The 144,179-nt window shown below is 42.5% G+C and overlaps 3 long non-coding RNA genes across 8 annotated transcripts; all 3 read right to left on the bottom strand.

Annotated features, from left to right (window-relative positions):
• Positions 1-70,608: 70,608 nt before the first annotated feature.
• Positions 70,609-75,789, bottom strand: LOC132208227 (uncharacterized). The gene is made up of 2 exons (XR_009444311.1): positions 72,837-75,789; positions 70,609-71,017 (listed from the first exon to the last, which is right to left on the bottom strand). It is a non-coding gene; the product is annotated as an uncharacterized LOC132208227 (long non-coding RNA).
• Positions 75,790-80,805: 5,016 nt separating this feature from the next.
• On the bottom strand, positions 80,806-106,133 carry LOC132208229 (uncharacterized). The gene is made up of 4 exons (XR_009444318.1): positions 106,072-106,133; positions 100,328-100,485; positions 82,704-82,810; positions 80,806-82,282 (listed from the first exon to the last, which is right to left on the bottom strand). It is a non-coding gene; the product is annotated as an uncharacterized LOC132208229 (long non-coding RNA).
• Positions 106,134-106,140: 7 nt separating this feature from the next.
• Positions 106,141-136,286, bottom strand: LOC132208228 (uncharacterized). 6 transcript variants are annotated; one of them, XR_009444312.1, is made up of 6 exons: positions 136,170-136,286; positions 131,331-131,648; positions 129,345-130,787; positions 128,305-128,457; positions 112,344-112,402; positions 106,141-106,157 (listed from the first exon to the last, which is right to left on the bottom strand). It is a non-coding gene; the product is annotated as an uncharacterized LOC132208228 (long non-coding RNA). The 6 variants fall into 6 exon arrangements; XR_009444313.1 differs by lacking the exons at positions 106,141-106,157; positions 112,344-112,402; positions 128,305-128,457 and having other exon boundaries at positions 129,348-130,219; positions 130,694-130,787; XR_009444316.1 differs by lacking the exons at positions 106,141-106,157; positions 112,344-112,402; positions 128,305-128,457 and having other exon boundaries at positions 129,348-130,219; positions 130,694-130,787; positions 131,529-131,648.
• Between the last annotated feature and the right edge of the window lie 7,893 nt (positions 136,287-144,179).

Here is a 144,179-nt window from a genome sequence, read left to right as displayed (position 1 = left end):
AGTGGTTTCGTGAAGTTTAGATTTTGGTCTTCTGAAGTGCATATCGCACTGAAATAAGCATTTGGGAAAGTCCAGGATCGAAAGTTGGGTGGTTTGGTGAGGTTGAGATTTTTGCCTTCTGATGTGCATATCTGACTCAAAGAAGCATTTCAGTGAAACCAGCATCAAAAGTTGAGTCGTTTGTTGAGGTTGAGATTTTGGCCTTCTGAAGTGCATATCTCACTCAAATAAGCATTTGGGTAAATCCAGGATCGAAAGTTGGGTGGTTTACTGAAGTTGAGATTTGGGCCAATTGAAGAGCTTATCTGACTGAAAGAAGCATTTCAGTGAAACCAGCATCAAAAGTTGAGTCGTTTGTGAGGTTGGGATTTTGACATTCTGAAGTGCTTATCTCGCTGAAATGAGCACTTCAGTGAGCACAGCATCGAAAGTTGAGTGGTTTGGTGAAGTTTAGATTTTGGTCTTCTGAAGTGCTTATCTCACTGAAATAAGCATTTGGGAAAGTCCAGGATCGAAAGTTGGGTGGTTTGGTGAAGTTGAGATTTTTGCCTTCTGATGTGCATATCTGACTGAAAGAAGCATTTCAGTGAAACCAGCATCAAAACTTGAGTCGTTTGGTGATGTTGGGATTTTGGCCTTCTGAAGTGCTTATCTCACTAAAAGAAGCAATTCAGTGAAACCCAGCATCAAATGTTGAGTGGTTGGGTGAAGTTGAGATTTTGGTCTTCTGAAGTGCTTAACTCACTGAAATAAGTATTTGGGTAAATCCAGGATCGAAAGTTGGTTGGTTTTGTGAAGTTGAGATTTTGGTTTTTTGAAGTGCTTATCTGACTGAAAGAAGCATTTCAGTGAAACCAGGATCAAAAGTTGAGTCGTTTGCGGGGAATTGGATTTTGGCATTCTGAAGTGCTTATCTCTCTGAAATAAGCACTTCAGTGAACCCAACATCGAAAGTTGAGTGGTTTGGTGAAGTTTAGATTTTGTCTTCGGAAGTGCTTATCTGACTGATATACGCTCTTCAGTGAACCCAGCATCATACGGTTTGTGGTTTGGTGAAGTTGGGATTTTTGACTTCTGAAGTGCTTATCTCACTGAAATAAGCACTTCAGTGAACTCAGCATCAAAAGTTGAGTGGTTTCGTGAAGTTTAGATTTTGGTCTTCTGAAGTGCATATCGCACTGAAATAAGCATTTGGGAAAGTCCAGGATCGAAAGTTGGGTGGTTTGGTGAGGTTGAGATTTTTGCCTTCTGATGTGCATATCTGACTCAAAGAAGCATTTCAGTGAAACCAGCATCAAAAGTTGAGTCGTTTGTTGAGGTTGAGATTTTGGCCTTCTGAAGTGCATATCTCACTCAAATAAGCATTTGGGTAAATCCAGGATCGAAAGTTGGGTGGTTTACTGAAGTTGAGATTTGGGCCAATTGAAGAGCTTATCTGACTGAAAGAAGCATTTCAGTGAAACCAGCATCAAAAGTTGAGTCGTTTGTGAGGTTGGGATTTTGACATTCTGAAGTGCTTATCTCGCTGAAATGAGCACTTCAGTGAGCACAGCATCGAAAGTTGAGTGGTTTGGTGAAGTTTAGATTTTGGTCTTCTGAAGTGCTTATCTCACTGAAATAAGCATTTGGGAAAGTCCAGGATCGAAAGTTGGGTGGTTTGGTGAAGTTGAGATTTTTGCCTTCTGATGTGCATATCTGACTGAAAGAAGCATTTCAGTGAAACCAGCATCAAAACTTGAGTCGTTTGGTGATGTTGGGATTTTGGTTTTCTGAAGTGCTTATCTCTCTGAAATAAGCACTTTAGTGAACACAGCATCGAAAGATGTAATGTTTTGTGAAGTTGTGATTTTGGCCTTCTGAAGTGCTTATCTGACTCAAATAAGCTCTTCAGTGAACAAGGCATCATAAGTTTTGTGGTTTGGTGATGTTGGGATTTTGGACTTCTGAAGTGCTAATCTCACTGAAATAAGCACTTCAGTGAATCCAGCATCGAAAGTTGAGTGGTTTGGTGAAGTTTAGATTTTGGTCTTCTGAACTGTTTATCTCACTGAAATAAGCATTTGTGTAAATCCAGGATCGAAAGTTGGGTGGTTTGGTGCAGTTTAGATTTTGGCCTTCTGATGTGCACATCTGACTGAAAGAAGCATTTCAGTGAAATTAGCATAACAAGTTGAGTCGTTTGGTGAGGTTGGGATTTTGGCATTCTGAAGTGCTGATCTCGCTGAAATAAGCAGTGCAGTGAGCCCAGCATCGAAAGTTGAGTGGTTCTGTGAAGTTGAGATTTTGGCCTTCTGAAGTGCTTATCTGACTGAAATAAACAATTCAGTGAAACCAGCATCAAATGATGAGTCGTTTGGTGAGGTTGGGATTTTGGCATTCTGAAGTGCTTATTCTCTCTGAAATAAGCACTTCAGTGAACCCAGCATCGAAAGTTGAGTGGTTTGATGAAGTTTAGATTTTGGCCTTCTGATGTGCTTATCTCACTGAAGTAAGCATTTGGTTAAATCCAGGATGGAAAGTTGGGTGGTTTGGTGAAGTTGCGATTTTGGCCTTCTGATGTGCATATCTTACTCATAGAAGCATTTCAGTGAAACCAGCATCAAAAGTGGAGTCGCTTGGTGAGGTTGCGATTTTGGCATAGTGAAGTGCTTATATCGCTGAAATAAGCACTTCATTGAACTCAGCATCGAAAGATATGTGGTTTTGTGAAGTTGTGATTTTGGCCAACTGAAGTGCTTATCTGACTGAAATAAGCTCTTCAGTGAACCCAGCATCTTAAGTTTTGTGGTTTGGTGAAGTTGGGATTTTGGACTTCTAAAGTGCTTATCTCACTGAAATAAGCATTTGGGTAAATCCAGGATCGAAAGTTGGGTGGTTTTGTGAAGTTGAGATTTTGGCCAATTGAAGTGCTTATCTGACTGAAAGAAGCATTTCAGTGAAACCAGCATCAAAAGTTGAGTCATTTGGTGAGGTTGAGATTTTGGCATTCTGAAGTGCTGATCTCGCTGAAATAAGCAGTGCAGTGAGCCCAGCATCGAAAGTTGAGTGGTTTTGTGAAGTTGAGATTTTGGCCTTCTGAAGTGCTTATCTCACTAAAAGAAGCAATTCAGTGAAACCCAGCATCAAATGTTGAGTGGTTGGGTGAAGTTGAGATTTTGGTCTTCTGAAGTGCTTAACTCACTGAAATAAGTATTTGGGTAAATCCAGGATCGAAAGTTGGTTGGTTTTGTGAAGTTGAGATTTTGGTTTTTTGAAGTGCTTATCTGACTGAAAGAAGCATTTCAGTGAAACCAGGATCAAAAGTTGAGTCGTTTGCGGGGAATTGGATTTTGGCATTCTGAAGTGCTTATCTCTCTGAAATAAGCACTTCAGTGAACCCAACATCGAAAGTTGAGTGGTTTGGTGAAGTTTAGATTTTGTCTTCGGAAGTGCTTATCTGACTGATATACGCTCTTCAGTGAACCCAGCATCATACGGTTTGTGGTTTGGTGAAGTTGGGATTTTTGACTTCTGAAGTGCTTATCTCACTGAAATAAGCACTTCAGTGAACTCAGCATCAAAAGTTGAGTGGTTTCGTGAAGTTTAGATTTTGGTCTTCTGAAGTGCATATCGCACTGAAATAAGCATTTGGGAAAGTCCAGGATCGAAAGTTGGGTGGTTTGGTGAGGTTGAGATTTTTGCCTTCTGATGTGCATATCTGACTCAAAGAAGCATTTCAGTGAAACCAGCATCAAAAGTTGAGTCGTTTGTTGAGGTTGAGATTTTGGCCTTCTGAAGTGCATATCTCACTCAAATAAGCATTTGGGTAAATCCAGGATCGAAAGTTGGGTGGTTTACTGAAGTTGAGATTTGGGCCAATTGAAGAGCTTATCTGACTGAAAGAAGCATTTCAGTGAAACCAGCATCAAAAGTTGAGTCGTTTGTGAGGTTGGGATTTTGACATTCTGAAGTGCTTATCTCGCTGAAATGAGCACTTCAGTGAGCACAGCATCGAAAGTTGAGTGGTTTGGTGAAGTTTAGATTTTGGTCTTCTGAAGTGCTTATCTCACTGAAATAAGCATTTGGGAAAGTCCAGGATCGAAAGTTGGGTGGTTTGGTGAAGTTGAGATTTTTGCCTTCTGATGTGCATATCTGACTGAAAGAAGCATTTCAGTGAAACCAGCATCAAAACTTGAGTCGTTTGGTGATGTTGGGATTTTGGTTTTCTGAAGTGCTTATCTCTCTGAAATAAGCACTTTAGTGAACACAGCATCGAAAGATGTAATGTTTTGTGAAGTTGTGATTTTGGCCTTCTGAAGTGCTTATCTGACTCAAATAAGCTCTTCAGTGAACAAGGCATCATAAGTTTTGTGGTTTGGTGATGTTGGGATTTTGGACTTCTGAAGTGCTAATCTCACTGAAATAAGCACTTCAGTGAATCCAGCATCGAAAGTTGAGTGGTTTGGTGAAGTTTAGATTTTGGTCTTCTGAACTGTTTATCTCACTGAAATAAGCATTTGTGTAAATCCAGGATCGAAAGTTGGGTGGTTTGGTGCAGTTTAGATTTTGGCCTTCTGATGTGCACATCTGACTGAAAGAAGCATTTCAGTGAAATTAGCATAACAAGTTGAGTCGTTTGGTGAGGTTGGGATTTTGGCATTCTGAAGTGCTGATCTCGCTGAAATAAGCAGTGCAGTGAGCCCAGCATCGAAAGTTGAGTGGTTCTGTGAAGTTGAGATTTTGGCCTTCTGAAGTGCTTATCTGACTGAAATAAACAATTCAGTGAAACCAGCATCAAATGATGAGTCGTTTGGTGAGGTTGGGATTTTGGCATTCTGAAGTGCTTATTCTCTCTGAAATAAGCACTTCAGTGAACCCAGCATCGAAAGTTGAGTGGTTTGATGAAGTTTAGATTTTGGCCTTCTGATGTGCTTATCTCACTGAAGTAAGCATTTGGTTAAATCCAGGATGGAAAGTTGGGTGGTTTGGTGAAGTTGCGATTTTGGCCTTCTGATGTGCATATCTTACTCATAGAAGCATTTCAGTGAAACCAGCATCAAAAGTGGAGTCGCTTGGTGAGGTTGCGATTTTGGCATAGTGAAGTGCTTATATCGCTGAAATAAGCACTTCATTGAACTCAGCATCGAAAGATATGTGGTTTTGTGAAGTTGTGATTTTGGCCAACTGAAGTGCTTATCTGACTGAAATAAGCTCTTCAGTGAACCCAGCATCATAAGTTTTGTGGTTTGGTGAAGTTGGGATTTTGGACTTCTAAAGTGCTTATCTCACTGAAATAAGCATTTGGGTAAATCCAGGATCGAAAGTTGGGTGGTTTTGTGAAGTTGAGATTTTGGCCAATTGAAGTGCTTATCTGACTGAAAGAAGCATTTCAGTGAAACCAGCATCAAAAGTTGAGTCATTTGGTGAGGTTGAGATTTTGGCATTCTGAAGTGCTGATCTCGCTGAAATAAGCAGTGCAGTGAGCCCAGCATCGAAAGTTGAGTGGTTTTGTGAAGTTGAGATTTTGGCCTTCTGAAGTGCTTATCTCACTAAAAGAAGCAATTCAGTGAAACCCAGCATCAAATGTTGAGTGGTTGGGTGAAGTTGAGATTTTGGTCTTCTGAAGTGCTTAACTCACTGAAATAAGTATTTGGGTAAATCCAGGATCGAAAGTTGGTTGGTTTTGTGAAGTTGAGATTTTGGTTTTTTGAAGTGCTTATCTGACTGAAAGAAGCATTTCAGTGAAACCAGGATCAAAAGTTGAGTCGTTTGCGGGGAATTGGATTTTGGCATTCTGAAGTGCTTATCTCTCTGAAATAAGCACTTCAGTGAACCCAACATCGAAAGTTGAGTGGTTTGGTGAAGTTTAGATTTTGTCTTCGGAAGTGCTTATCTGACTGATATACGCTCTTCAGTGAACCCAGCATCATACGGTTTGTGGTTTGGTGAAGTTGGGATTTTTGACTTCTGAAGTGCTTATCTCACTGAAATAAGCACTTCAGTGAACTCAGCATCAAAAGTTGAGTGGTTTCGTGAAGTTTAGATTTTGGTCTTCTGAAGTGCATATCGCACTGAAATAAGCATTTGGGAAAGTCCAGGATCGAAAGTTGGGTGGTTTGGTGAGGTTGAGATTTTTGCCTTCTGATGTGCATATCTGACTCAAAGAAGCATTTCAGTGAAACCAGCATCAAAAGTTGAGTCGTTTGTTGAGGTTGAGATTTTGGCCTTCTGAAGTGCATATCTCACTCAAATAAGCATTTGGGTAAATCCAGGATCGAAAGTTGGGTGGTTTACTGAAGTTGAGATTTGGGCCAATTGAAGAGCTTATCTGACTGAAAGAAGCATTTCAGTGAAACCAGCATCAAAAGTTGAGTCGTTTGTGAGGTTGGGATTTTGACATTCTGAAGTGCTTATCTCGCTGAAATGAGCACTTCAGTGAGCACAGCATCGAAAGTTGAGTGGTTTGGTGAAGTTTAGATTTTGGTCTTCTGAAGTGCTTATCTCACTGAAATAAGCATTTGGGAAAGTCCAGGATCGAAAGTTGGGTGGTTTGGTGAAGTTGAGATTTTTGCCTTCTGATGTGCATATCTGACTGAAAGAAGCATTTCAGTGAAACCAGCATCAAAACTTGAGTCGTTTGGTGATGTTGGGATTTTGGCCTTCTGAAGTGCTTATCTCACTAAAAGAAGCAATTCAGTGAAACCCAGCATCAAATGTTGAGTGGTTGGGTGAAGTTGAGATTTTGGTCTTCTGAAGTGCTTAACTCACTGAAATAAGTATTTGGGTAAATCCAGGATCGAAAGTTGGTTGGTTTTGTGAAGTTGAGATTTTGGTTTTTTGAAGTGCTTATCTGACTGAAAGAAGCATTTCAGTGAAACCAGGATCAAAAGTTGAGTCGTTTGCGGGGAATTGGATTTTGGCATTCTGAAGTGCTTATCTCTCTGAAATAAGCACTTCAGTGAACCCAACATCGAAAGTTGAGTGGTTTGGTGAAGTTTAGATTTTGTCTTCGGAAGTGCTTATCTGACTGATATACGCTCTTCAGTGAACCCAGCATCATACGGTTTGTGGTTTGGTGAAGTTGGGATTTTTGACTTCTGAAGTGCTTATCTCACTGAAATAAGCACTTCAGTGAACTCAGCATCAAAAGTTGAGTGGTTTCGTGAAGTTTAGATTTTGGTCTTCTGAAGTGCATATCGCACTGAAATAAGCATTTGGGAAAGTCCAGGATCGAAAGTTGGGTGGTTTGGTGAGGTTGAGATTTTTGCCTTCTGATGTGCATATCTGACTCAAAGAAGCATTTCAGTGAAACCAGCATCAAAAGTTGAGTCGTTTGTTGAGGTTGAGATTTTGGCCTTCTGAAGTGCATATCTCACTCAAATAAGCATTTGGGTAAATCCAGGATCGAAAGTTGGGTGGTTTACTGAAGTTGAGATTTGGGCCAATTGAAGAGCTTATCTGACTGAAAGAAGCATTTCAGTGAAACCAGCATCAAAAGTTGAGTCGTTTGTGAGGTTGGGATTTTGACATTCTGAAGTGCTTATCTCGCTGAAATGAGCACTTCAGTGAGCACAGCATCGAAAGTTGAGTGGTTTGGTGAAGTTTAGATTTTGGTCTTCTGAAGTGCTTATCTCACTGAAATAAGCATTTGGGAAAGTCCAGGATCGAAAGTTGGGTGGTTTGGTGAAGTTGAGATTTTTGCCTTCTGATGTGCATATCTGACTGAAAGAAGCATTTCAGTGAAACCAGCATCAAAACTTGAGTCGTTTGGTGATGTTGGGATTTTGGCCTTCTGAAGTGCTTATCTCACTAAAAGAAGCAATTCAGTGAAACCCAGCATCAAATGTTGAGTGGTTGGGTGAAGTTGAGATTTTGGTCTTCTGAAGTGCTTAACTCACTGAAATAAGTATTTGGGTAAATCCAGGATCGAAAGTTGGTTGGTTTTGTGAAGTTGAGATTTTGGTTTTTTGAAGTGCTTATCTGACTGAAAGAAGCATTTCAGTGAAACCAGGATCAAAAGTTGAGTCGTTTGCGGGGAATTGGATTTTGGCATTCTGAAGTGCTTATCTCTCTGAAATAAGCACTTCAGTGAACCCAACATCGAAAGTTGAGTGGTTTGGTGAAGTTTAGATTTTGTCTTCGGAAGTGCTTATCTGACTGATATACGCTCTTCAGTGAACCCAGCATCATACGGTTTGTGGTTTGGTGAAGTTGGGATTTTTGACTTCTGAAGTGCTTATCTCACTGAAATAAGCACTTCAGTGAACTCAGCATCAAAAGTTGAGTGGTTTCGTGAAGTTTAGATTTTGGTCTTCTGAAGTGCATATCGCACTGAAATAAGCATTTGGGAAAGTCCAGGATCGAAAGTTGGGTGGTTTGGTGAGGTTGAGATTTTTGCCTTCTGATGTGCATATCTGACTCAAAGAAGCATTTCAGTGAAACCAGCATCAAAAGTTGAGTCGTTTGTTGAGGTTGAGATTTTGGCCTTCTGAAGTGCATATCTCACTCAAATAAGCATTTGGGTAAATCCAGGATCGAAAGTTGGGTGGTTTACTGAAGTTGAGATTTGGGCCAATTGAAGAGCTTATCTGACTGAAAGAAGCATTTCAGTGAAACCAGCATCAAAAGTTGAGTCGTTTGTGAGGTTGGGATTTTGACATTCTGAAGTGCTTATCTCGCTGAAATGAGCACTTCAGTGAGCACAGCATCGAAAGTTGAGTGGTTTGGTGAAGTTTAGATTTTGGTCTTCTGAAGTGCTTATCTCACTGAAATAAGCATTTGGGAAAGTCCAGGATCGAAAGTTGGGTGGTTTGGTGAAGTTGAGATTTTTGCCTTCTGATGTGCATATCTGACTGAAAGAAGCATTTCAGTGAAACCAGCATCAAAACTTGAGTCGTTTGGTGATGTTGGGATTTTGGCCTTCTGAAGTGCTTATCTCACTAAAAGAAGCAATTCAGTGAAACCCAGCATCAAATGTTGAGTGGTTGGGTGAAGTTGAGATTTTGGTCTTCTGAAGTGCTTAACTCACTGAAATAAGTATTTGGGTAAATCCAGGATCGAAAGTTGGTTGGTTTTGTGAAGTTGAGATTTTGGTTTTTTGAAGTGCTTATCTGACTGAAAGAAGCATTTCAGTGAAACCAGGATCAAAAGTTGAGTCGTTTGCGGGGAATTGGATTTTGGCATTCTGAAGTGCTTATCTCTCTGAAATAAGCACTTCAGTGAACCCAACATCGAAAGTTGAGTGGTTTGGTGAAGTTTAGATTTTGTCTTCGGAAGTGCTTATCTGACTGATATACGCTCTTCAGTGAACCCAGCATCATACGGTTTGTGGTTTGGTGAAGTTGGGATTTTTGACTTCTGAAGTGCTTATCTCACTGAAATAAGCACTTCAGTGAACTCAGCATCAAAAGTTGAGTGGTTTCGTGAAGTTTAGATTTTGGTCTTCTGAAGTGCATATCGCACTGAAATAAGCATTTGGGAAAGTCCAGGATCGAAAGTTGGGTGGTTTGGTGAGGTTGAGATTTTTGCCTTCTGATGTGCATATCTGACTCAAAGAAGCATTTCAGTGAAACCAGCATCAAAAGTTGAGTCGTTTGTTGAGGTTGAGATTTTGGCCTTCTGAAGTGCATATCTCACTCAAATAAGCATTTGGGTAAATCCAGGATCGAAAGTTGGGTGGTTTACTGAAGTTGAGATTTGGGCCAATTGAAGAGCTTATCTGACTGAAAGAAGCATTTCAGTGAAACCAGCATCAAAAGTTGAGTCGTTTGTGAGGTTGGGATTTTGACATTCTGAAGTGCTTATCTCGCTGAAATGAGCACTTCAGTGAGCACAGCATCGAAAGTTGAGTGGTTTGGTGAAGTTTAGATTTTGGTCTTCTGAAGTGCTTATCTCACTGAAATAAGCATTTGGGAAAGTCCAGGATCGAAAGTTGGGTGGTTTGGTGAAGTTGAGATTTTTGCCTTCTGATGTGCATATCTGACTGAAAGAAGCATTTCAGTGAAACCAGCATCAAAACTTGAGTCGTTTGGTGATGTTGGGATTTTGGCCTTCTGAAGTGCTTATCTCACTAAAAGAAGCAATTCAGTGAAACCCAGCATCAAATGTTGAGTGGTTGGGTGAAGTTGAGATTTTGGTCTTCTGAAGTGCTTAACTCACTGAAATAAGTATTTGGGTAAATCCAGGATCGAAAGTTGGTTGGTTTTGTGAAGTTGAGATTTTGGTTTTTTGAAGTGCTTATCTGACTGAAAGAAGCATTTCAGTGAAACCAGGATCAAAAGTTGAGTCGTTTGCGGGGAATTGGATTTTGGCATTCTGAAGTGCTTATCTCTCTGAAATAAGCACTTCAGTGAACCCAACATCGAAAGTTGAGTGGTTTGGTGAAGTTTAGATTTTGTCTTCGGAAGTGCTTATCTGACTGATATACGCTCTTCAGTGAACCCAGCATCATACGGTTTGTGGTTTGGTGAAGTTGGGATTTTTGACTTCTGAAGTGCTTATCTCACTGAAATAAGCACTTCAGTGAACTCAGCATCAAAAGTTGAGTGGTTTCGTGAAGTTTAGATTTTGGTCTTCTGAAGTGCATATCGCACTGAAATAAGCATTTGGGAAAGTCCAGGATCGAAAGTTGGGTGGTTTGGTGAGGTTGAGATTTTTGCCTTCTGATGTGCATATCTGACTCAAAGAAGCATTTCAGTGAAACCAGCATCAAAAGTTGAGTCGTTTGTTGAGGTTGAGATTTTGGCCTTCTGAAGTGCATATCTCACTCAAATAAGCATTTGGGTAAATCCAGGATCGAAAGTTGGGTGGTTTACTGAAGTTGAGATTTGGGCCAATTGAAGAGCTTATCTGACTGAAAGAAGCATTTCAGTGAAACCAGCATCAAAAGTTGAGTCGTTTGTGAGGTTGGGATTTTGACATTCTGAAGTGCTTATCTCGCTGAAATGAGCACTTCAGTGAGCACAGCATCGAAAGTTGAGTGGTTTGGTGAAGTTTAGATTTTGGTCTTCTGAAGTGCTTATCTCACTGAAATAAGCATTTGGGAAAGTCCAGGATCGAAAGTTGGGTGGTTTGGTGAAGTTGAGATTTTTGCCTTCTGATGTGCATATCTGACTGAAAGAAGCATTTCAGTGAAACCAGCATCAAAACTTGAGTCGTTTGGTGATGTTGGGATTTTGGTTTTCTGAAGTGCTTATCTCTCTGAAATAAGCACTTTAGTGAACACAGCATCGAAAGATGTAATGTTTTGTGAAGTTGTGATTTTGGCCTTCTGAAGTGCTTATCTGACTCAAATAAGCTCTTCAGTGAACAAGGCATCATAAGTTTTGTGGTTTGGTGATGTTGGGATTTTGGACTTCTGAAGTGCTAATCTCACTGAAATAAGCACTTCAGTGAATCCAGCATCGAAAGTTGAGTGGTTTGGTGAAGTTTAGATTTTGGTCTTCTGAACTGTTTATCTCACTGAAATAAGCATTTGTGTAAATCCAGGATCGAAAGTTGGGTGGTTTGGTGCAGTTTAGATTTTGGCCTTCTGATGTGCACATCTGACTGAAAGAAGCATTTCAGTGAAATTAGCATAACAAGTTGAGTCGTTTGGTGAGGTTGGGATTTTGGCATTCTGAAGTGCTGATCTCGCTGAAATAAGCAGTGCAGTGAGCCCAGCATCGAAAGTTGAGTGGTTCTGTGAAGTTGAGATTTTGGCCTTCTGAAGTGCTTATCTGACTGAAATAAACAATTCAGTGAAACCAGCATCAAATGATGAGTCGTTTGGTGAGGTTGGGATTTTGGCATTCTGAAGTGCTTATTCTCTCTGAAATAAGCACTTCAGTGAACCCAGCATCGAAAGTTGAGTGGTTTGATGAAGTTTAGATTTTGGCCTTCTGATGTGCTTATCTCACTGAAGTAAGCATTTGGTTAAATCCAGGATGGAAAGTTGGGTGGTTTGGTGAAGTTGCGATTTTGGCCTTCTGATGTGCATATCTTACTCATAGAAGCATTTCAGTGAAACCAGCATCAAAAGTGGAGTCGCTTGGTGAGGTTGCGATTTTGGCATAGTGAAGTGCTTATATCGCTGAAATAAGCACTTCATTGAACTCAGCATCGAAAGATATGTGGTTTTGTGAAGTTGTGATTTTGGCCAACTGAAGTGCTTATCTGACTGAAATAAGCTCTTCAGTGAACCCAGCATCTTAAGTTTTGTGGTTTGGTGAAGTTGGGATTTTGGACTTCTAAAGTGCTTATCTCACTGAAATAAGCATTTGGGTAAATCCAGGATCGAAAGTTGGGTGGTTTTGTGAAGTTGAGATTTTGGCCAATTGAAGTGCTTATCTGACTGAAAGAAGCATTTCAGTGAAACCAGCATCAAAAGTTGAGTCATTTGGTGAGGTTGAGATTTTGGCATTCTGAAGTGCTGATCTCGCTGAAATAAGCAGTGCAGTGAGCCCAGCATCGAAAGTTGAGTGGTTTTGTGAAGTTGAGATTTTGGCCTTCTGAAGTGCTTATCTCACTAAAAGAAGCAATTCAGTGAAACCCAGCATCAAATGTTGAGTGGTTGGGTGAAGTTGAGATTTTGGTCTTCTGAAGTGCTTAACTCACTGAAATAAGTATTTGGGTAAATCCAGGATCGAAAGTTGGTTGGTTTTGTGAAGTTGAGATTTTGGTTTTTTGAAGTGCTTATCTGACTGAAAGAAGCATTTCAGTGAAACCAGGATCAAAAGTTGAGTCGTTTGCGGGGAATTGGATTTTGGCATTCTGAAGTGCTTATCTCTCTGAAATAAGCACTTCAGTGAACCCAACATCGAAAGTTGAGTGGTTTGGTGAAGTTTAGATTTTGTCTTCGGAAGTGCTTATCTGACTGATATACGCTCTTCAGTGAACCCAGCATCATACGGTTTGTGGTTTGGTGAAGTTGGGATTTTTGACTTCTGAAGTGCTTATCTCACTGAAATAAGCACTTCAGTGAACTCAGCATCAAAAGTTGAGTGGTTTCGTGAAGTTTAGATTTTGGTCTTCTGAAGTGCATATCGCACTGAAATAAGCATTTGGGAAAGTCCAGGATCGAAAGTTGGGTGGTTTGGTGAGGTTGAGATTTTTGCCTTCTGATGTGCATATCTGACTCAAAGAAGCATTTCAGTGAAACCAGCATCAAAAGTTGAGTCGTTTGTTGAGGTTGAGATTTTGGCCTTCTGAAGTGCATATCTCACTCAAATAAGCATTTGGGTAAATCCAGGATCGAAAGTTGGGTGGTTTACTGAAGTTGAGATTTGGGCCAATTGAAGAGCTTATCTGACTGAAAGAAGCATTTCAGTGAAACCAGCATCAAAAGTTGAGTCGTTTGTGAGGTTGGGATTTTGACATTCTGAAGTGCTTATCTCGCTGAAATGAGCACTTCAGTGAGCACAGCATCGAAAGTTGAGTGGTTTGGTGAAGTTTAGATTTTGGTCTTCTGAAGTGCTTATCTCACTGAAATAAGCATTTGGGAAAGTCCAGGATCGAAAGTTGGGTGGTTTGGTGAAGTTGAGATTTTTGCCTTCTGATGTGCATATCTGACTGAAAGAAGCATTTCAGTGAAACCAGCATCAAAACTTGAGTCGTTTGGTGATGTTGGGATTTTGGTTTTCTGAAGTGCTTATCTCTCTGAAATAAGCACTTTAGTGAACACAGCATCGAAAGATGTAATGTTTTGTGAAGTTGTGATTTTGGCCTTCTGAAGTGCTTATCTGACTCAAATAAGCTCTTCAGTGAACAAGGCATCATAAGTTTTGTGGTTTGGTGATGTTGGGATTTTGGACTTCTGAAGTGCTAATCTCACTGAAATAAGCACTTCAGTGAATCCAGCATCGAAAGTTGAGTGGTTTGGTGAAGTTTAGATTTTGGTCTTCTGAACTGTTTATCTCACTGAAATAAGCATTTGTGTAAATCCAGGATCGAAAGTTGGGTGGTTTGGTGCAGTTTAGATTTTGGCCTTCTGATGTGCACATCTGACTGAAAGAAGCATTTCAGTGAAATTAGCATAACAAGTTGAGTCGTTTGGTGAGGTTGGGATTTTGGCATTCTGAAGTGCTGATCTCGCTGAAATAAGCAGTGCAGTGAGCCCAGCATCGAAAGTTGAGTGGTTCTGTGAAGTTGAGATTTTGGCCTTCTGAAGTGCTTATCTGACTGAAATAAACAATTCAGTGAAACCAGCATCAAATGATGAGTCGTTTGGTGAGGTTGGGATTTTGGCATTCTGAAGTGCTTATTCTCTCTGAAATAAGCACTTCAGTGAACCCAGCATCGAAAGTTGAGTGGTTTGATGAAGTTTAGATTTTGGCCTTCTGATGTGCTTATCTCACTGAAGTAAGCATTTGGTTAAATCCAGGATGGAAAGTTGGGTGGTTTGGTGAAGTTGCGATTTTGGCCTTCTGATGTGCATATCTTACTCATAGAAGCATTTCAGTGAAACCAGCATCAAAAGTGGAGTCGCTTGGTGAGGTTGCGATTTTGGCATAGTGAAGTGCTTATATCGCTGAAATAAGCACTTCATTGAACTCAGCATCGAAAGATATGTGGTTTTGTGAAGTTGTGATTTTGGCCAACTGAAGTGCTTATCTGACTGAAATAAGCTCTTCAGTGAACCCAGCATCATAAGTTTTGTGGTTTGGTGAAGTTGGGATTTTGGACTTCTAAAGTGCTTATCTCACTGAAATAAGCATTTGGGTAAATCCAGGATCGAAAGTTGGGTGGTTTTGTGAAGTTGAGATTTTGGCCAATTGAAGTGCTTATCTGACTGAAAGAAGCATTTCAGTGAAACCAGCATCAAAAGTTGAGTCATTTGGTGAGGTTGAGATTTTGGCATTCTGAAGTGCTGATCTCGCTGAAATAAGCAGTGCAGTGAGCCCAGCATCGAAAGTTGAGTGGTTTTGTGAAGTTGAGATTTTGGCCTTCTGAAGTGCTTATCTCACTAAAAGAAGCAATTCAGTGAAACCCAGCATCAAATGTTGAGTGGTTGGGTGAAGTTGAGATTTTGGTCTTCTGAAGTGCTTAACTCACTGAAATAAGTATTTGGGTAAATCCAGGATCGAAAGTTGGTTGGTTTTGTGAAGTTGAGATTTTGGTTTTTTGAAGTGCTTATCTGACTGAAAGAAGCATTTCAGTGAAACCAGGATCAAAAGTTGAGTCGTTTGCGGGGAATTGGATTTTGGCATTCTGAAGTGCTTATCTCTCTGAAATAAGCACTTCAGTGAACCCAACATCGAAAGTTGAGTGGTTTGGTGAAGTTTAGATTTTGTCTTCGGAAGTGCTTATCTGACTGATATACGCTCTTCAGTGAACCCAGCATCATACGGTTTGTGGTTTGGTGAAGTTGGGATTTTTGACTTCTGAAGTGCTTATCTCACTGAAATAAGCACTTCAGTGAACTCAGCATCAAAAGTTGAGTGGTTTCGTGAAGTTTAGATTTTGGTCTTCTGAAGTGCATATCGCACTGAAATAAGCATTTGGGAAAGTCCAGGATCGAAAGTTGGGTGGTTTGGTGAGGTTGAGATTTTTGCCTTCTGATGTGCATATCTGACTCAAAGAAGCATTTCAGTGAAACCAGCATCAAAAGTTGAGTCGTTTGTTGAGGTTGAGATTTTGGCCTTCTGAAGTGCATATCTCACTCAAATAAGCATTTGGGTAAATCCAGGATCGAAAGTTGGGTGGTTTACTGAAGTTGAGATTTGGGCCAATTGAAGAGCTTATCTGACTGAAAGAAGCATTTCAGTGAAACCAGCATCAAAAGTTGAGTCGTTTGTGAGGTTGGGATTTTGACATTCTGAAGTGCTTATCTCGCTGAAATGAGCACTTCAGTGAGCACAGCATCGAAAGTTGAGTGGTTTGGTGAAGTTTAGATTTTGGTCTTCTGAAGTGCTTATCTCACTGAAATAAGCATTTGGGAAAGTCCAGGATCGAAAGTTGGGTGGTTTGGTGAAGTTGAGATTTTTGCCTTCTGATGTGCATATCTGACTGAAAGAAGCATTTCAGTGAAACCAGCATCAAAACTTGAGTCGTTTGGTGATGTTGGGATTTTGGCCTTCTGAAGTGCTTATCTCACTAAAAGAAGCAATTCAGTGAAACCCAGCATCAAATGTTGAGTGGTTGGGTGAAGTTGAGATTTTGGTCTTCTGAAGTGCTTAACTCACTGAAATAAGTATTTGGGTAAATCCAGGATCGAAAGTTGGTTGGTTTTGTGAAGTTGAGATTTTGGTTTTTTGAAGTGCTTATCTGACTGAAAGAAGCATTTCAGTGAAACCAGGATCAAAAGTTGAGTCGTTTGCGGGGAATTGGATTTTGGCATTCTGAAGTGCTTATCTCTCTGAAATAAGCACTTCAGTGAACCCAACATCGAAAGTTGAGTGGTTTGGTGAAGTTTAGATTTTGTCTTCGGAAGTGCTTATCTGACTGATATACGCTCTTCAGTGAACCCAGCATCATACGGTTTGTGGTTTGGTGAAGTTGGGATTTTTGACTTCTGAAGTGCTTATCTCACTGAAATAAGCACTTCAGTGAACTCAGCATCAAAAGTTGAGTGGTTTCGTGAAGTTTAGATTTTGGTCTTCTGAAGTGCATATCGCACTGAAATAAGCATTTGGGAAAGTCCAGGATCGAAAGTTGGGTGGTTTGGTGAGGTTGAGATTTTTGCCTTCTGATGTGCATATCTGACTCAAAGAAGCATTTCAGTGAAACCAGCATCAAAAGTTGAGTCGTTTGTTGAGGTTGAGATTTTGGCCTTCTGAAGTGCATATCTCACTCAAATAAGCATTTGGGTAAATCCAGGATCGAAAGTTGGGTGGTTTACTGAAGTTGAGATTTGGGCCAATTGAAGAGCTTATCTGACTGAAAGAAGCATTTCAGTGAAACCAGCATCAAAAGTTGAGTCGTTTGTGAGGTTGGGATTTTGACATTCTGAAGTGCTTATCTCGCTGAAATGAGCACTTCAGTGAGCACAGCATCGAAAGTTGAGTGGTTTGGTGAAGTTTAGATTTTGGTCTTCTGAAGTGCTTATCTCACTGAAATAAGCATTTGGGAAAGTCCAGGATCGAAAGTTGGGTGGTTTGGTGAAGTTGAGATTTTTGCCTTCTGATGTGCATATCTGACTGAAAGAAGCATTTCAGTGAAACCAGCATCAAAACTTGAGTCGTTTGGTGATGTTGGGATTTTGGTTTTCTGAAGTGCTTATCTCTCTGAAATAAGCACTTTAGTGAACACAGCATCGAAAGATGTAATGTTTTGTGAAGTTGTGATTTTGGCCTTCTGAAGTGCTTATCTGACTCAAATAAGCTCTTCAGTGAACAAGGCATCATAAGTTTTGTGGTTTGGTGATGTTGGGATTTTGGACTTCGGAAGTGCTAATCTCACTGAAATAAGCACTTCAGTGAATCCAGCATCGAAAGTTGAGTGGTTTGGTGAAGTTTAGATTTTGGTCTTCTGAACTGTTTATCTCACTGAAATAAGCATTTGTGTAAATCCAGGATCGAAAGTTGGGTGGTTTGGTGCAGTTTAGATTTTGGCCTTCTGATGTGCACATCTGACTGAAAGAAGCATTTCAGTGAAATTAGCATAACAAGTTGAGTCGTTTGGTGAGGTTGGGATTTTGGCATTCTGAAGTGCTGATCTCGCTGAAATAAGCAGTGCAGTGAGCCCAGCATCGAAAGTTGAGTGGTTCTGTGAAGTTGAGATTTTGGCCTTCTGAAGTGCTTATCTGACTGAAATAAACAATTCAGTGAAACCAGCATCAAATGATGAGTCGTTTGGTGAGGTTGGGATTTTGGCATTCTGAAGTGCTTATTCTCTCTGAAATAAGCACTTCAGTGAACCCAGCATCGAAAGTTGAGTGGTTTGATGAAGTTTAGATTTTGGCCTTCTGATGTGCTTATCTCACTGAAGTAAGCATTTGGTTAAATCCAGGATGGAAAGTTGGGTGGTTTGGTGAAGTTGCGATTTTGGCCTTCTGATGTGCATATCTTACTCATAGAAGCATTTCAGTGAAACCAGCATCAAAAGTGGAGTCGCTTGGTGAGGTTGCGATTTTGGCATAGTGAAGTGCTTATATCGCTGAAATAAGCACTTCATTGAACTCAGCATCGAAAGATATGTGGTTTTGTGAAGTTGTGATTTTGGCCAACTGAAGTGCTTATCTGACTGAAATAAGCTCTTCAGTGAACCCAGCATCATAAGTTTTGTGGTTTGGTGAAGTTGGGATTTTGGACTTCTAAAGTGCTTATCTCACTGAAATAAGCATTTGGGTAAATCCAGGATCGAAAGTTGGGTGGTTTTGTGAAGTTGAGATTTTGGCCAATTGAAGTGCTTATCTGACTGAAAGAAGCATTTCAGTGAAACCAGCATCAAAAGTTGAGTCATTTGGTGAGGTTGAGATTTTGGCATTCTGAAGTGCTGATCTCGCTGAAATAAGCAGTGCAGTGAGCCCAGCATCGAAAGTTGAGTGGTTTTGTGAAGTTGAGATTTTGGCCTTCTGAAGTGCTTATCTCACTAAAAGAAGCAATTCAGTGAAACCCAGCATCAAATGTTGAGTGGTTGGGTGAAGTTGAGATTTTGGTCTTCTGAAGTGCTTAACTCACTGAAATAAGTATTTGGGTAAATCCAGGATCGAAAGTTGGTTGGTTTTGTGAAGTTGAGATTTTGGTTTTTTGAAGTGCTTATCTGACTGAAAGAAGCATTTCAGTGAAACCAGGATCAAAAGTTGAGTCGTTTGCGGGGAATTGGATTTTGGCATTCTGAAGTGCTTATCTCTCTGAAATAAGCACTTCAGTGAACCCAACATCGAAAGTTGAGTGGTTTGGTGAAGTTTAGATTTTGTCTTCGGAAGTGCTTATCTGACTGATATACGCTCTTCAGTGAACCCAGCATCATACGGTTTGTGGTTTGGTGAAGTTGGGATTTTTGACTTCTGAAGTGCTTATCTCACTGAAATAAGCACTTCAGTGAACTCAGCATCAAAAGTTGAGTGGTTTCGTGAAGTTTAGATTTTGGTCTTCTGAAGTGCATATCGCACTGAAATAAGCATTTGGGAAAGTCCAGGATCGAAAGTTGGGTGGTTTGGTGAGGTTGAGATTTTTGCCTTCTGATGTGCATATCTGACTCAAAGAAGCATTTCAGTGAAACCAGCATCAAAAGTTGAGTCGTTTGTTGAGGTTGAGATTTTGGCCTTCTGAAGTGCATATCTCACTCAAATAAGCATTTGGGTAAATCCAGGATCGAAAGTTGGGTGGTTTACTGAAGTTGAGATTTGGGCCAATTGAAGAGCTTATCTGACTGAAAGAAGCATTTCAGTGAAACCAGCATCAAAAGTTGAGTCGTTTGTGAGGTTGGGATTTTGACATTCTGAAGTGCTTATCTCGCTGAAATGAGCACTTCAGTGAGCACAGCATCGAAAGTTGAGTGGTTTGGTGAAGTTTAGATTTTGGTCTTCTGAAGTGCTTATCTCACTGAAATAAGCATTTGGGAAAGTCCAGGATCGAAAGTTGGGTGGTTTGGTGAAGTTGAGATTTTTGCCTTCTGATGTGCATATCTGACTGAAAGAAGCATTTCAGTGAAACCAGCATCAAAACTTGAGTCGTTTGGTGATGTTGGGATTTTGGCCTTCTGAAGTGCTTATCTCACTAAAAGAAGCAATTCAGTGAAACCCAGCATCAAATGTTGAGTGGTTGGGTGAAGTTGAGATTTTGGTCTTCTGAAGTGCTTAACTCACTGAAATAAGTATTTGGGTAAATCCAGGATCGAAAGTTGGTTGGTTTTGTGAAGTTGAGATTTTGGTTTTTTGAAGTGCTTATCTGACTGAAAGAAGCATTTCAGTGAAACCAGGATCAAAAGTTGAGTCGTTTGCGGGGAATTGGATTTTGGCATTCTGAAGTGCTTATCTCTCTGAAATAAGCACTTCAGTGAACCCAACATCGAAAGTTGAGTGGTTTGGTGAAGTTTAGATTTTGTCTTCGGAAGTGCTTATCTGACTGATATACGCTCTTCAGTGAACCCAGCATCATACGGTTTGTGGTTTGGTGAAGTTGGGATTTTTGACTTCTGAAGTGCTTATCTCACTGAAATAAGCACTTCAGTGAACTCAGCATCAAAAGTTGAGTGGTTTCGTGAAGTTTAGATTTTGGTCTTCTGAAGTGCATATCGCACTGAAATAAGCATTTGGGAAAGTCCAGGATCGAAAGTTGGGTGGTTTGGTGAGGTTGAGATTTTTGCCTTCTGATGTGCATATCTGACTCAAAGAAGCATTTCAGTGAAACCAGCATCAAAAGTTGAGTCGTTTGTTGAGGTTGAGATTTTGGCCTTCTGAAGTGCATATCTCACTCAAATAAGCATTTGGGTAAATCCAGGATCGAAAGTTGGGTGGTTTACTGAAGTTGAGATTTGGGCCAATTGAAGAGCTTATCTGACTGAAAGAAGCATTTCAGTGAAACCAGCATCAAAAGTTGAGTCGTTTGTGAGGTTGGGATTTTGACATTCTGAAGTGCTTATCTCGCTGAAATGAGCACTTCAGTGAGCACAGCATCGAAAGTTGAGTGGTTTGGTGAAGTTTAGATTTTGGTCTTCTGAAGTGCTTATCTCACTGAAATAAGCATTTGGGAAAGTCCAGGATCGAAAGTTGGGTGGTTTGGTGAAGTTGAGATTTTTGCCTTCTGATGTGCATATCTGACTGAAAGAAGCATTTCAGTGAAACCAGCATCAAAACTTGAGTCGTTTGGTGATGTTGGGATTTTGGTTTTCTGAAGTGCTTATCTCTCTGAAATAAGCACTTTAGTGAACACAGCATCGAAAGATGTAATGTTTTGTGAAGTTGTGATTTTGGCCTTCTGAAGTGCTTATCTGACTCAAATAAGCTCTTCAGTGAACAAGGCATCATAAGTTTTGTGGTTTGGTGATGTTGGGATTTTGGACTTCTGAAGTGCTAATCTCACTGAAATAAGCACTTCAGTGAATCCAGCATCGAAAGTTGAGTGGTTTGGTGAAGTTTAGATTTTGGTCTTCTGAACTGTTTATCTCACTGAAATAAGCATTTGTGTAAATCCAGGATCGAAAGTTGGGTGGTTTGGTGCAGTTTAGATTTTGGCCTTCTGATGTGCACATCTGACTGAAAGAAGCATTTCAGTGAAATTAGCATAACAAGTTGAGTCGTTTGGTGAGGTTGGGATTTTGGCATTCTGAAGTGCTGATCTCGCTGAAATAAGCAGTGCAGTGAGCCCAGCATCGAAAGTTGAGTGGTTCTGTGAAGTTGAGATTTTGGCCTTCTGAAGTGCTTATCTGACTGAAATAAACAATTCAGTGAAACCAGCATCAAATGATGAGTCGTTTGGTGAGGTTGGGATTTTGGCATTCTGAAGTGCTTATTCTCTCTGAAATAAGCACTTCAGTGAACCCAGCATCGAAAGTTGAGTGGTTTGATGAAGTTTAGATTTTGGCCTTCTGATGTGCTTATCTCACTGAAGTAAGCATTTGGTTAAATCCAGGATGGAAAGTTGGGTGGTTTGGTGAAGTTGCGATTTTGGCCTTCTGATGTGCATATCTTACTCATAGAAGCATTTCAGTGAAACCAGCATCAAAAGTGGAGTCGCTTGGTGAGGTTGCGATTTTGGCATAGTGAAGTGCTTATATCGCTGAAATAAGCACTTCATTGAACTCAGCATCGAAAGATATGTGGTTTTGTGAAGTTGTGATTTTGGCCAACTGAAGTGCTTATCTGACTGAAATAAGCTCTTCAGTGAACCCAGCATCATAAGTTTTGTGGTTTGGTGAAGTTGGGATTTTGGACTTCTAAAGTGCTTATCTCACTGAAATAAGCATTTGGGTAAATCCAGGATCGAAAGTTGGGTGGTTTTGTGAAGTTGAGATTTTGGCCAATTGAAGTGCTTATCTGACTGAAAGAAGCATTTCAGTGAAACCAGCATCAAAAGTTGAGTCATTTGGTGAGGTTGAGATTTTGGCATTCTGAAGTGCTGATCTCGCTGAAATAAGCAGTGCAGTGAGCCCAGCATCGAAAGTTGAGTGGTTTTGTGAAGTTGAGATTTTGGCCTTCTGAAGTGCTTATCTCACTAAAAGAAGCAATTCAGTGAAACCCAGCATCAAATGTTGAGTGGTTGGGTGAAGTTGAGATTTTGGTCTTCTGAAGTGCTTAACTCACTGAAATAAGTATTTGGGTAAATCCAGGATCGAAAGTTGGTTGGTTTTGTGAAGTTGAGATTTTGGTTTTTTGAAGTGCTTATCTGACTGAAAGAAGCATTTCAGTGAAATCAGGATCAAAAGTTGAGTCGTTTGCGGGGAATTGGATTTTGGCATTCTGAAGTGCTTATCTCTCTGAAATAAGCACTTCAGTGAACCCAACATCGAAAGTTGAGTGGTTTGGTGAAGTTTAGATTTTGTCTTCGGAAGTGCTTATCTGACTGATATACGCTCTTCAGTGAACCCAGCATCATACGGTTTGTGGTTTGGTGAAGTTGGGATTTTTGACTTCTGAAGTGCTTATCTCACTGAAATAAGCACTTCAGTGAACTCAGCATCAAAAGTTGAGTGGTTTCGTGAAGTTTAGATTTTGGTCTTCTGAAGTGCATATCGCACTGAAATAAGCATTTGGGAAAGTCCAGGATCGAAAGTTGGGTGGTTTGGTGAGGTTGAGATTTTTGCCTTCTGATGTGCATATCTGACTCAAAGAAGCATTTCAGTGAAACCAGCATCAAAAGTTGAGTCGTTTGTTGAGGTTGAGATTTTGGCCTTCTGAAGTGCATATCTCACTCAAATAAGCATTTGGGTAAATCCAGGATCGAAAGTTGGGTGGTTTACTGAAGTTGAGATTTGGGCCAATTGAAGAGCTTATCTGACTGAAAGAAGCATTTCAGTGAAACCAGCATCAAAAGTTGAGTCGTTTGTGAGGTTGGGATTTTGACATTCTGAAGTGCTTATCTCGCTGAAATGAGCACTTCAGTGAGCACAGCATCGAAAGTTGAGTGGTTTGGTGAAGTTTAGATTTTGGTCTTCTGAAGTGCTTATCTCACTGAAATAAGCATTTGGGAAAGTCCAGGATCGAAAGTTGGGTGGTTTGGTGAAGTTGAGATTTTTGCCTTCTGATGTGCATATCTGACTGAAAGAAGCATTTCAGTGAAACCAGCATCAAAACTTGAGTCGTTTGGTGATGTTGGGATTTTGGCCTTCTGAAGTGCTTATCTCACTAAAAGAAGCAATTCAGTGAAACCCAGCATCAAATGTTGAGTGGTTGGGTGAAGTTGAGATTTTGGTCTTCTGAAGTGCTTAACTCACTGAAATAAGTATTTGGGTAAATCCAGGATCGAAAGTTGGTTGGTTTTGTGAAGTTGAGATTTTGGTTTTTTGAAGTGCTTATCTGACTGAAAGAAGCATTTCAGTGAAACCAGGATCAAAAGTTGAGTCGTTTGCGGGGAATTGGATTTTGGCATTCTGAAGTGCTTATCTCTCTGAAATAAGCACTTCAGTGAACCCAACATCGAAAGTTGAGTGGTTTGGTGAAGTTTAGATTTTGTCTTCGGAAGTGCTTATCTGACTGATATACGCTCTTCAGTGAACCCAGCATCATACGGTTTGTGGTTTGGTGAAGTTGGGATTTTTGACTTCTGAAGTGCTTATCTCACTGAAATAAGCACTTCAGTGAACTCAGCATCAAAAGTTGAGTGGTTTCGTGAAGTTTAGATTTTGGTCTTCTGAAGTGCATATCGCACTGAAATAAGCATTTGGGAAAGTCCAGGATCGAAAGTTGGGTGGTTTGGTGAGGTTGAGATTTTTGCCTTCTGATGTGCATATCTGACTCAAAGAAGCATTTCAGTGAAACCAGCATCAAAAGTTGAGTCGTTTGTTGAGGTTGAGATTTTGGCCTTCTGAAGTGCATATCTCACTCAAATAAGCATTTGGGTAAATCCAGGATCGAAAGTTGGGTGGTTTACTGAAGTTGAGATTTGGGCCAATTGAAGAGCTTATCTGACTGAAAGAAGCATTTCAGTGAAACCAGCATCAAAAGTTGAGTCGTTTGTGAGGTTGGGATTTTGACATTCTGAAGTGCTTATCTCGCTGAAATGAGCACTTCAGTGAGCACAGCATCGAAAGTTGAGTGGTTTGGTGAAGTTTAGATTTTGGTCTTCTGAAGTGCTTATCTCACTGAAATAAGCATTTGGGAAAGTCCAGGATCGAAAGTTGGGTGGTTTGGTGAAGTTGAGATTTTTGCCTTCTGATGTGCATATCTGACTGAAAGAAGCATTTCAGTGAAACCAGCATCAAAACTTGAGTCGTTTGGTGATGTTGGGATTTTGGCCTTCTGAAGTGCTTATCTCACTAAAAGAAGCAATTCAGTGAAACCCAGCATCAAATGTTGAGTGGTTGGGTGAAGTTGAGATTTTGGTCTTCTGAAGTGCTTAACTCACTGAAATAAGTATTTGGGTAAATCCAGGATCGAAAGTTGGTTGGTTTTGTGAAGTTGAGATTTTGGTTTTTTGAAGTGCTTATCTGACTGAAAGAAGCATTTCAGTGAAACCAGGATCAAAAGTTGAGTCGTTTGCGGGGAATTGGATTTTGGCATTCTGAAGTGCTTATCTCTCTGAAATAAGCACTTCAGTGAACCCAACATCGAAAGTTGAGTGGTTTGGTGAAGTTTAGATTTTGTCTTCGGAAGTGCTTATCTGACTGATATACGCTCTTCAGTGAACCCAGCATCATACGGTTTGTGGTTTGGTGAAGTTGGGATTTTTGACTTCTGAAGTGCTTATCTCACTGAAATAAGCACTTCAGTGAACTCAGCATCAAAAGTTGAGTGGTTTCGTGAAGTTTAGATTTTGGTCTTCTGAAGTGCATATCGCACTGAAATAAGCATTTGGGAAAGTCCAGGGTCGAAAGTTGGGTGGTTTGGTGAGGTTGAGATTTTTGCCTTCTGATGTGCATATCTGACTCAAAGAAGCATTTCAGTGAAACCAGCATCAAAAGTTGAGTCGTTTGTTGAGGTTGAGATTTTGGCCTTCTGAAGTGCATATCTCACTCAAATAAGCATTTGGGTAAATCCAGGATCGAAAGTTGGGTGGTTTACTGAAGTTGAGATTTGGGCCAATTGAAGAGCTTATCTGACTGAAAGAAGCATTTCAGTGAAACCAGCATCAAAAGTTGAGTCGTTTGTGAGGTTGGGATTTTGACATTCTGAAGTGCTTATCTCGCTGAAATGAGCACTTCAGTGAGCACAGCATCGAAAGTTGAGTGGTTTGGTGAAGTTTAGATTTTGGTCTTCTGAAGTGCTTATCTCACTGAAATAAGCATTTGGGAAAGTCCAGGATCGAAAGTTGGGTGGTTTGGTGAAGTTGAGATTTTTGCCTTCTGATGTGCATATCTGACTGAAAGAAGCATTTCAGTGAAACCAGCATCAAAACTTGAGTCGTTTGGTGATGTTGGGATTTTGGCCTTCTGAAGTGCTTATCTCACTAAAAGAAGCAATTCAGTGAAACCCAGCATCAAATGTTGAGTGGTTGGGTGAAGTTGAGATTTTGGTCTTCTGAAGTGCTTAACTCACTGAAATAAGTATTTGGGTAAATCCAGGATCGAAAGTTGGTTGGTTTTGTGAAGTTGAGATTTTGGTTTTTTGAAGTGCTTATCTGACTGAAAGAAGCATTTCAGTGAAACCAGGATCAAAAGTTGAGTCGTTTGCGGGGAATTGGATTTTGGCATTCTGAAGTGCTTATCTCTCTGAAATAAGCACTTCAGTGAACCCAACATCGAAAGTTGAGTGGTTTGGTGAAGTTTAGATTTTGTCTTCGGAAGTGCTTATCTGACTGATATACGCTCTTCAGTGAACCCAGCATCATACGGTTTGTGGTTTGGTGAAGTTGGGATTTTTGACTTCTGAAGTGCTTATCTCACTGAAATAAGCACTTCAGTGAACTCAGCATCAAAAGTTGAGTGGTTTCGTGAAGTTTAGATTTTGGTCTTCTGAAGTGCATATCGCACTGAAATAAGCATTTGGGAAAGTCCAGGATCGAAAGTTGGGTGGTTTGGTGAGGTTGAGATTTTTGCCTTCTGATGTGCATATCTGACTCAAAGAAGCATTTCAGTGAAACCAGCATCAAAAGTTGAGTCGTTTGTTGAGGTTGAGATTTTGGCCTTCTGAAGTGCATATCTCACTCAAATAAGCATTTGGGTAAATCCAGGATCGAAAGTTGGGTGGTTTACTGAAGTTGAGATTTGGGCCAATTGAAGAGCTTATCTGACTGAAAGAAGCATTTCAGTGAAACCAGCATCAAAAGTTGAGTCGTTTGTGAGGTTGGGATTTTGACATTCTGAAGTGCTTATCTCGCTGAAATGAGCACTTCAGTGAGCACAGCATCGAAAGTTGAGTGGTTTGGTGAAGTTTAGATTTTGGTCTTCTGAAGTGCTTATCTCACTGAAATAAGCATTTGGGAAAGTCCAGGATCGAAAGTTGGGTGGTTTGGTGAAGTTGAGATTTTTGCCTTCTGATGTGCATATCTGACTGAAAGAAGCATTTCAGTGAAACCAGCATCAAAACTTGAGTCGTTTGGTGATGTTGGGATTTTGGTTTTCTGAAGTGCTTATCTCTCTGAAATAAGCACTTTAGTGAACACAGCATCGAAAGATGTAATGTTTTGTGAAGTTGTGATTTTGGCCTTCTGAAGTGCTTATCTGACTCAAATAAGCTCTTCAGTGAACAAGGCATCATAAGTTTTGTGGTTTGGTGATGTTGGGATTTTGGACTTCTGAAGTGCTAATCTCACTGAAATAAGCACTTCAGTGAATCCAGCATCGAAAGTTGAGTGGTTTGGTGAAGTTTAGATTTTGGTCTTCTGAACTGTTTATCTCACTGAAATAAGCATTTGTGTAAATCCAGGATCGAAAGTTGGGTGGTTTGGTGCAGTTTAGATTTTGGCCTTCTGATGTGCACATCTGACTGAAAGAAGCATTTCAGTGAAATTAGCATAACAAGTTGAGTCGTTTGGTGAGGTTGGGATTTTGGCATTCTGAAGTGCTGATCTCGCTGAAATAAGCAGTGCAGTGAGCCCAGCATCGAAAGTTGAGTGGTTCTGTGAAGTTGAGATTTTGGCCTTCTGAAGTGCTTATCTGACTGAAATAAACAATTCAGTGAAACCAGCATCAAATGATGAGTCGTTTGGTGAGGTTGGGATTTTGGCATTCTGAAGTGCTTATTCTCTCTGAAATAAGCACTTCAGTGAACCCAGCATCGAAAGTTGAGTGGTTTGATGAAGTTTAGATTTTGGCCTTCTGATGTGCTTATCTCACTGAAGTAAGCATTTGGTTAAATCCAGGATGGAAAGTTGGGTGGTTTGGTGAAGTTGCGATTTTGGCCTTCTGATGTGCATATCTTACTCATAGAAGCATTTCAGTGAAACCAGCATCAAAAGTGGAGTCGCTTGGTGAGGTTGCGATTTTGGCATAGTGAAGTGCTTATATCGCTGAAATAAGCACTTCATTGAACTCAGCATCGAAAGATATGTGGTTTTGTGAAGTTGTGATTTTGGCCAACTGAAGTGCTTATCTGACTGAAATAAGCTCTTCAGTGAACCCAGCATCATAAGTTTTGTGGTTTGGTGAAGTTGGGATTTTGGACTTCTAAAGTGCTTATCTCACTGAAATAAGCATTTGGGTAAATCCAGGATCGAAAGTTGGGTGGTTTTGTGAAGTTGAGATTTTGGCCAATTGAAGTGCTTATCTGACTGAAAGAAGCATTTCAGTGAAACCAGCATCAAAAGTTGAGTCATTTGGTGAGGTTGAGATTTTGGCATTCTGAAGTGCTGATCTCGCTGAAATAAGCAGTGCAGTGAGCCCAGCATCGAAAGTTGAGTGGTTTTGTGAAGTTGAGATTTTGGCCTTCTGAAGTGCTTATCTCACTAAAAGAAGCAATTCAGTGAAACCCAGCATCAAATGTTGAGTGGTTGGGTGAAGTTGAGATTTTGGTCTTCTGAAGTGCTTAACTCACTGAAATAAGTATTTGGGTAAATCCAGGATCGAAAGTTGGTTGGTTTTGTGAAGTTGAGATTTTGGTTTTTTGAAGTGCTTATCTGACTGAAAGAAGCATTTCAGTGAAACCAGGATCAAAAGTTGAGTCGTTTGCGGGGAATTGGATTTTGGCATTCTGAAGTGCTTATCTCTCTGAAATAAGCACTTCAGTGAACCCAACATCGAAAGTTGAGTGGTTTGGTGAAGTTTAGATTTTGTCTTCGGAAGTGCTTATCTGACTGATATACGCTCTTCAGTGAACCCAGCATCATACGGTTTGTGGTTTGGTGAAGTTGGGATTTTTGACTTCTGAAGTGCTTATCTCACTGAAATAAGCACTTCAGTGAACTCAGCATCAAAAGTTGAGTGGTTTCGTGAAGTTTAGATTTTGGTCTTCTGAAGTGCATATCGCACTGAAATAAGCATTTGGGAAAGTCCAGGATCGAAAGTTGGGTGGTTTGGTGAGGTTGAGATTTTTGCCTTCTGATGTGCATATCTGACTCAAAGAAGCATTTCAGTGAAACCAGCATCAAAAGTTGAGTCGTTTGTTGAGGTTGAGATTTTGGCCTTCTGAAGTGCATATCTCACTCAAATAAGCATTTGGGTAAATCCAGGATCGAAAGTTGGGTGGTTTACTGAAGTTGAGATTTGGGCCAATTGAAGAGCTTATCTGACTGAAAGAAGCATTTCAGTGAAACCAGCATCAAAAGTTGAGTCGTTTGTGAGGTTGGGATTTTGACATTCTGAAGTGCTTATCTCGCTGAAATGAGCACTTCAGTGAGCACAGCATCGAAAGTTGAGTGGTTTGGTGAAGTTTAGATTTTGGTCTTCTGAAGTGCTTATCTCACTGAAATAAGCATTTGGGAAAGTCCAGGATCGAAAGTTGGGTGGTTTGGTGAAGTTGAGATTTTTGCCTTCTGATGTGCATATCTGACTGAAAGAAGCATTTCAGTGAAACCAGCATCAAAACTTGAGTCGTTTGGTGATGTTGGGATTTTGGCCTTCTGAAGTGCTTATCTCACTAAAAGAAGCAATTCAGTGAAACCCAGCATCAAATGTTGAGTGGTTGGGTGAAGTTGAGATTTTGGTCTTCTGAAGTGCTTAACTCACTGAAATAAGTATTTGGGTAAATCCAGGATCGAAAGTTGGTTGGTTTTGTGAAGTTGAGATTTTGGTTTTTTGAAGTGCTTATCTGACTGAAAGAAGCATTTCAGTGAAACCAGGATCAAAAGTTGAGTCGTTTGCGGGGAATTGGATTTTGGCATTCTGAAGTGCTTATCTCTCTGAAATAAGCACTTCAGTGAACCCAACATCGAAAGTTGAGTGGTTTGGTGAAGTTTAGATTTTGTCTTCGGAAGTGCTTATCTGACTGATATACGCTCTTCAGTGAACCCAGCATCATACGGTTTGTGGTTTGGTGAAGTTGGGATTTTTGACTTCTGAAGTGCTTATCTCACTGAAATAAGCACTTCAGTGAACTCAGCATCAAAAGTTGAGTGGTTTCGTGAAGTTTAGATTTTGGTCTTCTGAAGTGCATATCGCACTGAAATAAGCATTTGGGAAAGTCCAGGATCGAAAGTTGGGTGGTTTGGTGAGGTTGAGATTTTTGCCTTCTGATGTGCATATCTGACTCAAAGAAGCATTTCAGTGAAACCAGCATCAAAAGTTGAGTCGTTTGTTGAGGTTGAGATTTTGGCCTTCTGAAGTGCATATCTCACTCAAATAAGCATTTGGGTAAATCCAGGATCGAAAGTTGGGTGGTTTACTGAAGTTGAGATTTGGGCCAATTGAAGAGCTTATCTGACTGAAAGAAGCATTTCAGTGAAACCAGCATCAAAAGTTGAGTCGTTTGTGAGGTTGGGATTTTGACATTCTGAAGTGCTTATCTCGCTGAAATGAGCACTTCAGTGAGCACAGCATCGAAAGTTGAGTGGTTTGGTGAAGTTTAGATTTTGGTCTTCTGAAGTGCTTATCTCACTGAAATAAGCATTTGGGAAAGTCCAGGATCGAAAGTTGGGTGGTTTGGTGAAGTTGAGATTTTTGCCTTCTGATGTGCATATCTGACTGAAAGAAGCATTTCAGTGAAACCAGCATCAAAACTTGAGTCGTTTGGTGATGTTGGGATTTTGGCCTTCTGAAGTGCTTATCTCACTAAAAGAAGCAATTCAGTGAAACCCAGCATCAAATGTTGAGTGGTTGGGTGAAGTTGAGATTTTGGTCTTCTGAAGTGCTTAACTCACTGAAATAAGTATTTGGGTAAATCCAGGATCGAAAGTTGGTTGGTTTTGTGAAGTTGAGATTTTGGTTTTTTGAAGTGCTTATCTGACTGAAAGAAGCATTTCAGTGAAACCAGGATCAAAAGTTGAGTCGTTTGCGGGGAATTGGATTTTGGCATTCTGAAGTGCTTATCTCTCTGAAATAAGCACTTCAGTGAACCCAACATCGAAAGTTGAGTGGTTTGGTGAAGTTTAGATTTTGTCTTCGGAAGTGCTTATCTGACTGATATACGCTCTTCAGTGAACCCAGCATCATACGGTTTGTGGTTTGGTGAAGTTGGGATTTTTGACTTCTGAAGTGCTTATCTCACTGAAATAAGCACTTCAGTGAACTCAGCATCAAAAGTTGAGTGGTTTCGTGAAGTTTAGATTTTGGTCTTCTGAAGTGCATATCGCACTGAAATAAGCATTTGGGAAAGTCCAGGATCGAAAGTTGGGTGGTTTGGTGAGGTTGAGATTTTTGCCTTCTGATGTGCATATCTGACTCAAAGAAGCATTTCAGTGAAACCAGCATCAAAAGTTGAGTCGTTTGTTGAGGTTGAGATTTTGGCCTTCTGAAGTGCATATCTCACTCAAATAAGCATTTGGGTAAATCCAGGATCGAAAGTTGGGTGGTTTACTGAAGTTGAGATTTGGGCCAATTGAAGAGCTTATCTGACTGAAAGAAGCATTTCAGTGAAACCAGCATCAAAAGTTGAGTCGTTTGTGAGGTTGGGATTTTGACATTCTGAAGTGCTTATCTCGCTGAAATGAGCACTTCAGTGAGCACAGCATCGAAAGTTGAGTGGTTTGGTGAAGTTTAGATTTTGGTCTTCTGAAGTGCTTATCTCACTGAAATAAGCATTTGGGAAAGTCCAGGATCGAAAGTTGGGTGGTTTGGTGAAGTTGAGATTTTTGCCTTCTGATGTGCATATCTGACTGAAAGAAGCATTTCAGTGAAACCAGCATCAAAACTTGAGTCGTTTGGTGATGTTGGGATTTTGGCCTTCTGAAGTGCTTATCTCACTAAAAGAAGCAATTCAGTGAAACCCAGCATCAAATGTTGAGTGGTTGGGTGAAGTTGAGATTTTGGTCTTCTGAAGTGCTTAACTCACTGAAATAAGTATTTGGGTAAATCCAGGATCGAAAGTTGGTTGGTTTTGTGAAGTTGAGATTTTGGTTTTTTGAAGTGCTTATCTGACTGAAAGAAGCATTTCAGTGAAACCAGGATCAAAAGTTGAGTCGTTTGCGGGGAATTGGATTTTGGCATTCTGAAGTGCTTATCTCTCTGAAATAAGCACTTCAGTGAACCCAACATCGAAAGTTGAGTGGTTTGGTGAAGTTTAGATTTTGTCTTCGGAAGTGCTTATCTGACTGATATACGCTCTTCAGTGAACCCAGCATCATACGGTTTGTGGTTTGGTGAAGTTGGGATTTTTGACTTCTGAAGTGCTTATCTCACTGAAATAAGCACTTCAGTGAACTCAGCATCAAAAGTTGAGTGGTTTCGTGAAGTTTAGATTTTGGTCTTCTGAAGTGCATATCGCACTGAAATAAGCATTTGGGAAAGTCCAGGATCGAAAGTTGGGTGGTTTGGTGAGGTTGAGATTTTTGCCTTCTGATGTGCATATCTGACTCAAAGAAGCATTTCAGTGAAACCAGCATCAAAAGTTGAGTCGTTTGTTGAGGTTGAGATTTTGGCCTTCTGAAGTGCATATCTCACTCAAATAAGCATTTGGGTAAATCCAGGATCGAAAGTTGGGTGGTTTACTGAAGTTGAGATTTGGGCCAATTGAAGAGCTTATCTGACTGAAAGAAGCATTTCAGTGAAACCAGCATCAAAAGTTGAGTCGTTTGTGAGGTTGGGATTTTGACATTCTGAAGTGCTTATCTCGCTGAAATGAGCACTTCAGTGAGCACAGCATCGAAAGTTGAGTGGTTTGGTGAAGTTTAGATTTTGGTCTTCTGAAGTGCTTATCTCACTGAAATAAGCATTTGGGAAAGTCCAGGATCGAAAGTTGGGTGGTTTGGTGAAGTTGAGATTTTTGCCTTCTGATGTGCATATCTGACTGAAAGAAGCATTTCAGTGAAACCAGCATCAAAACTTGAGTCGTTTGGTGATGTTGGGATTTTGGTTTTCTGAAGTGCTTATCTCTCTGAAATAAGCACTTTAGTGAACACAGCATCGAAAGATGTAATGTTTTGTGAAGTTGTGATTTTGGCCTTCTGAAGTGCTTATCTGACTCAAATAAGCTCTTCAGTGAACAAGGCATCATAAGTTTTGTGGTTTGGTGATGTTGGGATTTTGGACTTCTGAAGTGCTAATCTCACTGAAATAAGCACTTCAGTGAATCCAGCATCGAAAGTTGAGTGGTTTGGTGAAGTTTAGATTTTGGTCTTCTGAACTGTTTATCTCACTGAAATAAGCATTTGTGTAAATCCAGGATCGAAAGTTGGGTGGTTTGGTGCAGTTTAGATTTTGGCCTTCTGATGTGCACATCTGACTGAAAGAAGCATTTCAGTGAAATTAGCATAACAAGTTGAGTCGTTTGGTGAGGTTGGGATTTTGGCATTCTGAAGTGCTGATCTCGCTGAAATAAGCAGTGCAGTGAGCCCAGCATCGAAAGTTGAGTGGTTCTGTGAAGTTGAGATTTTGGCCTTCTGAAGTGCTTATCTGACTGAAATAAACAATTCAGTGAAACCAGCATCAAATGATGAGTCGTTTGGTGAGGTTGGGATTTTGGCATTCTGAAGTGCTTATTCTCTCTGAAATAAGCACTTCAGTGAACCCAGCATCGAAAGTTGAGTGGTTTGATGAAGTTTAGATTTTGGCCTTCTGATGTGCTTATCTCACTGAAGTAAGCATTTGGTTAAATCCAGGATGGAAAGTTGGGTGGTTTGGTGAAGTTGCGATTTTGGCCTTCTGATGTGCATATCTTACTCATAGAAGCATTTCAGTGAAACCAGCATCAAAAGTGGAGTCGCTTGGTGAGGTTGCGATTTTGGCATAGTGAAGTGCTTATATCGCTGAAATAAGCACTTCATTGAACTCAGCATCGAAAGATATGTGGTTTTGTGAAGTTGTGATTTTGGCCAACTGAAGTGCTTATCTGACTGAAATAAGCTCTTCAGTGAACCCAGCATCATAAGTTTTGTGGTTTGGTGAAGTTGGGATTTTGGACTTCTAAAGTGCTTATCTCACTGAAATAAGCATTTGGGTAAATCCAGGATCGAAAGTTGGGTGGTTTTGTGAAGTTGAGATTTTGGCCAATTGAAGTGCTTATCTGACTGAAAGAAGCATTTCAGTGAAACCAGCATCAAAAGTTGAGTCATTTGGTGAGGTTGAGATTTTGGCATTCTGAAGTGCTGATCTCGCTGAAATAAGCAGTGCAGTGAGCCCAGCATCGAAAGTTGAGTGGTTTTGTGAAGTTGAGATTTTGGCCTTCTGAAGTGCTTATCTCACTAAAAGAAGCAATTCAGTGAAACCCAGCATCAAATGTTGAGTGGTTGGGTGAAGTTGAGATTTTGGTCTTCTGAAGTGCTTAACTCACTGAAATAAGTATTTGGGTAAATCCAGGATCGAAAGTTGGTTGGTTTTGTGAAGTTGAGATTTTGGTTTTTTGAAGTGCTTATCTGACTGAAAGAAGCATTTCAGTGAAACCAGGATCAAAAGTTGAGTCGTTTGCGGGGAATTGGATTTTGGCATTCTGAAGTGCTTATCTCTCTGAAATAAGCACTTCAGTGAACCCAACATCGAAAGTTGAGTGGTTTGGTGAAGTTTAGATTTTGTCTTCGGAAGTGCTTATCTGACTGATATACGCTCTTCAGTGAACCCAGCATCATACGGTTTGTGGTTTGGTGAAGTTGGGATTTTTGACTTCTGAAGTGCTTATCTCACTGAAATAAGCACTTCAGTGAACTCAGCATCAAAAGTTGAGTGGTTTCGTGAAGTTTAGATTTTGGTCTTCTGAAGTGCATATCGCACTGAAATAAGCATTTGGGAAAGTCCAGGATCGAAAGTTGGGTGGTTTGGTGAGGTTGAGATTTTTGCCTTCTGATGTGCATATCTGACTCAAAGAAGCATTTCAGTGAAACCAGCATCAAAAGTTGAGTCGTTTGTTGAGGTTGAGATTTTGGCCTTCTGAAGTGCATATCTCACTCAAATAAGCATTTGGGTAAATCCAGGATCGAAAGTTGGGTGGTTTACTGAAGTTGAGATTTGGGCCAATTGAAGAGCTTATCTGACTGAAAGAAGCATTTCAGTGAAACCAGCATCAAAAGTTGAGTCGTTTGTGAGGTTGGGATTTTGACATTCTGAAGTGCTTATCTCGCTGAAATGAGCACTTCAGTGAGCACAGCATCGAAAGTTGAGTGGTTTGGTGAAGTTTAGATTTTGGTCTTCTGAAGTGCTTATCTCACTGAAATAAGCATTTGGGAAAGTCCAGGATCGAAAGTTGGGTGGTTTGGTGAAGTTGAGATTTTTGCCTTCTGATGTGCATATCTGACTGAAAGAAGCATTTCAGTGAAACCAGCATCAAAACTTGAGTCGTTTGGTGATGTTGGGATTTTGGTTTTCTGAAGTGCTTATCTCTCTGAAATAAGCACTTTAGTGAACACAGCATCGAAAGATGTAATGTTTTGTGAAGTTGTGATTTTGGCCTTCTGAAGTGCTTATCTGACTCAAATAAGCTCTTCAGTGAACAAGGCATCATAAGTTTTGTGGTTTGGTGATGTTGGGATTTTGGACTTCTGAAGTGCTAATCTCACTGAAATAAGCACTTCAGTGAATCCAGCATCGAAAGTTGAGTGGTTTGGTGAAGTTTAGATTTTGGTCTTCTGAACTGTTTATCTCACTGAAATAAGCATTTGTGTAAATCCAGGATCGAAAGTTGGGTGGTTTGGTGCAGTTTAGATTTTGGCCTTCTGATGTGCACATCTGACTGAAAGAAGCATTTCAGTGAAATTAGCATAACAAGTTGAGTCGTTTGGTGAGGTTGGGATTTTGGCATTCTGAAGTGCTGATCTCGCTGAAATAAGCAGTGCAGTGAGCCCAGCATCGAAAGTTGAGTGGTTCTGTGAAGTTGAGATTTTGGCCTTCTGAAGTGCTTATCTGACTGAAATAAACAATTCAGTGAAACCAGCATCAAATGATGAGTCGTTTGGTGAGGTTGGGATTTTGGCATTCTGAAGTGCTTATTCTCTCTGAAATAAGCACTTCAGTGAACCCAGCATCGAAAGTTGAGTGGTTTGATGAAGTTTAGATTTTGGCCTTCTGATGTGCTTATCTCACTGAAGTAAGCATTTGGTTAAATCCAGGATGGAAAGTTGGGTGGTTTGGTGAAGTTGCGATTTTGGCCTTCTGATGTGCATATCTTACTCATAGAAGCATTTCAGTGAAACCAGCATCAAAAGTGGAGTCGCTTGGTGAGGTTGCGATTTTGGCATAGTGAAGTGCTTATATCGCTGAAATAAGCACTTCATTGAACTCAGCATCGAAAGATATGTGGTTTTGTGAAGTTGTGATTTTGGCCAACTGAAGTGCTTATCTGACTGAAATAAGCTCTTCAGTGAACCCAGCATCATAAGTTTTGTGGTTTGGTGAAGTTGGGATTTTGGACTTCTAAAGTGCTTATCTCACTGAAATAAGCATTTGGGTAAATCCAGGATCGAAAGTTGGGTGGTTTTGTGAAGTTGAGATTTTGGCCAATTGAAGTGCTTATCTGACTGAAAGAAGCATTTCAGTGAAACCAGCATCAAAAGTTGAGTCATTTGGTGAGGTTGAGATTTTGGCATTCTGAAGTGCTGATCTCGCTGAAATAAGCAGTGCAGTGAGCCCAGCATCGAAAGTTGAGTGGTTTTGTGAAGTTGAGATTTTGGCCTTCTGAAGTGCTTATCTCACTAAAAGAAGCAATTCAGTGAAACCCAGCATCAAATGTTGAGTGGTTGGGTGAAGTTGAGATTTTGGTCTTCTGAAGTGCTTAACTCACTGAAATAAGTATTTGGGTAAATCCAGGATCGAAAGTTGGTTGGTTTTGTGAAGTTGAGATTTTGGTTTTTTGAAGTGCTTATCTGACTGAAAGAAGCATTTCAGTGAAACCAGGATCAAAAGTTGAGTCGTTTGCGGGGAATTGGATTTTGGCATTCTGAAGTGCTTATCTCTCTGAAATAAGCACTTCAGTGAACCCAACATCGAAAGTTGAGTGGTTTGGTGAAGTTTAGATTTTGTCTTCGGAAGTGCTTATCTGACTGATATACGCTCTTCAGTGAACCCAGCATCATACGGTTTGTGGTTTGGTGAAGTTGGGATTTTTGACTTCTGAAGTGCTTATCTCACTGAAATAAGCACTTCAGTGAACTCAGCATCAAAAGTTGAGTGGTTTCGTGAAGTTTAGATTTTGGTCTTCTGAAGTGCATATCGCACTGAAATAAGCATTTGGGAAAGTCCAGGATCGAAAGTTGGGTGGTTTGGTGAGGTTGAGATTTTTGCCTTCTGATGTGCATATCTGACTCAAAGAAGCATTTCAGTGAAACCAGCATCAAAAGTTGAGTCGTTTGTTGAGGTTGAGATTTTGGCCTTCTGAAGTGCATATCTCACTCAAATAAGCATTTGGGTAAATCCAGGATCGAAAGTTGGGTGGTTTACTGAAGTTGAGATTTGGGCCAATTGAAGAGCTTATCTGACTGAAAGAAGCATTTCAGTGAAACCAGCATCAAAAGTTGAGTCGTTTGTGAGGTTGGGATTTTGACATTCTGAAGTGCTTATCTCGCTGAAATGAGCACTTCAGTGAGCACAGCATCGAAAGTTGAGTGGTTTGGTGAAGTTTAGATTTTGGTCTTCTGAAGTGCTTATCTCACTGAAATAAGCATTTGGGAAAGTCCAGGATCGAAAGTTGGGTGGTTTGGTGAAGTTGAGATTTTTGCCTTCTGATGTGCATATCTGACTGAAAGAAGCATTTCAGTGAAACCAGCATCAAAACTTGAGTCGTTTGGTGATGTTGGGATTTTGGCCTTCTGAAGTGCTTATCTCACTAAAAGAAGCAATTCAGTGAAACCCAGCATCAAATGTTGAGTGGTTGGGTGAAGTTGAGATTTTGGTCTTCTGAAGTGCTTAACTCACTGAAATAAGTATTTGGGTAAATCCAGGATCGAAAGTTGGTTGGTTTTGTGAAGTTGAGATTTTGGTTTTTTGAAGTGCTTATCTGACTGAAAGAAGCATTTCAGTGAAACCAGGATCAAAAGTTGAGTCGTTTGCGGGGAATTGGATTTTGGCATTCTGAAGTGCTTATCTCTCTGAAATAAGCACTTCAGTGAACCCAACATCGAAAGTTGAGTGGTTTGGTGAAGTTTAGATTTTGTCTTCGGAAGTGCTTATCTGACTGATATACGCTCTTCAGTGAACCCAGCATCATACGGTTTGTGGTTTGGTGAAGTTGGGATTTTTGACTTCTGAAGTGCTTATCTCACTGAAATAAGCACTTCAGTGAACTCAGCATCAAAAGTTGAGTGGTTTCGTGAAGTTTAGATTTTGGTCTTCTGAAGTGCATATCGCACTGAAATAAGCATTTGGGAAAGTCCAGGATCGAAAGTTGGGTGGTTTGGTGAGGTTGAGATTTTTGCCTTCTGATGTGCATATCTGACTCAAAGAAGCATTTCAGTGAAACCAGCATCAAAAGTTGAGTCGTTTGTTGAGGTTGAGATTTTGGCCTTCTGAAGTGCATATCTCACTCAAATAAGCATTTGGGTAAATCCAGGATCGAAAGTTGGGTGGTTTACTGAAGTTGAGATTTGGGCCAATTGAAGAGCTTATCTGACTGAAAGAAGCATTTCAGTGAAACCAGCATCAAAAGTTGAGTCGTTTGTGAGGTTGGGATTTTGACATTCTGAAGTGCTTATCTCGCTGAAATGAGCACTTCAGTGAGCACAGCATCGAAAGTTGAGTGGTTTGGTGAAGTTTAGATTTTGGTCTTCTGAAGTGCTTATCTCACTGAAATAAGCATTTGGGAAAGTCCAGGATCGAAAGTTGGGTGGTTTGGTGAAGTTGAGATTTTTGCCTTCTGATGTGCATATCTGACTGAAAGAAGCATTTCAGTGAAACCAGCATCAAAACTTGAGTCGTTTGGTGATGTTGGGATTTTGGTTTTCTGAAGTGCTTATCTCTCTGAAATAAGCACTTTAGTGAACACAGCATCGAAAGATGTAATGTTTTGTGAAGTTGTGATTTTGGCCTTCTGAAGTGCTTATCTGACTCAAATAAGCTCTTCAGTGAACAAGGCATCATAAGTTTTGTGGTTTGGTGATGTTGGGATTTTGGACTTCTGAAGTGCTAATCTCACTGAAATAAGCACTTCAGTGAATCCAGCATCGAAAGTTGAGTGGTTTGGTGAAGTTTAGATTTTGGTCTTCTGAACTGTTTATCTCACTGAAATAAGCATTTGTGTAAATCCAGGATCGAAAGTTGGGTGGTTTGGTGCAGTTTAGATTTTGGCCTTCTGATGTGCACATCTGACTGAAAGAAGCATTTCAGTGAAATTAGCATAACAAGTTGAGTCGTTTGGTGAGGTTGGGATTTTGGCATTCTGAAGTGCTGATCTCGCTGAAATAAGCAGTGCAGTGAGCCCAGCATCGAAAGTTGAGTGGTTCTGTGAAGTTGAGATTTTGGCCTTCTGAAGTGCTTATCTGACTGAAATAAACAATTCAGTGAAACCAGCATCAAATGATGAGTCGTTTGGTGAGGTTGGGATTTTGGCATTCTGAAGTGCTTATTCTCTCTGAAATAAGCACTTCAGTGAACCCAGCATCGAAAGTTGAGTGGTTTGATGAAGTTTAGATTTTGGCCTTCTGATGTGCTTATCTCACTGAAGTAAGCATTTGGTTAAATCCAGGATGGAAAGTTGGGTGGTTTGGTGAAGTTGCGATTTTGGCCTTCTGATGTGCATATCTTACTCATAGAAGCATTTCAGTGAAACCAGCATCAAAAGTGGAGTCGCTTGGTGAGGTTGCGATTTTGGCATAGTGAAGTGCTTATATCGCTGAAATAAGCACTTCATTGAACTCAGCATCGAAAGATATGTGGTTTTGTGAAGTTGTGATTTTGGCCAACTGAAGTGCTTATCTGACTGAAATAAGCTCTTCAGTGAACCCAGCATCATAAGTTTTGTGGTTTGGTGAAGTTGGGATTTTGGACTTCTAAAGTGCTTATCTCACTGAAATAAGCATTTGGGTAAATCCAGGATCGAAAGTTGGGTGGTTTTGTGAAGTTGAGATTTTGGCCAATTGAAGTGCTTATCTGACTGAAAGAAGCATTTCAGTGAAACCAGCATCAAAAGTTGAGTCATTTGGTGAGGTTGAGATTTTGGCATTCTGAAGTGCTGATCTCGCTGAAATAAGCAGTGCAGTGAGCCCAGCATCGAAAGTTGAGTGGTTTTGTGAAGTTGAGATTTTGGCCTTCTGAAGTGCTTATCTCACTAAAAGAAGCAATTCAGTGAAACCCAGCATCAAATGTTGAGTGGTTGGGTGAAGTTGAGATTTTGGTCTTCTGAAGTGCTTAACTCACTGAAATAAGTATTTGGGTAAATCCAGGATCGAAAGTTGGTTGGTTTTGTGAAGTTGAGATTTTGGTTTTTTGAAGTGCTTATCTGACTGAAAGAAGCATTTCAGTGAAACCAGGATCAAAAGTTGAGTCGTTTGCGGGGAATTGGATTTTGGCATTCTGAAGTGCTTATCTCTCTGAAATAAGCACTTCAGTGAACCCAACATCGAAAGTTGAGTGGTTTGGTGAAGTTTAGATTTTGTCTTCGGAAGTGCTTATCTGACTGATATACGCTCTTCAGTGAACCCAGCATCATACGGTTTGTGGTTTGGTGAAGTTGGGATTTTTGACTTCTGAAGTGCTTATCTCACTGAAATAAGCACTTCAGTGAACTCAGCATCAAAAGTTGAGTGGTTTCGTGAAGTTTAGATTTTGGTCTTCTGAAGTGCATATCGCACTGAAATAAGCATTTGGGAAAGTCCAGGATCGAAAGTTGGGTGGTTTGGTGAGGTTGAGATTTTTGCCTTCTGATGTGCATATCTGACTCAAAGAAGCATTTCAGTGAAACCAGCATCAAAAGTTGAGTCGTTTGTTGAGGTTGAGATTTTGGCCTTCTGAAGTGCATATCTCACTCAAATAAGCATTTGGGTAAATCCAGGATCGAAAGTTGGGTGGTTTACTGAAGTTGAGATTTGGGCCAATTGAAGAGCTTATCTGACTGAAAGAAGCATTTCAGTGAAACCAGCATCAAAAGTTGAGTCGTTTGTGAGGTTGGGATTTTGACATTCTGAAGTGCTTATCTCGCTGAAATGAGCACTTCAGTGAGCACAGCATCGAAAGTTGAGTGGTTTGGTGAAGTTTAGATTTTGGTCTTCTGAAGTGCTTATCTCACTGAAATAAGCATTTGGGAAAGTCCAGGATCGAAAGTTGGGTGGTTTGGTGAAGTTGAGATTTTTGCCTTCTGATGTGCATATCTGACTGAAAGAAGCATTTCAGTGAAACCAGCATCAAAACTTGAGTCGTTTGGTGATGTTGGGATTTTGGCCTTCTGAAGTGCTTATCTCACTAAAAGAAGCAATTCAGTGAAACCCAGCATCAAATGTTGAGTGGTTGGGTGAAGTTGAGATTTTGGTCTTCTGAAGTGCTTAACTCACTGAAATAAGTATTTGGGTAAATCCAGGATCGAAAGTTGGTTGGTTTTGTGAAGTTGAGATTTTGGTTTTTTGAAGTGCTTATCTGACTGAAAGAAGCATTTCAGTGAAACCAGGATCAAAAGTTGAGTCGTTTGCGGGGAATTGGATTTTGGCATTCTGAAGTGCTTATCTCTCTGAAATAAGCACTTCAGTGAACCCAACATCGAAAGTTGAGTGGTTTGGTGAAGTTTAGATTTTGTCTTCGGAAGTGCTTATCTGACTGATATACGCTCTTCAGTGAACCCAGCATCATACGGTTTGTGGTTTGGTGAAGTTGGGATTTTTGACTTCTGAAGTGCTTATCTCACTGAAATAAGCATTTGGGAAAGTCCAGGATCGAAAGTTGGGTGGTTTGGTGAAGTTGAGATTTTTGCCTTCTGATGTGCATATCTGACTGAAAGAAGCATTTCAGTGAAACCAGCATCAAAACTTGAGTCGTTTGGTGATGTTGGGATTTTGGTTTTCTGAAGTGCTTATCTCTCTGAAATAAGCACTTTAGTGAACACAGCATCGAAAGATGTAATGTTTTGTGAAGTTGTGATTTTGGCCTTCTGAAGTGCTTATCTGACTCAAATAAGCTCTTCAGTGAACAAGGCATCATAAGTTTTGTGGTTTGGTGATGTTGGGATTTTGGACTTCTGAAGTGCTAATCTCACTGAAATAAGCACTTCAGTGAATCCAGCATCGAAAGTTGAGTGGTTTGGTGAAGTTTAGATTTTGGTCTTCTGAACTGTTTATCTCACTGAAATAAGCATTTGTGTAAATCCAGGATCGAAAGTTGGGTGGTTTGGTGCAGTTTAGATTTTGGCCTTCTGATGTGCACATCTGACTGAAAGAAGCATTTCAGTGAAATTAGCATAACAAGTTGAGTCGTTTGGTGAGGTTGGGATTTTGGCATTCTGAAGTGCTGATCTCGCTGAAATAAGCAGTGCAGTGAGCCCAGCATCGAAAGTTGAGTGGTTCTGTGAAGTTGAGATTTTGGCCTTCTGAAGTGCTTATCTGACTGAAATAAACAATTCAGTGAAACCAGCATCAAATGATGAGTCGTTTGGTGAGGTTGGGATTTTGGCATTCTGAAGTGCTTATTCTCTCTGAAATAAGCACTTCAGTGAACCCAGCATCGAAAGTTGAGTGGTTTGATGAAGTTTAGATTTTGGCCTTCTGATGTGCTTATCTCACTGAAGTAAGCATTTGGTTAAATCCAGGATGGAAAGTTGGGTGGTTTGGTGAAGTTGCGATTTTGGCCTTCTGATGTGCATATCTTACTCATAGAAGCATTTCAGTGAAACCAGCATCAAAAGTGGAGTCGCTTGGTGAGGTTGCGATTTTGGCATAGTGAAGTGCTTATATCGCTGAAATAAGCACTTCATTGAACTCAGCATCGAAAGATATGTGGTTTTGTGAAGTTGTGATTTTGGCCAACTGAAGTGCTTATCTGACTGAAATAAGCTCTTCAGTGAACCCAGCATCATAAGTTTTGTGGTTTGGTGAAGTTGGGATTTTGGACTTCTAAAGTGCTTATCTCACTGAAATAAGCATTTGGGTAAATCCAGGATCGAAAGTTGGGTGGTTTTGTGAAGTTGAGATTTTGGCCAATTGAAGTGCTTATCTGACTGAAAGAAGCATTTCAGTGAAACCAGCATCAAAAGTTGAGTCATTTGGTGAGGTTGAGATTTTGGCATTCTGAAGTGCTGATCTCGCTGAAATAAGCAGTGCAGTGAGCCCAGCATCGAAAGTTGAGTGGTTTTGTGAAGTTGAGATTTTGGCCTTCTGAAGTGCTTATCTCACTAAAAGAAGCAATTCAGTGAAACCCAGCATCAAATGTTGAGTGGTTGGGTGAAGTTGAGATTTTGGTCTTCTGAAGTGCTTAACTCACTGAAATAAGTATTTGGGTAAATCCAGGATCGAAAGTTGGTTGGTTTTGTGAAGTTGAGATTTTGGTTTTTTGAAGTGCTTATCTGACTGAAAGAAGCATTTCAGTGAAACCAGGATCAAAAGTTGAGTCGTTTGCGGGGAATTGGATTTTGGCATTCTGAAGTGCTTATCTCTCTGAAATAAGCACTTCAGTGAACCCAACATCGAAAGTTGAGTGGTTTGGTGAAGTTTAGATTTTGTCTTCGGAAGTGCTTATCTGACTGATATACGCTCTTCAGTGAACCCAGCATCATACGGTTTGTGGTTTGGTGAAGTTGGGATTTTTGACTTCTGAAGTGCTTATCTCACTGAAATAAGCACTTCAGTGAACTCAGCATCAAAAGTTGAGTGGTTTCGTGAAGTTTAGATTTTGGTCTTCTGAAGTGCATATCGCACTGAAATAAGCATTTGGGAAAGTCCAGGATCGAAAGTTGGGTGGTTTGGTGAGGTTGAGATTTTTGCCTTCTGATGTGCATATCTGACTCAAAGAAGCATTTCAGTGAAACCAGCATCAAAAGTTGAGTCGTTTGTTGAGGTTGAGATTTTGGCCTTCTGAAGTGCATATCTCACTCAAATAAGCATTTGGGTAAATCCAGGATCGAAAGTTGGGTGGTTTACTGAAGTTGAGATTTGGGCCAATTGAAGAGCTTATCTGACTGAAAGAAGCATTTCAGTGAAACCAGCATCAAAAGTTGAGTCGTTTGTGAGGTTGGGATTTTGACATTCTGAAGTGCTTATCTCGCTGAAATGAGCACTTCAGTGAGCACAGCATCGAAAGTTGAGTGGTTTGGTGAAGTTTAGATTTTGGTCTTCTGAAGTGCTTATCTCACTGAAATAAGCATTTGGGAAAGTCCAGGATCGAAAGTTGGGTGGTTTGGTGAAGTTGAGATTTTTGCCTTCTGATGTGCATATCTGACTGAAAGAAGCATTTCAGTGAAACCAGCATCAAAACTTGAGTCGTTTGGTGATGTTGGGATTTTGGCCTTCTGAAGTGCTTATCTCACTAAAAGAAGCAATTCAGTGAAACCCAGCATCAAATGTTGAGTGGTTGGGTGAAGTTGAGATTTTGGTCTTCTGAAGTGCTTAACTCACTGAAATAAGTATTTGGGTAAATCCAGGATCGAAAGTTGGTTGGTTTTGTGAAGTTGAGATTTTGGTTTTTTGAAGTGCTTATCTGACTGAAAGAAGCATTTCAGTGAAACCAGGATCAAAAGTTGAGTCGTTTGCGGGGAATTGGATTTTGGCATTCTGAAGTGCTTATCTCTCTGAAATAAGCACTTCAGTGAACCCAACATCGAAAGTTGAGTGGTTTGGTGAAGTTTAGATTTTGTCTTCGGAAGTGCTTATCTGACTGATATACGCTCTTCAGTGAACCCAGCATCATACGGTTTGTGGTTTGGTGAAGTTGGGATTTTTGACTTCTGAAGTGCTTATCTCACTGAAATAAGCACTTCAGTGAACTCAGCATCAAAAGTTGAGTGGTTTCGTGAAGTTTAGATTTTGGTCTTCTGAAGTGCATATCGCACTGAAATAAGCATTTGGGAAAGTCCAGGATCGAAAGTTGGGTGGTTTGGTGAGGTTGAGATTTTTGCCTTCTGATGTGCATATCTGACTCAAAGAAGCATTTCAGTGAAACCAGCATCAAAAGTTGAGTCGTTTGTTGAGGTTGAGATTTTGGCCTTCTGAAGTGCATATCTCACTCAAATAAGCATTTGGGTAAATCCAGGATCGAAAGTTGGGTGGTTTACTGAAGTTGAGATTTCGGCCAATTGAAGAGCTTATCTGACTGAAAGAAGCATTTCAGTGAAACCAGCATCAAAAGTTGAGTCGTTTGTGAGGTTGGGATTTTGACATTCTGAAGTGCTTATCTCGCTGAAATGAGCACTTCAGTGAGCACAGCATCGAAAGTTGAGTGGTTTGGTGAAGTTTAGATTTTGGTCTTCTGAAGTGCTTATCTCACTGAAATAAGCATTTGGGAAAGTCCAGGATCGAAAGTTGGGTGGTTTGGTGAAGTTGAGATTTTTGCCTTCTGATGTGCATATCTGACTGAAAGAAGCATTTCAGTGAAACCAGCATCAAAACTTGAGTCGTTTGGTGATGTTGGGATTTTGGTTTTCTGAAGTGCTTATCTCTCTGAAATAAGCACTTTAGTGAACACAGCATCGAAAGATGTAATGTTTTGTGAAGTTGTGATTTTGGCCTTCTGAAGTGCTTATCTGACTCAAATAAGCTCTTCAGTGAACAAGGCATCATAAGTTTTGTGGTTTGGTGATGTTGGGATTTTGGACTTCTGAAGTGCTAATCTCACTGAAATAAGCACTTCAGTGAATCCAGCATCGAAAGTTGAGTGGTTTGGTGAAGTTTAGATTTTGGTCTTCTGAACTGTTTATCTCACTGAAATAAGCATTTGTGTAAATCCAGGATCGAAAGTTGGGTGGTTTGGTGCAGTTTAGATTTTGGCCTTCTGATGTGCACATCTGACTGAAAGAAGCATTTCAGTGAAATTAGCATAACAAGTTGAGTCGTTTGGTGAGGTTGGGATTTTGGCATTCTGAAGTGCTGATCTCGCTGAAATAAGCAGTGCAGTGAGCCCAGCATCGAAAGTTGAGTGGTTCTGTGAAGTTGAGATTTTGGCCTTCTGAAGTGCTTATCTGACTGAAATAAACAATTCAGTGAAACCAGCATCAAATGATGAGTCGTTTGGTGAGGTTGGGATTTTGGCATTCTGAAGTGCTTATTCTCTCTGAAATAAGCACTTCAGTGAACCCAGCATCGAAAGTTGAGTGGTTTGATGAAGTTTAGATTTTGGCCTTCTGATGTGCTTATCTCACTGAAGTAAGCATTTGGTTAAATCCAGGATGGAAAGTTGGGTGGTTTGGTGAAGTTGCGATTTTGGCCTTCTGATGTGCATATCTTACTCATAGAAGCATTTCAGTGAAACCAGCATCAAAAGTGGAGTCGCTTGGTGAGGTTGCGATTTTGGCATAGTGAAGTGCTTATATCGCTGAAATAAGCACTTCATTGAACTCAGCATCGAAAGATATGTGGTTTTGTGAAGTTGTGATTTTGGCCAACTGAAGTGCTTATCTGACTGAAATAAGCTCTTCAGTGAACCCAGCATCATAAGTTTTGTGGTTTGGTGAAGTTGGGATTTTGGACTTCTAAAGTGCTTATCTCACTGAAATAAGCATTTGGGTAAATCCAGGATCGAAAGTTGGGTGGTTTTGTGAAGTTGAGATTTTGGCCAATTGAAGTGCTTATCTGACTGAAAGAAGCATTTCAGTGAAACCAGCATCAAAAGTTGAGTCATTTGGTGAGGTTGAGATTTTGGCATTCTGAAGTGCTGATCTCGCTGAAATAAGCAGTGCAGTGAGCCCAGCATCGAAAGTTGAGTGGTTTTGTGAAGTTGAGATTTTGGCCTTCTGAAGTGCTTATCTCACTAAAAGAAGCAATTCAGTGAAACCCAGCATCAAATGTTGAGTGGTTGGGTGAAGTTGAGATTTTGGTCTTCTGAAGTGCTTAACTCACTGAAATAAGTATTTGGGTAAATCCAGGATCGAAAGTTGGTTGGTTTTGTGAAGTTGAGATTTTGGTTTTTTGAAGTGCTTATCTGACTGAAAGAAGCATTTCAGTGAAACCAGGATCAAAAGTTGAGTCGTTTGCGGGGAATTGGATTTTGGCATTCTGAAGTGCTTATCTCTCTGAAATAAGCACTTCAGTGAACCCAACATCGAAAGTTGAGTGGTTTGGTGAAGTTTAGATTTTGTCTTCGGAAGTGCTTATCTGACTGATATACGCTCTTCAGTGAACCCAGCATCATACGGTTTGTGGTTTGGTGAAGTTGGGATTTTTGACTTCTGAAGTGCTTATCTCACTGAAATAAGCACTTCAGTGAACTCAGCATCAAAAGTTGAGTGGTTTCGTGAAGTTTAGATTTTGGTCTTCTGAAGTGCATATCGCACTGAAATAAGCATTTGGGAAAGTCCAGGATCGAAAGTTGGGTGGTTTGGTGAGGTTGAGATTTTTGCCTTCTGATGTGCATATCTGACTCAAAGAAGCATTTCAGTGAAACCAGCATCAAAAGTTGAGTCGTTTGTTGAGGTTGAGATTTTGGCCTTCTGAAGTGCATATCTCACTCAAATAAGCATTTGGGTAAATCCAGGATCGAAAGTTGGGTGGTTTACTGAAGTTGAGATTTGGGCCAATTGAAGAGCTTATCTGACTGAAAGAAGCATTTCAGTGAAACCAGCATCAAAAGTTGAGTCGTTTGTGAGGTTGGGATTTTGACATTCTGAAGTGCTTATCTCGCTGAAATGAGCACTTCAGTGAGCACAGCATCGAAAGTTGAGTGGTTTGGTGAAGTTTAGATTTTGGTCTTCTGAAGTGCTTATCTCACTGAAATAAGCATTTGGGAAAGTCCAGGATCGAAAGTTGGGTGGTTTGGTGAAGTTGAGATTTTTGCCTTCTGATGTGCATATCTGACTGAAAGAAGCATTTCAGTGAAACCAGCATCAAAACTTGAGTCGTTTGGTGATGTTGGGATTTTGGCCTTCTGAAGTGCTTATCTCACTAAAAGAAGCAATTCAGTGAAACCCAGCATCAAATGTTGAGTGGTTGGGTGAAGTTGAGATTTTGGTCTTCTGAAGTGCTTAACTCACTGAAATAAGTATTTGGGTAAATCCAGGATCGAAAGTTGGTTGGTTTTGTGAAGTTGAGATTTTGGTTTTTTGAAGTGCTTATCTGACTGAAAGAAGCATTTCAGTGAAACCAGGATCAAAAGTTGAGTCGTTTGCGGGGAATTGGATTTTGGCATTCTGAAGTGCTTATCTCTCTGAAATAAGCACTTCAGTGAACCCAACATCGAAAGTTGAGTGGTTTGGTGAAGTTTAGATTTTGTCTTCGGAAGTGCTTATCTGACTGATATACGCTCTTCAGTGAACCCAGCATCATACGGTTTGTGGTTTGGTGAAGTTGGGATTTTTGACTTCTGAAGTGCTTATCTCACTGAAATAAGCACTTCAGTGAACTCAGCATCAAAAGTTGAGTGGTTTCGTGAAGTTTAGATTTTGGTCTTCTGAAGTGCATATCGCACTGAAATAAGCATTTGGGAAAGTCCAGGATCGAAAGTTGGGTGGTTTGGTGAGGTTGAGATTTTTGCCTTCTGATGTGCATATCTGACTCAAAGAAGCATTTCAGTGAAACCAGCATCAAAAGTTGAGTCGTTTGTTGAGGTTGAGATTTTGGCCTTCTGAAGTGCATATCTCACTCAAATAAGCATTTGGGTAAATCCAGGATCGAAAGTTGGGTGGTTTACTGAAGTTGAGATTTGGGCCAATTGAAGAGCTTATCTGACTGAAAGAAGCATTTCAGTGAAACCAGCATCAAAAGTTGAGTCGTTTGTGAGGTTGGGATTTTGACATTCTGAAGTGCTTATCTCGCTGAAATGAGCACTTCAGTGAGCACAGCATCGAAAGTTGAGTGGTTTGGTGAAGTTTAGATTTTGGTCTTCTGAAGTGCTTATCTCACTGAAATAAGCATTTGGGAAAGTCCAGGATCGAAAGTTGGGTGGTTTGGTGAAGTTGAGATTTTTGCCTTCTGATGTGCATATCTGACTGAAAGAAGCATTTCAGTGAAACCAGCATCAAAACTTGAGTCGTTTGGTGATGTTGGGATTTTGGTTTTCTGAAGTGCTTATCTCTCTGAAATAAGCACTTTAGTGAACACAGCATCGAAAGATGTAATGTTTTGTGAAGTTGTGATTTTGGCCTTCTGAAGTGCTTATCTGACTCAAATAAGCTCTTCAGTGAACAAGGCATCATAAGTTTTGTGGTTTGGTGATGTTGGGATTTTGGACTTCTGAAGTGCTAATCTCACTGAAATAAGCACTTCAGTGAATCCAGCATCGAAAGTTGAGTGGTTTGGTGAAGTTTAGATTTTGGTCTTCTGAACTGTTTATCTCACTGAAATAAGCATTTGTGTAAATCCAGGATCGAAAGTTGGGTGGTTTGGTGCAGTTTAGATTTTGGCCTTCTGATGTGCACATCTGACTGAAAGAAGCATTTCAGTGAAATTAGCATAACAAGTTGAGTCGTTTGGTGAGGTTGGGATTTTGGCATTCTGAAGTGCTGATCTCGCTGAAATAAGCAGTGCAGTGAGCCCAGCATCGAAAGTTGAGTGGTTCTGTGAAGTTGAGATTTTGGCCTTCTGAAGTGCTTATCTGACTGAAATAAACAATTCAGTGAAACCAGCATCAAATGATGAGTCGTTTGGTGAGGTTGGGATTTTGGCATTCTGAAGTGCTTATTCTCTCTGAAATAAGCACTTCAGTGAACCCAGCATCGAAAGTTGAGTGGTTTGATGAAGTTTAGATTTTGGCCTTCTGATGTGCTTATCTCACTGAAGTAAGCATTTGGTTAAATCCAGGATGGAAAGTTGGGTGGTTTGGTGAAGTTGCGATTTTGGCCTTCTGATGTGCATATCTTACTCATAGAAGCATTTCAGTGAAACCAGCATCAAAAGTGGAGTCGCTTGGTGAGGTTGCGATTTTGGCATAGTGAAGTGCTTATATCGCTGAAATAAGCACTTCATTGAACTCAGCATCGAAAGATATGTGGTTTTGTGAAGTTGTGATTTTGGCCAACTGAAGTGCTTATCTGACTGAAATAAGCTCTTCAGTGAACCCAGCATCATAAGTTTTGTGGTTTGGTGAAGTTGGGATTTTGGACTTCTAAAGTGCTTATCTCACTGAAATAAGCATTTGGGTAAATCCAGGATCGAAAGTTGGGTGGTTTACTGAAGTTGAGATTTTGGCCAATTGAAGTGCTTATCTGACTGAAAGAAGCATTTCAGTGAAACCAGCATCAAAAGTTGAGTCATTTGGTGAGGTTGAGATTTTGGCATTCTGAAGTGCTTATCTCACTGAAATAAGCAGTGCAGTGAGCCCAGCATCGAAAGTTGAGTGGTTTTGTGAAGTTGAGATTTTGGCCTTCTGAAGTGCTTATCTCACTAAAAGAAGCAATTCAGTGAAACCCAGCATCAAATGTTGAGTGGTTGGGTGAAGTTGAGATTTTGGTCTTCTGAAGTGCTTAACTCACTGAAATAAGTATTTGGGTAAATCCAGGATCGAAAGTTGGTTGGTTTTGTGAAGTTGAGATTTTGGTTTTTTGAAGTGCTTATCTGACTGAAAGAAGCATTTCAGTGAAACCAGGATCAAAAGTTGAGTCGTTTGTTGAGGTTGAGATTTTGGCCTTCTGAAGTGCATATCTCACTCAAATAAGCATTTGGGTAAATCCAGGATCGAAAGTTGGGTGGTTTACTGAAGTTGAGATTTGGGCCAATTGAAGTGCTTATCTGACTGAAAGAAGCATTTCAGTGAAACCAGCATCAAAAGTTGAGTCGTTTGTGAGGTTGGGATTTTGACATTCTGAAGTGCTTATCTCGCTGAAATGAGCACTTCAGTGAGCACAGCATCGAAAGTTGAGTGGTTTGGTGAAGTTTAGAATTTTGTCTTCTGAAGTGCTTATCTCACTGAAATAAGCATTTGTGTAAATCCAGGCTGGAAAGTTGGGTGGTTTGGTGAAGTTGAGATTTTGGCCTTCTGATGTGCATATCTGACTGAAAGAAGCATTTCAGTGAAACCAGCATCAAAAGTTGAGTCGTTTTTTGAGGTTGGGATTTTGGCTTTCTGAAGTGCTTATCTCGCTGAAATAAGCACTGCAGTGAGCTCAGAATCGAAAGTTGAGTGGTTTTGTGAAGGTGAGGTTTTAGCCATCTGAAATGCTTATCTCAATGAAATAAGCAATTCAGTGAAACCAGCATCAAAACTTGAGTCGTTTGGTGAGGTTGGGATTTTGGCATTCTGAAGTGCTTATCTCTCTGAAATAAGCTCTTCAGTGAACAAGGCATCATAAGTTTTGTGGTTGGTGAAGTTGGGATTTTGGACTTCTGAAGTGCTTATCTCACTGAAATAAGCACTTCAGTGAATCCAACATCGAAAGTTGAGTGGTTTGGTGATGTTTAGATTTTGGTCTTCTGATGTGCTTATCTCACTGAAATAAGTATTTCGGTAAATCCAGGATCGAAAGTTGGGTGGTTTTGTGAAGTTGAGAATTTGGCCTTCTGATTTGCTTATCTGACTGAAAGAAGCTTTTCAGTGAAACCAGCATCAAAAGTTGAGTCGTTTGGTGAAGTTGAGATTTTGGCATTCTGAAGTGCTTATCTCGCTGAAATAAACACTGCAGTGAGCCCAGCATCGAAAGTTGAGTGGTTTTGTGAAGTTGAGATTTTGGCCTTCTGAAGTGCTTATCTCACTGAAATAAGCCATTCAGTGAAACCAGCATCAAATGTTGAGTGGTTGGGTGAAGTTGAGATTTTGGTGTTCTGAAGTGCTTATCTCACTGAAATAAGTATTTGGGTAAATCCAGGATCGAAAGTTGGTTGGTTTTGTGAAGTTGAGATTTTGGCATGCTGAAGTGCTTATCTCTCTGAAATAAGCACTTCAGTGAAACCAGTGTCAAAAGTTGAGTCGTTTGGTGAGGTTGGGATTTTTGCCTTCTGAAGTGCTTATCTCACTGAAATAAGCTCTTCAGTGAAAGCAGTATCGAAAGTTGTGTTGTTTTGTGAAGTTGGGATTTTGGCCTTCTGAAGAGCTTATCTCACAGAGGTAAGCACTTCATTGAAACCACATCGAAATTTGAGTGGTTTGCTGAAGTTTAGATTTTGGTCTTCTGAAGTGCTTATCTCACTGAAATAAGCATTTGGGTAAATCCAGGATCAAAAGTAGGGTGGTTTAGTGAAGATGAGATATTGGACTTCTGATGTGCTTATCACACTGGAATGAGCAATTCAGTGAAACCAGCATCAAAAGTTGCGTCGTTTGGTGAAGTTGGGATTTTGGCATTCTGAAGTGGTTATCTCTCTGAAATAAGCACTTCAGTCAACCCAGCATCGAAAGTTGGGTGTTTTGGTGAAGTTGAGATTTTGGCCTTCTGAAGTGCTTATCTGACTGAAAGAAGCATTTCAGTGAAACCAGCATCAATAGTTGAGTCATTTGGTGAGGTTGGGATTTTGGCATTCTGAAGTGGTTATCTCTCTGAAATAAGCACTTCAGTCAACCCAGCATCGAAAGTTGGGTGTTTTGGTGAAGTTGAGATTTTGGCCTTCTGAAGTGCTTATCTGACTGAAAGAAGCATTTCAGTGAAACCAGCATCAAAATTTGAGTCGTTTGGTGTGGTTGGGATTTTGGCATTCTGAAGTGCTTATCTTGCTGAAATACGGACTTCAATGAGCCCAGCATCGAAACTTGAGTGGTTTTGTGAAGTTGAGATTTTGGCCTTCTGAAGTGCTTATCTCGCCGAAATAAGCAATTCAGTGAAACCAGCATCGAAATTTGAGTGGTTTTGTGAAGTTGAGATTTTGGCCTTCTGAAGTGCTTATCTCGCCGAAATAAGCAATTCAGTGAAACCAGCATCGAAATTTGAGTGGTTTTGTGAAGTTGAGATTTTGGCCTTCTGAAGTGCTTATCTCGCCGAAATAAGCAATTCAGTGAAACCAGCATCAAAAGTTGAGTCGTTTCGTGAGGTTGGGACTTTGGCCTTCTGAAGAGCTTATCTCGCTGAAATAAGCACTTCAGTGAGCCCAGCATTGAAAGTTGAGTGGTTTTGTGAAGTTGGGATTTTGGCATTCTGAAATGCTTATCTCACTGAAATAAGCAATTCAGTGAAACCAGCATCAAAAGTTGAGTGGTTATAAGCACTTCATTGAAAACAACATCGAAATTTGAGTGGTTTCCTGAAGTTGAGATTTTGGTCTTCTGACGTGCTTATCTCACTGAAATCAGCATTTGGGTAAATCCAGCATCGAAAGTTGAGTGGTTTGGTGAAGTTGAGATTTTGGCCTTCTGAAGTGCTTATCTGACTGAAATAAGCACTTCAGTGAACACAGCATCGAAAGTTGATTGGTTTGTTGAAGTTGAGATTTTGTCCTTCTGAACTGCTTATCTGACTGAAATAAGGATTTCAATGAATCCAGCATCAAAAGTTGAGTCGTTTGGTGAGGTTGGGATTTTTGCCTTCTGAAGTGCTTATCTCACTGAAATAAGCTCTTCAGTGAAAGCAGCATCGAAAGTTGAGTCGTTTTGTGAGATTTGGATTTTGGCATTCTGATGTGCTGATCTCGCTGAAATAAGCACTTCAGTGAGCCCAGCATTGAAATTTGAGTGGTTTGGTTAAGTTGAGATTTTGGCCTTCTGAAGTGCTTATCTGACTGAAATAAGCACTTCAGTGAACACAGCATCGAAAGTTGATTAGTTTGTTGAAGTTGAGATTTTGTCCTTCTGAACTGCTTATCTGACTGAAATAAGGATTTCAATGAATCCAGCATCAAAAGTTGAGTCGTTTGGTGAGGTTGGGATTTTGGTCTTCTGAAGAGCTTATCTCACAGAGGTAAGCACTTCATTGAAAACAACATCGAAATTTGAGTGGTTTGCTGAAGTTTAGATTTTGGTCTTCTGAAGTGCTTATCTCACTGAAATAAGCATTTGGTAAATCCAGGATCAAAAGTAGGGTGGTTTGGTAAATTTCAGATTTTTGTCTTCTGAAGTCCTTCTTTCAATGAAAGAAACATTTCAGTGAAACCAGCATCAAAAGTTGAGTCGTTTGGTGAGGTTGGAAATTTGTCTTTCTGAAGAGCTTCATCTCCCAGACATAAGCACTTCATTGAAACCAACATCGAAATTTGAATGGTTTGCTGAAGTTGAGATATTGATGTGCTGATGTGCTTATCACACTGAAATGAGCAATTCAGTGAAACCAGCATCAAAAGTTGAGTCGTTTGGAGAGGTTGAGATTTTGTCCTCCTAAAGTGCTTATCTCGCTGAAACAAGCACTTCAGCGAACCCAGCATCGAAAGTTGTGTGGTTTTGTGAATTTCAGATTTTGGTCTTCTGAAGTGCTTATTTCACTGAAAGAAACATTTCAGTGAAACCAGCATCAAAAGTTGAGTCGTATGCTGAGGTTGGCATTTTGGCCTTCTGAGGAGCTTATCTCATAGAGATAACCACTTCATCGAAATTTGAGTGGTTTGTGAGGTTTAGATTTTGGTCTTCTGAAGTGCTTATCTGACTGAAAGGAACATTTTAGTGAAACCAGCATCAAAAGTTGAGTCGTTTGGTGAAGTTGGGATTTTGGCCTTCTGAAAGGCTTATCTCACTGAAATAAGCATTTGGGTAAATCCAGCATCCAAAGTTGAGTCGTTCAGTGAAGTTTAAATTTTGGCCTTCTGACGTGCTTATCTCACTGAAATAATCATTTGGGTAAATCCAACATCAAAAGTTGTGTCGTACAGTGAAGTTCAGATTTTGGTCTTCTGACGTGCTTATCTCACTGAAATAAGCATTTGGGTAAATCCAGCATCGAAAGTTGAGTGGTTTGGTGAAGTTGAGTTTTTGGCCTTCTGAAGAGCTTATCTGACTGAAAGAAGCATTTCAGTGAAACCAGCATCAAAAGTTGAGTCGTTTGGTGAGGTTGGGATTTTTGCCTTCTGAAGTGCTTATCTCACTGAAATAAGCTCTACAGTAAAAGCAGTATCGAAAGTTGTGTTGTTTTGTTAAGTTGGGATTTTGGCCTTCTGAAGAGCTTATCTCACAGAGGTAAGCACTTCATTGAAACCACATCGAAATTTGAGTGGTTTGCTGAAGTTTAGATTTTGGTCTTCTGAAGTGCTTATCTCACTGAAATAAGCATTTGGGTAAATCCAGGATCAAAAGTAGGGTGGTTTGGTGAAGTTGAGATATTGGACTTCCGATGTGCTTATCACACTGGAATGAGCAATTCAGTGAAACCAGCATCAAAAGTTGCGTCGTTTGGTGAAGTTGGGATTTTGGCATTCTGAAGTGGTTATCTCTCTGAAATAGCACGTCAGTCAACCCAGCATCGAAAGTTGGGTGTTTGGTGAAGTTGAGATTTTGGCCTTATGAAGTGCTTATCTGACTGAAAGAAGCATTTCAGTGAAACCAACATCAAAAGTTGAGTCGTTTGCTGAGGTTGGGATTTTAGCCTTCTGAAGTGCTTATCCCACTGAAATAAGCTCTTCAGTGAAACCAGCATCGAAAGTTGTGTTGTTTTGTGAAGTTGAGATTTTGGCATTATGAAGTGCTTATCTCACTGAAAGAAGCATTTCAGTGAAACCAGCATCAAAAGTTGAGTCGTTTTGTGAGATTTGGATTTTGGCATTCTGATGTGCTGATCTCGCTGAAATAAGCACTTCAGTGAACACAGCATCGAAAGTTGAGTGGTTTGGTGAAGTTGAGATTTTGGCCTTCTGAACTGCTTATCTGCCTGAAATAAGGATTTCAATGAATCCAGCATCAAAAGTTGAGTCGTTTGGTGAGGTTGGTATTTTGGCCTTCTGAACAGCTTATCTCACAGAGATAAGCACTTCATTCAAAACAACATCGAAATTTGAGTGGTTTGGTGCAGTTTAGATTTTGGTCTACTGAAGTGCTTATCTCACTGAAATAAGCATTTGGGTAAATCCAGCATCAAATGTTGAGTCGTTTTGAGAGGTTGGGATTGTGGTCTTCTTAAGAGCTTATCTCGCTGAAATAAGCACTTAAGTGAGCCCAGCATCGAAAGTTTCAGTGAAACCAGCATGAAAAGTTGAGTCGTTTGGTGTGGTTGGGATTTTGTCCTTTGAAGTGCTTATCTCGCTGAAATAATCACTTCAGTGAAACCAACATCGAAGGTTGTGTGGTTTTGTGAAGTTGAGATTTTGGCCTTCTGAAGTGCTTATCTGATTGAAAGAAGCATTTCAGTGAAACCAGCATCAAAAGTTGAGTCGTTTGGTCAGGTTGGGATTTTGGCATTCTGAAGTGCTTATCTCGCTGAAATAAGCTCTTCAGTGAACCGAGCATCGTAAGTTTAGTGGTATGGTGGAGTTGGGATTTTGGCCTTCTGAAGTGCTTATTTCACTGAAAGAAACATTTCAGTGAAACCAGCATCAAAAGTTGAGTCATTTGGTGAGGTTGGGATTTTGGCCTTCTGAAGAGCTTCTCTCACAGAGATAAGCTCTTCATTGAAAACAACATCAGAATTTGAGTGGTTTGGTGAGGTTTAGATTTTGGTCTTCTGAAGTGCTTATCTGCCTGGAAGGAACATTTCAGTGAAAGCAGCATCAAAAGTTGAGACGTTTGGTGAGGTTGGGATTTTGGCATTCTGAAGTGCTTATATCACTGAAATAAGCATTTCAGTGAACCCAGCATCCAAAGTTGAGTGGTTTGGTGAAGTTGAGATTTTGGCCTTCTGAAGTGCTTATCTGACTGAAATAAGCATTTTAGTGAAACCACCATCAAAAGTTGAGTCGTTTGGTGAGGTTGGGATTTTGGCCTTCTGAAAGGCTTATCTCACAGAGGTAAGCACTTCAATGAAAACAAAATCGAAATTTGAGTGGTTTGGTGAAGTTTAGATTTTGGTCTTCTGATGTGCTTGTTTCACGCAAAGAAACATTTCAGTGAAACCAGCAACAAAACTTGCGTCGTTTGTTGAGGTTGGGATTTTGGCCTTCTGAAAGGCTTATCTCACAGAGGTCAGCACTTCATTGAAAACAACTTCGAAATTTGAGTGGTTTGCTGAAGTTGAGATTTTGGCCTTCAGAAGTGCTTATCTCGCTGAAATAAGCACTTCAGTGAACTCAGCATCGAAAGTTGTGTGGTTTTGTGAAGTTGAGATTTTGGCCTTCAGAAGTGCTTATCTGACTGGAAGGAACATTTCAGTGAAACCAGCATCAAAAGTTTTGTCGTTTGGTGAGGTTGGGATTTTGGCCTTCTGAAGAGCTTATCTCACAGAGATAAGCACTTCATTGAAAACAACATCAAAATTTGAGTGGTTTGGTGAAGTTTAGATTTTGGTCTTCTGAATTGCTTATCTCACTGAAATAAGCACTTCATTGAAAACAACATCGAAATTTGAGTTAATAAAATGTGAGGCTGGATGAACACAGCAGGCCAAGCAGCATCTCAGGAGCACAAAAGCACATCAGATGAAGGGTCTAGGCCCAAAACGTCAGCTTTTGTGCTCCTGAGATGCTGCTTGGCCTGCTGTGTTCATCCAGCCTCACATTTTATTATCTTGGAATCACCAGCGTCTGCAGTTCCCATTATCTCGAAATTTGAGTGGTTTGGTGAAGTTCAGATTTTGGTCTTCTGAAGTGCTTATCTGACTGTAATAAGCAATTCAGTGAAACCAGCATCAATAGTTGAGTCGTTTGGTGAAGTTGGGATTTTGGCATTGTGAAGTGGTTATCTCTCTGAAATAAGCACTTCAGTCAACCTAGCATCGAAAACTGAGTGGTTTGGTGAAGTTTAGATTTTGGTCTTCTGAAGTGCTTATCTCACTGAAATAAGCATTTGGGTAAATCCAGCATCAAAACTTGAGTCGTTTCGTGAATTTCAGATTTTGGTCTTCTGAAGTCCTTATTTTCACTGAAAGAAACATTTCAGTGAAACCAGCATCAAATGTTGAGTCGTTTGGTGAGGTTGGGATTTTGTCTTTTTGATGTGCTTATATCGCTGAAATAAGCACTTCAGTGAAGCCAACATTGAAAGTTGAGTGGTTTGGTGAGGTTTAGATTTTGGTCTTCTGAAGTGCTTATCTGACTGAAAGAAGCACTTCAGTGAACCCAGCATCGAAAGTTGAGTGGTTTGGTGAAGTTGAGATTTTGGCCTTTTGAAGTGCTTATCTCGCTGAAATAAGCACTTCATTTAACCCAGCTTCGAAATTTGAGTGGTTTGGTGAAGTTGAGAATTTGGTCTTCTGAATTGCTTATCTCACTGAACTGAGCATTTCAGTGAAACCAGCATCAAAAGGTGAGTCGTTTCTTGATGATGAGATTTTGCTATTTTGAAGTGCTTATCTCAATGAAATAGGCGTTTCACTCGAACCTGCATCAAAACTTGAGTGGTTTGGTCAAGTTGAGATTTTGGCCTTCTGAAGTGCTTCTCTCACTAAAATAAGCACTTCAGTGAACCAAGCATCAGAAGTTGAGTCGTTTGGTGAAGTTCATATTTTGGCCTTCTGAAGTGCTTATCTCGCTGTCGTAAGCATTTCAGTCAAAGCAGCATCGAAAGTTTGTTGAAGCTGAGATATTGGTCTTCTGAAGTTTTATCTCACTGAAATAGCCATTTCAGGCAAACCAGCATCAAAATTTGAGTCATTTGGTGAAGTTGAGATTTTGGTCTTCTGAAGTGCTTATCTCACTGTAATATGCATTTGGGTAAATACAGGATCAAAGTTGAGTCGTTTAGTGAAGTTCAGATTTTTCTCTTCCTTCGTGCCTATCTCACTGAAATAAGCATTTCAGTGAAACCAGCATTAAAAGTTGAGTCATTGGTAAAGTTGAGATTTTGGCCTTCTGAAGTGCTTATCTCACTGAAATAAGCACGTCAGTGGACTCAGCATCAAAAGTTGAGTGGTTTGGTGAAGTTGAGATTTTGGTCTTCTGAAGTCGTTATATCACTGAAATAAGCATTTCAGTGAAACGTGCATCAAAAGTTGAGTCGTTTAGTGAAGTTCAGATTTTTGTCTTCTGAAGTGCCTACCTCACTGAAATAAGCGTTTCAGTGAAACAAGCATCAAAAGTTGAGTCGTTTTGTGAAGTTGAGAGTTGGGTCTTCTGACATGCTTATCTCACTGAAATAAGCAATTCAGTGAATCCAGCATCAAAAGTTGAGTGGTTTGGTGAAGTTGAGATTTTGTCCTTCTGAAGTGCTTATCTCACTGTTATATGCATTTTGGTAAATACAGCATCAAAGTTGAGTCGTTTGGTGAGGTTGGGATTTTGTCTTTTTGAAGTGCTTATCTCACTGAAATAAGCACTTCAGTGAACCCAGCATCGAAAGTTGAGTGGTTTGGTGAAGTTTAGATTTTGGTCTTCTGATGGGCTTTATCGCACTGAAATAAGCACTTCAGTGAACCCAGCATCGACAGTTGAATCGTTTGGTGAAGTTGAGATTTTAGTCTTCTGAACTGCTTATCTCACTGAAATACGCACTTCAGTGAACTCAGCATCAAAAGTTGAGTGGTTTGGTGAAGTTGATATTTTTGTCTTCTGAATTGCTTCTCTCACTGAAATAAGCATTGCAGTGAACTCACCGTCATAAGTTGAGAGGGAGGGCAGTGTGGAGCGAACAAGGGAGTCACGGAGAGAGTTGTCTCTCCGGAAAGCAGACAGGGGTGGGGATGGAAAAATGTCTTGGGTGGTGGGGTCGGATTGTAAATGGCGAAAGTGTCGGAGGGTGATGCGTTGTATCCGGAGGTTGGTAGGGGGGTGTGTGAGAATGAGGGGGATCCTCTTAGGGCGGTTGTGGCGGGGGCGGGGTGTGAGGGATGTGTAGCGGGAAATACGGGAGATGCGGTCAAGGGCATTCTCGATCACTGTGGGGGGAAAGTTGCGGTCCTTGAAGAACTTAGACATCTGGGATGTGCGGGAGTGGAATGTCTTATCATGGGAGCAGATGCGGCGGAGGCGGAGGAATTGGGAATAGGGGATGGAATTTTTGCAGGAGGGTGGGTGGGAGGAGGTGTATTCTAGGTAGCTGTGGGAGTCAGTGGGCTTGAAATGGACATCAGTTACAAGCTGGTTGCCTGAGATGGAGACTGAGAGATCCAGGAAGGTGAGGGATGTGCTGTAGATGGCACAGGTGAACTGAAGGTTGGGGTGGAAGGTGTTGGTGAAGTGGATGAACTGTTTGAGCTCCTCTGGGGAGCAAGAGGCGGCGCCGATACAGTCATCAATGTACCGGAGGAAGAGGTGGGGTTTGGGGCCTGTGTAGGTGCGGAAGAGGGACTGTTCCACGTAACCTACAAAGAGGCAGGCATAGCTGGGGCCCATGCAGGTGCCCATGGCCACCCCCTTAGTCTGTAGGAAGTGGGAGGAGTCAAAAGAGAAGTTGTTGAGGGTGAGGACGAGTTCAGCTAGGCGGATGAGAGTGTCGGTGGAGGGGGATTGGTCGGGCCTGCGGGACCGGAAGAAGCGGGGGCCTTGAGGCCATCTGCATGTGGAATGCAGGTGTATAGGGACTGGACGTCCATGGTGAATATGAGGTGTTGGGGGCCAGGGAATTGGAAGTCCTGGAGGAGGTGGAGGGCGTGGGTGGTGTCACGGACGTAGGTGGGGAGTTCCTGGACCAAAGGGGAGAAAATGGAGTCCAGATAGGTGGAGATGAGTTCGGTGGGGCAGAAGCAGGCTGACACGATGGGTCGACCAGGGCAGGCAGGTTTGTGGATTTTGGGAAGGAGATAGAAACGGGCCGTGCGGGGTTGGGGAACAATGAGGTTGGAGGCTGTGGGTGGGAGGTCCCCTGAGGTGATGAGGTCGTGAATGGTGTTGGAGATGATGGTTTGGTGCTCGGGTGTGGGGTCATGATCGAGGGGGCGGTAGGAGGTGGTGTCGGAGAGTTGGCGTCTGGCCTCGGCGATGTAGAGGTCAGTGCGCCATACTACCACTGCGCCACCCTTGTCTGTGGGTTTGATGGTGAGGTTGGGGTTGGAGTGGAGGGAGCGGAGGGCTGCCCGTTCTGCGGGGGAGAGGTTGGAGTGGGTGAGAGGGGTGGAGAGGTTGAGGCGGTTAATGTCTCGACGGCAGTTGGAAATGAAGAGGTTGAGGGAGGGTAGGAGGCCTGGGGGTGGTGTCCAGGAGGAGGACTTGTGTTGGAAGCGGGTGAAGGGGTCAGTGGAGGGAGGGTTAGGTTCCCGGTTGAAGAAGTAGGCATGGAGGCGAAGACGGCGGAAAAACTGCTCTATGTCCAACTGTGACTAGTATTCGTTGATGTGTGGTTGTAGGGGGACAAAGGTGAGCCCCTTACTAAGGACTGACCGTTCGTCCTCAGTCAGTGGGAGGTCCGGGGGGATGGTAAAGATGCGGCAGGGCTCGGTGTGGCTGTCTCCTCTGGGGTTGCTGGCTGTGGAGGTTGTGGGCGGAGCAATGAGGTCGTTGGCCATGGGCGGGGTTCTGTCGGCCGTGGGCGGGGTTCCAAAGTTTGGTCTGAGGAGCATTTGTTTTACTGCAAGAAGTGTGTAGTGAGCTATCAACGCAAGGTAGCTCAACTGTGGGGTCCTTACAAAAGTAATGTCAAAACTGAACAAGTTGAACTGCTGGGACAGGACAGATTTAGCAAATATCATGTGTGGCACAGCACAATTTTTGACAAAAAAATCTGAATTCTCAGATAAAGATGCATGAAAACTGATGCTATCATAAATCATGAACTATATTCAGAATTTTCATAAAGCTCAATGATAAACTGTATTCATCAAGAACTACAGTAATATTTATATTTTATCAACAATTTGACAATTTCACAAACAACGAAAATGCACATTTTTCATTTCAATGGTTCAGCCAATTATTTTCTAACCACCATCTTTATCAGGCCAGAAAGCCATAACTCGTGGAGTGCCACACGGATCAGTCCGAGGACTACAATTATTTACTATCTACATTCATAACTGAGAGGAGGGGACAAGGCATAAATCCATCCAAATTTGCTGATGCTACAAAAATAGTGGGAGGGAATGTTCTCATGAGGACAAAGAATCTGCAAGGGGATAGACAGGTTGAGCAAGTCGGAAAAAGTTGGCAGATAGAGTTTAATGTAGGAAAGTACACTTTGGTAGGAAGAATCAAAAGACAGACTATTACTTAAATAGGGGGAAGACTCTAAAAAATTGCAGGTTAGGGGACTTGGATGCTGTAGTCCATGAAACACATACTAGCATGCAGGTGACTGATTGATTTATTGCTGTCACATGTACTCAGATACTGTGAAAAGTGTTGATTTGCATGCTGTAGAGGCAAATCATACCGTACAACGTGCAGAATACAGTGTTACAGCCACAGAGAAGATGCTGATAGAGAGAGATCAGAATTAACATTTGCGAGGTCCGTTCAAAAGTCACAACAGAATAGAGGCTGTTCTTAAATCTATTTGTACACGTTTTCAAACTGATGTCCTCTGCCTGACAGAAGAGGACGGAAGAGAGTATAACCAGAGTGAGGGGGTATTTTGATTATGTTGGTTGTTTTCCCAAGGCAGTGGGAAGTGTGGATGGAGTCAATGGATGGAAGGCTAGTTTGCGTGACGGATTGGGCTGTGCTCATGATTCTCTTCAGCTTCTTGCAGTCTTGGGAACAGCAACTGCCATACCACACAGTGATGCATCCAGATAGGATGCATCTACAAAAATAGGTAGGGTCCTCATGGACATGCTGAATTTCCTTAGCCACCTTGACCATTGCGTCGACATGGGTAGACCAGGACAGATTGTTGGTGAGCAACATTCCCAGGAACTTGACACTGTCAACCATCTCCACTTCAGCACCATTGCTGCAGACAGAAGCTTCCTGAAATCAATGACCAGCTCCTTCATTTTGCTTATGTTGATGGAGAGACTGTTATCTTTCCATCATGCCAGCAAGCACTCAATTGTTTTTCCTGTAATCTGACTTATTGTTGTTTGAGGTCCGACCGACAATGGAAGCGTCATCAGCAAAATTATAAATAGAGTTGGGACCACACAGTCATGATTGCATAAGGAGTATAGAGTAGGGGCCTGAGTATGCAGCTTTGCTGGGCACCGGCGTTGAGGCTTACGGTGGAGGAAGTGTTGTCACCTATCCTTACTGATTGCGGTCTCTGGGTCAGGAAGTCGAGAATCCTGTTACACAGTGGGATGCTGAGGCGCAGGTCTCAGAGTTCAGAGAGGAGTTTGTTTGGAATTACAGTGTGGAAGGTGGAGCTCTGATCAATAAGTAACAGCCTGATGTAGGTATCCTTGTTATCCAGACATTCCAAGGATGACTGTCAGGCCAGGGATCAGCTGTAGACCTGTTGCAGTGGTAGGTGAATTGCAGAGGATCAAAGCACTTTGGTAGGTTGGAGTTGGTGTGAGCCATGATTATGGTGATGCAAGTAATTTAGAAGGCAAATGGAATTTTGGCCTTTATTGTAAGGAGGTTTTAGTTCAAAAATGGGGAAGCTTTTTTGCAACTGATCAGGCTATTGAGGAGGTCACACTTGGAGAAATACAAGAAAGAATACACAGCCATGGGAAGCAGTTCAAAAGAGATTCACCGGGCTGATTCATCGGATCATGATTTATCAAGAATGGTTACACAGAAGGTCTTTATTCATTCAAGTTTAGAAGAATGAGGGGTGATCTTACTGAAACACAAAATTTTGAGAGGGCTTGACAGGCTAGATGTGAAGACAATGTTTCCATTAGTGTGGAAATCTCAAACTCAGCGACATAGTTACAGAAGAAGGGAACATTTATTGAAACCTGAGATGCAAAGGAATTTCTTCTTTCAGCAGGTAGTGATTGTTTAGAATACAAGAGAATTGTGAAAGGTAGATCACTGAAAGTATTTAAAGAAGGTGGTCGATAAGATTTTTGAAATAGAGAAGTTGAGGGCTCTGAGAAGCTGGTATGGAAGAGGAGTTGAATCCTGGGGCGGTCAGCCATGTTCTTATAGGATGGTGAGGCAGGGTCGAGAGGTAGAACATCCAGATCCTGGTGCTATTTCTTATGTTTTTGTCTGCTTTCTAGAACCAGTAAGGAGTTTTATTGTGCTACATGGCCAAGCGAGCTACTGACACAGAACAAGACTGAAATAATTTGCTCAATAAAACATTTCATGAGGCTTTATGGGATAAAGGAAATTTTCATGTACTACTTTGCTGACATCAATCAAAATCTGCTCAATTGAAAGAAATACATGCAGTTCATAAAATTTTATGTTGTTCTTCCCTTCAATGCATCAAGTATATCTTTGTTGTAATTCATTAAAGTTTGTCTTTCTCAGGGACTTAAAATATATGAAACAATACATAATACTGAAGTGCACAGCAGTTATCACAATGTTCCAATTCCAAATTCTTTTAGATGGATCGGGAAAAATATCTGCTACCTGCAGCTTCATCCTGAATATATTCAAATTGTCCAGTCCTGAACCATTTCAGACTGTGGTTTGGATGCTCACATCTCTCACTATTTGGATTTTGTTTTGCGAATACATTCTAAAGTGCAGACTGCAGACCAGAACATTGTATTTTTGAAAAAGAAATATTATAAAATTGAATAACTTCATAAACCATGATAATAAAATATTAATTGCTTGCTTAAATTGAAAGGGTTCTTTATCTTGCTCATCTGTTTGAAGCCAAATTATTTGTACATGCTTTCTACAACAGATTGGCTGGCTTTGAAAATGTTTTCACTGTTACCTGTATGAATTTCCACCTCATATTTCGGTCATCAAGCTGATGAGAAATCCTTGGAGATAAAGAGACATCAAGTGGAGATAACTGATTGGCCAGATCATTTAATATTTTGACTTCTTGTTTCACTGGGGCAATTTCTTCTTTAAAAGCCTAATGGAGAGGAAGCATATAAAATCTGAGAAACATCCTGAAATTAATGATTAAATGTTAATAAGAAATTAAGTTAAAACTAACATCCTAATATTAAATACAAAATACAAAAGCATCTGCTGGAAATGACATTCAATTAATGAAGATTTCGAGCTAAAAGTAACAGTGTCGATGAGAGAAAAAATGCTCTGCTCATCTGTCCTTGAGTGGCAACTTCAAATTTTGCATGTGTCCCTCGTTCTGCGCTCGCCAAAGTATAGGAAAAATCTTTCTACATATTCCTTGTGAAGACCATTCAGAATCATATATTGTTCAAGGAAATCACCTCCTTACTCTTCTCAATTTCAGCAAAAACAAGTCCAGTCCTTCTAAGATAACAAAGTGTGGAGCTGGATGAACACAGCAGGCCAAGCAGCATCTCAGGAGCTCAAAAGCTGATGTCTCGGGCCTAGACCCTTCATCAGAGAGGGGGATGGGGGGAGGGAACTGGAATAAATAGGGAGAGAGGGGGAGGCAGACTGAAGATAGAGAGAAAAGAAGATAGGTAGAGAGGAGAGTATAGGTGAGGAGGTCCTTCTAATTCCTTCCCAGTCCTTCTGATCTTACTTCATAAGACAACCCATTAATTGCAAGTATTGTTCTTGTAAACCTAAATCTGAACTGCCTCCTTAAATGAGGCAACTTATATTATATGCCATAATTGAGGTACGGCTTCAATGCTATGTGTAACTGTGGCACAAAATCCTTACTTGTACGTTCATTTCCTTTTGTAATAACATATAGCATCCATTAGCATCCTTAATCACTTGCAGTTAATCAGAAAGCCTGGTACAAACACCAGATAACATGACAGTCCTCACAGGATGCATTTTCCAATGCTTTCAATATATAGTCATGTGTGTCTCAGTGAATAAAAATCCTCCTCATTTTACCCCAATTAAATCTCACAATAAAGGAAGTATGTCTGAAAGTCATCTCATCCTGAGGAAAACAGACTTGCTCCAGGAAAGCTGCTAAAATATATCAAGAAAAATATATATGAAATGGTTCTAGAAATTTCTGCAACACAAAGATCAAAGGAAACAATAGTTTGATGAACACACTGTTAAGTGTTGCACTTGCACATCACATTTTGGAAAACAAACAACACTGATTTTCTGCTTTTTTAAAAAAAGAATGTTGAATGTCTTCATTATGCAGCACTGCAGTGAACTGAAAAAGGTATAGACTTTTAACCTGCAAAGAAAGTATGTGCAGAAGTTAAAACAAACAAAAAAAAAGCCACTTCTGCCCTAAAAAGACAATATTACATCACAAAAAGACAGGGAAGTTGGAGAATGCAGCATCATGCTACCTGCAGAGATCAAGTTTTGTCTGTGTCATAAAAAACAAAAGAACTGTGGGCACTGTAAATCAGGAACAAAAGCAGAAGTTGCTGGAAAAGCTCAGCAGGTCTGGCAGCATCAGTGAAGAGTGAGATCTGAGGAAGGGTCACAGGACCCGAAATGTTATCTCTGGCATTGTCTACGTCAGAGTGAGTTATGTCTATTGCTTCAGCAAAATCCAACCAACTTTGAATGAAAATCAATGCTTAAGAAACATCCAAAACATCCGCTGTACCCGTTGTGGCTTCCTCTGCATTGGGGAAACGATGCGGAGGCTTGGGGACTGCATTGCAGAACACCTATGCTCAGTTTGCAAGAAACAACTGCACCTCCCTGTCACGAACCATTTCAACTCCCCCTCCCAATCCTTAGATGACATGTCCATCCTGGGCCTCCTGCAGTGCCATAATGATGCCACCCGAAGGCTGCAGGAACAGCAACTCATCGTCCGCTTGGGAACCCTGCAGCCCAATGGTATCAATGTGGATTTCACAAGCTTCAAAATCTCCCATCCTCCCACTGCATCCCAAAATCAGCCCAGCTCGTCCCTGCCTCCCTAACCTATTCTTCCTCTCACCTATCTGCACCCCCCACCTCATGCTGCACCCCCATTTCTTACCTACGAACCTCATCCCGCCCCCTTGACCTGTCCGGCCTCCCCAGACTGACCTAACCCCTCCCTACCTCCCCACCCATACTCTCCTCTCCACCATCTTCTCCTCTATCCATCTTCAATTCGCCTCCCCCCTCTCCCTATTTATTTCAGAACCCTCTCCACCTCCCCCTTTTCTGATGAAGGGTCGAGGCCCGAAACGTCAGATTTTGGGCTCCTGAGATGCTGCTTGGCCTGCTGTGTTCATCCAGCTCCACACGTTGTTATCTCGCATTCTCGAGCATCTGCAGTTCCCATTATCTCTCTAAAATAAAGGCTGATGTCTTTCAAAACCCAATGTCAGATTTTGCAGGTCATCCTTACCCTGAAAAAATACCAAATAGGCATAAAGAAGAAAACTGGAGGTGAAACCATTCAAAAAATTTTCATTAGCATAATAAATGTTCAAACTGTAAAAGCAGGTTAAGCACCTGTACAGAAGGAAACTGTACTCAAACTTTACACAGACACTTAGAGCTAACAAATGCGAGAAACCAATATCCATTTCTTTCTGGATTACCAATTTTGCTGTTGGGAAAATAGGCCTCTACTGAGCAATGTAAATTCAAACAAGATAGCAACCTCTCAGAACGCAACACTCACAGTCGTAGAGTTCTGTTTTCACAGGTTGGAGTATAATAGGGTAAAGTACAATACACCAAATCTTCTTTGGTACCCTTTTCCTTCCATAAAGCTGCTTTTAGTAGATGCGCACAGAATTCATTTTATACACATTTAAAAGTTTCTAAGTTCAAGAGGCCAGTTCCAGCACTTTGACTTGCATCTTCTTCATCATCACAACAGAACAAAATAAACTCTCTCTTTGTAAGTCACGTTTTCAATTTTTAGTGACAAGGTGAAGTGCGAGAACTGCTCACTTGATGTTAAAATGTCCTAAGTATGTACCTATATATTTCAATTCTGTGAAATAGGTGGAATGAGTTCGAGAAAAGGATTAATTTTGTTGCTCTGGGAGAGAGCTGGTACAGATAAAATAGGCTGAATGGCCTCCTCCCATGCTAAAAATGTCCATAACTGTTCTTGGCGCTGCTAAATTGAAGTGGGCATCCTTTCATTATGACTGTGAGACGTAGCATGTTACAATAGATGGCATAATGGAGAAATCCTTTGTTATTAATGAATTTGTCGACACGAGGCATCCTTCCGAAGTCAAATGTTCGACATATACCTGTTGCACTGACTTAGTTCCAAACACTTACAATATGGAGGTGCTGGTGTTGGACTGGGATGGACAAAGTCAGAAGCCACATGGCATCAGGTTATAATCTGACAGGTTTATTTGAAATCACACAAGCTTTTGGAATGCAGTCCCTTCATCAGGTGCAGTCAGAGAGGAAAACACACAGACACTCAATTTATAAGCAAACAGATCAAAAGATCATACAACTGGTGTGAGTGGAGTGTCAGATAATAAGTCTTCATCCAGGATGTCTGTTTATTTGCAGATGTTTTGTTGAAGAAACACACAACTTGTAGTTACAGTCAGTGTGGTATCTTATAAATTCCTGCTTTGGAAATAAAGCTTAAAACTCTAAGACAGATTCTGAACACAAGCCTCTAAACTACAAGTCAGAGTCTGACCTGAGATGTCACCTTTTGTACATTCCTGTTGCGCTGCCCGATTATCATGACAGCACAGCACTGACATTGACTTCATAAACACTTTACTTGCCTCTAACACTCTTGGTCACCTGTAGAGAGTTATTATCTGACACTCCACTCAGGCCAATTCTATGATCTTTTGATCTTTCTGCTTATAAACTGTGTGTCTGTGTGGTCACCTGCGATAAGACAACTTCCTAAAATTTATAAAATGAGAAATATTGTCTAACCCTGAGCCTTTTAAAAAGGAAATATTACAACCATAGTACAGTCAGACAGTAAAGACAGAAGGAACTGTGTCTGACACCACACAATTAATCCCCCTTATGGAAGAAAGGTTGGCTGCGTTCTCTTTCTTCAGGAACATCCAGCTAATACCACCTTACTACTGCTTGTTTTATTCAGCTGGTGTTCCATCTAATTCCTTTCGGTCTTGGTCAAACCCTCATGTAATTTATTTAAATTTTCAATAAAATAAATTTAACTTTATATTCCACAATTTGAACATTTCCTTTTAAGGTTTCAATGGTTCACTTTGTACAGTGCACATGTGGTGTTCATAATTGGAGAACATGGTGGAAAAATCAAGATATATTGACAAGCTAACTTCTGCGTTCTTGTCAGTAATGCCCTTTGAACAGAACATGAAGTTGCGGAACGATGTGGAGACAACAATTTAAAACTGGGAAGACCACTGTTTGTGGTCCGACCACACATTCATGCAATCCCTAAAGCTGTCTCTTTACATCTTTTTAATACTCTCTACCTGTCTCTTGTCTTGGCTCATTAGCAGTGAAACCTTCATCTGGAACTACTTCACTTCTGGACCTGACAATTCCAATGCATTCCCTGCTGGAGTCCCACATTTGCCCATGGCATCTAAAACACTCTAAGGCTCAGGGTTAGACATACTTCTCATTTTATAAATTTTAGGAAGATGTCTTATTATCAAGTCAAGGTAGGATTGAAAACATATTCTATAACTGTTTGAAGTCAGAAGTCACATGACACCAGCTTGTCGTCCAACTGGTTCATTTGAAATCACACAAGCTTTTGGAGTGCAGCCACCTTCACCAGGTGCAGTTAGTGAGGTGACCACACAGACACACAATTTATAAGCAGAAAGATCAAAAGATCATAGAATTGGCTTGAGTGGAGTGTCAGATAATAACTCTCTACAGGTGACCAAGAGTGTTATGAGGTCATCTAAAACTCCACTGCCTGAGTCTCATCTTGAAACAAATCCTATTCTCCGTACTTTCTAACTCACTGATACTATTAACAGTAAATTTATTAAATTCTCATTTTTGTTTACACATCGTTCCTTGGCTACGCCTATCGCTATTTTGGTAATCTCCACCAGTCCAACCATACTTCAGGATATCTGCACTCGTCTAATTATGTCCTCTTGCCCACTCTTGATTTTAAATGGCCCACTACTGGTTGTCAAACATTTAATTGTGTAGGCTTCAAACCCAACAAGAGACTTCCTCCACCTCTTCGCCGCTGTACCTTTCCTCTTTTAAGGCACTTTTTAAAACAATCCTCTTTGATCAAGCTCTTGATCATCAGAACTAAGAACTTAATAAGGCTCAGTTGTATTCTGGGATCGTTAATACTCCTTTCAGATGCCTTCAAAACTTTGCCTCCATTAAAGAGATATAAAGTGGTTGAAGACATTGCACAGCAGACAGGGATGAATTGGGGAGTTATTTCAAAGAGCTATGATATGCCAGAAGACCTCCTTCCACACGCCAACTCTGATTCTACGTAACAAAAATGATTTTCAGACTTGGGAAGAGCCTTCAAAAATGTCACTGGTAACCAGCTTTTGGGCAGAGTAGAGCTGCTGAGATGATAGACCAGGAAAGAGGGGTACCAGTAGTGATAATATGCTGAACACAATCAAATTTTGAGGTTGTAGAATGATGTGGTCTTCAGCATTTTTGAAACTTTGACCCTTTTCCTTCCTCTTCACGGAGCAAGTCAAATAGCGGCAGCACAATGTTGCATGGCTGCTCAAGCCTGCTCCACCGTTGATGATGATTGTGGCTGGTCTTCTCCATCAATTAAACTTTTGCTCGTATCTCATCCTCTTTTCAAAACATCGGTCTATTCACGTGTAGTATCCCTCTCGCTAATTTAATGAGAATTCATTCCAATCACTGAACTCCTAACGCTGACCCACCCCAGATCAAAAAATTCAGCTGAGATCAGGAACTCATCTAACCTGTATGGCTGAGCTGGCTTTTAAAAAGTTTGCCAGTGAGAGAGTCCCAGTTAGAAACATTCATTCAAAAAAATACAATTGCATGGATTACTCTACAATCCTAAGCTCCATTCAAATTCAGTTGGCTGAACGGTTGGTTTGTGATGCAAAGTGATGCCCTGCAGAGAGGGCTCAATTGCCACACCAGTGAGCTTACCACAAAGGATCTTTGCCTCAACCCCTCTACTTGCCCGAGGCATGGTGATCTTCAGGTTAAATCATAACCAGTTGTCTCTCTCTAAGGAGTGGCCAAATGGCGTGCTAAGACTTTACCTTTAATCCTGATAACATAGCAACAAGCAGATAACTCAGCTGATGTCACTGACTAATAGAATCCTCAATTATACTAATATTACCGATGTGATATCATCAGAAGGCATGCTCAACTAAGTTTTAATTTTCAAATTAAGTTAACAACCATTCAATCAATATTACTTAAGTACTCATATTACTGATCGTCTCGATACAACATTGCAGTTACATCTGTTCATAAGTGAAGTGCAATGTAATTGCACTTATTTTGGTTTTATCAATGTGATCCTGCAATGAGTCAATAAGCAGGTCACCCACAGGTTGCCAATCAGTGTGGACCCCCTCAGCTGTTATCACGAGCCTCAAGATCATCCAGAGCTTTCTGCAGTTCTTGAAGTTTCTCCAATGCCTTTTCCACCTGTTTCTGCCAGTTGCTTGCATGGATTTTCAATTGCTCCCAATTTTCCTTCACTTCTGTTGACTGTTTGAGGACAGCTTTGGCAATTCTCTGGGCTCTCTCTTCCGGGTTAGGTTCTGGAAATATGAAATGCAAATAATTTATCAACTATTCATGACTTTGATCGTTGGAACTGAAGTTTTCTTTCGAAACCCCTTTCCTTTAAAAGGTCTCTCTGGACTTTATCCTGAAATTGGGAATATATAGTATAAGACTAAAGATTTTGTTACAGGCACATCAATGATAAATTCTGTAATGAGCTAGCAGGTCATGGAGCCATTAACAGAAAATCTCAGAGAACCAATACAAAGCCAAATAAAATTGTGCAGATATTTGAAATTTATGACTACCAAGGAAACTTTAAAAAAGGAAAAAGATTAGAGCGACTAAATGGGTAAAATTCTCAACAAAAGATTTGACATATCCTTTCAGGATATCTTTCATAGCTATTAAAACAAACATCCAACACAAACCAAGTTTCATCTTTCAGGACTGGCAAGTTAGAATGATAAACCCTAAGTCTACCCTGCACAATTCGCTCTAGAACTCACTCAATGAGGTTGTTACGAGATATAGAGATAACAAAGTGTGCAGCTGGATGAACGCAACAGGCCAAGCAGCATCTTAGGAGCACAAAAGCTTACATGTTGGGCCGAGACCCCTCATCAGAAAAGGGGGAGGGGGAGAGGATTCTGAACTAAATAGGGAGAGAGGGGGAGGTGGATCGAAGATGGATAGAGGGGAAGATAGTTGGAGAGGAGACAGACAAGTTGAAGAGGTGGAGCTAGTAGAGGTGAGTGTGGGTGGGGTGGTAGGGAGAGGATAGGACAGTCCGGGGAGGATGGACAGGTCAAGGGGTGAGGTTAGTAGGAAGGAAATGGGGGTGTGGTTTGAGGTGGGAGGAGGGGATAGGTGAGAGAAAGAACAGGTGAGGGAGGCGGGGACGAGCTGGGCTTGTTTTGGGATGCAGTAGGGGGAGGGGAGATTTTGAAGCTTGTGAAATCCACATTGATATTATTGGGCTGCAGGGTTCCCAAGCAGAATATGAGTTGCTGTTGCTGCAACCTTCGGGTGGCATTGTTGTGGCACTGCAGGAGGCCCAGGATGGACATGTCGTCGAAGGAATAGGAGGGGAAGTTGAAATTGTTCGCGACTGGGAGGTGCAGTTGTTTGTTGTGAACCGAGCATAGGGACTGCTTTGCAGAACACTTAAGTCTCTCCTTGGTTTCCCCGATGTTGAGGAGTCCACAACGGGTACAGCGGATGCAGTATACCAGATTGGTAGATGTGCAGTTGAACATCTGCTTGATGTGGAAAGTCTTCTTGGGGCCTGGGATGGGGGTGAGGGAGGAGGTATGGGGGCACGTGTAGCACTTCCTGCAGTTGCAGGGAAAATGTCGGGTGTGGTGGGGTTGGAGGGAAGCGTGGAGCCAACAAGGGAGTCATGGAGAGAGTGGTCTCTCCAGAAAGTAGACAAGGGTGGGGATGGAAAAATGTCTTTGGTGGTGAGGTCAGATTGCAGATGGTGGAAGTGTTGGAGGATGATGCGTTGTATCCAGAGGTTGGTAGGGTGGTATGAGAGGATGAGGGGGTTCTCTTTTGGTGCTTATTGCGGGGATGAGGTGTGAGGGATGAGTTGCAGGAAATGTGGGAGACATGGTTCTTGACCACTGTGTGTGGTTGGGTGGGGGGGTGGGGGGTTGCGGTCGTTGAAAAACAAGGACATCTGACGTGTACGGGAATGGAATGCCTCATCCTGGGAGCAGATGAGGCGGAGGTGAAGGAATTGGGAATAGGGGATGGAATTTTTGCAGGAAGGTGGGTGGGAGGTGGTGTATTCTAAGTAGCTGTGGGAGTCGGTGGGCTTGAAATGGATATCGGTTTCTGGGTGGTTACCTGAGATGGAGACAGAGAGGTCCAGGAAGGTGACAGAGGTGTTGTAGATAGTCCAGGTGAACTTGAGGTTGGTGCCTGAGATGGGGACATATATAGCTCCATTCATATTCACAAATCTCTGTTTCAAATCTAATCTTCTGAAGCACGTACGTAATTTTTCATTGTCAATGAATGTTGTTATGTTGATTGCATAGAGAAAGTGTTTCAAGAGACTGATTGGCCTCATACTTTTCATCCAATTGTATTTGGCAAGTTGACGTTCAGCACTTCTGTAACAAGTCCAATTCCAGTAAGTGGAGCAAATGGCATGGTCAACATTTCAATATAAATACAAGAGAGAAAAATTAAGACAATGGCCTGAGTGTTTCGCCCGATTACAGCAGAGGCATTAACACATACTAGGTTACATTAATTTATCTCTGAATCTACCAAGGAATGAATTCTTTGACAATGTCATGACAACATTGAGACATTTGGCAAGCTCAGGGGCAAGGGGACTGGTTCAGAACTGTGCACAGAAACGTAATGAACAGAAACACTGTATGGTGAGAATGGTACTAAAAAGGAAATGGTACAATTTCATCTGTATCAATCTGTAGTTGGAAAACACATGGTTTGAACCGGCACCAATGCAAAATTGAATTGCCATTGCGTGACATACCATGTGTTCAGAATCAGAATGAGGAAGAGATGAAGCTTAGTTATGATTCATTTCATTAAAATGAATCTTAACTAACTAATCTAATTAAACGAAGCAGTTTTACATACAGAACGCTTGTTTACAAACAAAATCTGCACTGATTGACTTCCAGATAGTAAAATGAAAGCTGTTGATCTCAGACTTTGATTATACACAGAATTGAAAGATGAAGTGACAATCTTGGATTCAGGATTGCAAACTGACATCGGGGATTAAGCAACTGATAGAGACCATCCATGTAGTTAATCTTGAATTGGCAGCATTACAAGTGACCAGGACAATACCTGCTCTATAAAAATAAGAAAAATTAGAAACAGAAGACAACTAAGATACAAAAATGCGACATTCAATTCGAATTACAAAATACTTTAAGCAAACAATTTTATTTAATTCACATATATTATCTGCAATAATATCCATTTAATATTGGTTCTTCCAAACTGTTGCAGCATTTTGACATTAAAAGAATATTCCATCACAAGTATTGCTTGCTATAAAAATCCCAGCATGTTCTGAAATTCTTAGAATAAAAGTATTTCAATCCGATGGTGCTCCTGCATTATTCATCAGTTCCCCACTCAATGGGTATGTTCTGATATGCAGGAAACTTCTATTGTTCGATATGGGGACGGGTATTTACTTGGCATTGTTCTAATGGAGGCAGCACTGACAGATTATAATTTTCTTCCTGTGGGCTCTATAGTCCAGATTTTTCTCTCCTCCATTATATTGCATTAAAGATCAACAACATTCACCATTTCCTCAGTCTGAGAACCTGCCATGTTAAAAAGTGACCAATTAAAGTGTTGCATTGCCTTCAATTTCACAAGGACTGAACTAATCTGCTGCTTACGACACTGATTGCAAAATTAAAAACCATGAATTGATAACAAAAACAGCGGGATTTTGTACTTTCCCTTGTGGCAAGTTTGAAAATAGAGGACATTTAATCAGGTGGAAGGATGGCACCACCTACAATTCTGCTTAGAGCCAGATTAAATCCATGGTGAGAAGACTTGTGCATAACTTCCCAACTTCATTGCGAGTTAAAGTCCCCAATTGAGCAACTGACGTACACATACATCATCCCACAACAACTGGTATTGAGTCAACAGTGGGCAGGGGAGTCACCATTAAGAAATGTAACAGGCTTTCAAAGGCATTCAATGTGCAACATCAAGAAGGGGAAGTGGCGTGCTAATGGTGTTTCACTCAATCCTGGTCCGAGATCGAGCAATAATCGTAGGTTGGTTGCCAATGGTAACAGAGATCATCACCTCCCAAGTGACACTGCTGCTTAGTACACATGCTGGGTTCTGGTTAGCCAACCGCTCATGGAAAGTGACATCCCACCAGGTTTTCCACCGGTCTATTATGTGCCAGAGGGGAGAAAGATGTAGCTGCCTACGCATGAGAGGAGCAAGGTCAGGATGACATACCCCTTGAGGGGAGCGACCTGAGGCTGGCGTTCCCCTGAAGGGAAGCTGGTTGGGGCAAGCCGTTCCCTCATCAGTTCTCGAGTCAATGACCTAGACCCTCGTCGCTTCCACAGGATTCCATCCAGAGGCTAAATAGCTGCCTATTCATCAGTGCTTGCAACTACTTCAACTCCGATTCACAGCTGGACCTGCAGGTAAATCTGAAAAACCACTGTCCCAGAGTACAGTTTCTTTGCATAAAAGGCACATTTTCAAGCTAGGAAGTCAAGGTAAACCAATCTCTTCCAACCTTTAGAACTTTTGATGTTGGAAATCAGTCAAGTACAAAGTCGCAGCTCATCAGGAACTAAAACAAAGTTGCTGGAATAGCTCACCGGGTCTGGCAACATCTGTGATGGAAAACAAAAACAGCGTTAACGTTTCGGGTGCGGTGACCGTTCCGCAGCTCATCAGGGATGTTTATTACTGGAATATTAATTAAGTAGAAACTAAACAAAATTGGATAAAAGGCAGGAGATGGAGAGTGGTGATGCAAGGAAGTTTTCCATACTGGAGGCCTGTTGCCAGCGGTGTTCCACAGGGATCATTGCTGGGTCTGCTTTTGGTTGTCATTTATATAAATGATTTAGATGAGGATATAGAAGGCCTGGTTAGTAAGTTTGCAGATGATACCAAAATCGGTGGTACAGTGGACAGCAAAGAGGGGAAATGCCAGTTTTGAGGAAAGGTCACCAGACCCGAAACGTTAACTTTGTTTTTTCCTTCAAAGAAGCTGCCAGACTTCCTGAGATTTGACAGCAACTTTGTTTTTGTTCGCGATTACAGCATCTGTAGTTCTTTCGGTAGTTAAGAAGGTGTTTCATGACTCAGACCTTTGAGGAGAAGAGTTGGAATGCCATGTTGAAGTTGTACAGGATATTGGTGAGGCCTCTTCTAAACTGTTGTGTCCAATTCTGGTCGGTGTTCAAGGAAGGATATTATTAAGCTGGAGAGGGTTCAGAAAAGAATTACCAGGATGTTGCCAGAAATGGAGGTTTTGAGATTTAAGGTGAGAATAGACTGGGGCTTTTTTCACTGCATCTTAGGAGGTTTCGGGGTCACCCGATGAACGTTTATAAAATAATGAGGGATCTAGATAAGGTGAACGCCAAATGTCTTTTCCCTACTGTGGAGGATTTCAAAACTATGGGGCATAGTTTTAAGATGAGAGGAGAAAGATTTAAAAAGGAAACGAGGGGCAATATTTTTATACAGAGGATTGTTCATATGTGGAATGAACTTCCAGAAGAATTGGTGGATAAGGGTACAGTTTCACTATTTAAAAGACATCCAGGTAAGTACATGAATGGAGGGATATGGCCGAGCGCAGGAGGCAGGCAGGACTACTTTAGTTTGGGATTATGGTCAGCATGGACTAATTGGACTGAAAGGTCTGTTTCGTGTTGTATCACTCTCTGACTCTATAAATACAATTTTATTTAAATGCTAGTGTATCTTCTTTAGCATTGATCAAGGGTAGGTTATGGACAAAATAGAGCTTTGTAATTAGTCTGATCTCAGCTGTTTAAGGAGACTGGTGAAGTCTTTGTTGTCAGAAAAGTGGCCTAAAAAGGAAACAAATACAAGATTGGGTTGCCTCTTGAGGTTAACCACAGATCTATGTAAATGTCTGGCTCACATTCAGGAGGACTTTGCAATGTGTGACTTACTAGTGTTTTATACCACTACAACAATCGAATATGATGGATTTGCTTTACAAGAAAAATGGTGAAGGGCTATTTTGTTTCACTTTATAATTTACAACACACTATCAAGGTCATTCATGTATGACAACTGAATGAATCAAATTCCATTTTAGTTGAGGAATCGAGTGGTAATATCAGGTTTGGCCTTTGAAATGACAAGTGTTATGATCCCAGTTGATGGTGATACTGGACAATTCAGATTCCAGGGTGAGATAAATTTTCGTTCTCTTTACTGTGGTATTCAATTACTGAAAATGCTCACAAACGGATGCCTATGTATATTTATAACAGAAGAACACAGAAAATTATTAGATTAAAACCCACGTCTTGTCCTTCTCACTACACACGGTATAGGTGGACAATTCAAACTTAAAACTTGCGCAGCATTCCTCCAGTATAGAATCCAAGCTCACAAATAACATTATTATGTGAAGCCTGTTCAATATTGCTCTCCAGAGAGAGAAAAATGTTTTCATTTTCTATTAATGTCCTCTTATCATTATTTTAATTTTACTTGGATGGATTTCATTTTAACAGCATTGAAACCTTCATTTTTTTTAGTTTTATGAATCACAGAAACTCAGTAAGCAGGTACAGCAGGTATTAAGGCAGGGAAATGGAATTTTGGCATTTGTTGCTCAAGAAAGAGAGTATACAAATACAAAAGAAGGTCGCTGCAACTATGCAAGGCATTAGTGAGTCCACACCTGGAGCCCTGTGTACAGTTCTGGTCTCCTTACTTAAGGAGAGATGTCATTGTATTGGAGGCAGTCCAGTGGAGGTTCACCAGGATGATTCCAGAGACGAGAATGCGTCTTAAGACAGACAGAGTAGTTTCGGCCTACATTCTCAGGTGTTCAGAACAATGAGAAGGGATCTAATTGAGGGATATAATATGTTCAAGCAGATTGATAAAGTTGACGTGGAAAGGATGGTTCCTCATGCGGGCAATAGAACAAGAGGTCATAGTTTTAGCATAGGGAAAGAAGGTTTAAAGGGATGATGAAAAATTTCTACACTGGAAGGGTCATGAATCTCTGGAATTCACTCCCTGAGAAGGCATTGGAGGGCTGTGACATTGAGCAAATTTGAAGAGGAGATAGAACGATTTTTGAGTTCATAATGGGTTCAAGAATTATGGAGAGCAGGTAGGAAACTGAAGTTGCAGCAGAGATAAGATCAACCACAATCATATCAAACAGCGGGGCTCAAGGAGCTGAATTGTCTTACTCCTCCTAGTACTTAAGTTCATTATCATTTTTGGTTTGGAGCTGTGAACTGTGAGCTGAGAGTGACCTTTGGACTGTGAGCAGCAGCTTATGTGAAAAAAGAAGAAACAATTTGATATTTGTTTATGAGGCTAGGTCTGGATGTTAATTGCAGGTCAATTCTTCTTCCAAGAAAACTCTATTGATGAGTCATTAGCAAAGAGAAACCAATATTGAACTGTCTTTAAATCAGAAGGATTGTCCCTGCAAAAGCTACAGGACAGAGATTTGATTGCCAACTGGTTGTCCTCCCATTATCAACTTATTCTAAGTTAAGAGGTCCTCTGTTACAAGTAATAATTAAATATCCCCCAAAGCCTACTGAAAGGTATTTGCATAGCTCAATGTTTTCAGAAACCAAGACAGAAGCTCAGAAATTACTGGAAATGCTCAGCGAGTCTGGCAGCATCTATGGACAGAAGTTAGAATTAACGTTTCAGATCCTGTGACACTTAGAAATAAGGAATTCTGAGGAAGGGTAATACGACCCAAAATGTTAACTCTGTTTTCTCTCCATAGATGCTGCCAGATCTGCTGGTTTTTTACAGCAACTTCTGTTTTTGTTTCTGATTTACAGCATCTGTAGATTGTTCAGATTTTAACTTAACATACAATCTCATCTGACTGTGAGATTTTAGATGATGGACAAAAACAAAATTTCTGGAAAAGCTCAGCAGGTCTGAAAACATCTGTGAAGGCAAAAAAGAGGTACGATGTCAGATCTGGTGGCCCTTCCTCAGACCTGATCAGAAGAAGGGTTAACAGATCTGAAATCTTACTTCTTTTTTTCCTTCACAGATGCTGCTGGACCTGCTGAGCTTTAGCAGCAGCTTTGTTTTTGTTCCTGATTTGCAGCATCCACAGTTCTTTCCATTTTAAAGATCATGCAGTCTGGTTAAGTAAACTGGCCAGTTACACTTGATTTAGTTTTTTCTCTTTGATACATTCCTTAATTATAATCTGTTTGTCTGTCTTTCTGTCTTTGCTAGAATTGGGGCTAGAATCAAAAAAGATGATGTTTAAGTCATAGGCGTTCGTCAGAATACCTTTTTGCTTAACTTTTTTTAAAAAAGATACTATATTGTTCATAAACTGTAAAATCTTTTGTTTTAGCTATGAACCTGGTGTCAGGTATTGTTATTCACAAAGTCTGGCACTGGCTTTTCAAAAAATCTGATTAGGAAACATTGGGATCAATTTTGAACGTCACTAAATACTTTATGTCAATGAGTTGCAAATATAGACAGTGAAGCTGATTGAATACGGCTGTGACTTCAGGTCATAAAATCAGTAATAACATACTTATATTAAATAAATAAAGACATTCCATCACATTCTCTTACTAATCAAGTTCACTTTGATTGTGACATTAATTTCTCTCCGTATTTGTTCTTGATAAAGCAACCACATTGATATTGTCTCTAATTCAGATAAGTGGGCAAGGTAAGGGCACTGTGACAGTCAGCCAGTGTTACTCAGAACAGCGGATGAGGGCTCTGTGACAGGCAGTGTTACTGAGAGGAGGGAGTGAGAGGCCTGTGACATTCAGTCAGTGATTCTGAGAGGAGGGGTTTAAGGCCGGGAGATAGTCAGAGTTACCAAGAGGAGCAGTTGAGGGCCCTGTGACGGGCCGTGTTACTGAGAGGAGTGGGTGAGGGCCCTGCGACAGGCAGTCTTACTCAGAGGAACGGCTAAGGTCCCTGTGACGGGCAGTGTTACTGAGAGGAGCGGGTGAGGGCCCTGTGACAGTCTGTCAGTGTTACTGAGGGCAACGGGTGAGCACCCTGTGACTGGCAGTGTTACTGAAAGGAGGGGGTGAGGGCACGGTGGCGGAGTGTGTTAAAGAGAGGAGGGGGTGAGGGCCCTGTGGCAGACAGTATTACTGAGAGGAGTGGGTGAGGGCTCTGTGACAGTTGTGTTACTTAGAGGAGTGGGTGAGGGCGCTGTGACGGGCAGTGTTACTGAGAGGAGCGGGTGAGGGCCCAGTGACAGTCAGGGGATGTTACTGAGAGGAGTGGGTGAGCGCCCTTTCCAATCAGTCAGTGTTACTGAGACGAGTGGGTGAGGGCCCTGTGACAGTCAGTCAGTGTAACAGAGGAGCGGGTGAGGGCCCTGTGACAGTCAGTGTTACTGAGAGGAGCGGGTAGGGGCACTGTAACAGGTAGTGTGACTGAGTGGAGCGGGTGAGAGCCCTGTGACAGTCAGTGTTACTGAGAGGAGCAGGTAAGGTCCCTGTGACGGGCAGTGTTACTGAGAGGAGCAGGTAAGGTCCCTGTGACGGGCAGTGTTATTGAAAGGAGCGGGTGAGGGCCCTGTGACAGGCAGTGTTACTGAGAGGAGCGGGTAAGGTCCCTGTGACAGGCAGTGTTACTGAAAGGAGCGGGTAAGGTCCCTGTGATGGGCAGTGTTACTGAAAGGATCGCGTGAGGGTTCTGTGACAGGCAGTGTTACTGAGAGGAGCACGTGAGGGCCCTGTATATGGCAGTGTGACTGAGCGGAGCGGTGAGCGCTCTGTGACAGTCTGAGGGCACTGTGACGGAGTGTGTTACTGAGAGGAGGGGGTGAGGGCCCTGTGACAGTCAGTCAGTGCATAACTGAGAGGGGCAGGTGAGGGCCCTATGGCAAGCAGTATTACTGAGAGGAGTGGGTGATGTCCCTGTGACGGGCAGTGTTACTGAGAGGGGGGCGCGAGGGCCCTGTGACGGGCAGTATTACTGAGAGGAGGGGGTGATGTCCCTGTGACGGGCAGTGTTACTGAGAGGGGGGGGGGGCGAGGGCCCTGTGACGGGCAGTGTTACTGAGAGGGGGGGGGGGGGGCGAGGGCCCTGTGACGGGCAGTATTACTTAGAGGAGGGGGTGAGGGCCCTGTGACGGGCAGACAGTGTTACTGAGAGCAGAGGGTTGGTGTGTGGGGTGGGGGCGCTGGGATATGGGAGAGTTTAGGCCCTAACATTGCAGAACTCAATGTTAAGTCTGGAGGGCTGTCAGGTCCCCAAGTAGAAAATGAGGTGTTGTTCTGTCTGCTTGTGCTGGGCTTCACTGGAACACTGTAGCAAGCCGGAGACAGAGATGTTGGCCAGGTTGGTTGATAGTATATGTTTCAGGGTGTTGTTTTGTGATTGAATGCAAGTTTTATGAGGAGAAACTGGTAGGCTAATTGCGTTTTCCATGCAGCAGAGGAGGCTGAGGGGAAATCTGATCGACGTATACAAAATTATGAGAGGCATAGATTGATTGTGAGAACCAGTAGACGAGTTTAAGTCAGGGGGCATAGATTTCAGGTAAACTGTCAGCTATTTAGAGGGGATCTGAGGCAAGTGTTTTCACCAAAAGTGATACAAACATGTAATATGCTGCTTGACAAGGTGGAGAAGGCAGATACGCTTGCAATATTAAAGAAGCAACAGATGAGCATTTAAAGGGCCAGGGTATGGCAGGTAATGACTCAGTGCAGGTAAATGGGATCAGTAGTTTGATGTTTGTTAGTTGGCATTGATGTTGATCAAGTGAGCCTGTTTCTATACTGCATGACTTTATGAAGCAGGGGAGGAGATATCAAAAGGTCCTGGCAAAGATTTTTCAAGTCATTTCTGGCCACAGCTAAGGTGCCAGAGGACCGCTCATACTTTTATATAAAAGAAGAAAGGACAGATCCAGAAGTTACAAGCCAGTCTAACCTTGGTGGTAGGGAAGTTATCAGAAAGAATTTTAAGGGACAAAATGTCGCTGCACTTGGAGAAACATGGAATGTTCGGGGATAGTCAGCATGGCTTTGTTGAGGTAATGCCATGGTTTGCAAATTTTATCTAATTTTTATTGAGGAGATATCAGAAGTGTTGAAGAGGGAAATTCATCTGATGTGGTCTATATGTTTTTGATAAGGTCAGTGATAGCAGACTGGTCAACAAAACAAGAGCTCATGGGATCTAAGACTCAGTGGAGTGTTGGATCCAACTTTGCCTGAAAGGCCAGAAGCAGAGGGCATGAACTCTTGCTTTTGGACATCAAGGTCCCTTTGTTTCTCAGTGCTCTCTAGGGATCTACTAGTCATTGTGAACATCTTTCACTTACCAGAGCTCCCAAAATGCATCACTACACATTTGCACTCTATCAATTGAGATTACCAGATCAAATTGTTATCCATTCAGATGCCACAAAGCTGTCAGATCAGAAAGTAACTGGATTCATGAATGATTCTCCATTTCCCCAAAGTCAGTTGATCTTCCCTGTCTCAGGCAAAGGCAGCATTTTGGTATGGCTGATATACATCTCGTGGCACGCAGAAAAGTGTCCTCTGAAAATGAGACACATCAATACATCACCAAAATATGGTAGGACAGTAAACACATGCTTTTTGCTTTTGAATATGGTAATTAAGAACACATTGCAGAACGTAAAGTCATGTAACGTTTTGTGAAAATGAACAAAAACATATTTCAAGATGCTGATCTATAAATTTTCTAATAATTTGAAGTTACCACGATCACTAGGTGAGTGGAAACATTTTCAATTGTTCCCACAACAAACAATTCTAAGTAACTGTCACAGAATCTTCTGTCATGCGCTGTAACATGTTTCTTTAAATAACATACGAGTCCCTGCATTATTTCTCACTCTCCAGCTTAGCATTACTTTATTTCTAAAATCTTACTCCTCTATAAAGCCAAGTGTTCTGCAGAAAAGTGGTTGTTCCTGCAATAGATGAAGTGGCTGACCTGTTTAAACATGAAGGTGTCAGCGCGGCTCCTCTGGCCCTTCTATGGGCTGAATCCAAAGCAGTTATGATTGTCTCCTCCTTATCCATTAGTTCATGTCTGAGTGCCTGCACGTGAAATTCCATTGAGAAATTATCACCATTTGAAAGCAACACTGTACATTTCCATTTAGTAAATCCAATCAATCAGCACTGTCAAAAAAAAACACTGATAATTGTATTAGGTTCCAATGAAGTAGTCAATCACTTAAGTTTCTAATATTGAAAGTACATTTAATGCAGAAAGACTAATTACCACCGCAACCTTAAGCAACAGTCAAGCAATGCTGACACAACATGTTAATGCCCATTAGAAGGCCTCTATTTATCAGATATCAGAAGTATTGAAGAGGGAAATTCATCTGATGTGGTCTATATGTTTTTCATATTATGTTCTTCATATTAAATGTGCTAATCTGTGGATGGGGACAAAGGATGAAGATGGGCATATTTACAGAAAAACACCGTGACTGACAAATCACATCACTGGTTGGAAATGAGAATTGAGAGGAAGATACAAAGATGCTTCAAGAGGATTTGGAGTGACTAAGAGAGAGGGCAAAAAAAATTGTTTGATTCACTTTTTTTTTGAGCAGCTCATGCTGGGTTCATCCTCACCTTCACCAGCTCTCACCTGTGGCTCCAAATAGTTACTAGAATCTGACAGAAGCCACATAATTGTAAAAAAAATTTCAATAGTAAGGTCAAATGCAGGGAAGGTAAACACTGCATCTCTTACAATTGGTGACTTTATGATTGGTCTATTCTAGCAGGCAAAGGCTGATTCTCCAATACTGGACAGATGAGACCAATCTCAAGGCCAATGGTCACGAGCACAGAACCATGTTGTGGAACATCTGGTTTCCGGGACAATTCACTCTAGATCTCCCAAACATACTGAAGAACTTGCAGCTTCTAATGTTGCTGTTCCAGTTTCAGAAAAACAGAGCTTGATTTTTGTTTTTTCATGAGATAAGACCCCTAACAAACAAAAAAAAATTCTGAAGAGACACAGTTTGTTTCTTGTGATTCAGGCCAGGATTTGTTCACACAACAATGATGGGAAAGTTAGAGGAAAAGTTTCCATATAATGGAATAGGGAATGCTTTTACTGCAAGTGATTATTCAAGCAAAATCTAGTGCTTCACTTAAAAGGGAACTGGGTGAAATATTTACAAGAAAAGAAAATTAAAACAAAGGAAACAAGTAGGGAATTTGGATGAAAAGTCCCCCTTCCTCCATTAGGAGGGTAGCACCAGCACATGCAAGACTAAACTAATCATCCTCAGGGCAAATTTTGTTTTAAATCAATTAGAGAAGGAATATAAATGTGGTTCCATTGTTTATAAAGGGTACGAAGGAAATGCCAAACAATTAAAAGCCTGCTTGTCTTACGTTAGTGGTGGGAAAATTTTAAAATCGATCTGAGAGATCAAATAAACTAACTGAGAAAGGCATGGACTAGTCATGGATAGTCAGCACGGCTTTGTCAAGGTAAGGTCATTACTTACAAATTTAGTTGAATTCTTTAAGAAAGTGGCAAGGAGGATCGATGAGGGTTGCGCAATGAATTTGTCGACATGGATTTTAGCAAAGCAATTGATAACGTCCCACCTGAGAAGTGCAAAAAAGTGAAAGCTCATGGGTCATGGGATACGGAGTAATGTGTTGACTAATCGGCTTAGTGGCAGGAAACAAGGGTAATTGTTCATGGCTGTGCTTATGAACAGAAAGCAATTTCCATTGGTGTTTCACAGGGCTTGATTTTGGGGCCCCTTTAATTTATTTTATAGATGAACGATTCAGACTTGAACATGGGGGGCACAATTGGTAAATTGGCAGACAACTGAAAAATTGGATGTAAGGTGGCTAGGACAGAGGATAGCTCCAAGTTCCAAAATGATATTAGATGGGTTGGCGGAGAAGGCAGGAAAGCAACAGATGGAGCACAACTCTGACAAGTGTGATGCATTGCTTTTCATGAGGACATAAAGGGAATACACAATAAATAGGAACATACTGAGAGGGGTAGATGAAGTGGGGGATCTAAGCATGGAAGTGAACAGGTTCCTAAAGGTAGCACTACAGGTCAGTAATGTTCTGATGAAGGCACAGGGAATGCTTTGCCTCATTGGGAAAAGTGTAGATTACCAAAGTAAGGACATCATGATAAAACTGTACAAGATACTGATGATGCCACAACTGGAGTAGTGTGTGCAGTTGTGTTCATCACAATCCAGGAAGTATATAATAACTCTGGAGACAGTGCAGAAAAGATTTACTCAAATATTGCCAAAGCTGGAGAATTGTAAATATGAGGCTGTTTTCCTTGGAACAGAAAAGTCTGAGGGATGACATGATTGAGGTATACAAAACAGTGAAGGGCAGAGATAGGGTAGAGTTAGTGTAGACAGGAGGAAGCTGCTTCCCTTGGCAGAGAATTCAAAAATCAGCAGTTACAGAGTCAAGCTAAGTGGCAGAAGGGTTAGAGGGGATGTGGGAAAATCCGTTTTATGCAGAGGGTGATGGGTGTCAGGAATTTGCTGCCTGAATTGGTGTTGGACTAAGAGATTCTAAACTCTTTTAAGAAGTACCTGGATCTGCACTTTAAGTGCTGCAGGTCCATGTACGTTTGTAACAATTTGGGATTAAAAAAGGCATCAGATGTCTATGGGTCAGTATGGACAAAGATGGCTGAATGGCTCCCTTCTGGTTTATATCATTTGTATGGCTCTATGTTGGTCCTGCGCAAGGCCAGCATACATTGGTCACACATTATCACTGTTGCAAAGGCACTGAACTAACTTCATGGACCGCAAGTGTTCATCTGGGATAGATACCCTGCACAAGGCTGATAGATAGGGATGGCCAGGATTCTGGCCCAGCATTTGATCTGATTTATTTGATTTATTGCAGTCACACGTACCCAATACAGGTGAACTACCCTTGTTTTTCCAGTGGGAACTGCTGTCAGATGAGTTATTGCAGTGCATTTTGTAGATGGTACACAATGCCCCCATTGTCTATCAGCAGTAGACAAACATCAATGTTGAGGTGATGGAAATGGTGCCAATCAAGCATGGATGGCATCAAGCTTCTTGAGTGTTACTGGAGCTGCGGCATCCAGGCAATCATATTCCATCACACTCCCAACTTTGCCTTGTCAGAGATGGACAAGCTTTGGGGAGAAACGAGAGGAGATACTAACCACATGATTCCCAGACGTGCTCTTGTAGCCACAGTATTTATATGGCTTATCTCATGCAGGTTCAAGTCAGTAGTAACGCCCATGAAGTTGATAACAGAATTTCAGTGTTGAAACTCAACAAAGGAAGATGGTGAGATTCTCTCTTGTTAGAGATGATCATTGCCTGGCACCTCTGTGGTGCAAACATTATTTGGCACTCATCAGTTCAAGCCCGAGTATTATCGACATCTTGCTGTTGATGCTAAACACTGTGCAATTATTAGTAAACATCCCCAAGATTCATCCTTGAGTTGACCATTTTGCCATCCTTCCACTGTGTCCTTCCACTGTGAAACAGTGAATAAATATAACTTAGATACATAAATGGAACTGTCCTGTTCAAAGGTCAAATCCAAAACTTCCAAAATATACAGCTTCTGTCTCACTGAGCTGAACCAGACACTTGATTCTTCCTCCTTGTAACCATGCAGCCAATGCACAGGAAGGGTCATGTGCTGGCTGATTGGTGACCTCAGTGCAATTGTTTCACTTATTTAATTTTGATCAGCAAACAAGCAAGCATACAAGCATCCAAAGTTGGTGTATTATGTGATTTTATGAAGGGAAGGTCGTGCCTCAGAAACCTTATTGAGTTCTTTGAGAAGGTGACCAAACAGGTAGATGAGAGTAAACCGTTTGATGTGGTGTATATGGATTTCGGCAAGGTTCGATAAGGTTCCCCACAATAGGCTATTGTACAAAATGTGGAGGAAGGGAATTGTGGGAGATATAGCAGTTTGGATTGGAAATTGGCTTGCTGAAAGAAGACAGAAGGTGGTAGTTGATGGGAAATGTTCATCCTGGAGACCAGTTACTAGTGGTGTACCGCAAGGGTCGGTGTTGGGTCCACTGCTGTTTGTCATTTTTATAAATGACCTGGATGAGGGCGCAGAAGGATGGGTTAGTAAATTTGCAGATGACACTATGGTCGGTGGAGTTGTGGATAGTGATGAAGGATGCTGTAGGTTGCAGAGAGACATAGATAAGCTGCAGAGCTGGGCTGAGAGGTGGCAAATGGAGTTTAATGCAGACAAGTGTGAGGTGATGCACTTTGGTAGGAGTAACCGGAAGGCAAAGTACAGGGCTAATGGTAAGATTCTTAGCAGTGTAGATGAGCAGAGAGATCTCGGTGTCCATATACACAGATCCTTGAAAGTTGCCACCCAGGTTGACAGGGCTGTTAAGAAGGCATACAGTGTTTTAGCTTTTATTAATAGAGGGATCGAGTTCCGGAACCAAGAGGTTATGGTGGAGCTGTACAAAACTCTGGTGTGGCCGCACTTGGAGTATTGTGTACATTTCTGGTCACCGCATTATAAGAAGGATGTGGAAGCTTTGGAAAGGGTGCAGAGCAGATTTACGAGGAGGTTGCGTGGTATGGAGGGAAGGTCTTACGAGGAAAGGCTGAGGGACTTGAGGCTGTTTTCATTAGAGAGAAGAAGGTTGAGAGGTGACTTAATTGAAACATATCAAATAATCAGAGGGTTAGATAGGGTGGATAGGGAGAGCCTTTTTCCTAGGATGGTGACAGCGAGCACGAGGGGGCACAGCTTTAAATTGAGGGGTGAAAGATATAGGACAGATGTCAGAGGTAGTTTCTTTACTCAGAGAGTAGTAAGGGAATGGAACGCTTTGCCTGCAACGGTGGTAGATTCGCCAACTTTAGGAGCATTTAAGTCGTCATTGGACAAGCATATGGACGCACATGGAATAGTGTAGGTTAGATGGGCTTAAGATCAGTATGACAGGTCAGCACAACATCAAGGTCCGAAGGGCCTGTACTATGCTGTAATGTTCTATAAAAACTCTGTATTGCAAGAAAAGACAAACAAAACATTGTATCGTATTATCCTACATGACAAGGCAAAGGGATCCTTTTATCAAATGGAAAGAAAGAATAGATATAATGTTGCAAAGATTAATCACAAGCCAGAGGATCGAGAAATTCTTAAAAGGCAGAAAACAACCAAAAAAAGAAGGGGATTAGGTAAACTTTGAGGATGGACTTGCAAATAATATCAGGACAGGCAACTGGAACTTTGTTAAATATATAGAAAGGAGGACAGGCCAAAGTTAATACAAGCCCCTAAGAGAATGAGGTTGGAGAAATAATATTGGGGAACCAGGAAATGGCTGAAGAGTTAAATAAATTCTTTGCATGAGTCCTCAAGGCCTACTGGTATTATCATTAACCTATTAATCCAGAAACCCAGAAAATGTTCTGGGGACCTGGGTTCGATGGTGGAAGTTTAATTTTTAAAAGAAGTCTGGACTTAAGAATCTACCGATCACCATGAATCCATTGTCACTAATGTCCTTCAAGGGAGGAAATCTGCCAACCTCACCTGGTCTGGCCCACATATGACTCCAGACCACAGCAATGAGCTTGACTCTCAACTGCCCTCTAAAATGGCCTCGCAAGCCACTCAGTTGGACCAACCACTACTTAGACTCAAAGAAATGAAACTGGATAAATCACACAGCATTGACCTAGGCACCAGAAAAGACAATGGCAGAAACTGCCCTGTCAACCATGCAAAGTCCTCCTCACTAACATCTTGGGGTTCGTGCCAAAATTGGGAGAACTGTCTCACAGATTAGTTAATCAACAGTCTGACACAGTCATAATATCTTTCACACAATGTCCCAGACTCCACCATCACCATCACCATCCCTGGATATGTCCTCTCTCACCGGCAGGACAGACCCAGCAGAGGTGGTGGCACAGTGGTGTACAGTCAGGACAGTGTTGCTCTAGGAGGCCTCAGCATTGACTCTGGACCCCATGAAGCCTCATGGCTTCAAGTTAAACATGGCCAAGGAAAGCTCTTGCCGATTACCACGTACCGTCCTCCCTCAGCTGCTGAATCAGTACTCTGCAATGTTGAACAACACTTAGAGGAAGCACTGAGGATGGCAAGGGCACAAAATGTATTCTGGGTGGGGGATTTCAATATCCACTGCTAAGAGTAGCTCAGCACCAGTGCTACTGATCGAGCTGGTCAGATCCTAAAGGACACAGCTGCCAGACTGGGTTTGCGGCACGTGGTGAGGGAGCCAACAAGAGGGAAAAACATACTTGACCTCATCCTTACTAATCTGCCAGCTGCAGTTGCATCTGTCCATGTCAGTATCAGTAAGAGTGACCATCGCACAGTCCTTGTGGAACAACGTCCCGCCATCACATTGAGAACAACCTCCATCATGTGTGTGGCACTATCACTGCAGTAAATGGGACAGACTTCACATAGATCTAGCAACTCAAGGCTGGGCATCCATGAGGTGCTGTGGGCCATCAACAGCAGCAGAATTGAACTCTAGCACAATCTACAACCTTCGTGGCTCAGTATGTCCCTCACTCAACCGTTACCATCAATCCTGGTTTAATGGAGAGCGCAGGAGGGCATGCCAGGAGCAGCACCAGGCTTACCTGAAGATGAGGAATCAACTTGGTGAAGCCACCAAACAGGACTACTTGCATGCCAAATAGCGAAAGCAGCAAGTGATAGGCAGAGCTAATCAATCTCACCATGGATCTGATGTAAGTTCTGCAGCCCTGCCACATCCAGTCATGAATGGCAATGGACAATTAAACAACTCACTGGAGGAGGAGGAGGCACCACAAATGTCCCCATCCTCAACGATGGAAGAACCAAGCACATCAGTGCAAAACATGAGGCTGAAGCATTTGCAGAAATCTTTAGCCACAAGCGCTGAATGGGTGATCAAACTCGGCCTCCTCCAGTGATCCCCACTATTGCAGATACCAGTCTTCTGTCAATTCAATTCACTCCATGTGATATCAAGAAATGGTTAGGGACACTGGATACTGCAAAGGCTATGGGTCCTGGCAACATTCCAGCAACAGTACTGAAGATTTGTGCTCCAGAACTTGCTGCTGCCTGAGCCAAGCTGTTCTAGTTTGTTTCAACACTGGTATCTACCTGACAATGTAGAAAATTGCCCAAGTATGTCCTGTACAGAAAAAGCAGGACAAAACCAGGCCAGCCAATTACTGCTCCATTAGTCTACTCTCAATCATCAGTAAAGTGATGGAAGGTGTGATCAACAGTGCTATCAGGCAGCACCTGCTCAGAAATAACCTACTCAGTTACGCCCAGTTTGGGTTCTGCCGTGGCCACTCAGCTCCTGACCCCATCACAGCCTTGGTTCAAACGTGGACAAAAGAGCTGAATTCCAGAGCTGAAGTGAGAGCGACAACCCTTCACATCAAGGCTGCATCTGACCGAGTGTGGCATCAAGGTGCCCTAGCAAAATGGGAATCAATGGGTTTCACAGGCAAACTCACCGGTGGTTGGAGTTATACCTGACACATGGGAAGGTGGTTGTGGTTGCTGGCAGTCAATCATTTCAGCTCCAGAAGATCTCTGCAGGAGTTCCTCAGGGTAGTGTCCTCGGCCCAACCATCTTCGGCTACTTCATCAATGACCTTCCCGCCATCATAAGGTCAGAAGTGGGGATGTTCGCTGATGTTTGCACAATGTTCAGCACCATTTGACTTGTCAGACACTGAAGCAGTCCAAGTTCACGTGCAACAAGATCCGGACAATATCCAGGCTTGGGCTGACAAGTGCCAAGTGACATTTGCGCCACACAAATGCCAGGCTCTGACCATCTCTTGACATTCAAGAGTGTTACCATCAATGAATCCCTCACTGTCAGCTGGGCGTTACCATTGACCAGAAACTCAACTGGTCATCACATTAAGATAGTGGCCACATGAGGAGGCCAGATGCTGGGAATATCACATCAAATAACTCACCCCCTGACTCCTCAAAGCCTGTCCGCCATCTAAAAGGCACAAGTCAGGAGTGCGATGGAACACTCCCCACTTGCCTGGATGAGTGCAGCTCCATCAACACTCAAGAAGCTTGACACCATCCAGGACAAAGCAGCCAGTACAACATCTACAAGTATCCACTCCCTCCATCTGCAATGCTCAGTAGCAGCGGTGGGTACTAACTACAAGATGCACTGCAAAAATTCACCAATGCTCCTCAGACAGCACCTTCTAAACCCAAGACCACTTCCATCCAGAAGGACAAGGGCAGCAGACATATGGGAACACCACCGCCTCCAAGTCCCTCACCATCTTGACTTGGAAATACATTGCCATTCCTTCCCCTCAAAATCCCGGAATTCCCTCCCTAATAGCGCTGTGGGTCAACCCACAGCAGGAAGAATGCAGTGGTTCAAGAAGGCAGCTCACCATCACCTTCTCAAGAGGCAACTCAGGATGGGCAAGAAATACTGGCCAGGCAGTGACACACATGTCCCACAAATGAATACAGTCACAGTAAAAGACACTGACAGTGTTCCAAAATTCCTGCATAATCAAAGGGCAAATGATAGGACAGGATATAAAACAGCAACTATCCCTAAAGAAAAGATATGAGGGAAACTAACTGGGTTAAAGACCATTAGGTCCCCTGGGCCCGAAGTGCTGCATCCCAGGATATTAAAAGTAATAGCTATAGTGATAGTTGATGCACTGATCACAATCTCTCCAGTATCCTTGGCTTTTCAAAAAGTCCCAGTGCCCCACAGGGCAGTATGGTGGCTCAGTGAGTAGCAATGCTGTTTCACAGTGGCAGGGACCTGGATTCAATCCCATCCACAGGTGATTTTCTGTGAGGAATCTGCACCTTATCCCCGTGTCTGTGTGGGTTTCTTCGAGCTGCTCCGGTCTCTTCCCACAATCCAAACATGCACAGATTAGGTGGATTAGCCATGGGAAATGCAAGGTTGCAGGGGCTGGGCAGCTGGTTGAATCTGGGTGCCATGCTCTTCCGAGAGTCAGTTTGGACACAATGGGCCAAGTGGCCTGCTCTCATGCTGCAGGGATGCTATGACTAGTACCTTTATTTTAGAAAGGAAAGGAGACAAAAAAGATAACTACTGGCCAGTTAGCTTAATGTCTGTTATTGGAAAATGCAAGAGCCTATCAGAAAAGATGTAATTGCAGAGCACTTAAAATACGTAATACAATCACAGTCACTACGGCTTGATAAACAGGAAATTGTGCATGACAGATTTATAAGAATTCCATGAGGAGATTACAAGTAGTACAAATAAAAGGGTGTGACATTCAAAAAGGTATTTGTAAAAATAATCACACTTCAAGCAGATAAGACTTTTAATAAGACCACATAGTTTTGGGGAAATATATTAACATGGATAGGGGATTGACCAAATAATAGAGAACAGACATTTGGTACAGGGGGAGTCATTTCCAGGTTGGCAAGCTGTAAAAAGTGAACTGCCATACGGATCAATGCCACGGCCATTCTTGTTGCGAATAAATATTAATGACATAGTGATGAAAGTGAATGTACTATTACTGAGCTTACAGAAAACACAAAAATAGGTATGGAAGACAAGTGATGAGACTGCCAGACTGCCTGCAGAGGGATGTACAAAAGTTAAGATGCTCAGACTGGAGTATTTTTAACAGTATGGGAATGAAACGCTATAGGGAAACGGCAGGAAAGTGGTATCGAGGAATATCAGTATTTTATGATCTCATTGAGTGGCAGACTCAATGGACTGAATAGCCTTCTGCTCATTCATCATATTTCAAGAGTAAAACCTAGAGTCAATGAAATTCTAATTGAATTAAATATGGAAAATCAGCAAGGACATGTTACATTGCTTAACCCAAAGTCAAAGTACAAAAGCAGATTCCACAAAAGCACAGATAGCACATTCTTTGAGATGCCTCTTACTTCCAGACCAAAACGTTGCAACAAAAACTCACTAATGTAGAACCAAGAATACAAATATTCATGCAGCTACTTTCATGATGTGAAATGTCAATGTGATCTGTCACCCGCCAGTGACACAATAAGCAATGCTGCAGTAAGGTCAAGACAGACAATTAGGATGATTATTATTGATCAGTTTGGGTATTCAGAGACAGTGAGGGGGTTCTCAGACAATGTTGAACCTCAAAGCACTTACAATCTGGGATTATGGTTTCCCTCCAGCACTACATTACAAAAGAAGAAGAAATGCTGAGAAATCAAAGGTCGAAAAACATGGCATACGTTTTAGGCAACACAGGAAGAAACCAGAGTGTGTCCAAATTCTGTGACAGAATATAATTTTCATACAACGCTTTCCTTAACATTTGGAAATGAGAAAGTATCTTTCATCAATGTTGTGTATATGGCTGCATTATTTTCTCTCAAACTGTGTTCTGTCATTGCTGTGAACAAAACAAAAAGTGTTCTGGAGAGATAGCAGGAACTGCACATGCTGGAGAATCGGAGTTAACGAGGTGTACAACTGGATGAACACAGCAGGCCAAGCAGCATCAGAGGAGTAGGAAAGCTGACGTTTCGGGCCTAGACCCTTCTTCAGAAACATCAGCTTTCCTACTCCTCTGATGCTGCTTGTCCTGCTGTGTCCATCCAGCTCTCCACCTTGTTGTCTCAGAAACAGTGTTACAGTGATTAGTATGAGTCCTAGCTCTGACCAACTTTTTGTGCGAAAGGTTGAATATTCATCATTCTAGTTCTTGTACTCATTTTGCAGGACCTAAATGCCACAGCACAGTGGCTGAGTGGTTAGCACCACTGCCTTACAGTGACAGGGCCCCAGGATCGATTCCAGTTGTGGACAACTGTCTGTGTGGAGTTTGCGCATTCTCCCCATGACTGTTTGAGTTTCCTCCAGTTACTCCCATTTCTTCCCACACTCTAAAAGATATTGCTGCTACGGGATTGTACGACATAATAAATGTGTTAGTGAGAATGGGGGGAAAAGAGTCCCTTAAGACACAAGGGTAGCCTTGGAGAAAGTCTCAAGGGCAACAAGGTGGTGCAGTGGTTGGCACTACTGCCTCACAGTACCAGGGACCTGGGCTCAATTCCACCCTTGGGTGACTCTTCGTTTACACATTCTCCCCATGTCTGTGAGGGTTTTCGCTAGGTGCTCCAGTTTCCTACCACAGTCCAAAGATGTGCAAATTAGGTGGATTGACCACACTAAATTGTCCATAGCTACCAGGTTTGTTAGCCTTGCAGGGGTAGGTGTGGACCTGTTGGGCTGAATGTTTCTACACTGTAGGGATTCAGTGAACCCTCTTTCTACCGATGTCGTTGGCAGAAATGTGCACAATGAGCTATGTAGGAATCCTGCTCATTGACTGCAGCTCCACCTTCAACACTATTATCCCCTCCAGACTGATCTCAAAACTCTATGACCTAGGTTTCTGCTCTGCCCTCTGCTACTGGATCCTTAACTTTCTGACCCAAAACCACAGTGAAGATAGGTAACTGCCCCTCCTCCACAATAACACTAGTGCCCTCTAAGGATGTTTCCTCAGCCCCCTACTGCACTCCTTGTGCACCCATGACTGTGTTGCCAAATTCCAAATTAACGCCATCTGCAAGTTAACTGACGACACCACTGCAGTGGGATGGATATCTAACAATGAATCAAAATACAGAAGGGAGGCAAAGGGTTTGGTGACGTGGTGCAGAGAACAACCTCTCTCTCGATGTCGGCAAAACTAAAGAACTGATCACTGATTTCAAAAGACAGGAGGAGAACACGCCCTGATGTATATCAATGGAACTGAGGTTGAGAGGGTGGAGCGTGTCAAGTTCCCCGGTATGACGATAATCAACAACCCGTCCTGGACTTTCCACGAAAATACGTTGGTCAAGGCGGCACAACAATGCCTCTCCTTCCTCGGGCGGCTCAGGAAATTTGGCCTGACCAATTTCTACAGATGCACCATTAAAAGCACATTGTCCAAGTGTATAATGGCCTGGTATGGCAACTATTCTGCCCAGGACTGAGAAACTACAGAAGCGGGTGTGCACAGCCCAGATCATCACGGAAGCCAACCTCTCATCCAAGGACTCCATTTACATGGCTCACTGCTGCGGAAAGGTAGCCAGCATCACCAAAGACCCATCGCACCTACGTAATGATCTCCTACATCCTCTTCCATCAGGCACCAGGTACAGAAGCCTGAACACATGCACACCAACAGTTTTAGGAACAGCTTCTTCCCAGTTGTTATCAGACTGATAAATAGACTCTCTAGCCTGAAATAACGCTGATCTTGCTAACATTGATCTCACTGAGCGCATGCTCTGTTCAATGTAACCTGCATGCCTCTGTCATTTTCATCTGTATATCCTTCGCTTACTATGATCTGCCTGTACCACTCATAAATAAAGATTTTCACTCTACTTTGGTACACGTGACAATAAATCAATCAATTAGTCAACAACCTTAATACAAGTTTGAGGAACAAGACTTCATCATCTGTCTTGTCACTTTCTAGCCTTCTGGTCCAATATTAAGTTCAACCAATTTAGATCAGAACCTACGCTTCCATCTTGCTCCTGTATCCCTTTTTGCATTCAGATGCCTATGTAGCTATTCACACCTCTTCTGGACACAACCTTTGATTTTTTTTAAAAAAATTACCATTGTGTTACCAAGCTTTTGCAAAAAATAATGTTTCGTAACATAATTTCTTCTACCCTCCACCTCATCACAAGCATTCCCTTGAGAATTTTTGGGAGTTTTCCGACCTCCTGTCTACCAGCCGGAAATACCTTACATTTGTGTCTTTCATTTCAGAGAGACTTTTATTACCAAAGCAGTTTTGTCTTACACCCAATGGAACAAACGCAAGAACATGATATTTCAAACAATTGGAATAATTTATACGAGAAGAAAAACATGTCGTGTGGTTGACAAGTCCACTCTTGTGGACTGAATGAGGGTGTACCGCAGGATAATCACCTAATCAATGTATCATTTCCCCTTTGCAGAGAAAACACTGGAAAAATTGAATATACCTGTATGTTTGAACAGATGAAGTACGGGTAAATCGCTGTTTCACTTTACAAGTGTATTTGGGACCTTGCTTGGTGACTGAGGAAATGGTCACTTTGGAATGCTGAAAGGGGATACTGGTGAAGATGCTGGAAGATAATCTGCTGAACGCAGAGGTTGATGGAGGGACAAGCTGAGAATAAGGAGAATTTATGATTCTGGGATAGGTGGAATGGATGAGGGCCGAATTTTGTGAAATGGATCAAAGTGAAAGTTCTGCGAACCATGTTGGGGTCCTTGGTTGTGGAAAAGAGAAAGCATCTCACACGTGCCGGTGCGGTGTGCTCTGCTCATTACAAACAAGCAGTTTTCAGTCGGCCAATCATTATCATATATGACCTATATGTCTGGCATAATACTGGCTGCAAATTTCATAGACAATGTTGGTCAATGCAATGAGGATTATTTTTGGACTGACAACAGCATCCTGCTAGGGGAAAATACCATTCACATAACCACTATACAGCAGCAGCATGAATTACTTGCTTAAGCTCAAACTTTTGAGAAGCTTTGGTTTTCCATGGCAATTTGAGGTAGACCAGGCACTTTTCAGTTCTAAAATTTGAACCATTTGACAATGCACAGTATACACATCAGTCATCTACTTGTGATATCCATTATAGAACATAGAACATAGAACAATACGGCACAGAACAGGCCCTTCGGCCCTCGACGTTGCGCCGACCTGTGAACTAATCTAAGCCCCTCCCCTGACACAATCCCATCATTATCCATATGCTTATCCAAGGACTGTTGAAATGCCCCTAATGTGGCTGAGTTAACTACTTTGGCATGCGGGGCATTCCACGCCCATAGCACTCTCTGAGTAAAGAACCTGCCTCTGACATCTGTCTTAAATCTATCACCCCTCAATTTGTAGCTATGCCCCCTTGTACAAGCTGAAATCATCATCCTCTGAAAAAGACTCTCACTGTCCACAATATCTAATTTTCTGATCATCTTATATGTCTCTATTAAATCCCCCCTTAGCCTCCTTTTCTCCAATGAGAACAGACCCAAGTCTCTCAGCCTTTCTTCATAGGGCCTGTGCTCCAGACCAGGCTGCATCCTGGTAAATCTCCTCTGCACCTTTTCCAATGCTTCAACATCCTTCCTGTCATGGGGCGACCAGAACTGCACGCAATATTCCAAATGAGGCTGCACTAGCATTTTGTACAGTTGGAGCATGACATCATGGCTCCGGAAGTCAATCCCTATAAATCCCGTGACTGTACAAAACGCTAGTCGAGTAGCCTGTATCTCAGTATTCTCCTCGACAACATTGTCGTTTTCCAGAGTGAATACTGTCAAAAAATATTCAATTAGTGCTTCCCCTATCTCCTCTGACTCCACACACAACTTCCCACTACTGTCCTTGATTGGCCCTCATCTTACTCTCGTCATTCTTTTATCTTTTATCTTATTTATCTTCATGATGTACTTTATGAGCAATACCACACATCCCCACATCACTTTAAACCTTTGGAACCTTAACAAGTTGTAGATATCTCCAATTAGCTCACTTCTTCGCTTGAAGCAGAGCAAGGACTAAGTCCTGCACGGTGAAAATGTTAGAAACAACAATGAGCACTGTCCTGCCGAGCCTTACCTAACTTCGTTACTGACCAAACTACCAGCACCCAGTTCAAAGTTGCACAATTGCTCAAGCTTTGCATTTCAGAGAGTGACTATTGTAAACATGGAAGCTAGGAGGAGGGAGGAGGCCAAATGGCTCTTTGAGCCTGCTCCACCATTCTTCATGATCATGACTGATCATCCAACTCAACAGCCTAATCCTGCTTTCTCTCCATAACACTTGATCCCATTCACCCCAAGTGTTATATCTAGCCATATCTTGAATACGTTCAATGTTTTGACATGAACTGCTTGCTTTGGTAATGATTTCCACGGACTCACCATTCTTTGGGTGAAGAAATACCTCCGAAATCGTCTATCCTGAATCCTCATACTGTGACCCCTGGTTCTGGACACACCCACCACTGGGAACTGCATCTATCCTGTCCAGTCCTGTTCGAATTTTATAAGTCACCTCATTCATTTGAATTCCAGCGAGAACAATCCTAACCGAGTCAATCTCTGATCATACATCAGACCTGCCATTCCGGGAAACAGGCTGATAAACATGCGCTGCACTGATAAACTATGAGAGCAACAGCATCCTTCCGCAGAAAAGGAGCACAAAACTGCACACACTATTTTAGGTGCGGCTTCACCAAGGTGCTGCGTAACTGCAACACCACATTCTGGCTTCTGTACTCGAAACCTCTCGGAACGAAGGCCAACAGACCATTTCAGAGACGGGAGGAACTGCCAATGCTGGAGAATCTGAGATAACAAGGTGTGGAGCCGGATGAACACAGCTGGCCAAGCGGTATCAGAGGAGCAGGAAAGATGACGTTTCGGGTTTGGGCCCTTTTTCAGAAATGGGGGAGGGGAACGGGATTCTGAAATAAATAAAGAGAGAAGGGGAGGTGGATAGAAGATGGATAGAGGAGAAGATAGGTGGAGACAGATCAAAGAGGCGGTGCTGGAGCCAGTAAAGGTGAGTGTTGTTGGGGAGTTATGATGGAGGTTCATCAGTCAAGGGAAGACAGACAGGTCAAGGAGGAGGGGATGATGCTGGTAGGTAGGAGGTGGGGTGGAGATTAGGGTGAGAGTTCGGGTTAGGGTTACACCCTAACCCCACCCCACCTCCTACCTACCAGCGTCAGCCCTGCCTCCTTGACCTGTCTGTCTTCCCTTGACTGGTCAACCCCCTTCCTAACATTTGTCTTTACCAGTCTCTTTCTCTTCACGTATCTATAGAAACTCTGTCAGTCTTTATGTTCCCTGTATGCTTACTTTACTGCATTTACCCCTTCTTAATCAATCCCTTGGTCCTTCTTTGCTAAATTCTACTATGCTGCCAATCCTCAAATGTTGTTTCCATGGATCAGATACTATCGCTAATTGCCTTTGTTAAGTCATGGATTGGTCCTCTTACCCATTTTGCTTTCATGCCAGACAGGAATAAACAGTTGTTGTAGTCCGCCCACGTGCTCCTTAAATGTTTGCCATTGCCTATCCACTGTCATCCCTTTAAGCAACTCTTTGTGATCTATCAAGGCTAATTTCATGCCTCATATCTTCAGCTTTCATTATTAAGATGCAGCACCCTGGTCTCCAAGTCAACTCTCACACTCTCCATCTTGATTGAAAAAATTCTATCATGTTGCGGCCACTCATCTCGAAGAAATCTTGCACAGCTAGATTGGCAATGATTCCCTTCTCATTACACAGCACCCAGTCTTAGATGCACTGCTTTCCAGTTGGTTCCTCAACATATTGCTCAAGAAAACCATCCCGTATCCATTCCAGGTCTGTTCTAGTTCTGTTATAAACTAGTAGAGCTCTCAACAATAAATTAGAAGGTTATGGCTTCAAGCTGTAATTTATATTTAAGCATAATTTTTAGGGTAATACTTCAATGAAGTACTGAGGAATTTGGATTGTCGGAGATGCCAGCATTCAGAAGAGGCATTAACTTGAGGCTCCACCTGCTGTTAAGAGCTCAGATCAACTGAAGTCGTGACACACTTTGCCTGGGTAATAAATTCTAGTGACAAACCAGTCCATATCAATAGTGCAAGATAACAAAGTGTGGAGCTGGATGAACACAGCAGGCCAAGCAGCATCTCAGGAGCACAAAAGCTGACGTTTCGGGCCTAGACCCTTCATCAGAGAGGGGCATGGGGAGAGGGAACTGGAATAAATAAGGAGAGAGGGGGAGGCGGACCGAAGATGGATAAAAAAGAAGATAGGTAGACAGGAGTGTACAGGTGGGGAGGTAGGGAGGGGATAGGTCAGTCCAGGGAAGACAGACAGGTCAAGGAGGTGGGATGAGGTTAGTAGGTAGGAAAAGGAGGTGCAGCTTGAGATGGGAGGAAGGGATGGGTGGGAGGAAGAACAAGTTAGGGAAGCAGAAACAGGCTGGGCTGGTTTTGAGATGCAGTTGGGGGAGGGGAAGAACTGGGCTGGTTTTGGGATGCAGTGGGGGAAGGGGAGATTTTGAAGCTTGTGAAGTCCACATTGATACCATTGGGCTGCAGGGTTTCCAAGCGGAATATGAGTTGCTGTTCCAGCAACCTTCGGGTGGCATCATTGTGGCACTGCAGGAGGCCCATGATGGACATGTCGTCTGAGGAATGAGAGGGGTAGTTGAAATGGTTCGCGACTGGGAGGTGCAGTTGTTTGTTGCGAACCAAGCGGAGGTGTTCTGCAAAGTGGTTCCTAAGCCTCTGCTTGGTTTCCCCAATGTAGCGGAGGCCACACCGGGTGCAATGGATACGATATACCACATTGGCAGATGTGCAGGTGAACAAAACGAAAATGAGCTCAAAATTCATACTGGCAAGTAGACCCGCTTGACATTATGAATTGGTGCAGAGCACACTTACATGTTGGAAGCAACTGCGGACACTTGGTTCAATGGTGCTGCCTCCAAATGAAGCTACCTCACCCAGCTGCCGAGGGATCTGGACTGCATCGTGAAGCAAAAGGCTCAGGCTTCGTTGGTCACATAAATCTGTGGGTTCAGCTACTTGTTTGAAGATATCTGCAAAAGTTATCCAGAAGAAAAATACTGACATTCCTAAACTTAAGGGAGGTAGTTGAGAGTTCAATACATCCAATACATCTTCCTCAATTGCCTTGCTTTGTAAATCATCTTAAAACATTATTTTTATGATCTTGATTGGCTATTTGCAAACAACTGTGGAAACAAAAACTTCTGTTTGTTTACAACAATGGACAATGTATGTTGTCTGATTCTCCAAGGAAGTCATTTTGTCAATTTCTTTCTTGATTGTAAATCTCAAACCTCTCTAATAGCTCCTCGTTCATTTCACAGAGGTAATCTTTGTGTGGACCTGGAAAACATCGGCACGGTCCTCAATGAATATTTTGTGTCAATCTTTACAATGGAAAAGGACACTGCAAGTAAGATATCAGGGCAGAGGACCTCGGAGCATCAGAGGTTAAGATACAGGGAGATGCAGCTGGTTGAGCAACTTTAAAAGTGGATACATCTACAGGGCGAACTGAAACGTATACCAGCTAGCGGGGGAAGTGAGGGAGGAGATATCTGGGCCGCTGGCAGCAATTTTCAAACCCTTGTCAATCACACGTGAAGTAATGAAACACTATTAACATTGTCCCACTATTAATAAACGGAGAGAGGAACAGACCAGGAAATTAAAGGCCAGTCAGAATAATCTCAGCACTGGTGAAGCTATAAAGAGGCATTCTTAGGGGTAGAATGTACTTGCAAGAAATAATCAGGGATAAACACTATGGATTTGTTAAGATGAGGTCACATTATGCATTTGATGTGGGCTTAGTAAAGTCCCCCTTGGCAGATTGAGCAAGAAAACAACAGCCATGGGATCAAAGGCAAAGAGGCACACTGGAGCCAAAACTGGCTGTGGCAGAGAGCACAGGGTGATTGATGGTAGAGGGATATCTATTTGACAGGATGTTTGCTTTGAGTGGGGTTGTGCAGGGCTTTCCACAAGGACCCTTGAAATTTGTCAAGTTAATTCATCATTTGGGCTTAAACACAGGATGTATGACTGTATTGCTAGCGAATGGCTAATTTAGTGAGGAGGATATCGATGGAATGGCCATGTAAATAACAGCCATGGGATCAAAGGCAAAGTGGCACACTGGATCCAAAATTGGTTGACAGACAGGAAGAATAAACTTCAGGAGGAGATCAACAGACTGGTCAGCTGAGCACAGCAATTGAACTCAACCAGGAAAAGTGTGAGCTAATGAACTTGGGACGGCGAACAACGCAAGGGATCACACTATGAAGGGTGTAATCCTGGAGATGACTGAAAAAACCAGCTGCCTGGGCTGGGGGTTGTCATGGAATCATATAGTACAGAAGAGGTCCTATGGCCCACTAAGGCTGTACCTCTAAAAATACACTGCAACATATACTAGTCGCATTTTTACACACGAGACCATTCTCTTAAATATTACGACATGTCAACTGCTCATCCAAGTACTTTTCAAAGGTTGTGAGGTTTCCTGTTTCAACTTCCCGCCCAGGCAATGCGCTCCAGACCTTCACCACACTCTGGATGAAAACGATTTTCCTCAAACCTCCTCAATATTCCCGTCTTTCTCTTTAAAATTATGCTCTATTGTTATTGATGCTTTAACTAAGGGGAACAATGCTTTCTATTCAACCCATCTATACCTCTCATAATCTTATATGCCTCTGTCAGGACCTCCATTCACCCACCAAACCTTCTCTGCTTCACAGAAAATAATGTGATTTTTTCCAGTCTTTCTTCACAGCTAAAATGCTCCAACACATGCAACATCCTTTTCATTCCCTCCAGTGCAATTACATCCTTCCTAATGGGTGGTGACCAAAATGCCACACACGACTCCAGCTGTGGCCTAACCAAACTTTTAAACAACTCCAAAGTGACCTTCCCACTCTTACAATTTATGCCACAACTGATAAAGGGAGGTGTCCCATATGTCTTTGTAACAACCCTTACTAGCCTGACCTGACCCCTTCAGGAATTCATGAACAAGCACTCCAGGGTCCCTTTTCTCCTCTAAGCTTCCCAGTGTCCTGCTATGCATTAGAGTGAGATTTTATTATCACATGCATTCAATACAGGGTACAAGAGTACAAAGAAAAGAGTACAAAGTTGCCTTAGACGGTGCCATCTCAGGTACAAAGTACCTTGGTACGCAATTTTAGTTGCAGAAGTAGAAAATTTATCCATCCTTCTTTACTCAGAGTCGTAGGGGAGTGGAATGCAATGCCGGAGAGGGGAGTGGAGTCAGCCTCAATAGGGGCATTTCATCGGCTATTAGACAAGCACATGGATGATAGTATAAGGTAGGGGCGGAGGTTAGATTGACCACAGGATTAGGGTAAAAGTTCGGCACAACATCGTGGGCTGAAGGGCCTGTACTGTGCTGTACCGTTCCATGCTCCATGTGATAAAAATAAATGAATAAGTTAAAAAATTCAGCACTACAGTCTTCTTAGTATAACAGTAGAAGAATAAAAACAAAAGTTTAAAAAGTCAAACATCACTCTCCACTGGAGTCGTACCTGAGGACTGGAGGGAGGCAAATGTAATTCCTCTCTTCAAGAAAGGAAATAGGGAAATCTCCGGCAATTACAGACCAGTAAGTCTCACGTCTGTCGTCTGCAAGGTGTGAGAAAGGATTCTGAGGGATAGGATTTACGACCATCTGGAAGAGCATGGCTTGATCAAATACAGTCAACACGGCTTTGTGAGGGGTAGGTCATGTCTCACAAAACTTATCGAGTTTTTTGAGGATGTGACTAGAAAAGTTGATGAGGGTCGAGCTGTCGATGTGATGTATATGGACTTCAGCAAGGCATTTGATAAGGTTCCCCATGGTAGGCTCATTCAGAAGGTCAGGAGGAATGGGATACAGGGGAACTTAGCTGCTTGGATACAGAATTGGCTGGCCAACAGAAGACAGCGAGTGGTAGTAGAAGGAAAATATTCTGCCTGGAAGTCAGTGGTGAGTGGGGTTCCACAGGGCTCTGTCCTTGGGCCTCTACTGTTTGTAATTTTTATTAATGACTTGGATGAGGGGATTGAAGGATGGGTCAGCAAGTTTGCAGACGACACAAAGGTCGGAGGTGTCGTTGACAGTGTAGAGGGCTGTTGTAGGCTGCAGCGGGACATTGACAGGATGCAGAGATGGGCTGAGAGGTGGCAGATGGAGTTCAACCTGGATAAATGCGAGGTGATGCATTTTGGAAGGTCGAATTTGAAAGCTGAGTAAAGGATTAAGGATAGGATTCTTGGCAGTGTGGAGGAACAGAGGGATCTTGGTGTGCAGATACATAGATCCCTTAAAATGGCCACCCAAGTGGACAGGGTTGTTAAGAAAGCATATGGTGTTTTGGCTTTCATTAACAGGGAGATTGAGTTTAAGAGTCATGAGATCTTGTTGCAGCTCTATAAAACTTTGGTTAGACCGCACTTGGAATACTGCGTCCAGTTCTGGGCGCCCTATTATAGGAAAGATGTGGATGCTTTGGAGAGGGTTCAGAAGAGGTTTACCAGGATGCTGCCTGGACTGGAGGGCTTATCTTATGAAGAGAGGTTGACTGAGCTCGGTCTCTTTTCATTGGAGAAAAGAAGGAGGAGAGGGGACCTAATTGAGGTATACAAGATAATGAGAGGCATAGATAGAGTTGATAGCCAGAGACTATTTCCCAGGGCAGAAATGGCTAACATGAGGGGTCATAGTTTTAAGCTGGTTGGTGGAAAGTATAGAGGGGATGTCAGAGGCGGGTTCTTTACACAGAGAGTTGTGAGAGCATGGAATGCGTTGCCAGCAGCAGTTGTGGAAGCAAGGTCATTGGGGTCATTTAAGAGACTGCTGGACATGCATATGGTCACAGAAATTTGAGGGTGCATACATGAGGATCAATGGTCGGCACAACATTGTGGGCTGAAGGGCCTGTTCTGTGCTGTACTGTTCTGTTCTGTTCTATGTTCTATTACAGTCCTTTCCTAAGCCACGAGTTTGCAGACACTCTGAACGAGGCTTCCCCCGTGATGGTTTGTATTCCCTGCGCTGGGCTAAAACCCGCCCATCCTTGCCAGTGGACTTCACTGCTGACTGCTGTAGCTGACCTCCATCGGGCACGACAGGCTTTGCCACATTAAGTACTCTCTTATCTTATTCCTTCTTCAGGCTATATCAATCTGCCACTGACCTGCCCATCTGACTGATGACAAGATTGGAGCAGACAAGGGGACCTGGTAAAAGGTGTTTAAGATTTTGAAGGGCATAGAAAGGATAACTGGAAGCTGCTTTTTCCATTAGTTGACATGAACTCACTGACTGAAAGTGTGGCTGATTCAGAAAGTGTCTGAATATTTAAGCAGTATTTAGATAATCACTTGTGTTGCTGTAGGCTCCAGGGCTATGGGTCAAACAATGAAAAAGGAAATAAATGCCATGTGAGTTCAATGTAGACAGATCTTTGTTGAGTAGTGCAGTAACGACAGACCGCACGGCCTCCTCCTGTGCAACAAACATCCATGACTCTACAATTACACAGCTTTTCTTTGAGACATTTCTCCACTTGACTGATTCTTTGTAAATGCAAGGCCGACAAAATAAATCCTTTTATTAAAAGCTTCCATCTCACTGAGAAAGCTTCAGGCCAATTTGATAATCTGCTCTGAAAATTCTGCTCATATTTTGATAGTTATGAAAAATTCTACTATCAGGGCTGTCACAATCCACAACATTCTAAATCAATCAACAATATTCTAGAAAGATGATCATTTGCCTATACAACAAATTTTAACTGATGTTTTTAAAAAATAGAGAAATAAATCTAGATCTGTCAAAAACTAATCAGTTCTTCCTTGGACCATACCTGTACAGACCAGGTTTCAATGAAATATGCCCATTAGTTGTGAGATACATTGTTGACAATAGAACATCAAATGGGGAAAAACATGACCTCACATTAAGTGTTATCACTGCTGCAAGTGAGCAGTAGAGTCATACAGCACTTCTGAATATTTTCCAAGTATTCTAATGATGAAAACATTATTGGTAACAAAAACAGCTGCTAAGATGGTGTCGTTGAGAAGCAATGGCATCAGACAGATGTAGTGCATCATTTATCCAGCAGGAATGCACTGTGCAGATTCTGCAAAGACCACGCTATAACTTAACATTAATAGTGGCAGTGACTAAATAGAGAAATATACTAAGACAGCAAACCTTTTGTTAAACAGTACCCGTGGTACCAGGAATGGGCTGAATAATCAAAAATTCCAGTTGATCAATAGGTCCACACACACAAAAAACACACACTCAATAACAGGAACATAATGCATGGGATATACACATTACTGTTCTCCTTCATTTACAGCATAAATAACTTCAGTAATGATGCAACTTCGCCTTAACTCAAACTTACTGGCAGGGAGCCTTCTCACTTGCACCCTCACCAGACATCACAGAGATGATGAGAATACAGTAAACATCTGGTGTGTAATTTTTGTCAGTTTATTGAGTGGGCTAGTTTGTTAAACAAAGTTTACGTACAGTTAAATCTACAGTTTACATGTGTATCAGCAATGATAGATTTAGTACTTACACTTGTATTTTTTCCTCCAGATGACCCTTGGACAGACACATCAAGCCAATTTTCAAAGAAACACTCGGATTCTTCCACTCCTACCCCTGGAAAAGGAAGTTACAGAATGTCACTGACTGACTTTACTTATTTGAATACAGCATAAGATACATAGAACATAGAACAGTACAGGCCCTTCAGCCCATGATGCTGTGCTGAACTTTTACCCTAAACCTCAGGTCTATCTAACCTCCACCCCTATCTTGTATTATCACCCATATGCCTGTCAAATAGTCACTTAAATGCCCCTGATGAGGTTGACTCCACAACCCACTCCAGCTGAAACAAAGATCTCTTTGAATTGTCATTTGTCAGACATGTATTGAATCAAAAAACAAATTTCTCACTTCCACAGATTTCTACAGCATGTTAATATGATTTGTGAAAGTTAATATTTCACCCTTTTATTTTACAAATACAACTTTAAACAAAATGCTACTGTAAAGAACTTCTACGCTGGTATTTGTGCATATGCCATTTCAGTTTTGTGATCTGTTTCTATGCAACGAGTGATAAACACTTCGATTAAAACGGTTGAGAGCAGTATATGTGAGATTTAATACCATGCTTTATCTGCAGATAGTCCATCTGCAGGTAGTTATTCATGAGGCTCAACTAACATCATGTCTCAGAGGAGCTTGTGACCTCTGGGTTAGGTACTGTTTGACCGTTGCCTACTGGTCACTAGTTGAGACGAAAGAGAACTACTAGCTGCTATCCATTTTCAACAAGTGATCACGATAATCTACCTGCATTTCAACGTCCCATCAACATTCAAGAATAATAAAATGTGAGGCTGGATGAACACAGCAGGCCCAGCAGCATCTCAGGAGCACAAAAGCTGACGTTTTGGGCCTAGACCCTTCATCAGAGAGGGGAATGGGGTGAGGGTTCTGGAATAAATAGGGAGAGAGGGGGAGGCGGACCGAAGATGGAGAGAAAAGAAGATAGTTTGTGGAGAGGAGAGTATAGGTGGGGAGGTAGGGAGGGGATAGGTCAGTCCAGGGAAGACGGGCAGGTCAAGGAGGTGGCATGAGGTTAGTAGGTAGGAGATGGAGGTGCAGCTTGGGGTGGGAGGAAGGGATGGGTGAGAGGAAGAACAGGTTAGGGAGGCAGAGACAGGTTGGACTGGTTTTGGGATGCAGTGGGTGGAGCGGAAGAGCTGGGCTGGTTGTGTGGTGCAGTGGGGGGAGGGGACGAACTGGGCTGGTTTTAGGATGCGGTGGGGGAAGGGGAGATTTTGAAGCTGGTGAAGTCCACATTGATACCATTGGGCTGCAGGGTTCCCAAGCTGAATATGAGTTGCTGTTCCTGCAACCTTCGGGTGGCATCATTGTGGCATTCAAGAATTGTTGCTCGAAGAGGCTTCTGTGTAACAAGTAGGAGTAGAATCAAGATCAACCATGTTGTTTTCCCAATGTGAACCAGCTGCCAACACCATATATATGGGACCATCTTAATCATTCTTCTACAATTAACTTTTACAACAGACAACAGGTGCAGGAGTAGGCCATTCGGCCCTTCAAGCCAGCACCACCATTCATTATAATCATGACTGATCATCCACAAACCGTATCCTGTCCCTGCCTTATCCCCATAACCCTTGATTCCACTATCTTGAAGAGATCGATCCATCTTTTTCTTGAAACGATCCAGAGACTTGGCCTCCACAGCCTTCTGGGGCTGAGCATTCCATATATCCACCACTCTCTGAGTGAAGAAGGTTTTCCTCAACTCTGTTCTAAATGGCCTACCCCTTATTTTTAAACAGAACCTCTGGTTCTGGACTCACCCATCAGCGGAAACATGCTTCCTGCCTCCAGAGTGTCCAATCCTTTAATAATCTTCTGCATCTCAATCAGACCCCCTCTCATCCTTCTAAGCTAGGTCCCTGTACAGCTGCAGAAGGACGTCTTTGCTCCTATACTCAATTCCTCTTGTTATGAAGGCCAGCATGCCATTGGCTTTCTTCACTGTCTGCTGTACCTGCATGCTTGCTTTCATTGACTAATGTACAAGAACACCAAGATCACATTGTACTTCCCCTTTACCAACTTGACTCCATTGAGATAGTAATCTGCCTTCCTGTTCTTGCTACCAAAAAAGTGGATAACCACACATTTATTAACATTAAACTGCATCTGTCAGCCATCCGTCCACTCACCAAGCCAATCCAAGTCATCCTGTATTCTCATAACATCCTCCTCACATTTCACACTGCCACCCAGCTTTGTGTCATTGGAAAATTTGCTAAGATTACTTTTAATGCCTTCATCTCTATCATTAATGGATATTGTAAACAGCTGTGGTCCCAGCACCGAACCTTGTGGTACCCCACTGGCCACTGCCTGCCATTCCGAAAGGGACCCGTTCATCACGACTCTTTGTTTCCTGTCAGCCAGCCAATTTATAATCCAAGTCAGTATTTTGCCCCCAATAACATGTGCCCTGACTTTGCTCACTAGTCTCCAATGTGGGACTTTATCAAAGGCTTTCTTAAAGTCCAGGTTCACTACATCCACTGGTTCTCCCTTGTCTATATTCATAGTTACATACTCAAAAAATTCCAGAAGATTCGTCAAGCACAATTTCCCCTTTGTAAATCCATGCTGACTCTGACCTATCCTGTCACGGCTATCCAAATGAGTTGTAATTTCATCTTTTATAATTCACTCCAGCATCGTTCCCACTACTGACATCAGTCTAACCGGTCTACAATTTCCTGTTTTCTCTCTCCCTCTTGGACTCACCCATCAGCAGAAAAATGCTTCCTGCCTCCACAGTGTCCAATCCATTCATAATCCTATCCGTCTAAATCAGATCCCCTCTCATCCTTCTAAACTCGAGAGGACACAAGCCCAGTCGCTCCAATCTTTCAACATATGATAGTCCCGCCATTCCGGGAATTGACCTTGTGAACCTACGCTGCACTCCCTCAATAGCAAGAATGTCATTCCTCAAATTGGGAGACTAAAACTGCACACAGTATTCCAGGTGTGGTCTCACCAGGGCCCTGTACAGCTGCAGAAGGACCACTTTGCTCTTATACTCAATTCCTCTGATCTGATTGAGGCATAGAAAATTATGACAGGCACAGGCAGAATACATTGTGAGAATCCTTTCCCCAGGGCACATGTGTCTAAGACCAGATGGCACAAGGTTAAGGTGAGGATGAAACCAGATGGCACAAGTTTAAGGTGAGGAAGTCTGAGGAAAAGCTTTTTCATGTCAAAACTGGTAGACGTATGGAGCACGCTGCCTGAGAGGGCAGTAGAGGCAGGTATTCTCAACATTTAAAAAGCATCTGGGATGAGCATTTAAAATGCTAGGTCAAAGTAGGCTCTGGACCAAGTGTAGATAAATGAGATTAGTGCAGTTTGGTGTTTGTTGGTAGGCATAGATATGGTGTTTCTATGCTGTATGACTCTACGAGATTGACGGTCACAAAATTTTATTCAACATCTGGCCGTTTATTCCTTGACATTAACTGGATGATGTTCATATTGTGCGCATTATACACGTCATTCTCCAGCACTAACATTTGTAACCGTGAAGAACCGTGAGGAAGAAAGGCTGAGGGTCTTAGGTCTGTTCTCATTGGAGAGAAGGAGGTTCAGAGGGGATTTAATAGAGACATACAAGATGATCAGTGGACTAGATAGTGTGGACAGTGAGAGCCTTTTTCTGAGGATGATGGCATCAGCTTGTCTGAGGGGGCAGAGCTACGCATTGAGGGATAATAGATTTGAGATAGATGTCAAAGGCAGGTTCTTTAGTCAGAGAGCGGTAAGGATCGCCCTGCCTGCTGATGTAGTTCACTCAGCCACATTGGGGGCATTTAAACAGTCCTTGGATAAGCATATGGATGATGATGGGATAGTGTTGGGGGATGGGTTAAGATTAGTTCACAGGTCGGCGCAACATCGAGGGCCAAAGGAACACTGGCTTTGTGTCCCAGAAATAGGTCCAGCATTGCACTGTCCCTTACAAGCTCATCTCCATGTTCATGTAAAATAATCTATCAAATGTATTTAAAGAATTATTTCCCAAGTCAAACTTTTATCTAATCTCAATTAATGTTGTGCAGTTGAAATCCCAGAATATAATTATTATTTTATTAGCTTCTCACCCCTCAGTGAATTCCCTGCTCTTCAACTGCCCACTGCTTGCAAGGCCGATAGCTTAAATTCCTCACAACATTAGCAAACCCTTGTGCAAGGATTTTGGTTCCTTTCTGCTTCAGCTGCAGACCAGCCCACTTGTAGAGGACATACCATCCTCACAAATTCTCCTTCAGATCCAGGAGTCTAAATCCCTCCCCAAACACAAACACTTGAGCCAAGCATTCATCTGTTTTCTTCCCCTTTTTCTTGCCTTCTCAGCATGTGGCACCAGGAATAATCCAGAGATTACAACTTTACAGGTCCTGCTATTTAATCCACTGCCTAGCTCTCAGAACGCTTGGTGCAAGCGTTACCCCAAACCAAATCACTCATCTTACCAATGTGTACATCGAGCTGTGTCTTACGGTCCTCCTCCTTCAGGATCCCCTTAATGACATTGTTGACCTGGTTAATATGCCACAATGGAGTCACAGGTACGACTGTGAAAAATCTGGTCCACCCAGATCGTTGCAATGAGCAAAAAAGCACACCATTTGTCTCTACTTGCCAGGGGGCTAAGGCAGTTTGGTGTGTCCACAAGGACAACTTTCATTGATGTACCAGAGAAAGCATCCTATCTGGATGCATATCACAGCATGGTTCCTCTAGCTGAACAATCCCTATTTATTATGGCTCTTGCCTTTCTTCTTCCAGGCAGAATTGGAGAGAGCGAGCGCGCGACAGACAGAGCGAGAGAGATGGGCAATGAGGGAGAGAGAGACAGACAGACAGACAGAATGGGCGACAGAATGTGAGTGTGAGCACGCCTGCATCAGACAGTGAGAGAGATGTTGCTGAGGTGGAGATAGTTGAGAGTGTTGATCACCAACGATCTCTCCTGGTCCACCCAGATCGTCACAATGGGCAAAAAAGCACACCAATGTCTCTATTTCCCCAAGAGGCTAAGGCAATTCAGTGTGTCCACAAGGACAACAATTATTGATGTACCATAGAAAGCAACCTATCACGGCATGGTTTGGCAACAGCTCATCCTCAGGTCATAAGAAACTACAGAGTCGTGAACACAGCATAGTCCATTATGCAAACCAGCCTTCCATTCTTCTGTTTGTGCCTGTGAGTCAAGTGATGGGGGATAACAGGGAGAGGAGAGATAATGACAGGGAGAGAGGGAGGGAGAGAGGGAGAGAGGGAGAGAGGGAGAGAGGGAGAGAGGGAGAGAGGGAGAGAGGGAGAGAGGGAGAGAGGGAGAGAGGGAGAGAGGGAGAGAGGGAGAGAGGGAGAGAGGGAGAGAGGGAGAGAGGGAGAGAGCATGAGAGAGAGAGAGAGCATGAGAGAGAGAGAGAGCATGAGAGAGAGAGAGAGCATGAGAGAGAGAGAGAGCATGAGAGAGAGAGAGAGCATGAGAGAGAGATGAGATGAGGAATAAGAAATGATGAGTGGTCAATACCTGGAGGAAAAAAAGAACCGTGTGTGAGCATTAAGAGAAGCCGCTGGCTGTAATATGGAGGCTATTGTTTTACTGATTGTACGAAACGAAAAGCAAGTGTCACCTCTTGGTGTTAGGGGACAGGAGATGCGCATTAGAGAAGGAGATATAGTCAGCCTGGTTAGAGACAGCAGACACGTTGCAAATGCATAGAAACTGAAATTAAAGCTTTCTTGTCAATGTGTAAAGAGGTGAGACAAATATGACCGGCTAATATTGTACCTTTGCGCTCAGTAAAATGATAGAATCATGATTCAGGGAATCCTTACAGTGTGGAAACAGGTCCGTCAGCCCAACACGTCCACACTGCCCCTCAAAGCTTCCCACCCAGACCCATCCACCTATAACTCACCTAACCTACACATCACTGAACACCTTGGGAAATTTAGCATGGCCAATCCACCTAACTTGCACATCTTTTCACCGTGGGAGGAAACTCGAGCACCCGGAGAAAACCCATGCAGACACATGGACAATGTGCAAACTCCACACAGACAGTGACCTAAGGGCGGAATTGAACCCAAGTTGTTGGTGCCATGAGGCAGCAGTGTTAACCAGAGCCCCTGTGCTCTTTATTATGCCAATTAAGCTGCAAGCATTTTTTTTTAAGAAAGTAAACTTACCATCGTCACAGGATGCGAGTGCTTTCAATTTCTGTCAGCTTGGAGAACTTTATCCGCATCTGCAAGGGCAAGGTGATGGCAATGGTGTGAGACTGGTTAATATTCTGCAGCTCGCTGTGCAAAAAATTAACAGCATCTCCAATGCTTTTTACCTCGGGGCATAACAGAAAGACAAGAACATGAAAAAATCCTGAAATCTTCCTCCAATTTCAATCTCAGTTGGACCATCCCTTCATCAAAAGCCACAACCAAACTGAACAGTAACTTGGTTCACTCCAAATCAACTATAACACTAATTTCCAAAACTCAATGTCCTGTTTTTCGAAGATATCTGCATGTTCCATGGAAAATCATGTATTTTCCACTGCCTACCAGGCCAATCATTTGTTCACTATGATCTCTGTCTCTCTCTCTCTCTCTGTATCTTGCCCTCTTTGATTTCTGTAATTCACGCCCTCCCTACCCTCAGCTACCTGTGCTCATATGCTCGAGGCTTCTCCAATTTTCTGATGTTCGTGCTAATGCTTTAAGATCCCCGCACTGAATGTCAGCAATTTTTTTCAAAAGCCTCAATGACTACTGCCCAGTGGCTCTGACATCCATATTTATGACTATGAAGTGCTTTGAGAGGTTGGTCATGGGCCACATCAACTCCAGCCTCCCACATTACCTTGATCCACTGCAATTCACCTACTGATGCAGCAGATCCATGGCAGATGCCCTCTCCTTGGCTTTACACACATCTCTGGAACGTCCAGATAACAAGGGCATCTACGTCAAGCTCCTACTTATTGAGCACATCTCCACCTTCAACACCATAATTCCATCTGCCCATCCTGGGCCTCCTGCAGTGCCACAACAATGCCACTCAAAGGTTGCAGGAACAGTACCACTTATTTTGCTTGGGAACCCTGCAGCCTAATTGTACCAGTGTGGACTTCACAAGCTTCAAAATTTCCCCTCCCCACCTACATCCCAAAACCAGCGCAGCTCATCCCCACCTCCCTAACCTGTCATTCCTCCCACCTATCCACTCTCCCACCTCAAGCCCTACCCCCATCTCCTACCTACCAGCCTCAGCTCCACCCCCTTGGCCTGGTCGTCCTCCCTGGACTGACCGATCCCCTCCCTAACTGCCCACATACACTCATCTTTACTGGCTCTATCCGCCGCCTCTTTAACCTGTCTGTCTCCTCTTCACCTACCTTCTCCTTTATTCAGAGACAAAGGGAACTGCAGATGCTGGAGAATCCAAGATAACAAAGTGTGAAGCTGGATGAACACAGCAGGCCAATCAGCATCTCAGGAGCACAAAAGCTGACATGTTGGGCCGAGACCTTTCATCAGAAAAGGGGGAGGGGGAGAGAGTTCTGAAATAAATAGCGAGAGAGGGGGAGGTGGACCGAAGATGGAGAGAAAAGAAGATAGGTGGAGAGGAGAGTATAGGTGGGAAGGTCGGGAGAGGATAGGTCAGTCCAGGGAGGACAGACAGGTCAAGGAGACGGGATGAGGTCAGTTGGTGTGAAATGGAGGTGCAGCGTGAGGTGGGAGGAGAGGATAGGTGAGAGGAAGAACAGGTTAGGGAGGCGGGACAAGCTGGGCTCGTTTTGGGATGCAGTGGCGGGAGGGGAGATTTTGAAGCTTGTGAAGTTCACATCGATACCATTGGGCTGCAGCGTTCCCAAGTGGAATATGAGTTGCTGTTCCTGCACCCTTCGGGTGGCATCATTGTGGCACTGCAGGAGGCCCATGATGGGCATGTCGTCTAAGGAATGGGAGGGGGAGCTAAAACCGTTCGCGACTGTGAGGTGCTGCTGTTTACTGCGAACCGAGCGGAGGTGTTAGCTTGCACTCACTGGAGCACTGCAGCAAGCCTGAGACAGAGATTTTGGACAGGGATCATGATGGGGCGCTCAAGTGACAGGCAATTGGAAACCTGGGGCCATTCTTACGGCCAGAAAAAAGGTGTTCTGCCAAGCGGTTGGTCAGTCTGTGTTTCGTCTCCCCAATGCAGAGGGAGACCATATTGAGAGCAGTGAATACAGTAGACTAGATTGAGTGAAGTGTGGGTAAATCGCTGCTTCCCCTGGAAGCCTTGGATAGTGAAGCGGGAGGAAGTAAATGGGCAGATGTTATGCCTTCTGTGGTGGCATGGAAAGTGCTGTTGGGTTATGGGGAGCTGTTGGGAATGGATAAGGAGTGGATCGAGGTGTCCCGATGGAATGGTCCCTGCGGAAGGCTGACAAGAGAGGGGAGGGGAATATATGCCTGGTGGTGGGATCTTGTTAGAAATCGTGGCTGATGTTCTTCTCGATGTGGATATTGATGGGTTGGTCATTGAGGACCAGGGAACCTCATCAGGGGTGAGGCCAAAGTGTAGGACATGGGTTGGACATGGCCGAGAGCTCTGTCAACCACGAACGCAAGGATGCTCAGGTGAGGAAGAATGTAGACATTTCGGAAACCCTCCAGCAAAAGATGATATCATGAGTTCAAGTGGATCTGTCTGGACAGTCCTGTCTGAAGATTTTGTGATGTAAGACTCTGTTGTTTGTCATAAAGGATATGGTTGAGTGATCATATTCAAATAGAAGAGACCAAGAATGTGAGGCTGGAGAATGGGTTGAGAACCATGCCTCTAGGATTCCTCTGCATGTCTATGCTTGGCTTGGGCTACTATGGTTACCATGTCCCAGTTTTGTATGAGAGGCGTGATTCTCCACCCATAATGCAACCAACAAGCAGATACAATTGGGCCCCCACATACAAACCCATATAGATCAAAACCGGAAGTGACAGTACTCATGGTAACAGACCGGACAGTATAAATTCCAGACAGAGTAGAGTAACATTGTTTTGTTGGAGGCTCTAGTGATGATGTCATTGATCATGGTGACGAAACGTCTGAATGAAAACAAGCCAACTCGGCGAGCAAGTCAACAACCGCAATTTGAACTATCTTGTTCAAGTGTTTCATTTTTGATCTTGAATGTTAAATCTCGCTCCAACACAGGGATGGAAGATGACAGTCAACAGCTGCATTCTAACTAATTCATATCGAATCATTGTTTTGACCAGTCCAGAAACATGTAGGTTAGGCGGATTGGGAATGCTGAATTACCCACATTGCCCACATACGTGTAGGTTAGGTATATTCGCCATTGGAAATGCAGGCTGACAGGGATAGAGTAGGGAATGGGGATGGGTCTGGGTGGGATGCTCTTTGTAGGGTTGCTGTGGACTTGTGGAACTGAATGGCCTGTTTCCACACTGGGGATCCTATAAACCTAGGTTTTACTCAATTCAAGAGAGAGTGAGTTTATCAATTGCTAAATGCAAGAAGTCATAAGGCACCACAAATATGCACAAGTTAGACACAAGAAATTAGCTCAAAAAACATAAAAGTTAAGAGGGATACGGATAGTTCAGAATTTGGATTGTTTGTGAAGAATAGAAAGTGGGATGTTGTGGCCACTAAGTTGGGCGATCCCTGTAATGCTGATATGAATTCAGCAGTTAATTTTGAGATTCTTGTTGAAATTCTTTTGACCTTGTTTCCTTTTTGACATCGCCCTGGTTTGCAGAGCTCAGAGCAAAAGATTGTCTTTTCTTCTAACCTGCAGCGTAGGCCTATGAAATGGCTGTCCTAGAACTGCGACCTCCACAACTCCGTAGACCACATGAGCGTATTCGCCCAGGAATACACACACACTGACATTAAAGAACTATTGGGATAACAATACTCAGCATGGGACTGGAAAAGACAGCATGTAGAAACAGAAAACAGCTGTAAATAATGTCAAGAGGTCAAATAAAGTTATAAAGCAAAATTAATGGCTCTTTGCTTGCGTGCTCATTGTATTCAGAACAAAATCAACAAATTAAGAGCACACATACAGGTTGACGGGCATGATTTGAGAGCTATTACAAAGACATGGTTCTAAGGAGATCAACACTGGAGGTAAATGTGCAGGGCTACGTGACATTCAAAAAAGACAGGCAGGAGGGAAACTGACTGTAAGCGATGAAATTACTGTGAGAATAAGAAACAATCTTCAATCAGAAGATGTAGAATCCAATTTTATTTATTTGTTAATGGGAGGAGGACATCACTAGCTACGCAGTGTTTATTGTCCATCCCTCGTTGCCCAGGGGACAGTTCAGAGTCAATCATATGGCTGTGGGTCTGCAGTCACAAGTAGGCCAGACCACGTAAGGATGGCAGTTTGCTTTCCTAAAGGGCATCAGTGAAGCAGTTGGGTTTTTCTGACATTTGGCAATGATTTCATGGTCATCATTAAATTCTTCATTCATGATTTTCTTTTATGTTCAATTCAAATTCCACCATCTGCTGTGCTGTGATTTGAACACAGGTCCCCAGAATGTTATCTCAGTCTCTGAATTAACAGTCCAGCAATACCACCACTGGGCTATTTCCTCCCCAATCTTGGAACAAGAAAACCTGTAGCTGACTCCCACATGGGGAAAAACACTGAACCAGGAGCTTCTTCAAACGGGGTGATCGCCTCTCCTTACATTTTAAAATAGCTATGAACAATCAGGAACTTGTGGGAAGCTACTAAATTGGGGGAAGGAGTATTAGGTAGGAGCTGAGCAGTATTCATTGGGAGGAGCTTTTATTGAACAAGTCGACATTTGATACGCGGGAGTTATTGAAAGACCTACTGATCAGCATTCAGAACTGGCCTATTCCAGGGAAGGAGGAATGACAAGGATGGCAATCTAAGGACATACGGACATAAGAAATAAAGCAGGAGTAGGTCATCTGTCTCTTTCAGCTCACTCTGCCATTCAATAAGGTCATGGCTGATCTTTGTGTGGACTCAGCTCCACTTAGCCGCCATTCACCATAACCCTCAATTCCTTTCCTGTTCAAAGATCTACCTGTCTTGGCCTTTAAAACATTCAATCAGGGAACCTCAACTGTTTCACTGAGCAGAGAATTCCACAGATTCACAACCCTTTGGATGAAGCAGCTCATCCTCAACTCAGTCTTAAATCTGTTCACCCTTATTTTGAGGCTGTGCCCCCCAGTTGTAATTTCACCCATCAGTGGAAACAACTTCCGTGTTTCTTTCCTATCTATTTCTTTCATCATTTTAAAAGTTGCTATTAGAACACCCCTCATTCTTCGAAGTTTCAGTGAGTGCAATCCTAGTCTCCTCAATCTCTCCCCATACAGCAACATTTTCAATTCTGGAATCATTCTTGTGAAGCTCCTTTGCACCCCCTCCAGTGCCAGCACATCCTTTTTAAAGTGAGGAGACTAAAACTGTACAAACTACTCTACATCAAGCTTTACCAGCACCCTATACAACTGGAGCATCCCCTCCCGATTTTTAAACTGCATCACTCGAACTATAAGGGACACTATTCCATTTGTTGCCTCAATTACCAGCTGCATCTGCAAACGTTCTGTGATTCATACACAAGGTTGCCCAGCTCCCTCTGCATAGCAGCATGCTACAATTTTTCACCATTTAAGTAATACTCCATTTTGCCCTAATTGCTACCAAAATGGACAGCCTCACATTTACCATCATTGCACTCCATCTGCAAGACCCTTGTCCATTCATTTAAACTTTGTGTCCATCTGCAGATTTTCATTATCCTCTTTACTCTACCACTCATTTTAGTGTTAAATGTGATCTGTGAACTGTAATAGTACATGGAACAACACAGCGCAGAACAGGCCCTTTGGCCATCCATGTTGCGCTGACCTGTGAACTAATCTAAGCCCATTCCCCTACACTATCCCATCAGCATCCATATGCTTATCCAAGGGCTGTTTAAATGCCCTTCATGTGGCTGAGTTAACTACATTGGCAGGCAGAGCATTCCACCCCCGTACCACTCTCTGAGGAAAGAACTTGCCTCTGACATCTGTCTTAAATCCATCACCCCTCAATGTGTAGCTGTGCCCCCTTGTACCAGCTGAAGTCATCATCCTCGGAAAAAGACTCTCACTGTGCACCCTATCTAATCCACTGACCATCTTGTATGTCTCTACTAAATCCCCTCTCAGCCTCCTTCTCTCCAATGAGAACACACCCAAGTTCCTCAGCCTTTCTTCATAAGACCTTCGCTCCAGACCAGGCAACATCCTGGTAAATCTCCTCTGCACCTGTTGCAACGATTCCACATCCTTCCTGTAATGGAGCGACCATGCAATATTCAAAGCGAGGCCGCACTAGTGTTTTGTAGAGTTGCAGAATGACATCACGTCTCCGCAACTCAATCCCTCTACCAATGCAACCTAAAACACCATCAGACTTCTGAACAGCACTATCAACCTGGGGGGCAGTTTTCAGGAACCTATGTACATGGACACCAAGATCCCTCTGTTCATCTCCACTACCAAGAATCTTTCTGTTGACCCGGTGTCCTGCCTTCCTATTATTCCTCCCAAAGTGAATCACCTCACATTTATCCGTATTAATCTCCATTTGCCACCTTTCGGCCCAATTTTGCAGTTTATCCAAGTCTCCCTGCAACCTGCAACATTCCTCCACAATGTCCACCACTCCATTGTCTTTAGTGTCATCTGCAAACTTACTAACCCATCCACCAATGCCTGCATCCAAGTCATTTATAAAAATGACAACAGCAGTAGTCTCAAAACAGATCCTTGAGACACACCACGAGTAATCAGACTCCAGGCTGAATATTTTCCATCAACCACCACTCATTGCCTTCTTAGTGAAAGCTAGTTTCTAATCCAAATGGCTAAATCTCCCTCAATCCCATGCCTCTGTATTTTCTCCAATAGCCTACCATGGGGAAACTTATCAAAGGCTTTACTGAAGTCCATGTACACCACGCCAACTGCCCGACTCTCATCCACATGATTGAGTTTTTTGAGAAGGTGACCAATGAAGTTTGTGAGACACGACCTGCCCTTGACAAATCCATGTTGACTATCTCCAATCACATTGTTGCTTTCTAGATGATTATAAATCCTATCTCTTATAATCCTTTCCAAAATTTTTCCTACAACAGACGCAAGGCTCACAGGTCTTTAATTGCCTGGGTCATTCTTACTGCCCCTCTTGAACAAGGGCACAACATTTGCACTTCTCCAGTCCTCTGGTACTAAACCTGTAGACAATGAGGACTCCAAGATCAAGGCCAAAGGCTCCACCACCTCCTCCCTAGCTTCCCAGACAATCCTCGGAAAAATCCCATCAGGCCCAGGGGTTTTATCTACCTTCACACGTTGTCGAATTGATAACACTTCCTCCTTACTAACCGTAACCTTTGCAATTCTAGTAGCCTCTAACTCAGTCACCTCCTCTGCAATATTCTCCTGTCGCTCAGTGAAAACAGATGAGAAGTATTCATTTAGCACCTCTCCAATCTCCACAGCGTCCACACACAACTTCCCACTTCTGTCTTTGACTGGCCCTTTGCCTAGCCCAGTCATCCTCTTATTCCTCACATACCTATAGAGAGCTTTAGGGCTCTCCTTTATTTACCTGCCAATGTCTGCTCATGTACCCTCCTTGCTCTTCTTAACTCTCTCTTTAAATCCTCCCTAGCTAATCTGTAGCTCTCCATCACCTCATCTGAACCAACTGGTCTCATCGTCACATCAGCCTCCCTCTTCTGCTGAACAAGAGATACAATTTTTTTAGTAAACCACGGTTCCCTTAGCTGATCGCTTCCTCCCTGCCTGACAGGGACGTACCTCTCAAGGACACGCAATATCTGTTCCTTAAACCAGCTCCACAATTCAATTGTCCCCATCCCCTGCATTTTGCTAACCCATTCTATGCCTCCTAAGTCTTGCCTAATTGCACTACAAGGGAGGAATGGAGAAGCAGACAGTGAAGGGGACTATCAGAGATTACAACAGAACAGAGATAGACTGGAGAGTTGGGCAGATAAATGGCAGATGGAGTTCAATCCAGGCAAATGCGAGGTGATGCATTTTGGAAGATCAAATTCAAGGGCAAACGAAACAGTAAATGGAAAAGTTTTGGGGGAAATTGATGAACAGAGAGATCTGGGTGTTCAGGTCCATTGTTCCCTGAAAGTGACAATGCAGGTCAATAGGGTGGTCAAGGCGGCATATGGCATGCTTTCCTTCATTGGACAGGGTATTGAGTACAAGAGTTGGCAGGTCATGTTGCAGTTGTATAGGACTGTGGTTCGGCCACATTTAGAGTACTGTGTCCATTACCAAAAGGACGTGGACGAGAGGAGGAAAATTTAGGGGAGATATGCATGGCAAGTTCTTTACACAGAGGTTGGTGGGCACCTGCCAGCAGAGGTGGGCGACGCAGACACACTAGCATCTTTTAAGATATATTTGGACAGGTACACGGACGGGCAGGGAGCAAATGGACACAGACCGTGAGAAAATAGGTGACTGGTCAGACAGAGGATCTTGGTCGGCGCAGGCTTGGAGGGCTGAAGAGCCTGTTCCTGTGCTGTAATTTTCTTTGTTGTTTTGACTGACTGGAGTGAGGGAGGGAGGGTGCGACGGCTGGAGCGAGGGACAAATGGATGGCTGGAGGGACCGAGCGAGGGAGGAATGGATGGCTGGAGGGAGGGAGCGAGGACTGACAGGAGGAAGGAATGGATGAATGGAGGGAGGGAGCAGGAGGACGGGGCAGGGGGGTAGGAGGAGGGGGTTGGGGGGGAAGGAGGAGGGGCGGGTAGGGAAGGGAGGAGGGGGCAGGGAGAGAGGAGGGGAGGAGAGAGGGTGGGTTCGGTGCCAGGCAGCTGTTCAGGCAGGTACCAGAGATAGTGGGAACTGCAGATGCTGGAGAATCCAAGATCTTGGCCTGCTGTGTTCATCCAGCCACACATTTTAGTGTTCAGGCAGGTAGCTGTGCCCAGGAGCCGGGCGAAGAGGCCTTCTCCCAGCTCGGATCCCCGCTCCCAGCCAAGGCGGCGCAGGGCCGAGCCACTGAGCAGCGAGCTTTCCAGCAGCCTGGATGCCTGCTCCTCGCCCAGTGGTCATGCCGGAGGCTGTAGGGGTCCGGGATCGTGGTACGCTGATCCCGATGCAGAACAGCTGGGTCCTCAGTCCCCTCCCGGGAAAAGGGTTCCAGACAGCGGACTCGTCACCGAGGCAGAGGGGGGGGGAAAGGCGTGAGTAGGAACAGGAGAGGAAGGGGATTGACTGAGAGGGAGAAAGAGACAGACTGTGTGTGTGAGAGAGAGAATTAGAAATGCAGTCTGATTGCGGATGGGTTGGGTTTAAACAGATTTTTAAACTTTTAAAAAAAAACTCAATGCTCCCTGCTGAGCGGGTGGAGATGCACGGATAGATAAACACACGGCGAGAGGAAGAGAGACACAGAGAAAGACAGAGCGCCGGGGGCGGGGGCAGGGGAGAGGGAGAAGTTCACAGGGAGAGACGGAGAGAGAACGGCAGAGCACACACAGAGGGAGGCAGAGACAAGACGAGAGACAGAGAGGAGCGCGCGCGCGCGCGCGCACGCGCACACGCACACACACACACACACACACACACACACAAGAGACAGAGTGAAAGAGAAAGAAAGAGAGACAGAAGTGCACAGCGAGGTGGCAGAGACAAGACAACAGAGAGAGAGAGAGACGTAGACACAGAGTGAGGCACACACAGAGATGGAGAGACAGAGATTGTGGGTGTGGCGAGGGGTGGGTTTTTGAGAAAATGGGAGGGGGGAGCGAGGGCGAGAGAGAGAGACACAAAGAGACAAAGACAGAGTCGTAGAGTTGTGCAGCAGGGAAACAGACCCTTCAGTCCAACTCCTCCATGCCAACCAGATATCGTAAATGACTAGTTCCATTTGCCAGCATGTTGCCCATATCCCTCCAGACCCTTCCTATTCATGTGTCCATGCAGGTGACTTTTAAATACTGTGATTATAATAGCCTCTGGCACTCCTCTGGCAGTTCATTCCATACACAAACTATACTAGGGAGAACACATTGGCTCCAAATCCATCCACCATCCTCGGAGAAAAAGAACAGGAAATAACATGACCAACACAAGGAAACCTAAACACTTGAATAGAAAGCGGGACCGAACACCAGCGCTTCACTGGAGGCTCACTGATGATTTTGCCTGGAATGGTGACGAATCATCTGAAAACTAACCTTCCAGCTCAGTGAGCAATCTTACATCCAAAACCTCAACCCTGAGCTAAAAATCTTCTCAAAACTCGATAATACTTGGCCACTTGATTGACAGATGCATCCTATTTTCTTTTAAAAATAAACTTTTTTTGTTTGATGTATGACTGACCAGTGTTTATTGTCCTTCCTTAACTGAGGCTTGGGAACTCTGCAGCCCAATGGTATCAATGTGGACTTCACAAGCTTCAAAATCTCCCCTCCCACCACTGCATCCCAAAACCAGCCCAGCTCGTCCCCACGTTCCTAATCTGCTCTTCCTCTCCCCGATCCCCTCCTCCCAGCTCAAGCCAAACCCCCATTCCTGACCTACTAACCGCTTCCCGCCCCCTTGACCTGTCTGTCCTCCCCAGACTGACCTCTCCCCACCTACACTCACCTCGATTGGCTTCATGTCCGACCCTTTAACTTAAGACCATAAGATATGAGTGTAAGTAGGGCCATTCGACCCATCAAGTCCACTCCGCCATTTAAATCATGGCTCATGGGCATTTCAACTCCACTTCACTGCACGCTCCCCGTCGCCCTTGATTCCTGTGAGATCAAGAATTTGTTGATCTCTGCCTTGAAGGCATCCAACGTCCCGGCCCCCACTGCACTCCGTGGCAATGAATTTCACAAGCCCGCCACTCTCTGTCTTCAGAAAAGTCGTCTCATTTCCGTTTTAAATTTACCCCCTCTAATTTTAAGGCTGTGCCCACGGGTCCTAGTCTCCTGGCCTAACAGAAACAACTTCCTAGCGTCCACCCCTTCTAAGCCACACATTATCTCGTAAGTTTCTATTAGATCTCCCCTCAACCTTCTCAGCTCTAATGAGTACAATCCCAGGATCCTTAGCCGTTCATCGTATGTCAAACCTACCATTCCAGGGATCATCCGTGTGAATCTCCGCTGGACACGCTCCAGGGCCAGTATGTCCTTTCTGAGGTGTGGGGCCCAACATTGGACACGGTATTCTCAAAGGGGCCTAACTAGACCTTTATAAAGCCTCAGAAGCACATCACTGCTTCGAAATTCCAACCCTCTTGAGATAAACAACAACATTACATTCGCTTTCTTAATCATGGACTCTACCTGCAAGTTAACTTTTAGAGAATCCTGGACCAAGAATTCCAGATCCCTTTGTACTTCTGTTTTACGAATTTTCTCACCATTTAGAAAATATTCCATGCCTGTATTCTTTTTACCAAAGTGAAAAACCTCACATTTACTCACATTGAATTTCATCAGCCATTTCCTGGAGCACTCTCCTAAACTGTCTAAATCTTACTGCCGCCTCTCCACCTCCTCAGTACTACCTGCCTGTCTACCTATCTTCGTATCATCGGAAAACTTCGCCAGAATGCCCCCAGTCCCTTCATCCAGATCATTAACATATAAGGTGAACAGCAGCGGCCCCACCACTGAACCCTGCGGGACACCAATCGTCACTGGTTGCCATTCTGAAAAAGAGCCCTTAATCCCAACTCTCTGCCTTCTGTCAGACAGCCAATCCTCAATCCAGGCCAGTATCTCACCTCGAACACCATGGGCCCTCACGTTGCTCAGCAGCCTCCTGTGAGACACCTTATCAAAGGCCTGTTGGAAGTCTTGATAGATAACATCTGCTGGGTTTCCCTGGTCTAACATACCTGTTACCTCTTCAAAGAATCCTAACAGGTTTTTCAGGCACGACCTCCCCTGACTAAATCCATGCTGACTTGTTCTAATTTGACCCTGCACTTCCAGGAATTTCGAAATCTCATCCTTGACAATGATTCAAGAATTTTAATCAACTACCGAGGTCAAGCTAATCGGCCTGTAATTTTCCATCTTTTGCCTTGATCCTTTCTTAAACAAGGGAGTTACAACAGCAATTTTCCGAACATAGAACATAGAACATAGAACAGTACAGCACAGAACAGGCCCTTCAGCCCACAATGTTGTGCCGACCATTGATCCTCATGTATGCACCCTCAAATTTCTGTGACCATATACATGTCCAGCAGTCTCTTAAATGACCCCAATGACCTTGCTTCCACAACTGCTGCTGGCAACGCATTCCATGCTCTCACAACTCTCTGCGTAAAGAACCTGCCTCTGACATCCCCTCTATACTTTCCACCAACCAGCTTAAAACTATGACCCCTCGTGCTAGCCATTTCTGCCCTGGGAAATAGCCTCTGGCTATCAACTCTATCTATGCCTCTCATTATCTTGTATACCTCAATTAGATCTCCTCTCCTCCTCCTTTTCTCCAATGAAAAGAGACCGAGCTCAGTCAACCTCTCTTCATAAGATAAGCCCTCCAGTCCAGGCAGCATCCTGGTAAACCTCCTCTGAACCCTCTCCAAAGCATCCACATCTTTCCTATAATAGGGCGCCCAGAACTGGACGCAGTATTCCAAGTGCGGTCTAACCAAAGTTTTATAGAGCTGCAACAAGATCTCACGACTCTTAAACTCAATCCCCCTGTTAATGAAAGCCAAAACACCATATGCTTTCTTAACAACCCTGTCCACTTGGGTGGCCATTTTAAGGGATCTATGTATCTGCACACCAAGATCCCTCTGTTCCTCCACGCTGCCAAGAATCCTGTCCTTAATCCTGTACTCAGCTTTCGAATTCAACCTTCCAAAATGCATCACCTCGCATTTATCCAGGTTGAACTCCATCTGCCACCTCTCAGCCCATCTCTGCATCCTGTCAATGTCCCGCTGCAGCCTACAACAGCCCTCTACACTGTCAACGACACCTCCGACCTTTGTGTCGTCTGCAAACTTGCTGACCCATCCTTCAATTCCCTCGTCCAAGTCACTAATAAAAATTACAAACAGTGGAGGCCCAAGGACAGAGCCCTGTGGAACTCCACTCACCACTGACTTCCAGGCAGAATATTTTCCTTCTACTACCACTCGCTGTCTTCTGTTGGCCAGCCAATTCTGTATCCAAGCAGCTAAGTTCCCCTGTATCCCATTCCTCCTGACCTTCTGAATGAGCCTATCATGGGGAACCTTATCAAATGCCTTACTGAAGTCCATATACACCACATCCACAGCTCGACCCTCATCAACTTTTCTAGTCACATCCTCAAAAAACTCGATAAGGTTTGTAAGGCATGACCTACCCCTCACAAAGCCGTGTTGACTGTATTTGATCAAGCCATGCTCTTCCAGATGGTCATAAATCTTATCCCTCAGAATCCTTTCTAACACCTTGCAGATGACAGACGTGAGACTTACCGGTCTATAATTGCCGGGGATTTCCCTATTTCCTTTCTTGAAGAGAGGAATTACATTTGCCTCTCTCCAGTCCTCAGGTACGACTCCAGTGGAGAGCGAGGATGCAAAGATCTTCGCAAGTGGCGAAGCAATTGCATTTCTCGCTTCCCAAAGCAGCCGAGGACAAATCTGATCCGGGCCTGGCGACTTGTCAATCTTAATGTTTGACAAAATTTTCAGCACATCAGCTTCGTCTATCTCTATCCATTCCAGCATGCACACCTGCTCTTCAAAGGTTTCATTCACTACAAAGTTCGTTTCTTTCGTAAAGACAGAAGCAAAAAACTCATTTAGGGCTTCCCCTACCTCCTCAGGCTCCACACACAAGTTCCCTATGCTATCCCTGATCGGCCCTACTCTTTCTTTGACCATTCTCTTATTCCTCACGTAAGTGTAAAATGCCTTTGTGTTTTCCCGGATTCCTTCTGCCAAGCCTTTCTCGTGCCCCCTCCTGGCTCTCCTCAGACCATTTTTGAGCTCCTTCCTTGCCTGCATGTAATCCTCTCTAGCTGAACTTGACCCTAGCTTCCTCCACCTTATGTAAGCTACCTTCTTCCTTTTCACTAGAAGCTCCACCGCTCTCGTCATCCAAGGTTCCTTAATCTTACCCCTTCTTGCCTGTCTCAGAGGGACATATTTACTCATCACTCCCAACAACTGTTCCTTAAACCGTCTCCACATGTCTATAGTTCCCTTACCATGGAACAACTGCTCCCAGTCCATGCTTCCTAACTCATGTCTAATCGCATCATAGTTTCCTCTTCCCCAATTAAATATCCTCCCATTTTGCCTAATCCTCTCCTTCTCCATAGCTATCTAGAACGTGAGGCAGTTATGGTCACTATCACCAAAATGCTCTCCCACCACAAGATCTGATACCTGCCCCGGCTCGTTTCCGAGCACCAAGTCTAGAATGGCCTCTCCCCTCGTCGGCCTGTCAACGTACTGCGTTAGGAAACCCTCCTGAACACACCTTACAAAAACAGCTCCATTCAAATCTTCTGCTCGAAGGAGGTTCCAATCAATATTAGGAAAGTTAAAGTCACCCATTACAACAACCCTACTGCGTCCACACTTTTCCAAAATCTGTCGACCGATGCTTTCTTCAATCTCCCTGCTGCTATTGGGGGGCCTGTAGTAAACCCCTAACGAGGTGACTACTCCCTTGCTGTTCCTAATTTCCACCCATACTGACTCAGTAGGCAGATCTTCCTCGACAAAGGAAGCTTCTGTAGCTGTGATACCCTCTCTGATTAGTAGTGCTACACCCCCTCCTCTTTTTCCCCCCTCCCTATTCTTTTTAAATGTTCTAAACCCTGGAAGATCCAGCAACCATTCCTGCCCATGAGAAACCCATGTCTCTGTTATGGCCACAACATCATAGCACCAGGTACTGATCCATGTTCTAAGTTCATCACTTTTATTCCTGATACTCCTTGCATTAAAGCAAACACACTTTAACCGATTCCTTGGTTCCTTCCCAGGAAAATCCTTCCCACTAGCTGGTCTACCTCTTGCTACTGCCTCACCTGCATCAATGCTCACCTCTGGTATACAGCTCAGGTTCCCACCCCCCTGCCATACTAGTTTAAACCCTCTCGAACTACTCGAGCAAACCTTCCACCCAGAACATTGGTCCCCTTCCAGTTCAGATGCAACCCGTCCTTCTTGTACAGGTCCCACCTTCCCCAGAAGGCATCCCAATTATCAACATATCTGAAGCCCTCCCTCCTACACCAGCTGCGAAGCCACGTGTTCAGCTGCGCCCGCTCCCTGTTCCTCACCTCGCTATCTCGTGGCACCGGTAGTAAACCAGAGAACACTACTCTGTTCGTCCTGCTCTGCAGCTTCCATCCTAACTCCCTGAAATCACTTTTTATATCCTCAAACCTATTTCTGGCTATATCATTTGTGCCAATATGTAACACGATTTCTGGCTGTTCGCCCTCCCGTTTTAGAACTTTATACACCCGATCGGAGACGTCCCGGACCCTGGCACCAGGGAGGCAACATACCTTCCGGGAATCCCGATCTTGCCCACAAAATCTCCTGTCGATTCCCCTAACTATCGAGTCCCCTACCACGAGTACTTTTCTATTCTGCCCCCTTCCCTTCTTTGTCACAGTGTCAGGCTCAGTGCCAGAGAACTGACTACTATGGCTTTCCTCTGGTAGGTCATCCCCCCCAGCAGTATCCAAAATGGTATACTTATTGCTGAGGGGAATGCCCACAGGGGATCTCTGCACTGTCTGTCTGTCCCCTTTCCTCCCCCTAACTGTAACCCATCTATCCTCGTCCTGAGCCTTAGGAGTGACCAACTCCCGGTAACTCCTCTCAATTACCCCCTCTGCCTCCCGAATGATCCGTAGTTCATCCAGCTCCAGCTCCATTTCCCTAACACGCCTTGCTGATATATATGGTCACTGCTTTCCTTCCCGGCTGCCCCTCTGGTCCTCGTCACTTCCTCTGCTGCTCCCGCTCCTTCTCTGAAAGAGGAAAAACACCGCTGCCCGCTACCGGTAAGTAATTTTAAAAATAAACTGCTTTACCTTAGCTGCAGTCTTCCGGGTCCATCTTGCCTCTGCTGCTGCTCGCACTCATAATGGCCGTTGGCGTCGAAGGGTGAGTATTTATACTCACTGCTTTCCTTCCCGGCTGCCCCTCTGGTCCTCGTCACTTCCTCTGCTGCTCCCGCTCCTTCTCTGAAAGAGGAAAAACACCGCTGCCCGCTATCGGTAAGTAATTTTCAAAATAAACTGCTTTACCTTAGCTGCAGTCTTCCGGGTCCGTCTTGCCTCCGCTGCTGCTCGCACTCAAAAAAAAACTACACTGACTTTTGAAAGATCATAGCCAAAGCCTCTGCTATTTCCTCAGCCACCTTGTTCAGAACTCTAGGATATAGCCCATTGGGGCCAGGAGATTTATCAATTTTTAGACCTTTTAGCTCTTTTAGCACTTGCTCTTTTGTAATTCCTACCATCCTCAGCTCTGCCCCCTGGCTCTCCCTAATTGTTGGCATATTACTCATGTCTTCCACTGTGAAGACTGACGCAAAGTACTTATTAAGTTCTTCAGCTACTTCCTTATCTCCCACCACTTGCCTTCCAGCATCAATTTGGAGTGGCCCAGTGTCTACTTTTGCCTCACGTTTGTTTCTTATGTATTGAAAGAAGCCGTTACTATGATTTCTGATATGACTAGCTAGCCTACCTTGATATTTGATCCTCTCCTTCCTTATTGCTTGTCTGTCTCCTCTGCACCTATCTTCCCCTCTATCCATCTTCAATCTGCCTTCCCCTCTCCCTATTTCTTTCAGAGCCCTCTCCTCCTCTCTCTTTTCTGATGAAGGGTCGAGGCCCGAAACGTCAGCTTTTGTGCTCCTGAGATACTGCTTGGCCTGCTGTGTTCATCCAGCTCCACACTTTGTAATCTTGGATTCTCCAGCATCTGCAGTTCCCATTATCTCTGATGCCAATTGTTTTTATTTTGTGGACAGCTGCTATCAATAGCAAACCAAACAAAAGCTTCATTTGTCATTGTCAAAATTGGTAATAGCCCACGAGCTGCAGAGTGAACAAAAAAAAGTTACCCATTTGCTTGTGACTCTCAGATGGATTTCTTTCCGATTTATTTATTCTTTAATGAGACATAGCTGTTGCTGATTGTCCAGCACAAATTGACTTCTTGAACAGCTTCATGTTGCTGTACACAGACCCACAATGCTGTTCCAAAAGAGATTACTAATATTGACTCAGGAACAATCATTCATTTCCAAATAAGTTTGAGAGTAGCTTGGAGGTGATTTTTACTGGGATTAGTGCTACCATGTCTGATGTCCTTGACCTTGAAGATGAGTTTTCTAAGTCTGGAAAGGCGGGTGTAAGAATAGTTGGAAAAAAATGTGGCAGTGCATCTTGTATATGGACACATTATTGTGTCTTGGAGTTGGTTGTGGAGAGAATGGATACGGTGCCAATCAAGGGGCTGCTTTGGTCTAGACTCAAGATCGTTTCCAGTGTTGTTGGATCTGCACCATCATTGGCACACTTCTGACTTGAGAATTGGAGGGCGGCTGCAGGCTTCGGAGTCAGGAGTTTCTACATCAAATCGCAGAGTCGTTTTGCTTTGTTCCTTTGTCTGTTAGTCTGTGGTCCCAAGTGATATCTAAAACCAAGCTCTTGTGAGCTTGTTATTCTAAACTTAAAATTTATGTTGAATATCAGATGGAATTTGTTTTATTGACTCCATTCTGCAATCATGTCGATCTGAAAATGTTAACTGCATTAATTAATACTAAGCAGAAACAGACTTTGTAGTAAATGGTTTGACGATTTTCTGTGTCTGGAACATCCCTCTTCCTTCTCGAACGAAGATCGTGCCAACCTATGGTGCCAAACTGCGGGTCAAACGGACGGGGCTCATAATCTTTAAATTCCTCATCAAAATTAGTGTAATCGTATGGTTCTGTGCAATAAAAGAGAAAGAATAAACAGGTTCCCACAATTTTGCTGATGTTTATGAACAGAATGCACAAATTCAAAAGTTTGCGCTGGCATGTCTGCTTCCTCCAGCCTGTTTAAACTGTTCCATTCAATGTGAAATTTGTGATAAGTTTTAGCACACAGGTCTGTTTCATCTGTGCCACCGCCTTCAGAGTGTATTCAATTCTAATAGACATACATGCTTTCCCCCTTTTCCAGTAATACATTTCTTGAAGAGTTCAATGATATTTGGATTTTAAATCTTATCCTCATATTCTTTAGATTCTCAATCATCACTGAATCTGATGTCACCGCCATTCCATCCAGTGTCAAACAGGAGTCAACTGGCATATCCAAATTTTAATTTGAGTTTAGTGCTACACAAATATATTACTTTTTTAAAAATTATATTCAAGTCAACATTAACATTTCATTCCCTGACACCGGGTGAACTTACTTTTAAACTCCAATTTTCCTTCAGTATTAACAGAGAGGTGAGCCTTTTTGCAAGCGCCGAAAGTCTCCACCAGTTTATGCTAAAGCTTGAGGAACTGTAAGTTTCACAAATATGTTCCTATTAAACACTAATTCCTATTGAAGCAGTATTCAGCTACACTTGTTTAACTAGACAGCAGAAATGGTCAAGATTTTAAAAGCGATTAAGTACTTTGAAGAGGAGTCACTCTTTGAATTAAATTCCATGTTGGTGTGTGTGAGTCCATAGGTTCCTCACTCTCAATGAACCATTCAAACTGACATGCAATTACTGAAACACACAGACAAAAAAAACATGAACGGTCACTAGGATTTTGAGAGTGATTTGGAACTTGTATTCAATACCTTCTGGGGTAAATCTGTTCCAATCTGGATAGTACTCATTTATCACCATCCCACCTACCTTCCCCAGCACCTCCTCCCTCTCCACACTATTTGTTTCTGAGCTCCCGTCCACCCTCCATTTTGGAGGAAGGGTCCTGACCCAAAACATCAACTTTCTTGAGCCTCTGATGCTGCCTGCTTTCCCCCAGCTCCACAATGTGTTATCTCAGACACCAACTTTGGCAGTTCTTACTATCTGGATAACTCATTCTCACCTTGTAACAAGTGATTTATCGTCATTTTCTTTTCAGATTACACATGTACATGTATATACATAAATATACATGTGACACCTTTATGCCTGAACCACGAACCGAGAGGATTTTTAAAATAGTCTCTTCATATCTGCATGCAAGAGAAATCAAGGTCATAATTTTCATTTTAGGAATCACTTAAACACTCAAAGTACTCACAGTCAGTGTCCCATTTCCTTGACCAGTCAATTTGATGAGAATATTTCGTCCAAGAGGAAACCGTAACAGTAATTATATTTTATCATCAAACTCTTCATTGCATCACTAATATTTCCTCGTCTGTTTGAAATGTAAGACAATGAAATAATCATGGACAGATTGGCCAACAATGTAATTTAATGTGTGTTATGGCAACTGAAAATCACAACCATTGAAGAGTGTTCTTTAAAATGCTGTTATCATACAACAGAGTACTTTTTGAGATGCAGTGATGAATATAATTCCTGAGATGCAAATAATATATGCTTAATTAATTCCAGAGAATAACTTTACAATTAAAAAGAAGCTAAGAATCTCTTTACATCGTGATGCTTGTCAGATTGCCACTAGTCAATGGAAATCGTTCAGAACGATTATTTATTGCCAGATGAAAAGGAAGCGTACACATTTCATTTTTACATCTCATCCAAGAGACAAAAACAAACACCTTTACGAATTCATTGTCAAACAACAAGACTCACTCAACAAGTCATTTGGCCCATTGAATTTCCTCCACCATTCGGTGAGATCATGGTTGATCTCATTACATTTATTATTATACAACATTTCCACCAAGCCCTCCTGAAAGCTAATACATTCCAATCCAAGTAACATCCTGGTAAATCTCTGTTTCTGTTCCATGCCTTGTCTTTCCAAATATTTTTGAGTCATCTAAAAATTTAGCCACAGCACATTCACCTCTTCCTCCAAGTCATTAATAAACAAGCTCAAGACCTGTGGTTCCTTCAGCGCTGCCCCATTTCTTACTCACAAGCCAACCCTGGCATCTCTGTCCATTTGTCTGTTCTTTCTATAGGACATGTATCATTGGATATTTAGTTCCCAACACTTATCCCCTTACAACCACATGTCTGTGATACCCAGAACAATACATCTGTCAATTTCCATCTGCACCACAAACTCATTCACTTTGTTTTATACACTCCCTACAATTAAATAAAAGACCTTCAGTCTGGCATTTACGGCCACCCTTCTTATCTGCTGCACCTGAAATGAGACTCCTGACTATTTCCATACTTTTTGTCCTATTACTTGCTCTGGAAACTTTGCTGAGCACTTACTAGCTTCTAACTTTTTCCATAATTTTCCATGCAACTGGACTCACCCGCTCCACACTTTTCACTTTGATGCCCTACCCCAGACCTAGCTATGTCTTTTGCCAGGATATTTGTCCCAATATGATTCTCATCAAGCCTATGCCACCGGAACAACTCCCTCCTTCCCCATACCAATGCCAATGTCCCATGAATTCAAACACATTTCTGCCATGCCATCATTTGAACAATGCATTTACATCTTCAGTTTTGTTCACACCGTGCCAAATTGCTATGATAAGAATCCCGAGATTATTACCTTTTGGTTCTGCCTTCTCACTCAGCACCTCAGTGCTCGTAATCCCTCAGCAGAACCTCTTTCCTCTTTCTTCCATATCAATGGTACCTGTGTCCACCACGATAGCTGGATTTCTACACCTCCCACTTCAAATTCCTTGGTAGCCAAGACGGAATATCCTAAACCTGGGCGCCAGGCAGGCAACACTACTTTCGAGACTCTCGATCCTAGTCACAACCAACAATGTTCATTCTCCTAACTATACTACCTCTGATTATAACTACATTTCACTTTTTATCCCCTCTTGAATGTCCCCCTGTACCACCGTGCTATAGTCAGTTTACTCATCTTCCATATACCCTGACCTCTCATCCACACAGGAAGAAAGAATCTCAAACCTGTTCGATAAGATCAAAGGCCAAGGTTCCTTCTGCACGACATCCTGGATCCTTCCACCTGCCCTGTTCTTAGTCACAGTCTCACGTCCCTGGCCACTGACCGAGCTTCAGGTAGTTAATCTAAGGTGTGTGACTGCCTCCGGAAACAGAGCATTCCCTGGTAACTCTCCCCCGCATGATTTGTTGATTGGTCGAAACTGAGATTCCAGTTCATCAACCCTGAGCTGGAGTATGGTGTCTGACCACTCCCCCGTCATGTAGGTTTAAATCATCATTGGCCCGGCATCTCCATTTCAATTACTTATATCTTAATTTGATTTCAAAACATTAGTTTGTAGCCTGTATATATTTCTCCGATTTACTTTCAATCTGAAAGTTACCGATAATAGATTCTTAAACCAGTAGCTATCACCAACCAATGAACCGGGTTCACCTTCTGGGTCCCCGCTTCTGGCTTCAATTTGCCCTGTCTCAAAAAAAAAGCTTACCAACTATCAGGCAAAAAAAGCAAGCAAATAGCACCTCTTACCCTCTGCACTGACTTACCACATGGCCACCAAATTCCCCAAAATATCTATTCACTTGGTGCATTTCACTGTAGATGTGATCTCTCCTTCCTGGCCATGCAAAGCATACTGATCCATAGCAATATACTACCTTCAAAACCTCAGCTCTTAGCTTATTACTTTTGAGTACATTCTCAAATGCTTGCTCAAAGTCCAAATACAACACATTTACTGGTTTTCCTCTACTAATTCTGGTTGGGACTTCCTCCAAAAACCCAAACAAATTAGCCAGACATAATTTCTCTTTCGTCAGGCTATGGTGATTCTGTTTGATTAGATTCTGATTTTCCAAATGTCCTGCTATTATTTTCTTCACAGTTGATTGCCACATATTTCCAACAATTTGCCTTTCTCCTTTTTAAATAGGGATGTCACATCGGCAGTTTTCCAGCCCTCAGATGCTTCTTGAGAATCGAAACCTTTTTCAGAAATTACAATCAATGCATACACCAACTCTGAAGCTCCTTTGTTTGGAATCATAGAAAGTAAACCATCAGGGCAAAGAGTCTAATCTGCTTTCACTCCATTAGATTGTCTACTACTACTTCTGTAATGGTAGTGATGGTGTGGTAGTGATGTATTTAATTCATTACTAAAGAATACAGGGATAAGGGGATCCTTGAAGTAGCTTCCACTGTGAAAACTACCCTTTTCTCATTATTGTTGTTTCTTGATTTGAAAATTAAACTGGCCATCTCAGCCTAGCATATAATTGATGGCATTACCTCGAAAACCTTCTCTGCTAAAGTGTTGAATAGATTGCTACCACCTGAAAGAAGTAATTCTTCCCCTGAATTAACAGGCAACCAATATGAAAATGTGGCCTCTGTGGTCATAAAATATTTCACAAATGGGAGCATTCTCTACGGATATACACTATCAAGCCTCTTAAGAATCTTAAATGCTGAAAAAATAAGATTTCTTTCAATCTTATAAATCCCATCCGCCCAACATTCCTAAGCATGGCAATCCCCTCCTCCATTTCCAAAATCAACCCAGGGAACATTAGGTGTACGGCCTCCGCAGCAGGGACCCTGTGGCCGGACACCAGTTATAAGTTACCATCCTGCTGCCCCTTCTCTACTTCTGTTTGCGATGCAGTCCTCTGTCCATCCTAATATACTACCCTTGAACTCATGGGCTGCTTTCTTTTGAGTCACCTTATGAGTTGTAATTTATCAAATGCTTTTTTGAAATCTAAACGTACTACATCAACTGGTGGACCTTCATCAGTCATGTTTGTTTCCATCTCAAAGCACTGTAGCAGGACCGCGGGGGCACATCGCCGCGAGCGGCTCAGGACCAGTGAATTCAAATATGAAATTACACGAAAGACAGCATTGAATTTAAAGCATCAAGAGAAAAGGGATTTGGAATCGAGCATTAGTTTGTGGGGATGGAGCAGCGCTTGGAACATTGAGTTCAATTCTGGTTGCTTCATTATAGGAAGGATGTGGAAGCTTTAGAGAGGGTGTAGAGGAGATTTAGCAGGATGCTGCATGGAATGGACGGCAGGTCTTATGATGAAACATTGAGGGGGCGAGGACTTTTTCCATTGGAGCAAAGAAGAATGAGAGGTGACTTGATAGAGGTATGCAAGATGATGAGAGGCATAGCTGGAGTGGATAGTCAGATTTTGTTTCCCAGGGCAGAAATGACTATTACGAGGGGGAGAAATTTTAAGGTGACTGGAGGAAGGAATAGGGGAGATGTCAGAGGTAGGTTCTTTACACAGAGAGTGGCGGGTGTGTGGAATGCGCTGCTAGCAGTGGTAGTGCAGTCAGATACATTTCAAGACTTTTAAACAACTCTTGGATCGGCACATGAAGGATAGTAAAATGAAGGGTATGCAGGGTAGTTTGATCTGAGTGGGATAATAGGTCGGCACAACATCGTGGGCCGAAGGGCCTGTACTGTTCTTTGTTCTCTGTTCAGCCAAAGGTTCTTTCCTTTTAAGGAGAGGGTAATTGATTGTAGTTTTTAAAAGACAGAACTGGAGGACAGAGAAAGATATCAAGGAAGGTTGCACGTTAGTGACAGTATCAACAAGTCCACAGCAGATGCACTCTGAGTAACTACACTGTTTTGAAGGCGAGAGGACCAATGATATCAGTTAAGCCCCTCTTGTTCTTGTATTGTGTACTTCTGATATCGGCGCAAATGGACAACCTCACTCTCCTGCTCAGCTGCAGAGCGAATAATGCTGCAATATTTGTCAACTCCCAAATGGGCATTGATACATTAGTAAATCTCACATCAATAAACTTACATCTCAAGGTTCTCACCTTCTAGGACTGTTTGTAGTGGTAAATAACCCAAGCGAGGATGTTTGGCAAAGTATTTCTTTGATCTGAAGTTATTTTTCAGCACCTTGGTGAAATCACGCACATCTTCACCTGATGTTGTCTAAAAATGTAAAATAAATCAAATTTAGTTAAGAATTAATAATGAACCAATCTACTCAACTCACTCTATAATCCATGCTATTCCTGCTAAATGTCTTTGAGGATGTAAAATTGAAGAGTCTGCAACTCTGAGGGATAAAGTCGGCTATCTTTCTGTAAGATTATGATCAAGGTTAGATATGTCTGAATGTGAGTTTCGGACAATTAAGCTTGAGTTTCATAGAGTCATACAGCATGAAAACAGATCCTTTGGTCCAACCAGCCTTTGCTGATCACAATCCCAAACTGAACTAGTTCCACCTGCCTGTGCTTGGCCCATATCTCTCCAAACATTTCTATCATCTTTCTATCTTCTGGGTACATCACCTCAGCAGATTTCTCCATCTTGTGGCCAAATACTGAAACTATCCAATTAAATAATTTCAAATGATACACAGATCCAGGATTCACATTAGTGGCCTTTCTGGTTGAATTCCTAATTATTTTAACAATAGTGCATTTCGTTGTCCAATTATGCCATGTAATCCAGTGATCCAAAATTCATCTCATTGGGTTTAATTTGTTTGTTTTTTTGTCTTGTGTCAAAGATGAGATCAATACATTGGTGAGAAATTATCTTGGTTTGGAGATTCAAAGTCACTATAGTCCCAGATGAGACCACAGGTCTGCTCTCACAGTCGAGAGATATAACTGGAGGTGGTTTAAATTGAAGGTTACCGCACCTCAGATGAGGAGAGAGGTTGAGAAGAAGATTCCTTCATTAACTTCAGACAGTGTCGGATCCCAGGCTGTTGGTATCACTCTGAATTACAAACCAGCCAACTGGCTCCCAGGCAAAATAGGCAATCAGTTTGGGTAGAGATAAGGAACAGCAAAGGAAAGAAGTCACAGCTGTGACAGTTTCAGATTCATAGATCCCCTGACAGAAGATACAGTCCAGGATAGCATACAGTCGATAGACCAAGAAGTAATGGGATCTTGTAAGAAAGATGTTACCATAAACTGTGAATCCAATTGGCACAGATAGCCTGGAAGATTCTTTTTTATTCACGGGATGTGGATGTTGCTGGCTAAGCCCAATTACCCTGGAGAAGGTGGTGGTGAGCTGCCTTCTTGAATAACTGCAGTCCCTAGAGTAGTGCTGTTCAGAAAGAAGCTCCAGAATCTTAACTCAATGACTATTAATGAACAGCGATATAGTTCCGAGTCAGGATAGTGTGTGTGGCTTGGAGGGAAACTTGCATGGGGCACTAATTATACATTACTGATGATAGAACAGATGTTGAAGGTGGTGGGTGGGGTACCAATCCAACAGGCTGCTTTGTCCATATGGTTCAAGCTTCCTGAGTGTTGATGGAGCTGCACCAGTCCTGACCAGTGGATATTACATTCCTGACTTGGGCTTTATAGATGGTGGACAGGCTTTGTGTAGGTAGGGGGCTCATTATTCACTGCAGAATTCTTAACCTCTGACCTGCTCTTGTCGTCACAATAATTATAAGTTTGGTCCAATTCAGTTTCTGGAAACCTGATAAGCCTCAGCATATTGGCAGTAAAGGAGTGTAAGTCATGGGGTAATGGTTAGATTCTCCTTAATGGTGACGTTCATTGCCCGTAAGTTGCACAGCACAACTACCACTTGCTTCTCATCACTTATGTTCCGTGGACATGGACTACTTCAGCATCTGAGGAGCTATGAGTGGTGCTGAACATGGCACAATCAACTGAGAACATCCCCACGTATGGCATTCTGACGGAGGGATGGCATTTGGCATTTGATGAAACAGTTGAAGATGGTTGAGCTCAGGGCACAAATTTACGTAACCCCCGCAGTGATGCTTTGGAGTTGGGGCAACTGACTTCCAATAACCACAACCACTTGCTTTATGGTAAGGTTCCAGCCAGCAGAGGGTTTTTCACCTGATTCTTACTGACTGCAGCTTTGCGACGGCTCCTTGATGTCATATTTGGTTGAATGGCACCTTGATGTCAAGAGAAGTTATCTACCCCTCAGGATATATTCATAGAGTGCATTCGGAGTCTTAAAACTGTACCACTGGAACCAAGCAGGGATTAAGATATTTTAGACCTGGTAGTATGTTTTGAGATACAACTCATCAACCATAACATAGTACAGGATTCTCTGGATAAGAATGATCAGGATGTGGTAGAATTTTACATCAAGGATGAGGATGAGAATTTGGTCTGAAACTGTTTAATATCTTTAACTTTCATTGACGATAACTCAGGAGTATAAAGGCAGAGTTGAACTGGGAAAATAGTTTAAAAGGTAAGACCATAGAGAAGCAATGGCAGATGTTTCAGGGGATATTTCATAACTCTGAACAAAAATATTGTCAATTTAGAATGAAAGGATGTACAGCTAGAATGCACCATGGTGCCATCTGTTGCTATCTAACAAAGTTAAAGATAGTATAAATTGAAAGAAAGATTGGAAAATTGTGGAACTGAAACTATTTCAGATGTGAACAAAAGATGACCAAAGTAATAATGAGGGAGACATTAATATAAATCCAGTAAAGGCTTCCACAAGTGTATCAAAAGGAAAAGAGTAAATACAGTGAATTATGGCTCATGAGAGGTTGAGACTGGGGAATTGATGATGGGAAATGAAGGTCATGGCACAAGCTTTGAACCAATATTTTCTATCTGATTTCACAGTAGAAAACATACAAAAAAAAATCAATGGGCGAAAAGTAGGGAGCGAAAGGGAGAAGGAAATCCTCAAGAAAACATTGAGGAAAACTGAGAAGACTAAGTTAATAGGTTCCCTGGACCTGAAGAATTGGATTCCAGGTATGCAAAGAGTCCAACCCAACATCGTACCATCAGAGCTTTATTTCTTTTAAAAATACTCCATAAACGTCAACCCCTAATTACTAGCTCCCATATTTATACAGCCAACTCACAATCAATTCATCCTCAAATAATACAGACATAAAACCTGTTCCCTCACTTCATTAGTTGTCAGGCATCCCTTCAGACTAAATTAGATGATAACATGGAGGATTATAAGAGTTGACTGCAGACATTAGATTAGATTCGGTTCCCTACAGTGTGGAAACAGGTCCGTCGGACCAACAAGTCCACATCGCCCCTTGCAGCATCCCATCCCACCCCTATAACCCACACACACCCCTGAACACTACCGGCGATTTAGCATGGTCGATCCACCTAGCCTGCACATCTTTGGACTGTGGGAGGAAATTGGAGCACATGGAGGAAACCCATGCAGACACAGGGAGAATGTGCAAACTCCGCACAGACAGTTACCCGAGGCTGGAGTCGAACCCGGGCCCCTGGCGCTGTGAGGCTGCAGAGCTAACCACTGAGTCACCGTGCTGCCCAAATGGATGTATCAGCTGTAATCTTTTCTAGATTCTTAAAAGATCCCAGCAGAACGCAGCAAGAGGCATGTACATGAAGCACAAAAATTTAGCTTCTATGCACAGCATGTATTTTAGAAGGCACGTGAGGTGCAAATCTTTATTTCAAGGAGGGGAGGAGTGAAAATCTTTCCACACAAGACTGGTGACACCACTCAAGGAGCACAGCGTACAGTTTTGGTCTATTAAGCTAGGATATGCTTACAACAGCGTTCTCAGAAATCCCCTCCCTAATCGTATTGTATCTACCGAAAGCAAATGTACTTGTAGCAGTTCAAGAAGGCAGCTCACCACTACCTTCCTAAGGGCAACTAGGGACAGATAATAAATGCTGGCCGAGCCAGTGATGCCCACATCCACAACAGAGTTTTCAAAAAAAACGTCCATATAAGTGACAGATAATGACCATCTCCGACAAGTGAGCATCTAACCGTCCCCCCTCAACATTACCTTTGCTGAAATCCCAGCCTCAATATTTTAGCAGTTACAACTGACTCTCTGCTCCACCATCCAATCTCCCGCTTTCTCCCCCTAACTCTTGATCCCCTTACTAACCAAGAGCCTATCCAACTCATATCTTCAACAGACTCAATGACTTGGCCTCCACAGCCTTCCGCAACAACGAATTCCACAGATTCACCATCCACCGGCTGAAGAAATTCCTCATCTCAGTTCTAAAGGGTTATCCATTCGACTCTGAGGGTGTGCCCGAAGATTTAAGTCTCTCCTACTCATGGAAACATCTTCCCCACATCCACGTCTCTCCAGGCCTCTCCACATTCTCCCCTCATCCTTCTAAACTCCATCGAGTACAGACCCAGAGTCCTGAACCACTCCTCGTAAGACAAGCTCGTCATACTCAGAATGATTCTTGCCAACTTCCTCTGGACTCCCTCCAATGTCAGCAGATGGAGGGACAAATAGTAGTGAGGAAGTGGGGAAGCTGCAGAAGGACTTGGACAGGCTAGGTGAGTGGGCAAAGAAGTGGCAGACTCCTTGTTTCGATATGGAGCCAAACATTGGTCACAATGTTCCAAATAGGGTCTGACCAGAGCCATATACAGCCTCAGCAGTACATTCCTGCACTTGTATTCTAGCCCTCTTGAAATGAATGCTAACATTGCATTTACATTCCTAACTGTCAAGTGAACCTGCATGTTAACCTGAAGAGGACTTTGAACAAGCTTACAGTTTTGGTCTATTAAGCCTATTAAGATATGCTTACAACAGCGGTTTTCAGAACGTTCATAATGTTAATTCCAGGGGTAAAAAAAGGGTTGTTTTGTGCAGATTGACCTGGACAATGTTCAGGCTCAGCTGATAACACGCTGGGTCAAAATCCAAAATTCCCTCCCTAGTGGCATTGTATCTATCTCGAGCAAATGTACTTGTAGCAGTTCAAGAAGGAAACTCACTACCACCTTCTCAAAGGCAACGAGGGACAGTTGTGCTTCAGACTTCAAATGCCCTTTCTCATTTAGAAAATAATCTATGCCTCCATTTTTCCTACCAAAGCACATAACCTCACAGTGTCCCACACAGTGTTCTGTCTGCCACTTCTTTGCCCACTCTCAGAGTCTATGCAAGTCCTTCTGCAACTTCCTCACTGCTATCTCTCCCTCCATCTGTCACTGTGCCAACTGTAAACTCAGCAAAAATGTCTCAGTTGCTTCATCCATATCATCAATGTATTACATGAACTGTTGTGGTACCAACATTGATCCCTGTGGGACTCTACTCGTCACCAGCTGCCATCCTGTAAAAGACCCCTTTATCTACACACTCTGCCTTCTGCCAGTCAGCCAATGCTCTATCCATGGCAGTAACTTGCCCAAACACTATGGGCTCTCATCTTATTTGATACCTTCTCAACAGCATTCTGGAAATCCAAACAAATCCCATTCACTGGCTCCCTTTTGTCTAACTTGCCCACTTTCTACTCAAAGAATTCTAACAGATTTGTCAGGTATAACTTCCCCTCGATGAAGCTATGCTGAATCAGCCCGATTTTGTCATTTACTTCCAAGGTCTCTGCAATCTCAACCTTAAGAACGGACTCTAAAATCTTACCAATGATTGACGTCAGGCTAACTGACCTATAATTTCCCTTCTTGTCTCTCTCAATTCTTAAGCAGGGGTGTTGCCTTAGCCATTTTCCAAACCCCCAAGATCCTCCCTATCACCACTGATTCCTGAAAGATCACCACTAATGCCTCAACAATTTCTTCAGCTATCTCCTTCAGAAGTCTACAGTACAGTCCATCTGGTCCAGGGGTGATTGGTCCACCTTCAGACTTTTCTGCTTCCCCAGCACCTTTTCCTTAGTTACGGCTATTATATTCACCACTGCCCCTAACTCTCAAAGTTCTAGTATGCGATTGGTGTTTTCCACCATGAAGACTGATACAAAGTACCTGTTCAGTTCCTCTTCCATTTCTTCATTCCTCATACTGATTCTTCAGCCTCCTTTTCCAGTGATCTACTGTCTACTATTTAATGTTAGTTGCAATACTGGTCGAAGACCATATCACAGCTGTACTGAAGGAGGGCCCCATGGAGGGCTCAAGCATTGAGGCAATATGGGTAGAACTCAGAAATAGGAAGGATGCAGTAACAATGTTGGGGCTGTACTACAGGCCTCCCTACAGCGAGCGTGAGATAGAGGTACAAATATGTAAACAGATAATGGAAAGGTGTTGGAGAAACAGGGTGGTGGTGATGGGAGATTTTAATTATCCCAACATTGACTGGGATTCACTCAGAACTAGGGGGCAAGATGGAGCAGAATTTGTAAGGTGTGTCCAGGAGGGTTTTCTAGAGCAGTGTGTGCGTAGTCCAACTCGGCAAGGGGCCATACTGGACCTGGTGTTGGGGAATGAACCTGCCTGGTGGTTGAAATTACAGCAGGGGGCGACTTTGGAAATAGCGACCACAATTCCCTAAGTTTTACAATACTCATGGACAAGGATGGGAGTGGTCCTAAAGGAAGAGTTCTAAACTGGGGGAAGGCCAACTATACCAAGGTTCAGTAGCATCTGTGGAATTTAGATCGGGAGAAAATGTTTGAAGGTAAATCCACATTTGATATGTGGGAGGCTTTTAAAGAGCGGTTGATTAGCGTGCAGGAGAGACATGTTCCTGTGAAAATGAGGAACAGAAAAGGCAAGATTCGGGAACCATGGACGACAGGTGAAATTGTGAGACTAGCCAAGAGGAAAAAGGAAGCATAGATTAGAGGCGACTTGAGAGAGATGAAGCTTTGGAAGAACACGGGGAATTTCGAGCGCATCTGAAACAAGGGATTAAGAGGGCGAAGAGAAGACATGAGATATTGCTGGCAAGCATGGTTAAGGAAAATCCCAAAGCCTTTTATTCATATATAAAGAGCAAGAGGGTAACTAGAGAAAGGATTGGCCCACTTAAGGACAAAGAAGGAAAGTTATGCACTGAGTCAGAGAAAATGGGTGACATTCTTAACGAATGCTTTGCATCGGTATTGATGAAGGGGAGGGACATGACAGATGGTGATGTGAGGGATAGACATTTGCTTACTCTAGGTCAAGTTGACACAAGGAAGGAGGAAGTGTTGGGTCTCCTAAAAGGCATTAAGTTGGGGATCTATCCCAGGTTATTGAGGGAAGCGAGACAGGAAGTAGCCGGGGCCTTAACAGATATCTTTGCAGCATCCTTAGACACGGGTGAGGTCCCGGAGGACTGGAGACTTGCTAATGTTGTCGCCTTGTTCAAGAAGGGTAGCAAAGATAATCCAGGTAATTATCGACCGGTGAGACTGACGTCAGTGGTTGGGAAGCGACTGGAGAAGGTACTGAGGGATAGGATCTATTCCCATTTGGAAGCACATCAGCTTATCAGTGATAGGCAACATGGTTTTGTGCAGGGAAGGTCATGTCTTACCAACTTTATAGAATTCTTTGACGACATGACAAAGTTGATTGAAAGGGAAAGGCTGGAGACGTCATTTACATGGACTTCAGTAAGGCGTTTGATAAGGTTCCCCATGGCAGGCTGATGGAGAAAGTCAAGTCGCATGGGGTCGAGGGTGTGCTCGCTCAACGGACACCAAAAAAAATGGGCTAGGCAACAGGAGACAGAGTAGTGGTAGAAAGTATTTTCTCAAATTGGACACCTGTGACCAGTGGTGTTCCACAAGGTTCTGTGCTGGGACCACTGTTGTTTGTGATATGCGTAAATGATTTGGAGGAAAGTGTAGGTCATCTGATCAGCAAGTTTGCAGATGACACTAAGATTGGTGGAGCAGCAGAAAGTGAGGGGGACTGTCAGAGATTACAGTAGAATATAAATAGACTCGAGAGTGTGGCAGATAAATGTCAGATGGAGTTCAATCCGGGCAAATGCGAGGTGATGCATTTTGGAAGATCTAATTCAAGGGTGAACTATGCAGTAAATGGTAAAGTCCTAGGGAAAATTGATGAACAGAGAGATCTGGGTGTTCAGGTCCATT

Source organism: Stegostoma tigrinum, unplaced genomic scaffold (genome assembly GCF_030684315.1).
Source record: "Stegostoma tigrinum isolate sSteTig4 unplaced genomic scaffold, sSteTig4.hap1 scaffold_319, whole genome shotgun sequence".
Lineage (NCBI taxonomy): Eukaryota > Metazoa > Chordata > Chondrichthyes > Orectolobiformes > Stegostomatidae > Stegostoma > Stegostoma tigrinum.
This window is presented reverse-complemented; position numbering and strand designations above follow the sequence as displayed.